This window comes from Chenopodium album, chromosome 1, assembly GCF_948465745.1.
Source record: "Chenopodium album chromosome 1, dcCheAlbu1.1, whole genome shotgun sequence".
In the NCBI taxonomy this organism is placed as follows: domain Eukaryota; kingdom Viridiplantae; phylum Streptophyta; class Magnoliopsida; order Caryophyllales; family Amaranthaceae; genus Chenopodium; species Chenopodium album.
Window position 1 is genome coordinate 61,844,245 of NC_137834.1, and position 144,179 is coordinate 61,988,423.

A 144,179-nucleotide genomic window follows, 5' to 3' on the forward strand; every position below is an offset into this window, starting at 1 on the left:
GTGCAGCAACTGCCTTACTCCATGACATGATGCACAAAGAAGTTGAAGTATATGTCGACGACATGATTGTGAAATCAAAGGACCGTCCAGGCCATCAAGTAGCCTTAAGGAAATTTTTCGAAAGGCTAAGAAAGTACAATATGAGGTTGAATCCATCAAAGTGTGCTTTTGGAGTCACCTCAGGCAAGCTCTTGGGATACGTCATAAGCTCTAGAGGAATAGAGATAGATCCAACCAAGATTAAAGCAATCATGTCGATGCCACCGCCCAAGACCGAGAATCAAATTCGAGGATTTATTGGCAGGTTGCAATACATAAGTAGGTTCATATCAAAACTGACGACGATATGTGAACCAATCTTCAAAAAGCTCAAGAAGAATGTACCAGTAATATGGGATGATGAGTGTCAAAAATCCTTTGATAGGATCAAAGCCTATCTCGCAAATCCTCCCGTATTAGCGCCTGCACTTCCCGGAGTACCTCTTAGGTTATATTTGACGGTTACCAAAGAGACAATGGGAGCCATGCTAGCACAAGAGGTAGAAAACAAAGAGAATGCAATCTATTACTTAAGTAAGAAGATGCTCGAATACGAAACACGTTATACACCACTCGAGAAATTGTACCTCGCTTTGGTGTGGGCCACAACGAAGTTGAGACATTACATGTTGGTGCATACCGTTTTCGTAGTATCTCGATTGGATCCACTCAAATATCTGTTCGAGAAATCAACACTCAATGGACGTATTTCAAGATGGATAGTCAACTTAGCCCAGTTCAATGTGCGGTTTATGCCACAAAAAGCTATTAAAGGATCTGTGGTGTCAGAATTTCTGGCAGACTTTCCAATAGAAGACTCGACACCGATACAGGACAATGAATTTCCAGATGAAGATTTGATGGTCACCGAAGATGATACTTGGACCTTGTATTTCGACGGAGCCTCAAACCAAAAGGGATGTGGTGTCGGAGTGCTACTAGTATCACCTAAAGAAGAACACGTCCCAATCTCAATAAAGCTTGATTTCGACGTCACCAACAACGCTGCTGAATATGAAGCATGTGTGGTAGGCCTTGAAACAGCCCTGGCATTGGGAGTAAAAAAGTTAAGGATATTCGGAGATTCCTCTTTGATTATCAATCAAATATCTAAAAGGTGGAAAGTAAGGAGCGAAAGCCTAGCCCCTTACCAAACTTATCTGGAAACCCTTACCGATCAGTTAGAGAAGGTAGAATACACATATATACCTAGAGAAGAAAACCAATTTGCTGATGCCTTGGCAAGATTAGCCTCAATGGTTAGGATTCCCACGGATATCGAGCAAATGCCTCTAACTATCGAAAAAAGGCACAAACCAGCGTATATACAGGCTATAGAAGACGACGACCCAGTCCAAGACGAAGAAGAAGAACAAGAAGAAGAACCATGGTACACAGACATACTCAACTATGTCACCAATGGAGAATACCCTCCTCATGCTGACAAAAGAGAAAAACGAGCATTGAGACTTTTGGCTTCTCAATATGTACTCATAGACAACGAGCTACATAAGAGGGTACCTAAAGGTCGAGCTCTCCTATGCGTAGGAAAGGTGGATGCACAAAGAATAATGAGAATAGTTCACGAAGGAATCTGTGGAACTCATGTAAATGGCAAAATGTTAGTCCAGAAAATAATGCGAGAAGGGTATTATTGGACTACCATGAATAGGGACTGCCATCAATAGGTGAAAAAATGCCCTAAGTGTCAAATTTACGCCAATTTACAACATGTTCCTCCATCTTTTCTCTACACCTACACATCACCATGGCCATTCTCTACATGGGGAATTGACATAATCGGCAAGATCACTCCTCCAGGGACAGGAGGCCACGAATTTATTCTAGTAGCAATTGATTACTTTACAAAGTAGGTTGAAGCGCAATCATACGCTAAACTCACTGCAAAACATGTAGCACTCTTTATCGAGAGAAATATCATTTGTCGATATGGAGTCCCACATGAAATGATAAGTGACAATGGAACTCACTTTCAAGCCGAATGTGAAGAATTGCTACACAGATATGGTATCCAACATCATCATTCGTCCCCTTATAGACCTCAAGCAAACGGAGCAGTTGAGGCAGCTAATAAGAATTTAAAAACTATCATTGAGAAAATGACAGAAAATTATAAGGATTGGCCTGACAAGCTCCACTTTGCACTGTGGGGTTATCGCACGTCAATCCGTACGTCAACAGGAAATACACCATTTTCTTTGGTATATGGAATGGATGCCGTACAACCTGTCGAACTAGAATACCATCTCTACGCATTGCGCTAGAGAGTAGTAAACTTGATGAAGTCGAATGGACTAGGGCACGATATGAAGAATTGATCCTACTCGACGAAAAACGACTAAAAGCTCTACATCACACTCAGTGCTATCAAACTCGTATGGCTAGACATTTTAATAAGAAGGTCAAGACAAGAAATATCAAAGTAGGAGATTTGGTATTAAAAGCATTAAGGAAAAATGTTTTAGATCTAAGGGGAAAGTTTAGACCTAATTGGTCTGGCCCCTACATTGTCAAAACAATCCTGTCAGGTGGTGCAGCAAAATTAACTGATATGGATGGCAATGAATTCTCAAACATGACCAATCTTGACCAACTTAAAAAATACTACCCATAACTACTTGAGTAGGATACTCAAGAGAGCTACGTTCGGCCTGATTCCTTTGGAAAGGATACGTAGGCAACCCTTTACGGGTGCGGCCACTTTATTTCTCGACATCTCCGCGTTCCAGAATCAACTAGAAGTCAACAAAAAATCAGAAAACTATTGGCGTCGCAGAACAGAGTCTGGCGCCATCCACAAGCCATTAGCGCCAGCCGATAGTATTGGCGCCTGGCGCCAGACCTCAATAGCTGGCGCCAAACTGCAGTCACTGGCGCCAATTCAGTAATAAAATCTGGGCGAATTTCGGTATTTTTCGGAAAATTTTCGACTTCCGTACTCGAAAAATTTCTGGAAAATTAATTTTTTTTTTTTTTTTATTTTCATTGCTTTAATAAAATAAATTTAAAGTAACAATTTAATTGAAAGCTGAAATTTCATTAATAAAATAAAAATACATTGTTAATGGAATTTAAATAAGGCTGAAATAAATGAACTTTAAATAAACAATCTAATAAATCTAAAGCTAAGCAATGTTTTTAATCTTTCTTTTCCTTCTTTGCTCTTTTCCAACTCTTTTCTGTTTTCTCCTCTTCATCCATTACTTTGGCTAGTAGGCATCCTTTAGAGGACCTACATTCAATTTTAGAATAGGTTGTTTCCCCTTCAGCTAGCACCCCATGCTTCTTTTCCACCCAAACCGTTTTGTCTGTGGTGGTAGCTTTCCTTTTCCCCTTGTCTTTAGTAGAATTCTTCTTCTTAGGCATTGTAGGTGTTTTGAATTCAATTCTTGCACCTAAGCGTTCTTTGGCCGGTGTCGCCTTGTCACCTAGACGATTCTTCACATCGGTTCTACCCTGATCAATTGAAGACTTCTTCAACAACCACTTCTTTACATCATTAGGTAAAGAAGGGGGAACCTTTCGGGTAATCACTTCCCATAAAGGTCTAGCGCTCCAGTAAGTGTCAAATCTATCTACTTCTTGAGAAACGGGGTACTCATAGGGAGGACAAAGATCTCCGGAAGGAATATTTTGAAGCAAGCCATATTGTCTTTTTACCCTGCAGGGATAATAATATGTTACACGAGACAAGCTTGGGAGACGGCAGAAAGGTTGCTTGTTAACACCAACCATCCTTTTTATTTTCCACCATGGGATGACCCACTTGATAGTAAAATCACGTTATTCAAAGACTTTTCTCCACCCATGGCGCCCAATTTTAGGGATGCGCTTCTTCCTTCTCACGAAGCAAGTGGGAGTATAATTTTCAATGTCGTCCGGAGGGCTAATTAATCCTAGCCTCTCCATTAGCCACATCTGTAAAAAAATTGCAATGCAAATAAATTATTATTACAATACAAAAATATATTTTTTGATTTCTGTAATTAAAAATATTATTTTTCTACCTGTAATAAAATTGGAGAACCGCGAAGAGGCGCTTTTGGGTCCCTTTTCAATTCATCTAGACTAATCATGGTCTCTCCAACTATCAATGGCATTGGATTTCTCCCTGATTCAATTTGTTCTAGTACAGTGGTTATAATTGATTGACCCTCGTTATTTTAAGACAATATTGATTGAGCATGCAAAATAAGAACGCCCTTCTTCTATATATATGAAAAGATTCAGAAAGAGGTTTATCAAAATAATAGCGTGCGAATTCTTTCAAGTTAACTACATTTCCATCTACTATTTTTGATAAATCCCTATCCCTTAAATTAAAGAAGCGTTCGAAATCCCTATAGTAATATGCATCTACTCTAGGGACTACTACCAGGTCTATTGAAGGGAAGCCTAAGATAGCACCAAATTCCTCTAGCAAAGGGCTAATTTCATCATACCCTATTCTAAAACAATGTGTATCGGTGTTCCAAAATTCTAAAGCGGTATGTATGAAGTCTATGTCTAAATCTACCCCTTTGATGCCATAAATTCCCCCCAAGTGAAATAAATCCAATTCTTTTCTTTCTCTAGCATTAAGAGATCGACACCATTCATGAGAGTATTGGGTGAAGGTTTTAGTGGCTAGAGACATGATTATTATTTTTTTCTAAAGAGGAGAATAATTTTTTCGCTGGAATTATGAGAAGATTCGGCTGAGCAGGGGGCTATTTATGTACAAATTGCGAAGAATTTCAATCTGAATGAAATACGGAGTCAGCGTCAATTGGCGTCACATCCCTGACATTGGCGCCAACCATCAGTGCTTGGCGCCACACGCTAAGTGTAGCGCCTGGCGCCACGCGCCATAAGGTGGCGCCAGCTGGCGCCAAGTCAACAGGGAAGCCGCGCGTGCTTAGTTTGCGTTTTGATATTAAACTTGAGTCGGTTAATGACTTCATGGCCCCGTTTTCATTTTTTTTTCTATCCTTTTCCATTAATTAATTAAATATAGCCATTATTTTTAATTAATTTTATTTCTTTTTTTTTGAATTTTATATTAATTTTCAAAAAAACCAGCACTTTTTCCGTTTTATTTTTCCTTTTTATTTTTCTTTTTGGGGGAGAGAGTCGGATAATACCCTCCATCAATAATAAAAATGACGGAATTTTTGCGCAAATTTGTTATCACACTTCTTCTGCACACACTAACATACACTAACATAATAATAAATAATTAATTAAAGTTACAATAACATAAAAATACAAAGTGTCTAAATAATGAGTCAAAGGCAAAAATTCTACAAGTCAAAATAAAATACATATACAGAAACAAACTACGGTGCCGGAGGACGTAGGCCCATCATGCCATAAAACTGCGCTGTACGAGGAGTCACCTCTCCACCAGCTCCGGCCTCAGCACCAGCTCCAGTTTCCGTAGGAGGAGGAAAGCTCAAGACAGGACCGCTCCAGCCAAGATCAACCTGAGGCTGAGACCGCGGAGGCTGCTGCGATGACGAGCCAACCTCGTACATCCAACCACCTCTGAAAGCTGAGGTAGCCTCTCCTACCGGTGCAGCAGGAGCACCCTTAGAAGAAGATCCTGAGCCCTCAGCAACGTCGGCTCGAGCAGCCTCGGAACGACCACCTCTGCCTCCTGAGGAAGTACGACGACGTCTCGAGCTAGACCTCGCCGGATCTCTCCGCTCCTCAGGCCTCGTACGGGTGTGAGAAGCGATCGGCTGACCCTACAAAAAGAATTAAATCAGAAACAAGAAAAACTGAAGCCATAATGCAGAAATAATAAGTGAAGAAAAGTTACCTCTCGGACAACGTCGTCCCGACGACAGATAGCCGCGTTCCTCATCCGGACGAGCTGGCTCCGAAAGGCATCTATGCATCGTGCCATAGCCGAAACCACCTCGCGTGAGAACTGTCAGAAAAAATAAGTCAGTGAAAATACATGATAACTGAATATAAAATTCTGAATTGAAACTAGGCTTACCCTGGTCTGGTGGCGAGGAATCGACCGCTCCACGAAGCGCTCGCCCTTAGGAGCCGGAGAAATCATCTCCTCGATCGGCCCATAGATCCCCTGGTAGTGAATGGACATATGGGGCGGCACAAACTCAGTGGGACCATCCTGATAAAAAAACAGAAAGAAATCAGTAAGTTATTACTTGGGGGCTACTTAGCGAAAAATAAAAGCTAAGGATCTTACCCTCACATCCTCGGCCGGTACAGGGGCTGGAGCCAAGAAAGGAAGTAGCTCCTCAGCGTAACACCGCCCAAGGGTCACATGGGACCGCCAGAGGGAACCAGATCCCTCAGCCATGCTCGATAGCTGTCTCTCGTCGAACATATGACGCGGCGGAGGGGCAGGAACGACGAAAACATCGGAAGAGTGTTGTCTAGCAACTCTCTCCCCTAAATATACAACCGCTCCGTAGGTCCCCAGAAAATAGCGACGCTCAGCAGAATACTGTGCGGCTAATCCAGGGACTGTCCAACCGCCCCACGGTCGGTATACTACCTCGGGTCCCTATAAAAAGCACCAATCAGGCAAGAATATTTCTAAAACACCACAGAAGAGCAAGATAAGCACTAAAATCATACCGAGATGATCCAAATCCGGAAACGTGCAGTAGACACGTCCACATGGTGGCCGCCCCAAAAGGCGCTCACCGGATATCCCCTCGGCGATGGTCTCGCCGGCGCAACGGAAGGAAAGTACTCGTAGAACCAGATCTACAAAAAGTTAAACGCGTGAGTAAATGTTAACTAACATGTAGGGCTAAACTTTATAGGGAATGATGTTTACCTCTACGACCTTCCAGAAAGCAGACAAAGTGACGTTCGTCCTAAAGGACCAGTGGCGACACGAGTCCCTCAGCGCGCGAACGAAATCATCATAGGCCAAGCTGGTCCAGTCATAAGTCCCGATCCGCTGGAGATCACGGACAGCAGGGAGGTAGTAAAGCAATGCCCTACTACCCCTGTCAGGGGAGAATGTCCCTGACAACAACATCAGCACGAAGATGCGCACCCGCTGCTCTCGGGTGGTCGCATCATCATCGAGAGCCGCTGCCAGCGTCGAGCGGCGAATCCCCCTAGCACTGAACTGAGTCGTCTCAACCTCAGCTCGGGCCCGAACAACAATCGGCCCCAACAACTCCTCGATCTCTGGAGAAAAGACGTCGATCCCATCGTCGAACGGCAGCGGTACAGAAGTAAACTCCAGTCCTGTGATGAGACTGAAGTCTGTAGGGGTGACCATCATCTTACCCCAGGGAAAATGAAAAGTGTTGGTGGTGTCCCAGAAGAACTCCACCAAAGCGCGTACTACGTGGTGACCCCCGCTGGAGGCGACCATAGCCTCGGAGGTCTCGAACATAGCAACTAGTCCGCAGGACTCCCATAGGAGTCTCGTCTCGCGGTCTCTGGCGATGTGCATCCTGTACAAATCGCCTAGACCATCGCAGCAAGAGTCGTGATGCCGTGTCCTCCCGGGCTCGGTTCCCCGTCTCACCCTCTCAGAAATGTGGTGGACAGGGGCAAAGAACAAAGTCTGCTCGTCCCACTCTGGGAGCCGACCAAGCGAAGTGGACGGTGTGGTCCTCCACGGGTTCATGCTCCCGTCTAGTGTTTCGGGACCGTGAACCTGAGCCTCGTTGTCTAGCCATGCTACATTGTGCAGAATCATCATAAATTAAGGTTCTATAGTATCTAAGGTTCGCCTAGCCGCATGATACTATATTCGTAAAAACAGAGTACGTAGTACTAAAACAGAGCACAAATTCAAATTGAGCATGACAACATTTTTTCAAGCAATCAAATAATTTCTTGCAACACTATAGTGATTATTGTGACAAATTGAACAAGAATTGCAAGCAAAAATGTCAAGAACAAGCCACATTGTTCTTCACGACCTTGAGAGGTCCAACAATGGCAGATTGCTCATTTCTTCACCAAATTGAGTCAAACAAGTCTCAAATTACTCTCAAGGCAATATACAAACATAAACAAGCAATTTCATGGCATAAAACTTGACAAACAAAGCAAATTGAGCATTATAAATTTCGAATTTTCATGAAATTCGTGAATATACATGCCAAGAATTCATAAAAACCGGTGTGAGTTTGAGAAAAACTTACATAGATCGGGAATATAGATGAAAAGAGCTTTTATTTGCAACAAATTTGAGTGAATTCGGTTGAGAAACGAGTGAGCAACGATCAATTGAAGCTTTCGGTTTCTTCGAGCAGCGTTCGCGACAAACAGAGCCAAGAAATGAACGAAAACGGGAATTTAAAGAGATTCCCGTGTTGGCACCAGTCCCTAGGCATTGGCGTCACTTTCTGGGCTTGGCGCCTGACGCCAACGCCAGCGCCTGGCGCTAATGCCATTATGCTGGCGCTGATGGATTTTCAGCGACGCCAAAGCAGCCAGCCACCTGGTGAGGTTGAGCTAGCCTTCTGCAACATATTTTTGGGTTCCTTGGTACGCTAGTTAGCCCCTCTAAGCAATTTGGCATGATTAAGTAATCGGCTTGATTACATAAAGTGATCGACCTGATGAAAAGATCGTCTCACTTAGCTTAAAGCGCCTAAGCATTGTCTCATTAGCGAAAGGCACCGACATATAGGTTCAAGAGCAAAGGGCACCGACATACAGGTTCAAAGCAAAAGAGCGCCGACGTACAGGCATAGCAAGGGCAAAGTTCAGGCGAACTTTTAAAGATCGACAGGCGTGGATCTTCAGTAATTTCCTTGGGAAAATTATCGCCTCAAATGAGGATGACTTCAAGAGAAGATGTCTTCGACATCATTCCCTGGCTTGCGGAAAGTTGTCATGAACAACTGAAGGTAATTTCGGGCGAAGTTGTCTTCGATCATAGTCCCTTAGGCATGGAAGATGATCATAATGCGGATGAGAATTATTTCGAGAGAAATAATTTTCGATGATATTCCCTTGGACGTGGAATATTATCAATGCGGATGGAGATTGTTTCGAGAGAAATAATCTTCGATGATGTTCCCTTGGACGTGGAATGTTATCATAGCGGGGAAGATAGTTTCGGGCGAGGCAATCTTCTAATTTGGAAGCAGTTACAGGCGTAGCGGTTTTCAAGCGGGATGGCATTCTCTAGCTTGCAGGAGGTCATCAAAACAACAGTAAAGAAGCAACAAATCGGTTACTTTCAGAGACGTGTGCTCGACGGTGCAAGATACGCGTTTCTTAACTCTTTTATCTGTTTAACTAACGCTAGTTTTGCAGGTATCGGCGTTACAAGATTGATTTAGGATCGCAGAACGTTCTGAATCATTCTCCGTCCCTATCGATACTTTGACTTTTGTTTTCAAAACTTGCGTTTCTCCAAACTCAGTCAAAGTGGGGGCTTCTGTAGACACCCATTTGTGTCTCCCCAAAACCAATCCCAGTGATGAGTGCCTTTCACGTCGAATCATAATCGAATGAAACGAAAGTGTGGAAAGGTCTAGTGTTGCGGAAAGTTTTATTTCTTTTCTCTTCTCCCTGATTTTGAAAACTTTATTTTAAGAAAAACAGCCAATCCAGTTTGGTTAGTCCATGATATGGGTCCAATAAGGGTGTAGTTGGATGGGGATTGCAAAGACCTTTCCAACGATATATTATAAGCCCAATTCCGATGAATATTGAGGAAGTTATGGCCAATTTACTAAACTGGGTCCGGTTTGAGCTTTATGTACGGCCCAATGATCTAGGGGAGGGCCTAATATGATTTATCATTCCTAATGCAATTAGGAATGGTTTTAGTCTTCTAGAACATTCTAGAAGGTTCTTTTCATTCCTAATTCAATTAGGACTCTTTTCAGCGTTTTAATCAAGATCAAATAGCATTTTCGAAGAAATTATATTATTTTATCTTCCAGTACGGTAAACTTATCAGATTTTCGAAAACGCGTTGAAATCCAGTTTGGCGTCCAACCCCAGGCCTTGGCGCCTGGAACCAGGCTTGGCGCCAAACGCTAGTCATTGGCGCCTGGCGCTAGCCACTGGTGCCTGGCGCCAGTTAGCCAGGGTTGGCGTCAATGCTGTTTTGTGATCTTCAGACTCTGTTTTGTTAAATTATCTTTTTTGGCTGATTTTCTCTATAAATATCGTATCAAAAAATCTGTTTTCATTCACGAATTCTCATCAACAATTAGTTTTAATTAGCTTTCATCTACATCATCTTTCATCAACTCTCTTCATTCACAAGTTTTCATTCATTAATTCTTAATTAAAAACATTCTTTCTTTTGCATTCTTTCTTTCTTGCTTCTTCATACAAAATTCCGCATTCACAAGATCTAGAAACACCTAGCCATATTCGAAGTTGCTTTCGCCCTAGACGTGAAAGGTTTAATTTCTGAGGGTTTGGTCCCAAATCTCTATTTCAATTATTTAATTTAATTGTTTTGATTATTATTTTCCTTGAAGTTACTAACGTGTGTATTTTGTTATTAGAAAGAGGTACGAGGCATCCAAGTAAGTACTTTAATGATTTATTGATTTATGATGTAGAAATCATGCTTAAATTGTTATTTTAATTCCTAGTATCATGTCTAGGATATTTTTAATATTAAATATGATTGCTATGATGCCTTTATGCTCTTCCTAATATTTATGATTGTTAGTATCATGTTAGGGTTAAAGATTTGATTTTTATCGCTTAGTGACATGCTAGGATTTGTTATTAATCTTGTTAGTATCATGCCTAAGATCTTGCTATGTTGTAACATGATTATGATTATGATTATTATTATTATTAATGATGTTGATTATTTATTATGTTGCTTGATATTTATTTTATTGCTTGATCACCTTTTATTGCATGTTAAAGGGAATTCGTATTTGCAATCGCGCTTAATAAGATATTAATAATCTTGTTAGGGAAATTGTGATTATAATTCAAGTGATCGCCAATAATAGTTTATTTGTGCATTAAATTCAACCAACATAGGTTAAACAGGTTTAGGGTTAATCCTATTGATTGTATGTTAGTCAGAAAGCGCACATGAATACGATCAGAATAAAGTAGAGGCCTATTATTAGGGCAGGTTCAATCTCTTTTAGGTTGGATTTGTACCATCATCCCCGAACCCTTATTTGGTTCATGACCTTATGGAGTTGACGATCTCTTGGATCGTTAAGGGGTGTAACCTTCACCTCGTGAACGGTTTACAAGTTCCTTAAAAACTTGTTGACGACTCTTTTGCTCTATCTTCTTCCCTTTTGGACGCCACCGTACTTAAGTGTATGATCACAGTGGGGTTCAAGCTAATGGGATTTTAAAGGCTTGAAATTATTCCCTACAGCGTGAATTTCCGGCGCGGTGGGGTGGTGATGGAGTGTTTTCCGAGAATGGGGGGTGGTGGCTGGGTTTGGTAGTTTTTTTTTTTTTTTTGAATTTTTGTTTTAATTTATTTTTTTCTTTTTTCTTTTAATTTTTTTTTGGACCTATCACGTGTTGATACGTGTCTAGGTAACCTGCTACATCAAGTTGGATGACCTGTTGGGTGCAATAGAACTTAATACCCCCTAAAGTTGGGAGTGATAGATAATAAACAAAAGTTGGGATTAATTTCGGCGGATGAGGCAAAGTTTAGATTAATGGGAGCAATTTTTCCTAACTAATATATAAAGCTAAACTTTTAGCTAGGTCACGAAATAGTGACACTTGGCATTCCAACTTTTTGCCAAGTGTCACGCCACCTTGGATAGATTTTAATAGACTTCTTACATAAAAATAGCCAAGTGTGGCACCACCTTGGATATATTTGGATAGACTTCAAAGATAAAAAGTTAGTTTAGAATAAGATTGTTAGTTTAGAGTTTTATTTTCGATAAAATACCATATAATAAACTTATAATTAGGCCACAAGATAACATCATTTAGCGTTTTAATTTTTCACGCACCAAGTGTCGTACCACGTGAATAAATATAGATAGACTTTTTTGCAAAAAAAAAGGTTAATTTAGAATTCTATTTTCAATTAAATTGAATCATAATATAATTTTATCTTAAAAGTCCATAAACAACCCGATCATCGCACGGGGCACAAAACTAGTGAAAAATAAAACTTTCAAAGTCTAATACACAATTTCATATCTTGGGGGCTTCTCTCGGGTCTTGAGCCTTTTACCCCTTTCTTCCTTAAACCTTCAGCTTAACCACATTACAACCCTTGAAAGATATCTTTGAGGTGTACACACACTTGTGCAAAGTTCGGTTAGAGCTACGTTTGGCCTGATTCCTAACGGATATGTAGGCAACCTCACATTGAGGTGCAGCCACATTCATATGCATGATCGAGTCGAAGAATATCCAATCCTTAATCTTATGACCCTATCCATCTAGATCTAGACTTAGGGGCTTGAACCCACATCATTTAGCCTACCTATCCTAAAGAGTCACCATCTCGACTCTTCTCACATCTATTTCCCTCACCATAGCCTATGCAGCCTCACCTAGTATCACTTTCACACACGTCTTTCAAACATAAATAGCCATATCAGCTTTCCCTTAGGAACCTTTTATCATGAAATCTTGTTTCCCTACCGCGCATGCTTCATCATTTTCAAGACAACATTCATTAGAAGAAACGTTGTATACTTGCTTAGCTTCATGACCTGAGCAATATTCATTGTTTCATGCATCAATGATTTGTAATCATACAAAGCATATCGTGCTTAGCTCCTTGACCTAAGCAACGTTCATTATGCAATAATCACTTCATATATATACGTGCTTAGCTTCCAGACCTAAGTGACATTCAAGATCGTTTCTTTACACCATTTGTGATGCTTAGCTCCATGACCTAAGTTCATCTATCGTGTCACATGATGTAATTGTCCTTAGCCTCCTGGCCTAAGAACATGCATAATGCATACATTATTTTCAAGATAAGCAATTTAATCCATAGGATTCATTTCGTCTTGCTCAAGGAGGAAGTTCAAAACTTCTTCCCTTTTTCATTATTTTCTTTTGGGGAAGTTCAAAAACTTTTTCAAAATTTTTATGAGGGAAGTTCGAAAACAAAACTTCATTTTTCACGTCTTTCTTTTTCGGGAGAAAGTCAGTACCTTCCACTCGTTTCATGACAAAAATGACGGAAAATTTTTGCTTTTGCATTTTCTGTTACTTATGTTTGCACACACACACCATATACACACACAACCACAAGTTATACACATGTCATGTCGTGTCAAGTCAAGTCAAAGTTTGGTCAAGTCAGTTGGTCAAGTCAATCATAATCTATATGAGTCCCTTGGCAAATTTTATTTTGCAGGTCTTAATTACAGCCCACGTCCGAGGACAAGCAGACCATCTACAGCCCACGTCCGGGGACAAGCGGACCATCTACAGCCCACGTCCGGGGACAAGCGGACCATCTATAGCCCACGTTCGGGGACAAGCGAACCATTTACAACCCACGTTCAAGGACAAGCGAACCAACTACAGCCCATGTTCGGGGACAGGCGAACCAACTACAGCCTACGTTTGGGGACAATTGAACCACCATCATTTCACGACACAAGGTTCTCGATACACAGAGACTTGCAATCTCATCATCTGTCGACTTTCCTCAAGCATGGAAAGTATTATCCGGTGATTTTCTTCAAGCATAGAAAGCTGCCAAAATTATCTGTCGACTTTCCTCAAGCATGGAAAGTATGATCGGTGGGTTTCTTCAAGCATAGAAAACCGCCAAATTCTTTTGTTGACTTTCCTCAAGCATGGAAAGTATTATCGGTGGGTTTCTTCAAGCATAGAAAAACACCAAATTCATATGTCGACTTTCCTCAAGCATGGAAAGTATCATCCGGTAGGTTTCTTCAGGCTTAGAAAGCTACCAAAGTCATCAGTCGGCTTTCCTCAGGCATGGAAAGCATTTCAACAAACGTCATCCGATGGATTCCTTCAAGCATAGGAAGCTACCAAACTCATTTGTCACCGATACACTGGTGTCAGATACGCATTCTATCCCTTTACTATTTTATCTGTGGAACTAACACTTTTCTACAGGTATCGGCGTATACAGAGTGATTTAGGATCGCCGAACGTTTTAAGTCATTATCCGTTCCTATCGACTACTTTGACTATCGTTTTCGAAATTGATGTTTCTAGAAACTCAATCAAAGTGGGGGCTTCTGTAGACACCTAAAAATGTCTCCCCAAAACCAAACCCGATTATGAACACCTTTCACTGCCATTATTGGTCGGGTTGAGTATTTAATCTTTGGGGTGCTTAAATCCATGTTCTATCCAATATATTTCACGAACCAATCCAATTTCTAGCTCATTTCCCTAAACCATAACCTATTTTCCACTTTTCGTATCCACATCATAAAACCGAGCTGAACTGATTTTATGGCTATATAATTTCGATCCAATTATTATTTGGTTTGATATTCCTTGAAATAAGCTTTCCAACCATATATCATAATCCCAATTCCGAGCTATGATGAGTCTAATATATATAGTATTTTACCCTCGTCCCTTGGTCATAATTAGTAGTGTTTTTGGCTCTTTAGAGCCACTTTTATTACTAATTGGTGTTTTCTAGTGTTTTTGTAGATTTGGTTGACTTTTGCAGGGATTTGCACTTTTGGAGCGTTTTCCCGATATATTATGGAGCAACTACAAGCAACTACAAGTAACGATTTCTCTTCTCTTAATCTTAGTTGTTTATTTTATTCCTTTGATCATGTCTTGTTTTATTGCTTTGATTAGTTTATATTTAATTATGTGTGAGTAGTTTTATTTCTAGGGTTTGTGGGGATCCATAAATAATATGAAGGGGTAATTTATTGTTGTTGATTATCAATGCTAGATTAATTTCCTATTGATTGATTTAAGGCTCTGTGACTAGATTTGCGCAGATCTTTTATGCATGAGTTTAACAATATTGATTCGAGATTCGACAGATGAGAATTGATGTTTAGGTCTAGTTTCAATAGGCAGGTTAATTTATAAATGGTTGAGTCGAGATTCGAAAGATGAGATTTAATACCGGTAAATTAATTGTGTGATTGTAATACGTAGCGAAAGCCCTTTATGATCTGATTAATGAATGCATTGATGATTGATTATTATGTTTTACCCTGGAATATTATTTATTGGTGAACCTATGCCCTAGATCCTTTTATATATTGTTTTCTCCTTATTCTTAATCTTAGTAGTTTAGTTTCCTTCTATCATTGTATTGTGGTTACTTTATAATCTAGATTATATTAATTAATTAGGAATAAAAAGACTCGTTTCTCTGTGGATTCAACCCTACTTCCCTATCTGCATTAGTTAGAGGACTCAGGTAATACTTTTGATTAGGGGATACGACTTTACCCTGTCAAAATTTGGCGCCGTTGCCGGGGAAACGGTTTATTTTTATTTCTGATTATTTTTGTAGTCTAGGTTATTTCTTTTTTGCCTCATAGAACGTTAGTTCTTTGAGGCAAGTCTCATATTTTCTTTTAGTTTTTTTTTGTTTATGCCTAGGTGTTCCAGATCAGGTTACATCCCATTCGATCCTGAGATCGAACGATCCTTCCATAGACAGAATAATCTTCACAAGCAAATTCTGGGGAATCCGGTGATAATAATATTCACCGAGATCCTCTAACTGGTTCTAGCGATTCAGAGGTATCATCAGATCTAGAATCAGAGATGACGGCTCCAAAGATGCTTAGTGATTACTCACAACCAAAGCTTACAGATTTTCCACACCTCACTCCCACTCCGGCTCTTGATGGGGTACAATTTGAAATTAAACCCCAATTTATAACGATGATAGAAAGGAAGCAGTTTAGTGGAGCTAAGGGTGAAGACCCAAATCTTCATATTGCAGACTATTGCCAGTACTGTAATACCATCAGGCAAGCTGGGGTCACACAAGACCAAATTAGGGAGATTCTCTTTCCTTTCTCTTTAACTGGAAAAGCTAAATTGTGGTTTCATGGTTTAAATAGAACTGCACTTGGTATAACTGACTGGGAAACTCTTGTTTTGAATTTTTATAACAAGTATTATCCTGCAGAGAGAACAGTCGTACTACGGAGTGCAATTCAGAAATTTGCTCAACAAGCCGACGAAACCTTATATGAGGCTTGGGAGAGGTTCAAGGACCTACAAAGAGAATGCCCCCACCATAATTTGGCACAATGACAGTTAATCCAAGCCTTTTACAATGGCATTGGAAATTCATCTAGAATAATTTTAGATTCTGCGGCTAGTGGGAGATTTATAAATCTTAATGTTGATGATGCAGGTCAGGTTATTGAAGATATGGCGATACATAATTCCCAATATGGGAATCCTAGAGGCTTTTCCAACAAGGGGAAGCATAGTGTTGACTCTATATCCTTTTTGCAAGCTCAATTCACCTCTATCTGCCAGAAATTAGATAATCTTAGCACTGCTAATGAAGCTAATGTTTCTGCAATTAATAATAATGCTAATGAGGCTTTCTGTGAAAATTGTGGAATTTTAGGCCATTGGGAACAAGATTGCAGGATTTCCGTGGAGCAAGTTAATGCCTTTCAAGCTTATAGGCAGAATAAACCATACTCCAACACCTACAATCCTGGGTACCGAAACCATCCGTACCTTTCCTGACGGAGTACTAATGTTCAAAATCCACCACCACAAGAACCACAAGCGCCACAACAACAACAGCAGAAATATTACCATCCCAATGCTGGCTAGAAGAACCAACCACAACAACCCTCCTCATCTTCCGACCCTGCTTTGGCAGAAATTAGAGCGATGCTGGTTAATATGTAGAAGCACATGGAGAGTAGAGATGCACAAATTGATTCAATTCTAGCACACAATAAAATTGTAGACAATCAAATTGCGCAACTTTCCGCTACTCTACAAGTCCGCCAACAGGGAGCTCTGCCAGCACAGCCGACCAGGCCTACGGATCAAGCCTATGCAATTACTCTAAGGAGTGGTTCAAACTATGAAGGGCCCCCTATGCCCAGAGTTGATGAACCTGTTTTAATAAATAATGCTAATCTTAATTCCGTTAAACCAGACAATGTAGCTAATAGCCCTGCAGGGCTAAAGCATAGTACTAATATATCTAATTCTACATTTCAGGGTACGACTCCAGAAAAGGTTGCCACTCCAGATAAGAGCAACAATGCTCCAAAGCCGGTTATCAAACTTCCATTCCCCAATCGTCACTTGAAGACAAACTTGGACAAGCAGTTTGGTAAGTTTCTAGAGATGGTAAAAGATCTAAAGGTAACAGTTCCCTTCACTGAATTAATCACACAGATTCCTGCATATGCAAAATTTATGAAAGAAATATTGACAAGAAAAAGGTCTATTAGTGAGGTAGAGACAGTAGCTTTCACTGCAGAGTGTAGTGTCGTACTTCAAAATAAATCTCCACCTAAATTAAAAGATCCAGGTAGTTTTTTTATCCCTTGTCATATTGGCAATCTAATGATTGATAATGCATTGTGTGATTTGGGTGCTAGCGTTAGTGTTAGGCCATTATCTGTGTGTTCCAAGTTGAATATGGGTAAATTAAAAGCTACTAATATTACTCTACAAATGGCCGACCGTTCTTTCAAATACCCCTTAGGTGTTTTAGAGGATGTTCCAGTTAGAGTAGGTAAATTTTACATACCTGTTGATTTTGTTGTTCTTGATATGGCTGAGGATATGCAAACTTCAATCATTTTGGGTAGACCATTCCTTAACACTGCAAGAGCAATTATAGATGTGAGAAGTGGCAAATTAACACTATCAGTAGGGGACGATAAAATTATTTTTAATCTAAATAATACCCCTAAAAGGCCCATGACAGAGGAGAAGTGCTTTAGTGTTAATGTGGTTCAAAATTATTCTAACAAGCCCCAATCTCTTGAAAAAAATCCCTTGGAGGCGGTATCTTGTGTTGCATCCCTTTCAGATGAGATAGACAAATGGCAGAAAGAAGTTGATGCAATAGAAAGGGCCCTCTACACTGTCGGTCTTGGTTTTGAGGACAAAAAGGTGGAATCAATCAAGCAAGTTGTGGAAATTGAGCTTACGGTGAGTGTTCCACCATATCGAGTTGCAAGTGCTAAATGCAATGACAATTTGAAGCAACCCTCGATCGAAGAAGGATCTTTAGTGCGTAGCATCGAAGAACCCTCAGTCTAAGTCAAGGAGGATCCACCAGATAAAGCGAATTTGCGTCCCACAGGGTATGTTAGGAAGCCGAGTCGTAGCCTAAACAACGCTCGACCAAGTGAGAAACCACCCGACCAAGCGTTAGGTCAAGGGTCCTAGTTCTTGTACTTGGTAAGAAGGTCGTTCGGGACCTAGATAAATCAGCGCTTTGCGGGAGGCAACCCGTATTTCTTGCTTTCTAGACTGGTTTTTCTTTTATTTTACTTTATTTTTATTTTTTTTATTTATTTTTTTTATTTATTTTTTTTATTTTATTTTTTTAGAGAGGATATGAGAGTGCAATTTTACCTTTTGAAAGGGTTTTTGTACAGGTATAGATGTGACAGGTACGGAGACTTAAGAAGAAGAAGTTGAAAATAAAGAAGAGATCCGATTTGGGCACGGACCCGATCGGGCGCGCAAGTAAAGAAAATTCCAGCTTTATTTTCGCCCGATTGGGCGAAATTTTTGAGAAATCGAGTAAGGAGAAAAGATATGTCAGGCGAATCTCGCCCGATCGGGCGAGAAAAGGGAGAAAATTCCCTTCGCATTCGCGCCCGATCGGGTGGAGCTTGACCGATTGGGCGCGCAAATCAACTTCCAGAACAAACTATTTTTGCCCGATCGGGCGCGCCACTTTTTGGCCGGCCTTTTATTTTCTTTTCTTCCTCTTCTTTTCTCACTTTCTCCTTATTTCATCATCTTCTTCATCACTTTCTCTCTCTAAAACCCCCATTTTCATACCTTCAAACCATATTTCTTCTCAAGATCTTCTCTAATTCTTCCATCCAAACTCAAATTTTTACATATTCTTAATCCCCTCATCTTTCCTTTCGATCTACACTAAATTTCTACCACTTTCTCTCAAATTTTTCCAAAACCCTAAGAGAGAGAAAGCTTCAAATTCCACCATTTCTCACAAAAATGGCATCCAAAAGATCTAGAACCGCAAGGGGTGAAAGCTCAAGGCAACAACAACCACCATTGGTTGACCCGGAGCTGCAAATTCCGGGATGGAGTGAGGTGGTGATAACCTCACAAGAACAACGGCAAAGGATGCTCAACCTCATCTCGAGGCAGGTAATTCCTACACGTTTGTTCATCATTCTACGCTTTCTAGATTAGGAATCGATATACCGGTAGAAAAATTGTTTAAGGGTATTGGAATGAGTGGTTTATTTCAATTGCATTATGATACTTATGACTATTTAACCTTAGAATTTATTTCTAGTTTTAATGTGATAAAATCTAATGCTTTAATTACTCATGTTCAATTCCGTTTGCTTATTAATGATGTGAGATTGACTCTAAAAGAATTTGGTAAATTATTTGAGTTACAATCGGATAGGCCTATTGAACCATCCTAAGACAACATTGTCGTTGTCTATCAATCCCTCACGGGGGATGCTAATCTAAACCTCCAACATGCCAAGGGCACTTGGATACAACATCTCGTGCCAATGTAAGGAGGGTGGGGCATGTGGAGAGAAACCTTGGGAGGGGTTTCTACCCCATGTATGATGACTACGCACGTCGGGGGGCTATTCCCCCCGACTCACTTGTTCCCGATTGGTTTCAATATCCTCAAGGAGGATATTCTAACCCAAGTGCCTTTGGTACCTATGTGGACTACTCTTCGGTCCACGGTTATGGGACCGATGCTCCTTTTGGTGGGCTTGGGGGGAATGTAGACCCTAACTATTTTGCTGGTGGTTCGGGTTACGGAGGTGGTGGTACGAGCCATGGAGGAGCCGCTTCTAGCCATGGAGCAGGCTATTCGAGGATGGATGAGGATGATCAGGACTAGCTATGATGGGCTAGTTCCCGAGCCAATGAGGACATTATCTGATTCCGGCTTGGGGGAGATTTTGGATTTGGTATCTTTCTTTTTCTCTTTTCTTTTGTTTTGGTGTGTTTTTTTTTAGTTTAGATTTATTGCTTTCTAGGTTAGTTTTATTGCTTTCTTTTATATGAAAAATACAAAAAAAAAATTGAAAAATAAAAAAAAATCCAAAAATACGTTCCAATGAATTATAAATTATGCTTCCCTGTGCCCCATACTTGAGAAAATTTGTTTTGATTCTTGGTATATGATGATAAGCATTGTGGATTTGTTGATCATGATTTGATATTTGATTGCCTTGAAACCTTAACATGAGTCAATTTTGCCCAACTGCTTGTGAATATAGTGCTTGATTAGTTGATTTGGTTAGGAATATGTGATAGTTCCTGGTATGTCAATGAATTTGAGTATTGGCTTGCAACTATAAGTAATGTTTGTATGACTCATTAGTATGCACATTGTGGAGGACGAAGGCGTTCATTCTTTTAGGTGGCCTCCAGATGATTGTAGATACATTTGTTCCCTTCTTACTACCCATGTTGTTGCCTTGACCTTTTTGTTGTTTATTAGCCATATTATAAGCCTACTTTGCCCCATTGGTTACTAGTCCCAAGCTTGGCTTGGGGGAGCTATTAGTGAGTGAGGTGAGGGAGTTTGTAGTGTGCTTATTATTTGCACAATTTGGGTGGGTTTTGAGAAGTTATTTTGTTTTTTATCATGTTTTTTTTTTATGAGTTTGAAAGTTATATCTTCTTGAAAAAAAAATAAAGTATGATGTTATGAAAAAAAAAAAAAGAGAAGTTCAAGAATAAAGAATTGAAAAAAATAAGTGAACTTCAATAGAAAAAATCAAAAGAAAAAATTGTTCAATGTTCAAATGTTCTAGTTGGAGGTTGATCAAAAGGAAGAAAAAAAATGAGCTTCAATGAAAAACTCAAATTTGGAAAATAAAGTTTGTTTTTTCACCCCAGTTCTTTATTATTATATCTTATGAGTGAAATTGTAAGAGTTGGGATTGTTTATATTATTTGGAGTTGTATTTGGTGGATTTTTATTAGAGTTGGTTATGTAGGAGATGTTGATCATTATTTATTTTGATCATGGGTTTTTCTAGGATTTGCTCCCTTAAGCATAGCTTTTCTCTCACTTGTTCCCAAATGATTCCTACCCTTTACCCTAGCCTTACATTACAAGCTTTAAAGACCTTCCGACCTTTGTGCATAGAGTTGTATGAATGTGAAAGTGTTGTTTATCAATGCAAGTTATGATTTGACATATTACGAGTCGACTAGTAGGTTAAGCGTACATCTTTTTATACACACGAGAGTGTGAGTTGGGAGGGCATTGTTCACAATTAGAGGGGTTGGTTGGAGAGCGATCGAGTATATCTTTTACTCGCCACATAAATGAGAATTGAGTGTGTGAGCACTAGTCTTGAATTCTATATGCTCTTGTGGTTTGCTCTATTTGACAATTGTTAGGGAAGATTGGAAGTTAGATGGATTACATTGGTTGACTTTGATACATATTTTTAGGATTTAACTTGAATTATATTTATTGATTTAAATTGTTTTTGGGGTGAAGTATTGATTTATTTATTCATTGCTTTGCTTTGGGACAAGCAAAGGTTTGGCTTGGGGGAGTTTGATAAGGCTAATATATATAGTATTTTACCCCCGTCCCTTGGTCATAATTAGTAGTGTTTTTGGCTCTTTAGAGCCACTTTTATTACTAATTGGTGTTTTCTAGTGTTTTCGTAGATTTGGTTGACTTTTGCAGGGATTTGCACTTTTGGAGCATTTTCCCGATATATTATGGAGCAACTACAAGCATTGGAGAAGCACGATCAGCTTTTATAGCCCAGGGCCGGTTAGAGCCATCGAACCGGTGATTAAGGGCTCGGTATATGTGATAACGGGCCATTTGGACCGAGTATTCAAGACTCGAAGAGGAAACCCAGATTGGCCCGAATAATTGGAGCCCAATCGTAGTCCAAATAGTGGCCCAAGAGAGCCGCCCGGCCAAAGAGGTTGGCGCCCGGAGGCGCGCCCGGCCGGGCGAGAGATTCATACTTGAGAGGAAAAAGGCGCGCCCGATCGGGCGGCCCTTTGCCCGATCGGGTGCGTGTTATTATTAGATGTTAATTATTCGACGTTTAAGTTTGTTTTAGTTTAGGGTTCTTGCTTAATATAAATACTTTTCCGTTAATCGAGTTTAGGACCTTCTTTTTACTCTTTCTTAATTATTTCTTAGATTTTCTCTCTCTACTTAGCTTTTAGATTAGTTTCTCTCTCATATACTTTGTTCTTAACTTTATTCTTAATTCCAGATTTCTTTGGTAACGATTTCTCTTCTCTTAATCTTAGTTGTTTATTTTATTCATTTGATCATGTCTTGTTTTATTGCTTTGATTAGTTTAGATTTAATTATGTGTGAGTAGTTTTATTTCTAGGGTTTGTGGGGATCCATAAATAATATGAAGGGGTAATTTATTGTTGTTGATTATCAATGCTAGATTAATTTCCTATTGATTGATTTAATGCTCTGTGACTAGATTTGCGCAGATTTTTTATGCATGAGTTTAACAATATTGATTCGAGATTCGACATATGAGAATTCATGTTTAGGTCTAGTTTCAATAGGCAGGTTAATTTATAAATGGTTGAGTCGAGATTCGAAAGATGAGATTTAATACCGATAAATTAACAGTGTGATTGTAATACGTAGCGAAAGCCCATTATGATCTGATTAATGTATGCATTGATGATTGATTATTATGTTTTACCCTAGAATATTATTTATTGGTGAACCTATGCCCTAGATCCTTTTATATATTGTTTTCTCCTTATTCTTAATCTTAGTAGTTTAGTTTCCTTCGATCATTATATTGTGGTTACTTTATAATCTAGATTATATTAATTAATTAGGAATAAAAAGACTCGTTTCTCTGTGGATTCGACCCTACTTCCCTATCTGTATTAGTTAGAGGACTTAGGTAATACTTTTGATTAGGGGATACGAATTTACCATGTCAATTTATAACGAAGAAGATATGAGCCAAACACTAAACTCGGCCCAAAACCAACACCCTTCCACTAAAACGGTTATATCTTAAAATCTAAAAATCATTTTGACCCGATTTTAAGTGAGTTGGAAAATAGACTTGATAAGCTTTCCAATGATATATTATAAACCTTATTCCGATTTACAGATCAAAAGTTATCGCAATTTTAAAAATGGGTAAAAAACAGGAATTACCCCGCACAGTGCAAAAGCACCGTATCACGACGCCTGATGAAGTGGCACGGTGCCTGGTGCCATGACACGGTGCTTAGCATCGTGTCATGGTGCTATTTTTGAAGCTTTTTCGCGTCAAATTCCACCGTGGCACGGTACCTGTTGCCGTGACACGATACCTGCTGTCGTGCCACGGTATTTCTCACCGTGTCACGGTGCTTTTTCCGTGTAATTTCTGCGTTTCCATTATACCGTGACACGGTGTACTATACCGTGACACGGTGTACTATACCGTGTCACGGTACGTGTGCCGTGTCGCGGAATTTTCTCGTGTCTTTTCCACGTAAACCCTTCACGCGCTTTCACTTCCCGTAGGTCAAATATGTCCCGCGTCACTCCAATTTTCCCCGTGTCACGGGATTTTCCCCCGTCTGACGGTGCCTGGCACCGTGTCGCGGTGCTATTTTTTAGGTTTTTTATCTATTAGGGTTCCGTGTGTTCCCTCTACACATTTTTTCTATAAATACCCCCTCATTTCTGATGTACGTACGGGGCATCAATTAATTCTCTTTTTCTCTTTTCTATGCTCTAGCCTAAACACTAGCTTACCCTTCTTCTTTCAAAATTCCCTCTTCAAGCACTCCAAGGAGCCCATACTTTACTCATGGTTCTATCCTTAAGCCAAGGCATGAAAGGTAGAACTGTTTGAGGGTTTGGCCCCAAATCAATTCTATTTAATTTAATTTAAGTTAATTTAATTATTTTATTATTATTATTTCCTTGAAGTTACTAACTCGTTTATTATTTTATAGTTGCAAGCAAACAGAATCAAAGTAAGAATTATGTTCCTTTTATTTCTATTATTTTTCTAACGATGTTATATTGTTGGATTTGTTAAATTGTTTCCAATATTAATGCTTATTTTTTATCACCATATTGCATGTTTAAAGGGAATATGTAATTGAAAATCACGTCTAATAAGATAATTTGGACAACCGGTTTAGGATCCTTTTTAATCTTATTGTTTAATCAAGTGATCACAATATTTTAGAATAATATGTTGCATTAATATTAAACCAATTTAGCATAATAATAGTTTGGAGCAAATTGAATCTTTGTTTGTATGCCTTTGAGATCGCAGGAATCACTTTTCACTATAAGAATCGAGTAGAGGCCAATACGGGCGAATGTGACTCCATGACTCGCTTCGTACCATCATCCCCGATCCTCCTTTCGTGGTTCCGAACCATATGGAGTTAGTAATCTCATGGATTATGAATGAGGTGTAACCTTCACGGGTCAATCGTTGTTGCCTATCGTTATCCCTTAATCGCGGTTGCCTTTTATGATTCGTGAACGGTTTACAAGTTCCTTAAAAACTTGTAGGCGGCTCCCGACTTTGCTTTTTCCCTAATCGTTGTCCCTAATCGTAATGTCAATTCCCACTTCCTATGAGTGCCAAGCATATTCACACATGCTTTAACGTAGGCGCACTTCGAACGACTCCTACACTATGATCTTGCTATTATTATGCTTTGAGATTGAGATTATGATGATTATTTGTTGTATTAATAATGATATGTTACTTGATATTATTGTTATTGCTTGATATTATTGTTATTGCTTGATCACGCCTTCTCTTGCAGGTTTAAAGAGAATTTGTACTTGAAATCACGCTTAATAAGATAATTAATAATTTTATTAAAGCTAATATATTTTAATTCAAGTGATCACCAATAATAGATTTATTTGTGCATTAATATTCAACCAACATAGATTAAACAGGTTTAGGATTAATATATTGATTGTATATTAGTCAGAAAAGTGCACATGAATATGAGAATAATAAAGTAGGGGCCTATTTAGGGCAGGTTTAATCTCTTTTAGGTTGGATTTGTATCTTCATCCCCAAATATCCAGTCATGGTTCAGGACCACTATGGAGTTAGCTATCTCATGGATCGTGAAGGGGTGTAACCTTCACCTTGTGAACGGTATACAAGTTCCTAAAACTTGTTGGTGACTCTTTTACTCTAGCTTCCTTCCCTTTGGACGCCACAATACTTAACTGTATGATCACATTGGGCTCATGTGTGGGATTCTTGAAATATTCCCTAAAATCATGTTGGTATCATGTTAGGGATAAAGATTTGATCTTTAATGGTTAGTGACATGATAGGATTTGTTATTAATCATGTTGGTATGATGCCTAGGATTTTGCTAATATTATTATGCTTTCATGGGATTGAGATTTTGATGATGATTATTTGTTGTAACAATATTTTTATGTTGCTTGATATTATTGTTATTGTTTGATCACGTCCTCTCTTGCGGGTTTAAAGGGAATTTGTACTTGAAATTATGCTTAATAAGATAATTAATAATTTTATTTTAGGCTAATATGATGTTAATTCAAGTGATCGCCAATAATAGGTTTGTTTGTGCATTAGTATTCAACATACATAGATTAAACAGGTTTAGGATTACTGACAGGGTAAAGTCGTATCCCCTAATCAAAAATAATTACCTAAATCACTAACTAAGGTAGATAGGGAAGTAGGGTCGATCTCCACAGGGAAACTAGTCTTTTTACTCCTAATTGATTAATATAATCTAAATTATTTAAGCTTCTTGGGCGAAGTTCTGAATCGCACTCCGTAGTACTGCTGTTCTCTCTGCAGGATAATACTTGTTATAAAAATTCAAAACAAGAGTTTCCCAGTCAGTTATACCAAGTGTAGTTCTATTTAAGCCATTGAACCACAATTTAGCTTTTCCAGTTAAAGATAAAGGAAAGAGAATCTCCCTGATTTGGTCTTGAGTGACCCCGGCTTGCCTTATGGTGTTGCAATATTGACAATAGTCGGCAATGTGAAGATTCGGGTCTTCACCCTTGGCTCCACTGAATTGCTTCCTCTCTATCATCGTTATAAATTGGGGTTTGATTTCAAATTGAACTCCATCAAGAGCCGGAGTAGGGGTGAGATGTGGAAAATCCGTAAGCTTTGGTTGTGAATAATCACTGAGCTTCTTTGGAGCCTCCATCTCCGATTCTGTGTCTGATGATGCCTCTAAATCGCTAGAATCAGTTGGAGGATCGCGGTGATTATTGTTGTTATCACCAGAATCCGCCAGGATTTGCTTGTAGAAGTTTTTCTGTCTATGGAAGGAACGTTCGATCTCAGGATCGAATGGGATATAACCTGATCTGGAACACCTGGGCATAAACAAAAAACTAGAAGCAAATATGAGATTTGTCTCAGAGAACTAACGCTCTCTGAGACAAAAGAGAAATAATCTAGACTACAAAAACAATCAGAAATAAAATAAGACCGTTTTTCCGGCAACGGCGCCAAATTTTGACAGGGTAAAGTCGTATCCCCTAATAAAAAATAATTACCTAAATCACTAACTAAGGTAGATAGGGAAGTAGGGTCTATCTCCACAGGGAAACTAGTCTTTTTACTCCTAATTGATTAATATAATCTAAATTATTTAAGTAACCAATATTTATAGTTGAAAAAGAAACTAAACTAAAAAGAGTAGGAATAGGGAGAAAATAATATATAAAGGATCTAGGGCAATGGTTCACCAATAAATAATACTCCGGGGTAAAATAGGGTAATCAATCATTGACATTGCATAAATAATATGATTAACAGGCTCTCGCAATTTATTAATCAACATAGATCTAACAGGCTCTCGCAATTTACTAGATCTAAGTTCTTATTGAAAATAGCCTTTAATATCAAATTAACATCTGCTCGATTCATCAATTTAATATTGCTATACTTTTACAAGCCGCAATTGTAAAACGTTAAAACAATCCAATAAGAAATTATCCTGCAATACCAACAATCAATAATAGTCAATCATCAATGCATCAATTAACCAGATTGTAAAGAGCTCACGCTACTTATTACAATCACACAATTAATTTATCGGTATTAAATCTCATCTCTCGAATCTTGACTTAACCATTTATAAATTAACTTGCCTATTGAAACTAGACCTAAACATTAATTCTCATCTCTCGATTCTTGAATCAATATTGTCAAACTCATGCATAAAAGATAGGCCTAATCTAGTCACAGAGCATTAAATCAATCGATAGGAAACTAATCTAGCATTGATAATTAACAACAATAAATTACCCCTTCATATTATTTATTAGATCCCCATAAACCCTAGAAATAAAACTACTCACACATAATAAAAACTAAACTAATCAAAGTAATAAAATAAATCATGATCAAAGGAATAAAATAAATAACTAGGATTAAGGGAAGAGAAATCGTTACCGAAATAAATATGGAATTAATGAAAGAATTAAGAACAAAAGTTTAGAGAGAGATTAAGAGAGAGAAAAACTAAGTAGAGAGAGAAAGTCTAAGAGAAGAGATTAAGAGAAGAAGAAGAAGTTAGAAGATCCCCTAAATTAATCGTCCTAAAAACGTACTTAAACTAAAACAAAAACAACTCCTAATTAGAAACTAATTGCTCGACAAAAGTGCTTCTCCAGAAACACGCGCCCGATCGGGCTATAGGCCGCCCAATCGGGCGCGCCTTTTTCCTCGCATGCTCTTCTCGCTGCATCGCCCGATCGTGCTAAGCCTCGCACGATCGGGCGCGCCTCGGCTTGCTGCGCATCCTGCCCTTGCACGCATCCGCCCGATCGGACGTATGCTTGCCCGATCGGGTCCGGTCTTCTTCTCCAAGGCTTGGACTTTGATTGGGCTAGATTTCTCGGCCCAATCCATATTTCCTCTCGGGTCTCGAATACATGGTCCAATTACCTCGTGATCCAAATAACCGAGCCCTTAATCACCGGCTAGATGACTCTAGCCGGCCTTGGGCTCCAAAAGTGGTCGCGTTCCTCCAATGCTCGTAGTTGCTTCATAAAAATCCCGGGAAAACGCTCCAAAGGTGCAATTCCCTGCAAAACTCAACCAAAACTACGAAAACACTATAAAACACATATTAGTAATAAAAGTGGCCCGAAAGAGCCAAAAACACTACTAATAATGACCACGGGACGGGGGTAAAACACTATATAAAACAGACATATCAATTACTATAATGATTGTATCTAAGTCGAAAAGCGCACATGAATATGAGAAGAATAAAGCAGAAGCTTATTTAGGGCAGGTTCAATCTCTTTTAGGTTGGATTTGTACCTTTATCTCCGAATATCAAGTCATGGTTCTAGACCACTATGAAGTTATAGATCTCATGGATTGTGAAGGGGTGTAACCTTCATCCAGCGAATGGTTTACAAGTTCTTAAAACTTGTTGGCGACTCTTTTGATCTAGCTTCCTTCCTTTTGGACGCCACCATGCTTAAGTGTATGATCTTAGTAGGGTTCAAGTGTGGGATGCTTGAAATATTCCCTACAAAAGTTGAGGTTGAAAGTTTAAGAATGGAGGTTAGAGAGAGAAAATGAAGATGAAAGAGATGAAAGAAAGGATAAAGTGAAAGAAAAAGGGGAGAAAAGGGGGTATAGCTCAGGCATTAAAAAGGCGCTCCCGATCAGGCGCTTATCCACCCGATCGGGCGAACCTCTTTATTTCTCGAATTTCTCTTGTGCGCTCGATCGTGCTAGCTCCACCAGATCGGGCGCGAATGATGTGTCCATTTTATATAGTGTTTTACCCCCGTCCCTTGGTCATTATTAGTAGTGTTTTTGGCTCTTTCGGGCCACTTTTATTACTTATTTGTGTGTTCTAGTGTTTTCCTAGTTTTAGTTGTATTTTACAGGAAATTGCACTCTTGGAGCATTTTCCCGGGCTTTGTCGATCAACTACGGAAGCTAGAAGGACACGACCACTTTTGGAGCCCAGGATCGGTGAGAGCCGGTGATTAAGGGCTCGGTAATTGGGATCCCGAGGCATTTGGAGCAAGTACTCAAGACCCGAGGAGGAAATCCGGATTGGGCCGAGAAATCAAGCCCAATCAAAGTCCAAGCCTCAAAGGGGAGCAAAGACCCGATCGGGCAACCTCTAGCCCGATCGGGCGCGGCAAACCATAGTGTTGTGCATGCTAAGGCGCGCCCGATCGTGCGAGCCTCTAGCACGATCGGGCGATGCTGCTTGGGAAGAACGCGAAGAAAAAGGCGCGCCCGATCGGGCGGCCCTTTGCCCGATCGGGCGCGCGTTTTTAGAAGACCTGATTAAGTTTAGTTTTAATTCTTGTTTTTAGAAAACGTTTAAATACGATTTTGTACGGAATTTTTAGATTATCTTCTTTCTTAGACTTTCTCTCTCTACTTAGGATCTTTTCTCTCTTATAACTCTTCTCTCAACTCTTGTTCTTGATTATTTCCATTAATACAGATTAGTTTGGTAACGATTTCTCTTCTCTTATTCTTATTTCCTTTCATCATCACTTATTTTATTGCTTTGATTTGTTTAGTTTTTAATATGTGTGAGTAGTTCTATTTCTAGGGTTTATGGGGATCCATAAATAATATGAAGGGGTAATTTGTTGTTGTTAATTATCAATGCTAGATTAGTTTCCTATTGATTGATTTAATGCTCTGTGACTAGATTTGCGCAGATCTTTTATGCATGAGTCTGACAATATTGATTCAAGATTCGAGAGATGAGAATTTATGTTTAGGTCTAGTTTCAATAGGCAGGTTAATTTATAAATGGTTAAGTCGAGATTCGAGAGATGAGATTTAATACCGGTAGATTAATTCTGTGATTGTAATACGTAGCGAAAGCCCTTTACAATCTGGTTAATTGATGCATTGATGATTGACTATTATTGATTATTGGTATTGCATGATAATTTCTTATTGAATTGTTTTAACGTTTTACAATTGCTGCTTGTAAAAGTATAGCAATATTGAATTGATGAATCGAGCAGATGTATGTTAATTTGATATTAAAGGCTATTTTCAATAAGAACTTAGATCTAGTAAATTGCGAGAGCCTGTTAGATCTATGTTGATTAATAAATTGCGAGAGCCTGTTAATCGTGTTATTTATGCAATGTCAACGATTGATTACTATGTTTTACCCTGGAGTATTATTTATTGGTGAACCTATGCCCTAGATCCTTTTATTCATTGTTTTCTCCCTACTCTTAATCTTCGTAGTTTAGTTTCCTTTGATTACAATATATTGGTTACTTTATAATCTGGATTGTATTAATTAATTAGGAATAGAAAGACTCGTTTCTCTGTGGATTCGACCCTACTTCCCTATCTACATTAGTTAGAGGATTTAGGTATTACTTTTGATTAGGGGATACGACTTTACCTTGTCAGCGAACTTGCCCATTATTTTCATTCGAACACTCACCCGGGATTTCTTTTTCGTTCACTTGATTTCTCCATTTTTTCACCCGATCGGGTGAATTTTACCTCAATTTCTTAGCATGCTTGCGCGTCCGGTCGGGCGAGCTCCGCCCAATCAGGCAAATTTGCAGCTCTAATTTTACTTTACTTGCGGTGCCCACTCGGGCGAGAAAAAGCTATTTTTTATCGATACTTACGCGCCCGATTGGGCAAGCCCGACTCGATTGGGCCTCTACCCAGTTCGAAAAAATACTCCTTTCTTCACCGTTTTCACTTTATTTCTCCCTACTTGGTAGCTCAAAACCTACACTGTAACACCCCCAAAATTCGAGTCTAAAAAAAAACAATAAGAGTAACCTTTAACTTTTAAAAACCCAACCATCGAACTCTGGAAATGTTACTGCTACACTTATTTTCCGTAGAAAATAAATGCAAAGCAAAAATAACATAATATTTAAAATAACTAATTGGTCTAAGTTGTGGCAAAATAAAATAGTCATTACATCAAACTGCAATTATTTGAAACCAATAATTGAGAGGAAATAATTAAATTCGGGGATAAACTAAATTGTCTTAGCTACGTGATTATTCTAACGTCTCCTCACACGTAACCGAGTACCCTTTTTACCAACCTGCAAAATAAATCAGAAACAAGAAAAGAGAGAAAACTCCCAAAAATCAGATAAACTGAGTAATTCCAACTCCATCCCGTAAAATAAATAAATTTTAGTTCAAAACAGTTTATACATAATATAGTCTCATAAATATTTTAATACTCAACCAAGTTCAAATAGTCACATAACATATTATTACTTTATTTAAGAAAGGGAAAGAGAACGCCAGTAAGCCGGGACTAGTCCCTGTCACCACCTACTTTACAGAGGGTCGCGCGTAACCCCAATTGGCCATAAAATAAAACAGAATGTCCCTAGTGTGCACACCCCTCACTAATACCCAGTGATTAGGAGGAAGACTAACAGCAATATACAATAATTTAAACCAACTAGTAGCAACCATAACTACTAGTGGGCAACCTGTTCTTCACCCTTTCAGGTTTCATTTCCCTTCTTAAATTAAATTTCACTGTACATTTTATTAGATTAAATCATCCAAGCAATTACACTGTACACAAGTATTGCACAAATCAATTTAATTTCAAGTAACAATACTTCAATTTCAGTATTATTAGACCATAGTCATCCTACATGACATATAGACCATCAATCACGTATAATCAATCATCCAATTCCCAAGATTATATTTTAAAAAACTCATACAATAACAAATAATCATATTTTTTGAAATTACATATACTAGTACACAAAATAGAAAACTCATATACAATATATATGATTCCATAATATCATACGATAGCACACTCATCACATATAATTATATAAGCACGTATTTGACACATAATATTTCATAAACAATTTCCTAATGGGATTCTAAAGATGATGGACATTGAAAATTACCTTGATCGTGCGTAAAACTCAAGGTAATTAACCTCCGGAACGGTCACCTAGTAGCCTCCGTCTACAAATAAACGATTCTAAGTTAGATAATTATACGACTATACAAAAAAAAAATTGAGCGTGTGGTTAATTTATCATAACCCGTAATCTAGTCGCCCCAAAAATAAAATATAAACAACTAATTCTAGAGTTAAAGAACGTATTATATCATCATCATCACCATGATTATCGTCATCACCATCACCGACATCCAAACCCCAAATCCACTAAATCAATATAGAGTAATCCAAAATCCACTAAATGAATCCAAAGTTTATTATTTTTTTTTTATAAAAAAAAAAAAATCAATCAACTCAAAAATCCAACGGACCAAATATTAAAACTAAAACAAGATGGAAAGTGACGAGTTGCAGGTGACTTCCGAACTCGGCAAATTCGGCTTCGAATTTTTTTTTTTTTTTTTTTTGGAAGAGATAGTTTACCTGAGAAAAGATTGAAAGTACGTTATTGAAATTTGAGGTTAAGGGGAGGGGTTTATATAATTGAGTTGTTTAGCATTCTAGAAATTTCACAAGATAAGGGTCAAACTTATCTTGAGTTTGTTACATAAACTCAGTAAACAGATTTTCAAAATTCCTTTTTATCAGCTTTCAAACCAATCTCTGTATGTTATCCAAAATCAGTTTTTTTTTTTTTTTTTTTTTTTTTTATCAAATCCGAAAATAATAATAATAATTTTTTTTTTTACAATTTGAAAATAATAATAATTAGTTTTAAAGTTTATTTATTTATTTTTTGAAAAGAAATCGTTGACCAAAAATACTCCAAAATTTGGGGTATTACATCTACTCCCCCTTAAAACGAAAGTTCGTCCCCGAACTTTAAAGTTAGCTCTCAAAAAGGCTCATACGACGATAAAATATAAGTTAGTATTACATACACAACTCTCTTCAAATATGTAAAGTTTTCACTCTCCTCACCCTTCTAAAAAGAAATAAAATAAAATAAAAACTAGTCTAGAAAACAAGAAATACGAGTAGCCTCTCGTAAACCCTAGTTTATTATAAAGGTCCCACACGACCATTATAACTTAGATCTAGGATGAAAGTGGAGTTAGGTGGATTTCCTCCACCACTCCAACGGTAGCTCCTTTATGTTACACCTTTAATCGTTGACCATTGACTTTGAATTCTTTACCCTTTTCATTCACTAGCTCAACCGAGCCAAATTTATTCACCTTAGTGACACTAAAGGGACCCGACCACCCAGACTTTAGTTTTCCTAGGAAGAGTTTTAGTTTATAATTAATAAGTAGAACCTTGTCACCCGATGTGAACTCTCTTGGTATGTCGTGCCACTTCTTGGTTTTCTCCTTGTAAATTAGTGCACTATCATATGCCGATAATCTAAACTCATCCAACTCAATTCATAATTTAACATGAAATCAAATAGATTAAATTCATGAATCTTATAGCAATCGAATTAGATCAAAACCAAAACACAAAAATCACAATTTAGGGGTTTAGGGTTCTGAATTTTTCGAACTAGGGTTTAGGGGTCGAAAATTTCGACCCTATTAGGGTAAAATTCGGATCTTTTTATGGCTAATCTTGAGCAAATTAAACAACTTTTAATAGTTCCATATGTTAAATCACATTTAAATAATAATTGACCCATAATTAAATTATTCCCCTCCAAATTGAATTAAAATTGTGGACAATCAAAGAATTAATAATTCAATATATGTACATGCATGGGCTAACTGATACCACTGTAGGATTTTAGATACTATAAGCAGAATTGCATGAATCATATTCATAAGAATCTAAACACCAAGATCAATACATAGCACATAAAGAACAATTAATAATACCTTTAAAGCGTGATTCCACTAGCAATCGAGCAAGAACAAACGGGAGACAAAGAACCCCAAACGTGATTCCTCTACTTGGTCCACAGGCATAAATTAAACCTCCACTAATGCTAGTTAGTTGTGATCGAACCTTTCGATTAACCTTCTACGGAGAAGAGAGAAACACGAACTAACCACAAACCACCACGAACGAACACCACACACGCCATCTAGGGTGGCCGGCCGTACGGACGAGGGGGGAGAGAGGAGGGCCGTAAGAGTGAAAGAGATATTAGGATTTGGGACTTGGTTGCTTTGTTTCACAATTCACTGACTGTTAATTGTGAATTGATTCAACTTTAGTCATGGATCTTATTAATAGATCATATCTCCAAATAAGTGTCCATTTCAAACCCAAATACCTTGTCCTAATCAAACTACTCTAGCCCAACACTCCATATGGTCTGTCATAACCTCATGAGGCCCATTAATGGGTGTTTTACTTGTTTAACCCAATACCCTTAATGTGTGACCTCATAGGTTCCATTCTATTGGGCTTTGGACTATTTGACTAGCCCAAAGTTCATTTATCATATCTACCAACAAACAATGACGACCCAAAAGAATAAACTTATTATCTCCATCATAGTGATCCTTAATATATCTAGTAATTCCACTTATCGAAGACATAATTCCTTCACTTTGGACGCCACCATGCTTGAATGCATGATCATAGTGGGGCTCAAAGTTGAGTGTTTGAAATATTCCCTACACAAGCCATAAGGTGAAAATTTAGAAAAAAAAGCATAATCATAAAACTCATATGAGAAAGGTTCAATTCAGAGAAGTACTAGGGAGCACAGAAAAGTGCAGCAAAATGGAGGAGGGGCATAACAAAACATAGCATGGAAGATAAAGAAAATGAGCATAAATAAAAATTGAAAGTTTTAGTAACAAGTAATTGACATTTATAACAAGTAATACACAATAGGATGGTATCAATAGAGTCCCACAATACTCACTAAGAGCAACTACAATGGTTGGCTAATTCATATAATAGCTTGTTATGCCAAATCATCTTTTTAAGCTACAACAATTCTAGCTATTTGGTTCTCCAATGGTTAAGCTAGTTATAAATTAATTTATTTTTAAATTTAAAATATTTTTTATCTAATAAATATCTACCAAGCTAATTAGCTCTACAAAGCTAATTTGTTTGCCAAAGCTAATCAGCAAGATGTGCAACAATGGTATAGCTATTAGTTTAAGAGTTTTAATATTTGCAAGCTAGTCCCTTTTTTCAACCATTGGAGTTGCTCTAACTATCAACGAGTTATAGAGATCAAAATTCCAAAAGGGAATAAAGGGAATATTGGATACAAAGGTAACATATTCAGATAACATGTGCAGACAAGTGAAATAATGAATAGGGAAAAAAAACCAAGTAGCAACTGGGGGCATGGCGCATATAACAATCAACACAAAGCCAATAGATCTACACAGGACATATCCAACGAGATACATTAATACATACAAGTAGTCAAGAGCATAATACTGTAAATAAGTAGCATAACCAAGATAAGGAGACATAGTGTAAAAAATATACAATGGGAGGAAATAATTAACCCCATTAAACAGGTTGAAGCGGTTGTGTTTGGGTATTAGGTTAATAGAAAATTAAAATTGAAGCCATGTAAGGGAATAAGAGGATAAATTAACAGGAAGAAGGACAGTAAGAAATTAAAATCCCAGTAGCAGAAAGATAGAAAGATACACCCCTGTAGATCTTGAAAGATAATTGGTATTGAAATTGAAGCCCGAATCAAAGCCCGATTGAACAAAGATAACAGCTCTTGAGATATTACGCTTAGGGCTTTTGAGATTGATGCCCGACTCAAGACCCGAGCCAAGACCTGAAGCTTGATGTTAATCAGAATATTTAGAAACAATCGTAGATCAATGTGTTTGAGATCCACCCCCAGGAAGAGACAAAGCAAACCACATATTTAAGAAGAATCCCTTTAATTAAATTGGAAATATATCTGCAGTAATTATAATTTCAAGAACCCAATGGACTTGGGTAAGGGTCTAACACTTTGAATTAAAAAAATATGGGCATAGGATTACAATCCAAGAGACTAGGGGGATAAGAGCATAGGAGGTAAACATATAAGGAGAAACTTAATTATGGCTTACAAGCAAAATTTCCAACTTTATCAAATCATCAAAATGCTGTAAATATGTGTTAAAACACCTATTTCAATAATTTAAACCACCCATAATCAATTTCCATCAACATGCAATAATTTAGAAACCTAGGGTTTTCAATTTGGGGCATTTTAATTCAAAACAAAATCTGAAAATTTATTTACATTATTCTTATAATCAAACATCAATAAAATCATCACAAACATCCAAAATCACCAATTAAATAAAGGCTAGTTTAGGATTAAAACAAAAAGAATTAAAATTTAAAATTTCTTTTTTTTTAAGGTCAAGCAGCAGCCCCGACACCACAACAAGCTCCTGTCGCGCTGTTGATGGTGTCATCGCAGCTGTCGACGCTTGCTGGTGGTGCGGCGGTCGTCTGACTATGTGGTGGTGGCCGGTGGTGGTGATAAAAAACAAGGGAAAGGGGAAAAATAAGAAAGAAAAGGAAAATAAGAGGAGAGAGAGAGAGTTACCTTTGGGTATTCTCCACATTGATCAAAGTTTGATTTTGCTCATATGGTAGGTATTTATATCCTCTCTCAAAACCCTCCTTCTGGAAATGCTCTTCCTACCCTTAATGATCCCTTTCCTATTCCAACTACAATTTGACTTTCCTAAATGCCATTGATTGTAAAAATTATCCTGTTAAAAAATCATATGCCCAATATTTTTAAATTATAAAATAAAGTATTTCAACATTATTAAATAAATAAATTGGTTTTTTAATAAATCTCTTTAAATTAATAAAACTTCATAAATAATTGATTTCTACTTATTTATATACTTTGAGAAATACTATTTAAATTTAAAATACGTATAAAAATAGGGGTATTATAATATCCTGACACAATTGGAATTCTAGCAACATAATATTGAAAATTTTGAAATGATTTTATGCTAATGTTTTGCAATTTATAGGATTTTGTGTAAGTTTCGGAACGAAACTTCTTTTAAGAGGGGTAGATTGTAATCCCCCGTATTTTATAAATAATTTATAAATGAAATTTTATTTCATTTATAATATTTATATGTATTTTCTAGAATTTATTCTACAAGTTTTGAATTATTTTTGGGTCAAGATTTAATAAATTTTGGGTACTAGTAACAGCCCTATAAAAGTTGAGATATTTTATGAATCGAATATATCGTCATATATGAATTGGGAACTTGTGCCAATATTGAGATATTAATTATTACCATGTGAAAGATTATTTGATCGATGTATGATATCAAAAGGCTGAGATTATTATTTTGTTCTTGGTTTGAGGCTCGACGTTATAAACCTTAGTTCTTGGCATGTTGGTAAGGAGATAATAATCATGAGTTAAAAATGAGGTACAATCTTTATTTATATTTTTTTTATGGTCCCCTATAGTGGGATTTGGCTCGTATGTGGTTTGGTTTAAGGTGTTTTCTGGTTATTGAGAGTATTCAAGTTTTTATACTTGTTGGTTTATCTATTCAAATTACCCATGTCCAAGCTAAGGCTAGGTATAGAACAAAGAGCACGACACACTTATAGGCCAGGATAGATGAGTAAAATGAGTAAAAGATCATATTATTTTTCGAGGTTGGGTTTGACAAAGGTTGTTTCTAGAGTACAATGTGTAATGTAGTTTTGAACTACATTGTTTAATTGAGCTAGTAGTGTTAATTATTCTATTATTCTCAACATTCTGATATGTGATGATTACTTAGCCTTTTGCTGACATGTTTATACTTGTTTGTTGTGCTTTCGGCCATGTCTTTTTCTCCTGCGACGATCCATTTTGGAATTTGTCCTTAATGGTGAGCAATCAAGATTGTAACAGGTTGATCAAGTGATGCCCGTAGCTAAAGGAGCTCAAGTGTTTCTAATAGTTTGTTATAACGAGTTTGTAAAGTTGTATAAATAACTCACTTAGATTATTGGGTCGTACAGTTAGGATTTTGTAAGCCTTAACACTTGATATGTTGTCAAGTGTGGCAGGATTACCTCCGATTTAGGTGTATGCTTCTGCAATTTTATTTAAAAGTTGTTAATTTTTCCTTTATTTATTGTTTTTTATTACTTAGTAAATCGGGAGTGTTACAGCATGATCATTACACTGTAATAATTCAATAGAATTTGATGCTTAGGGGGTCTTAATCTTACAAAATTACCTTTTGTTATGAGTCAAGGGGTATTTGGTGCATTTTTTTATGCAAACCTCAGGGTACACGATGCATTTAAAAGTTTTTAAGAGTACACGATGCATTTTTTTAAAACCTCAAGGGTACACGAAACAATTCCCTTAATTAATAAAAAAAACATATATTTATCTAAAATACTATAAGGAATTTATTATGAAAGAACCTATTAGCCAGATAGGTATTTTAACGTACACATTTGACAATATCTATACATATTTTCGTATATTTCACCAACAAATTGGTATACATTTTTTTTGTCTTATAGACTAAATGAATTTTTTAAAACTGTGTACTACGTATTTAACCTTTAAATAGATTTCTATTTTAATTTTTTTTAGAAAGTAAATTGGTTTTGTACTTAACGTAGTACATTACGCTAATATATCACATGTTAATAAGAATCCGATTTTTTTTCCTTACATTTACGCTCCGTAATTGTTAATATTTTTTGTGGAAAGTTACATCAAATCTTTTATATTAAATAATTAATATTCTAATTAATTTCTTAGAGCTTCTAATATATAGTATTATTTTATAAAAAATATTTTATTGAAGTACATGACACTATGTTTGGCAAAAATTATGTTGAAGTTTGATTTTTTTTTTCTTTTACTTTATTTTTTTTTATTTTTATTTTAAGGAATGTTAGGCGAATACTATCAACTCACTATAATTATGCTAGCAACAAGATATGCTAAAGTATTACCCGCCTTACGAACATGACTGCACTTAAAAGAAGAAAAACCATGCTTCAGTCGCTTAATATTTTTTATATAAAGCATCAATGGGAAGTATATCCTGCAACCTCTTATTCAATGTTATTGACAATATTGTATGCTTCGCTTTCCAATTCAATATTGTCAAACATAGTTTTACTTAAATTTATATACTCCGTAGTTGTCAACTTTAAGATTTGTTTTCTAAATAGACTAAATTAAATTAAAAAAAAATCACTAAGGGACCCACTAAAAATGACATGTTTGCTAGTTTATACAGCTGATAGATTGATGATGGAACTCGACCCATTGATTTATTTATGACGGATCTAACCCATTTATAATCGGGCGGGTCATGGGTTTTAATAGCTGATAATTGAATGAAATATCCCCCCTTGAATCCAAGGCCCATGTTACCTAAGGTCTTATGTAACACTTTGGGTAGACAATAGGTAACACTTTATTGGGTGATACACAAGGTAGTAAAAGTGTAACACTTTGGGTAGACAAAAGTGTTACACAAGGTGGTAAAAGTGTTATTATAGACAATAGGTAACACTTTATTGGGTGATACATCCGCCCATGTTACCTAAGGTCTTATGTAACACTTTGGGTAACGTACAGTAACACTTTCAAAAGTGTTATTATAAACCCTTTTATGTATCACTTTTTACATTATTAGTATCATTTTCAAAGTGTTACTTTTTATTTCTTATGTAACACTTACTTATCTTTAGTAACATTTTTTAATCATATAGTATCACTTTATCCAACATTATGTATCATTTTTTCGAACTAATGTAACACTTTGTTGATTATTAGGTAACATTTTTCAATCATGTTTTGACATATAGTAGCACTCTATTCGACATTATATATCACTTTTTACAAAGTAATGTAACACTTTATAGATTAATAGGTAACATTTATTATTATTATTAAAATTATTATTGTTGTTGTTGTTGTTATTATTATTATTATTATTATTATTATTATTATTATTATTATTATTATTATTATTATTATTATTATTATTATTATTATTATTATTATTATTATTATTATTATTATTATTATTATTATTATTATTATTATTATTATTATTATTATTATTATTATTATTATTATTATTATTATTATTATTATTTACTATATTTTTTTTAAAATATAAGGAAAAAAATTATATGTACAACAACTACATGAATAATAAATCAACACATATGATAGAAAACAATTTGGATTGAAATACTTTCATAATTCTCACAAAAAAAAATCCACAAACACCAATTTTAATGTTTAGCCAAACAATATAATAATCCAAACACAAAGAATATTAAGTTCGATCTCTAGCTTGGAAAAAGTAAGGAAATACAAAAATAATAATAACAGCATATAGCAGCTACATAGCTAGCTAGCCGAACATCAGAAGCAGTAATGGATGCTGCCATCAGTAGTCTTTAGTAGAGTTGTTCATGGAAGGGTCAACCCACTAAACCCGCCCAACCCGGCCCGCAAAAAAAGCGGGCTTGGACAACCATTTTGAAAAAAATTGTTAATTTGGGTGGGCTAGGCCCGGCCCGTTAATATAAATGGGCGGACACGGACAAGACAATATGTACCGTGGGCTAGCCCGCTCGGCCCGTTTATTTTAAAAAGTAATAGTTTAATGATTTTTTAGTTAGTTGATTATGTAGTATATTTTAGAAAATAAATACAAAGAGACTATATTGGACTCTAACCTATTATTAGCTACAACTATTTATTTCAATTTTATATTTAATCATTATACTTGTATTAAATAAGTTCATTCTTTCCTTTTTTTCACTAACATATGTCACAAGTTAAATATGTTTTTTTTCTAGTATCATTAGTGATCAAGAAATTTTTAAGATAACTAAATCAAAATAATATTAACATATGTAAATGATAAAAAAAAATAATTAGTGTTAAATATATGTAAAACAAATATTTTAGGCCCGTGATCCCTCGGGCAAGCCCGGCCCGTTAATAGAGCGGGCTTGGACAATTTATCAAGCCCGTATAAAAGGGCTCGGGTTAGCTACAATTAGCCCGTTGGACAAAAAATGAAGTATAGGCCCGGCCCGTTTCCCGTCCAAGCCCTCAAACGATCACCTCTAGTCTTTAGCAGCAACCAACAGTAGCAGATAGTAGTGGAAGCTTCCAGCAGTAGCAGACATTAGTTGGCAGCAACTAGCAGTAGCAGAGCAGTGGCAGCAAATGGAATGAGAAAGAGTCAGCAACAAATCAGACAACAGTGTCAGTAGTAACAGCAAAAGACAGCAGCAAAACAGCGGTAGCAGCAGCAAAACAACGGTAAAAGTAAGTAGAGTTCTTCTAGCATCATAAATTGCTATCCCAATTCTTCATCTTGATCCAATTGATCCTATGTGTGAAAGCATCATATATCAAACAACCATAACAAAAATGAAATAACGCAATAATAAGAGTTGATTCTTTTTAAAAGATTATATATTAAATTATTAACCATTACATCATTTCGCTTCTGTTCATTAGAGTGTACAATCGGAATATGATCTGTAAGTTCTGGATTGGATGACACATTTTCAAGTGACTGAGTCAAAGTATCCAACACTTCCGGATCAATTTGCTTGAGTGTCTTCATTAATTCTGCTACAGTTTCTTTCACAATTTGGCCTTTATATGGCTTTAAGAACTTATCGGGAATTATTGGTTTGTTGCTCTTTCCCCTTAGTGAACATATCCCCGGTTGCTTTTATTTTGCTCTATCTTTGTTTGTCTGGCTTCTATTTTGTTCTATCCTTGTTTGTCTAGCTTTCTCAAAATCTTCCATCTGGATCTTGCTTCTTACAAAGAACATACAAGAGAGTTAGTTGGCGAACATCATTGATGACAAACAGGTTTTTGGAGTGTCAGACACCTAGCAGAGTATTTAATATATGCATCTAAGTAAAAGATATCATTATTCTCACGACACTTACAATAAATGAAGCCGACTACGACACACAAACTCCCCTATGCAGATTTCAGTTCTGAAACTCAGCTTGAATTCAGTTCTAAATTTCAGCTCTGATTTCAGTTCTGAAATTCAGCTCTGAATTTAGTTCTGAATTTCAGCTCTGATTTTAGTTCTGGATTTCAGCTCTGAATTAAGTTATGAATTTCAGCTCTGATTTCAGTTTTGAAATTTAGCTCTGAATTCAGTTCTGGATTTCAATTCTGATTTTAGTTCTGGATTTCAGTTTGGAATTTCAGCTCTGAATTCAGTTCGGAATTTCAGCTCTGATTTCAGTTATGAATTCCATTATTCTTGTAGCTCAATATAGAAGACAGAATGTTAAGAGGGGAAAGAAATGGTGATGCAAGTCTAAGCATGGAGAACTTCGAAGATTTGCTTATCATGCATCAAGATAGTTTATCCCTAAACATTGATTCAAGCCAAGCATTGCATGGACACTTTCTTGGATATCAAAGCAAAGCCACGGTTTGCTTAGTGGTTTTTCTTGGAGTCTAGTTCACTTTCTTGAACTTTCTTGAATTTTCTTTACTTAGATTTTGCTTACAAGTTTTTACCTTTCACTTGAAAGGGTTTTTCTTGGTTCAAGCATTAGGATCTTTAATCTTTATTTAGTTCTTTAATTTTTATTTATTTATTTAGTTGTTTTAAAAATCAGTTAGTTAGCAAAATAAATCAGTTTAGGCGTGTGCTTGTTCTCCAAGGAGTTTGGTGTATGCTTGTGCGCCAAGGTGCTTGCTCTTCAAGCAAGTTAGAATTCTAGTTTAATTAGGATTGAATTAGGGACTTGTCCTAATCTTCCTAGGTAAACTAAGTCTTATAAATAGGGCTGTAAACACACGAATAAACATACATAGATTAATATTCAGATTTATTTCTTAAGTTGCATACTTGAGTTTTGGTTGATTGCGATCAATTGCTGTTTTGCTTATTTTAGTTAAAACATTCGTTTGGATTGATTAATTAGGTGGATTCTTAATTGATTAATCTTAGTTTTTGTTTAATTCTTGGTGGATTTCCTGTATAGAATTAGACTTAAACATATCCCTTGTGTTTTGTTGATTTTCGGATCAATAATTCACATCATCTTTGGTACCAGAGCCAGGTTTGCGCAACTTCGAAAAAAATTAAACTGGGAACAATTGGCTGGGAATTTTTGCGTGATTCTTTTTGCATTGAACTCTAAAAACGTCCAGATATCACCATATAAAATTTCATAATTTTTAATTGAGTAACGCGCTCTACACAGCCTCAAACGTTTGGTGTTTGTGCACTGATTTGCGGATGGGAGTCCGGTTTTTGTGTTGCCTAGTTTTCCTTCAAGATTCGATCTTTTAATCAAGATTTTTGCATAAAATGACTTGGTTTGTGTAGGAATCATGAGTGACGAGGAGGTTCCACAAGTTCCAAGGGGATTAACCTTATAACAGGCTCAAAATCTTAGAAGAGATAGGCGAATTGACGAGTTGGCAGCAAGGATGGATGAGATATTAAAAAGGCTTGATACTCTTGCTGGAGATTCTTCAAGGAAAGGGAATTCTAACCCTAATTCTGGTTCAAGTGAGGAAGAACAACCAAGGAGGAACCCAAGGAGGCCACAAAATAATTATTCCTCAAGTGATGAATCACCAAGGCCTAGGAGGAGAGATCGACCAAAGGATGATGATAGGAACCTTAGATTAGATCTTCCCGAATTCAATGGGAGTATGAATGAACCTGAAAAATACTTTGAGTGGATTAGAAGGGCCGAGACACTCTTTGATTACAAGGAGTATGATGAAAGGAAAAGATGCAAATTGGCTGAATTAAAACTGACCGGTTATGCTAGTCTTTGGTATGATAATCTAAAGAAGAAGAGGCATAAGGAGGGGCGTGCAAGAATCTCAACTTGGGAACAACTCAAGAAGCACATGAAAAAAAGGTTCGTACCTAGTGATTATATTCAAGATGTTTATCTTAAGATGCAACTTTTTAAACAAAATTCTATGACTGTTGAGAATTATATTGGTGAATTTGAAAAGTTATGCATGCTATGTGGCTTAGAATAGATTGTTGAGCATAAGATTGCTAGATTTATTTCGGGGTTGAATGATAATATTGCTGAAAAAGTTGAATTGCAACAATATTGGTCCTTTGAGGATGTTTGCAAGGTAGCTTTGAAAGTTGAAAAACAGATAAAGGGGAAGAAAGGGACGTACACTAAGCCCTTTGTAAAAGGTTTCACTAAACCTTTTGAGAAGAACAGCTTGGAGAAAAGTGGTTCTAGTTCGAACTACAAGGAGACTAAATCAAAATTTGAAGCTCCTAAAAAGCTTGTTGAAGATAGGAAGTGCTTCAAGTGTGGTAGTGTTGGTCACATTGCAACTAATTGTCCATAAAAAAGAGTAATGACTGCTCAAGAGTGGGAACAAGAACAAGCTAAGTGTGAGCAGGGTAGTGACTATGAAGAAAAGAACGAAGAGGAAAACTTTGAAGAAGAGGAGGGGCATATTGACGAAATTGATCCCGAGACTCATGGTCAAAGTTTGGTTCTAAGAAGGGCGCTACACTCTAAAACCGTACCTATGGAAAACAATCAAAGGGAGAAAATCTTTCTTACAAGGTGCAAGGTAGAAGATAGGTTGTGTGACATGATCATAGACACGGGGAGTTGCACTAATGTGGTATCTACTACTTTGGTAGACAAATTGAAGTGGCCAACTACTGAACATCCAAGCCCTTATAAGCTTCATTGGCTTAATAATTCGAGTGATGTTAAGGTAACTAAACAAGCCTTAATCTCCTTTTCAATTGGTAAATTTCATGATAAATTTTTGTGTGATGTTTGTCCTATGGATGCTTGTCATATACTATTAGGCTGTCCTTGGTAATATGATAGATTTGTGAAGTTTGATGGAAGGACTAATGTGTATGTTGTGAGAAAAGGAGAAAAAGAGAGACCGGTTGCTTTAAAACCTTTGATAAGCAACAAGTCTTCTAATGTTACCTCTAATTCAAAGAGTTCTTATTTGCTGCAAGATGGTTTTCTTTTCAAGGGAAATCGACTTTGTCTTCCTAAGTGTTCTATTAGAGAGCTAGTTGTTAGAGAAGCTCATGGGGGAGGAATTGCTGGTCACTTTGGCATTACAAAGACCTTGAGTATGTTACAAGAACACTTCTATTGGCCTAAGATGCTCACGGATGTGCAACTAGTTATTTCTAGGTGTGCAACTTGTCAAAAAGCGAAGGCTACTTTTCATCAAGGCTTGTATACTCCTTTACCTGTTCCAGATTCACCTTGGGAAGATAATTCTATGGATTTTATTGTGGGATTGCCGAGAACACAACGGGGGAAAGACTCTATTATGGTTGTTGTGGATAGGTTTTCTAAGATGGCTCATTTTGTTCCTTGTCACAAAGTGGATGATTCTATGAAAGTGGCGGAATTATACTTCAAAGAGATTGTTAGATTGCATGGAATTCCTAAAACTATTGTGAGTGATCGAGATACAAAGTTCATGAGTTTCTTTTGGAAGTCTCTATGGAAGCTTGTGGGAACTAAATTGCTCTTTAGTACATCTTACCATCCACAAACTGATGGACAAACCGAGGTTACTAATCGTACTCTTGGTGCGCTTTTGCGTGGGTTAGTGAGTAAGACACAAAAGGATTGGGACATCAAGTTAGCTCATGCGGAGTTTGCTTATAATAGATCACCTACATATGCTACCAAACATAGTCCTTTTGAGGTAGTCTATGGAGTCAATCCGAAACTTTCAATTGATCTTGTTCCATTGCCTAAGGGTGAGTTAATTCACAAAGATGCCGAGTCTAAGTTGAAGAGTATGCTGAAATTACATGCTCAAGTTCGAACAAGAATAGAGAAAGTAAATGACATGTACAAAGCTAGAGCAAACAAGCATAGAAAGCAACAAGGTTACAATGTTGGAGACTTGGTATGGTTACATTTGAGAAAGGAAAGATTTCCAGGAAAACGCAAGAATAAGTTGATGCCTAGAAGTGAAGGTCCTTTCAAGATTATTGAGAAGATCAATGACAATGCTTATAAGTTAGAACTTCCGGGAGAATATGGAGTTAGTGCTACATTCAATGTTGGCGATTTGGCTAAGTATATTCCTGATGAAGAACTTCGAGATTTGAGGACAAATTCTTTCGAAGAAGAGGAGGATGATGCAAGTCTAAGCATGGAGAACTTCGAAGATTTGCTTATCATGCATCAAGATAGTTTATCCCTAAACATTGATTCAAGCCAAACATTGCATGGACACTTTCTTGGATATCAAAGCAAAGCCACGGTTTGCTTAGTGGTTTTTCTTGGAGTCTAGTTCACTTTCTTGAACTTTCTTGAATTTTCTTTACTTAGATTTTGCTTACAAGTTTTTACCTTTCACTTGAAAGGGTTTTTCTTGGTTCAAGCATTAGGATCTTTAATCTTTATTTAGTTCTTTAATTTTTATTTATTTATTTAGTTGTTTTAAAAATCAGTTAGTTAGCAAAATAAATCAGTTTAGGCGTGTGCTTGTTCTCTAAGGAGTTTGGTGTATGCTTGTGCGCCAAGGTGCTTGCTCTTCAAGCAAGTTAGAATTCTAGTTTAATTAGGATTGAATTAGGGACTTGTCCTAATCTTCCTAGGTAAACTAAGTCTTATAAATAGGGCTGTAAACACACGAATAAACATACATAGATTAATATTCAGATTTATTTCTTAAGTTGCATACTTGAGTTTTGGTTGATTGCGATCAATTGCTGTTTTGCTTGTTTTAGTTAAAACATTCGTTTGGATTGATTAATTAGGTGGATTCTTAATTGATTAATCTTAGTTTTTGTTTAATTCTTGGTGGATTTCCTGTATAGAATTAGACTTAAACATATCCCTTGTGTTTTGTTGATTTTCGGATCAATAATTCACATCAAATGGTGATAGTGGTGGGAAATTGGCAGGCTCAAGGAGAAATGGCAGTCAAATGATAATGCATCAGGTCTGATTTGAAAGACAATTGACCATTGGAAGCATGTTCTAGAAATACACCATAATATCTTAACTTGAAATGAATATGTATGTTGTCCTATAGAGAAGCAAGAATATTAGACAAGTTCTTGATTATTAGCTACTGAGCCAACAATATTTTTCTAATCTGTATTAATCAGAGAGTCTTGAGTTATATACACAAAATAGGCAGATTTTTGCATGAAAATTTGCATAATAGATATAAAAACAAAGTTATCATGGTAGAATCATAGTAGAAAGGGTACAAATTAAAATAAGATTCAAAACTAGGACATTCAAGCCAACCACCCTAAGATTCCAAGGCATTAATGTATTTTCCACATTGATTTCAATATAAGCCAAAAAAGAAAAAAATGAGAGAGACATGAACGAAGAAAGAGCACCTGGCTGGAAATTCGAGTACCTTGAGCACGGAAAGAGTACATGAGCACCTGACTGCACATAAAACAAAAGTCTAGATTAACTTACAAATTCCTAGTAGAAAGGGTATTGCAACAGTTAGCTAATTGTAATTTGGGTCCTAATGAAATTAAGAATGACCCTATGAATATTCAACAACTCATGGGTATTTGACTGCCAATATAATATCAAACCTCAAATCAAACCAACTGCAAAATAGAGGTGCTCTATCGCATAAAACTAAATTTAACCACTAACTTACAAAAAAAATAACACAAGTTCAAATAGAAATATAAAACACTACAATGATAGTTTGTCAAAATCACATAAGAAAACAATAAAGAATAAAAGCATTAACTTACCCCGAAAACTAGGAAGTCTAGGAAAATAGGTAGCCTGATTTGATCCTTGGACCCATTTTAGCATTAGGGGAAGGGAACCTGGAATCAGCAATGATGCTGGAAGAATAGGTGGTCTAACACCAGGTCTTTACACTACATAGGTTGGCCACTAATACCTTAATTCTCTCATCAATCAAACTTTGTGTTTGTTCGTTGCTCCTCAAATTGTTGATAGTATATCCATACATTTGCATTAAGTGTGATAGTTGACAGAAATTCAAACGAGTGACTAACCCCTCCCCCAACTCACACACACACACACTCACACACACACACACACACACATGAATGACAAAGTCTGGATCTTTTATGTAGATTTGGCACCTCTGTGACCTCTTGTAAAGTGCGCCTTTCAGCTTTGCTAGTTTTATTTGTTAATGGTTTGGAGGTCCGTTCCTGTCTTTATGATGAGACGCTTGTGCTTCTGATACATTTCCTCCCTTCTCTGCATCATTGTTTTCATTAAAAAAAAGTACAGCATAGATCATGTTCACATATAAAAAGAGATACTTACTCTAGGCAATTTAAATTAAAAGTAAAATGATTCTATAAATGCAATGCAATGTGAGAGAGGAAAAAAAAAAAGACATATAAAATCCCACACAATAAAAGGCTACAAAATGCATATATTAAATGCAAATCAACACAACAGAAATGACAGTTGCGTCTATATTGTAGCTCCTTGTTGGAGGAGGTCTGAAATAGATGTACAAATCCCTGAATTGGTCCTTTTCGGAATAAACTTGTCCATTAATTAACTTATCTACTCGTATATGTCCTCAATTGAACTTATTTATCTGAACTTATCGGCCTTGAAATGAACTTAGTCAACTTACAATGTGAATAGAACATGGCCTTAACTTTCCATAAGCACCAACACCACCCCAATTGAAAAAATCAAGCCAATTTGAAACTCCACAACAGCTAAAATCCCAATATCATAATTTCAAAAAAAAATAGTCAAGCCAATTTCAGCAATTTCACCATCAATCCATATTCTAACTAGTAGTATACATCTATATTATAGAAATTTACAAAAATTTCAAACATGAGAATGAATTATACACATATTAACTGACTACTTCAAGCTAAAATCACTAAAACTTCAGATTTCAGCAAATAACTAGCAATTGAAAGATAACCTAATTTAAGAAAATTGAGGATGAATCGTACACACTCGTACACAAATTAAAGCTAAAATCACTAAAACAAACATCATGAAAACCCTTAATTAGAGAAAAAAGAAGAGGGAGGGAAGTGAAAACTTATTGGTGGAAAAGATTTTTCATTGAGAAGAAACAAAAATAGAAGGAATTGAGAGATTGGAGAACAGCAAAGCGAAGAAGCCGAACGAGAATTGAGAGATTGGAGAACAGTAAAACCATCACCCCAACATCGAATTTTTGCTTTTTGATGGGGTTTGAGGTTCCATCTCCAAATTACCATAATCTTAATTCCCCAATTTCTCATTTAATTTTCACAAAAAAAAAACCCCACTAAATCATTAAAAATTAAACACAACCCAAAAAATAATTCGATTATTGAACCATAACCCATGAGATTATTTAATCAATCAAACAAAGGGTAATCCTTAATTTCATCGATTTTGCTCAAAACGCTGACTTTGAAACATATTAACTTAAATTAAGTATATAATATAGTAAAAATCAAAGTAAATTGTATGATCCACGAACCTGGTAGTAGCTCAGAGATCACCCCGTCTTTCGCTTTCAAAGAACAATGAAATATCGAAGTAGATCTATGAAGTGGAAGTGACAACCCAACAACCTTGTTTTGCGCTACATGGATTAAAGAATCTAAACTCATGCTGAGAGAACATTTTTGAGCGAGAATGAGAAGAGTAGATAGATTAGAATGAAAAATTAAAATAAAGGGCAACGATTAGCTTTTTCTACAGTGGGATTAGAAGAAAAATATATTTAATTAGAAAATAAAAGGATTGAGTAACATCAAATTAAGTGTTACAACTAAATGATACCTAATATCAAAGTGTTACCATTAACTGTTACATAATATTAATGTGTTACAAAAAATGTTACTTAATACGTCAATGTTACAAAAGTGTTACGTAAAAATCAAACAATCCTAAAATTTGTAAAGTGTTACCAATGAGTGTTACTTAAGCCCAATTTTGTACTAGTGTGTGTCTCTGAGTTCTCCATTGAAGCGCACTCAACGTTCTCCATTGAAGCGCACCCAACATCGCACTTGATGAAATCAGACCTCAGAGACGGGCCTGCTGCCCTTTCTCAAGGAATCTTTCAACCCTTTAGAGCAATTGGTTATTTGTGTTCTGCTGCCCTTTAGAGCAATTCCTTTAGGTGTTGGTGTTTACATGGCACCTAATGGGAATGCATACAGCAATGTAAGTGATTATTTGTGTTCTGATGTAATAAAATATGAGTTGTCATGTTCTTTTCTATACTGATGCATAACTTTGTGTGTGTGTGTGTGTGTGTTTGGTAGACACCAACTGGGAGAGGTACACCCATTCAGCTTACACAATCAAGCCAAACATCCACACTTCAATAGAATAGCCAGAGGTCTAGTTATGTTTCTTTTGCCAAGTCAGTCCAACAAAACTTATATATTTGTACTGACTAATAGTATTGTAGACACCAAAAAATGTCTCCCCAAAACCAAACCCGATGATGAACAACCTTTCACCGCTACTATTGGTCGGGTTTAGTATTTAATCCCGAGAGTGCTTAAAAAATCGTATTTTATTAAATTCATATTTTTGAACAGTCCATGGATTAGTCTTGATGTTTGATGAAATCATAGTTTTAATTTCAGCCCAAACCTATTAATTAATTTTAAGCCCAAACCTTTTTTATTTTATTGTTTTATTATTTATTTTTGGCCCAAACCCTTTATTTATTTTTATTTAATTATTTTCTTATTTTAGCCCAAATAATAATAAGTCAGAAAAAGCCCGAAATTATCAATCGGCACTTAAAAAGCCGAAAGAAATTAGGGTTAAAAATGAATTTAGACGGAAAATGGACTGAAAAATTCCCGCGCCACGGCAGACTGCCACCGTGTCACGGGAATGCTTCCCGTCTGACGGTGGGACTTCCCGTGACACGGGAGGTCTGCCGTGACACGGGACATTCCGTGTCCTTTCCGCGTAAACCCTTAACGCGTTTTTCATCCCGTTTTCTGAAAATTTCCCGCGTCACGCCAAAAGTGTACCGTGTCACGGGAAAGTGTACCGTCTGACAGTGGGGCTTCCCGTGTCACGGTACAGTTTGACCGTGTCACGGGATACTTTTTTAGGGTTTTTATCATTTTAGGGTTCCGTGTGCTCCCTCAGCAAATTTTCCCTATAAATACCCCCTCATTTCTGATGAACGGGGCACCAAGTATTTCTCTTATTTTATTCTCTCTCTTCTATGCTTTAGCCTAAACACTAGCCTACCCTTTTCACTTCAAAATTCCTTCTTTAAGCACTCAAAGGAGTCCATATTTTACTCGAGGTTCTGTCCTTAAGCCAAGGCGTGAAAGGTAGAACTGTTTGAGGGTTTGGCCCCAAAATCAACTTTATCTTATTTAATTTAATTTAATTACTGTTTATTTATTTCCTTGAAGTTACTAACTCGTTTATTATTTTGTAGTTGCAAACAAACAGAATCAAAGTAAGGATCATGTTCCTTTTGTTTTTATTATTTTTCTAACGATTTTATGTTGTTGGAATTGTGATTAAATTGGTTTTAATATTAATGTTGTTCTATAATTGTTATGATCACCATATTGCATGTTTAAAGGGAATATGTAATTGAAAATCACGCCTAATAAGATAATTTGGACAACCGGTTTAGGATCCCTTTTAATCTTATTATTAATTGAAGTGATCACCAATATTTTAGAATTATGTGTGCATTAATATTAAACCAATTTAGCTTAATAATAGTTTGGAGCAAATTGAATATTTTGTTTGTATGCCTTTGAGATCACAGGAATACTTTTCACTATAAGAATCGAGTAGAGGCCAATACGGGCGAATGTGACTCCATGACTCACTTCGTACCATCATCCTCGATCCTCCTTTCATGGTTCCGAACCATATGGAGTTAGTAATCTCATGGATTATGAATGGGGTGTAACCTTCACGGGTCAATCGTTGTTGCCTATCGTTGTCCCTTTATTCGTGGTTGCCTTAAATGATCCGTGAACGGTTTACAAGTTCCTTAAAAACTTGTTGGCGGCTCCCTACTTTATTTGTCCCTAATCGTTGTCCCTAATCGTAATGTCAATTCCCACTTCCTATGAGTGCCAAGCATATTCACAACATGCTTTTAAAGTAGGCGCACTTCGAGCGACGCCTACAAGTATCAACATTCAATGATGGGCTGCAATATTATTTTGAAACAATGGATGCATGTAATTTTTTAAAACAATGTTGTTCTGTTTCTTTTGAGAAATCTGATATGTGCATATGTAGTCACAGAAACAATCACTCAAGGCAGTGTATATTTTGGAAACAATGTTCATTTGCTGCCATTATTTAATCAAATGATGTTATTATTCATTGAAGGTAGAGTACAACTGCCATTTCATTTCACAAACTACAGGAGCTTACAACAGCATCTTAACACTACATATCCTTTTTAACGTCATTCATTTCAAATACAACACTAACATAACAAAAAACAATCATGATAACAGCAAAGCCATAGAAAAATTCCTTTCATTCCTTGCGCTTTTCATTAATTCAATCCTAACTTGGCAGAGTTCAAACTTCAATTCCTATAATTCTTCCTCTGCATTCTCCTTCTTAAGCTGCAATTTCTTGATTTTTTCATCCAACAAACCCTTCTCATACTCCATTTGTGCAATGATTGTCTCCTTTTCAAACACTGTAAATCGCAAATCTTCAGCAATTTCCACACCATCCCACTTAAAAAAATCACAACAAGTATCCTGTAATTAAATACACACACCCAATTTAATTTTTGACCTAAAAAACCCTAAATTACAAAGTTTAATTAAAATCGAAATTAAACATACTGCCAAAGAGGGCATCCATGAAACTTCATTCCAGCATTAAGTCCATGCTTCACTGTACGAAAAATCGTGTCCCTACCACAGTTCCATTTCACCTTGGACTGACTTCCACCTCTTGAATTAGAGGACGAACCAGAAGCCAGAAAATTGCCTATTTCCAGGCATTGTCGAAGAAAAACGAGGAGACTTAGAGGAGAATTAGAAAACGAGGAGAATAGTGAAGGAAAGAACAAGAGAATTAGAGTGAATTGAAGCTATGGTGAGAAAGGGAATCAGGGAAGGAGAGATCGTTTTAAAGGAACAAGAGTTAAACGGAAAAAAAAGAAATAAATTAATTCAACAGTCACTGCCACGGATGGCAACCTGTTGTAAAAGGTTGGGTGACCTTCTAGGCCTAATGAAATAGAATGGGGGGTAAACACATTCGAAAGTCAAACACATTCAAATTGGGGCGTTGGCTTTGCGTTGACTTTTCTCTCTTCTCTCTCTTCCATAGTTCTGTGATTTTGATGGTTTTTCCTCCTTAAGATCTTTAACAATGGCAAAGAAGAAGAAACCAGCTACTCCTCTCCCCCAAGCTGCTGTAAAACATACTCATATAGCTCCGATTGATAAGATTCTGGAAAGTTTAAGGAATTATGGGTCTACTTTCAACCCAGATTCGATTGATGAAGTTGATGAACTTGTTACTCCAGCTCCTGGATTAGTTCATCCATCTGCTGGAATGTTGCCCTGAAGTGATGTAAACACCTTTTTTGCAGCTAAGGACCTAAATTTTGGCTCGATTTCAAAGGATTTCAATAGAACAGTACCTAGGGTTTCTCCGGTTACTGTTCCATTGGATTCTGTTCTTGATACTTCTTCTCTTCCCAATTCGAATGTTCCCATGCCAAATGCTGATCTACCTGAACATTCTGAGGGATTAGTAGCTCCTGATTCAAATAATGATACCTCATTCCGTGGAAAACTTGCTGTAAAGGGATCTGCTCTGTTGTATGTTGCTCCTGTTATTAAGGAAGGTAAGCTTGTTGCTAAATTGGTTTCTGCTGATTTGCTAGAGGGTAATAAGAAGTGGTGTAATGCTGTAATATTCTATGTTGTGGGTTACTACCCTATTATTGCTGTTGTGCATAGGTTTATATCTCAGAATTGGAGTGATTTTGGAAAACCATAAATCTTCTAACATGATGATGGTTATTTTGTCATCAATTTACATTCTGCAGCTAATATAAATACTTTGTTGTTCTCTGGACCCCATATGTTTTATGGAAAACCTGCTATTAATATTGTTAAACCTTGGAGTGAAAAGTTTGATTTTCACTCTGAAGTGCTCAGAACAATCCCTTTATGGGTCAAGCTCCTAAACTTGCCCTTGAACTGTTGGGGAACTGATACCCTAAGCAGTGAAAGAAGCTGCTCAGAAACAAGTGTGGGTTCCTAAAACTCATGATATTGTTCCTCAAGCAAAGGTCAATGCTGATGTTGTACAACCTACACATCCTCCTATGACTACTCCTGCTGAAGATCATTTAGTTAATTCTGATGATGGATGGAGATTGGTGGGGAAAAAGACTAAAGCTCAGACTGTTAGACAGACTCAACATGTTGTTACTAGGGTGAATGCGTACAATGCTTTAATGGCTGATGAGGAGGCTGCTAATCCTATCGGGGGTGATGGTAATCCCCCTCTAGTGCCATGATTATTTCAACTTGGAACATTAGGCGTCTGAATGATCCCAATAAAGTGACTGTTGTTAAGCAGTTACTTAGAGACCACTCTATTGATGTTGTAGTTATTTTAGAAACTAAAGTTAAACTGCATAAATTTGATTCTGTAAAAAAGAAGTTTGGCAAGGCTTGGGAGTGGATTTGCAATTATTCTTTCTCTTCCAAAGGTAGAATCTGGGTTGGCTGGAAACCTGATGCTGTTTCTTTAGATGTTATAACTGTTAATGAGCAGTTTGTTCATACTATTATCTATACTAAGGGTTTGCAACATCAAATTGCCTGTACCTTTGTTTATGGGCTGCATTCTATTCAACATAGAGCTCCTATGTGGACTGATATAAAAGGTTTAGGTAATATTCAATTACCTTGGCTTTGTATTGGTGATTTCAATTCTGTCTTGTCTTCTCAGCACAGGCTTAATGGGAATCCAGTTACTGACTATGAGGTTAAGGATTTCCAGGAGTTTGTTCATAACTTGGATCTTGTTGAAATCAAGAGTAAAGGTTTCTTTTACTCTTGGAATAATAAGGGTCATGGAATGGATAGGATTGCTACCAGAATTGATAGAGGTTTGGTGAATGAAGCTTGGATGATGGCTTATGGTCAAACTGAGGCTATCGATCTCTCTCCTTCTTTATCTGATCACTGTCCTGTTTTGGTGGATTTAGTTCACTCTGTAGCTGGGAAGGGCAAACCCTTTAGATTTCTGAATTGCCTTGCTTCTCACAAGGATTTCCAGGAAGTTGTGTCTTCTCATTAGAATGTCAATGTTACTAGTAACTCTATGTTGCAAGTCTGGAAGAAACTAAAATATGTCAAGTCTGGTCTTAAAGATCTAAATAATAGGCATTTTACTAAGATCAGTGATAGATTGGAAGCTGCTAAGTCTCATCTTACTGAGGTTCAATCTCAATTAGCTGAGGACTTTACTAATGTTTCTCTTCATAATCAGGAGTCTGCTGGGATAGAAAAAGTGAAGTATTGGATGGATACTTATGAGAGTATCTTAAGGCAAAAGTCAAGAGTTGACTGGATCAAGATTGGGGATTCTAACTCTCATTATTTCTTTTATGTTCTTAAACAAAGGCAGAATAGGAATAGAATTGATTCTATTTATAATAGTGATGATGTTTTGCTGAAGGATCCAGGTTTAGTTCAAGCTGAAATTATTAACTTACATCAGAATCTTTTAGGTTATGCTGCTAGTACTTTACCAGCTGTTGATGTTGCTATTGTTAGGGCTGGGAAGCAGCTATCCTTTAATGACATTGATATTCTTTTTGCTCCTGTTTCTCATGCTGAAATTGACCAAGCTTTGGCTAGTATTGGAGATGACAAAGCTCCTGGCATAGATGGATTCAATGCTGTGTTCTTTAAACAAGCTTGGAACCATGTGAAAATTGATGTTTACAGGGCTATTCTGGATTTCTTTGACACTGGTGTTCTTGTGAAATCCTGGAGTTGTACTACTCTTACTCTGGTTCTAAAGGTTCAGAATCCTTCATATGTTAAGGAATATAGACCTATTGCTTGTTGCACCCTTGTTTATAAGTTGATCTCTAAGGTCATAACTGCTAGATTGGCAAGGGTGGTCGGTTCTGTTGTTAATGATGCTCAGGCTGGGTTCATCCCTGGGAAGCACATTGGGGATAACATTCTACTTGCTACAGAGTTGATCAAAGGCTATTCTCACAAATTTGTTACTCCTAGGTGCATGTTGAAAATTACTCCTAGGTGCATGTTGAAAATTGATCTTAGGAAATCATATGATTCAGTTGAATGGGGTTTCCTTGAGACTATGCTTGGTGAATTGGGATTTCCTAACAAGGTTATAACATAGATTATGAGCTGTATAACTTCTGTTTCTTACTCAGTTATGATCAATGGATATCCTTCTGCTCCTTTTCAAGCAAAGAAAGATTTAAGACAAGGTGATCCTATGTCCCCTTTCCTTTTTTGCTTTATGTATGGAGTATTTGTCTAGTTGTTTGCAGAATATGACTAAGGATCCAGACTTTAACTTTCATCCTAGGTGTGAGAGACTTGGGATTACTCATTTAATGTTTGCAGATGATTTACTGATGTTCTCTAGGGCTGATTTGGGTTCTGTTAAGCTTCTTTTTAAGGCTTTTCAGAAATTTTCTAATGCTTCTTGTTTATCTGCAAACTTGGATAAAAGTGATGCCTACTTTGGGGGTATTTTGGATCATGTTAGATGTGAGCTTCAGCAGGTTTTGGGAATGGCTAATGGCATTCTCCCCTTTAAGTACTTAGGTGTTCCCATGTCTTCTAAGAAACTCACTATTTCTGAATGCAGGCCCTTAATTGAAAGGATTACAGGCAGAATTGATACTTGGGCTGCTAAGCACTTGTCCTATGCTGGCAGGTTACAGTTAATTAAAAGCATTCTCTTTGGTGTTCAAGCTTATTGGGCTCAGATTTTCATTTTACCAAAGAAAATCATTAGAGAGATGGAATCTAGATTTAGGTGTTTCTTATGGACTGGGAAAGGTAACCCTACAAAGAAAGCTCTTGTTGCCTGGAAGTTTATGTGCCTTCCCAAGTCCTGTGGTGGTTGGAATTTGATTTCCTTGGAAGACTGGAACAAAGCAGCTATTACTAAAGTGCTTTGGGACCTTGCTAGCAAATCTGATACCCTTTGGGTCAAATGGGTTCACATTTACTATTTTGCAGGCAAGACTTTTTGGATTGCTTCTATTCCTAACAAGGCTTTTAGATTTTGAAAAAGATCCTTGCTTGTAGAGAAATTGTAAATGATATTGGTGGATGGGATAATGCTAATGTTAATGGCAAGATGCAGATCAAGAAACTGTACAGTATCATTAAACCTCAGGGCCCTAAAGTTCCCTGGAAGAGAATCACTTGCAATAATCAAGCTTCACCAAAGAGTATTTTTTGTCACTTAGCTTGCTATTCTGGATAGATTGGTCACTAAGGACAGACTGATAGTATGGCAAATCCCTTGTGATCCTTGTTGTTTCTTCTGTGCTGGTGCTAATGAGAATGTGCACCATTTGCTATTTGTTTGCATTTATTCAAATGTGATATGGTCTTCAATGTTACAAATTCTGGGTTTTCACTAGGCCTGTATTAAGCTTTGCTGATGAACTGCACTGGATTGCAAAATGATGCAGGAAAACTGATGCTAGGAGCAGACTCATTGTGATGTGCTTTTGTGAAACGGTCTACAATGTGTGGCTTCAAAGAAAAGCTTTAATGTTTACAGGAAATTGTAAATCAGCTTCTGAGTTAATGTAACACCCCAATAATTCTCTCTTTAAACCTGTGAGAACCCTGAACAATATTCAAGAGAATTACTGGCGTGCTACCGCTACGTGTTCAAACGTTAAGGCTATATCAGAAATTAGCAGCGGACAAACTAACTCAGTTATAAATAAGTTTCAAAACCAAATTAAATCATACAACTTGGAACCATTAAGGCCCTTATTCAAAACCCCACAAAAGTAGTAAATAAATAAAACAGAGTTTAAATAAATTCAAACTTATGAAAAGAAACAAACCGCGAATAATAACCAACTCTCTACTCAAAATCCCACAACCCTGATGCAAATGTTGTGTATGTAAGAACCTGTGTTTAATCTGCTCCCCAATATTACAAGTGTAAAAATTGGATCGTCACAGGGTCATTGAAAGGCGAAGGCCATGACCAAAGAAAGACATACAAAGCACGCAATTAGCAAAGCTGAGTACATACAAGCTGCAAAACATAAAAGAAATCCCTAACATGCTACTAATAATCAACCATTATGCATCATTAGTTTATAGACTCGGCACATGACTCAACTATTTATATTACTAAGACTCCATTAATTAATAATAGGTATATCATTATTTTTATTCATTGGATTACACAATAGACAAGGTTGTCCAACCCATGCTCCATTTTGAACATCAATAAAAGAAAAACTCCATGCCTCCTTTCGGAAACATTAATAAACATCCAACGACCACGGGCGCGACTTCGTGACCGTAGTTAGTATGAGAACTCACCTAACTCCTAGTTTTAAAAAAATATATTTGAAATAAGAGACTCGTAGATCAGACGGCCTCGAGAAAAGTACACGGCTTCTACCCCATGTACCCCAACCCCTGATTGTCATTACTCCAAATGTGCACCAATCCAGAGTTTTATTGCTCATCCATCTTGCAGTTTACGTGATTTACAGGTTTAGACTTGGTGATGACTCATATGCAAACAATACAATCAATCCAATCAAGTAAAACAATTTCCCAATTTCAATTCTTGATTTATTAGTGACAAGCAACATTTATTGTTTATTCCTTTACTACCTTGGTGTATAAACACCTTGAGTGCATAAGGCACCCCAAAACCTTAACCTCGTCTTATAAGACTTGAATTCTTCCTTTACTCATCCTGTTTGCATAATCATGAATGAGTAATGGATTAATCTTTACACCAATCACATACCTTTGCCTCTAAGCGCACCTTGCGTAATTAGAGCACAAATAATTCTTGCAATATAAAATAGTGCACGTCATACGAAATTCACAATGTATAACCAAACAATTTAACTCAGTCATCCCTATACATGATACTAAGTTCTCGATCCGTCCTTAAACATGCACCTAAAAGAAAGGTTTCCTAATAACTTGTACGTACCTTGAGCAAACGAATGGGTATGCCACTTTACTAACTAGAAATCAAATTCAATAAACTCCTCTCCTAAACCAAATAATAATATCTCAATCAATACCCAATCAATCAAATTTACAGCAATACTAACTTACTTTAAAACCTTCAAAATCCAAATCAAACATCACTTTAAAACCTTCCCTTTAGTTAGAATTAAAGACTTATATATAGTTCTTTAATTTTTCTTTATAAAAACCTTAAAATACACTCTTATACATGAAATTACAACAAGTTTAAAGTTTAATAAAAATCTTAAAATTATTTAAAAACCCCTAATAATCTCCCTTTTCAATGGGTGATTAAACCCTCTTTATAAAACATCAAAAGTAGTACTTAGACACTATTTCCAGCACTTAAAACTTCAATAAAAACATATATTTATGCTTAATTAACTTTAAACATAATTAATTTTATTAATCAAACTCAAGGATAATATTTTAAGTATAAAAAAACTTCGTTAAAATCAAAAACTGCCCGAAAATCATATTTAAAGGCTGAATTTGGCCACGAGAGGGTGGCACACATTACCAAAGGTGGTGATTCTTTCTTAAAACGTTGTTTCTACATGGAAAACTGCACTTTTATATCAAAACCGGATGAGTTCAGAACCTGACCGGGATTAAAACGGGATTAATATTAATGAACGAAAATCTAAAAATTAAAACACGAATTTACGTGTTCAAAATAATCTGGAATTAAGTTAAACTAATCAGTAGTTATAATCACCAAAATTTCAAAACATCATTACTATAAAAGCCCTAAATCAATTGTTCATAAAAACCCTAAAATCATGATTTTCAATAATTAAAAACCCTAGGTTATAAAATTTACAAAATCTGAAAATTATGACATTTAAAAAATCTGAAATTATCAAATTTAATCATCAAAATACAATTTGATACTAATTAAATTAATTTCAAACAATAAAATCAAAACCCATAATCAATAATTATAATTATTCAAATTAATAAAACAAAGGAGAAAATAAGACTAACCTTTTTGTGTGGGAAAAATTTGGGGATTAATGGGGTATTTATAGGGGAGAATGTTGTAGGGTAAATAGAAAGATTGGGGCTCATAAAATTAATGGGCCAAATGATTGAAATGGACTAAGCTTTAGTTGTATTGAAATAAATTATAGAATGAAGGTTCATAAAATAATTTGTACCAAAATAATTTTTGACCCAAATTAATAATATATTTAAAAATACGGGAGATTATAGTTGATTAGGGAGATAATTTTTTTGGTTGCTTGCAGATGTAATAGCATTGATAGATATTTACTGTATTCTGCTTAGGTTGTTGTTCTGGTCCTGGTTCTTAGTACCCTTCCTAGAAGGTGCCTAAGTTCCCGAGTCCAGTAGTTGGTTCATGTTCTTCCTAGAACCCTTCCTAGAAGGTGGCTAGGCTTGGACTGGATTCTGTTTGGTGTTTGGTTGGCCAATTTGGTCTTTGGTGTTTGGGGTGTTACAGCTTAGCTTTGTTGTAAGTTGTAACCTTATTCTTTGGTAATAAAATTTCTATTTACCAAAAAAAAAAAAAAAAAAAAAAAATGAATGGGGGAGTAAAGGTGGGAGTAATCATGTATAATTAAAAGGTGAGATTAATAGAATAAGGGCCTGTTCTGATTGACTGAACTGAACTGAACTGAACTTATTAATTAATGATTTTTAACTACGGATTAGTGATCTTTGATTATTTATTGATGATTTATTACTATACATATGTGTATATACAAATGTACATATTATTATTATTATTATTATTATTATTATTATTATTAATTATTGATTATTATTATTATTATTATTATTATTATTTATTGATTATTATTATTAGTATTATTATTATTGTTATTATTATTATTATTATTATTATTATTATTATTATTATTATTATTATTATTATTTATTGATGATTATTATATTATTATTATTTATTGATTATTATTATTAGTATTATTATTTCAATTATTATTATTATTATTATTATTATTATTATTATTATTATTATTATTATTATTATTATTTATTGATGATTATTATTTTATTTATTACTTATTGATTATTATTATTATTGTTCATATTATTATTATTATTGTTGTTGTTGTTGTTGTTGTTGTTGTTGTTGTTGTTGTTGTTGTTGTTGTTGTTGTTGTCGTCATTGTAATAAGAGCTTAAAAGAATGAAATTTGGCTTTATATCATTAGCAATATCATTAGACATAAATTAAGGGCTTGTTCTCATTGACTGAACTCAGCTGAACTGAACTGAATTGAACTGAACTAAACTGAACTGAATTGAGCTGAACTAAAATGAATTGAACTGAATTGAATTGAACTGAACTGAACTGAAATGAATATTTTATAAGAGAAGGAAATTAGGAGCTGAGCTGAACTGAACTGAACTGAGCTGAACTGAACTGAGCTGAACTGAACTGAACTGATTTGAGCTGAACTGAACTGAACTGAACTGAATTTCAACGTAAGAGAACAGGCCCTAAGAGCTGAACTGAATTGAACTGAATTTCAACGGAAGAGAACAGGCCCTAAGACCGGTGAAAGGTTGAATTATTAAAATCAAATTTTCCTTTTTTTTTTTCCCTTTTCTTTTCTTTTACTTTATTTATTTATTTTTATTTTAAGGAATGTTAGGCGAGTAATATCGACTCACTATAATTATATCTAGCAACAAGATATGCTAAAGTATTACCCGCCTTACGAACATGACTACACTTAAAAGAAGAAAAACCATGCTTCAGTCGCTTAATATTTTTATAAAAAAGCATCAATGGGAAGTATCCTGCAACCTCTTATTCAATGTTATACACAATATTGTATGCGTCGCTTTCCAATTCAATATTGTCAAACTCAATTTTACTTAAATTTATATACTCCGTAGCTGTTAACTTTAAGATTTGTTTTCTTAATAGACTAAATTAAATAAAAAAAGGGAAATTCCCATTGGTACACCCGTGGTTTTGACTTTTCCCATTGATGCACTACAAAATTTTTACCTTTCCATCGGTACACCCATGATTTAGTCTTTTTCCCAACCGTGACTAACACCGTTAAAAAGTATTTCATTAAGTTAAAATAATTAGGAAAAGACTATAATACCCCTTTTAAATATCTTATGTCTCGATTTGCGTGTCGAAAATTGTTCGGTTAAATTTTTGGCAGTCCTAGTCATTAAGGATCCAAATTAACCTCGAAATTAGCAAAAAAATAACCACAAATGTCTCATATGCGTGTCAAAAAATGTCTCGATTTGAGTGTCATTACTTTTTTGTGATAATAATTGTTCGGTTAAAGTTTTAGGAGTCATTTTGACCCTTTATGGGTCTAAATCGAACTCGAAATTGTAAAAAAATCAACAAAAATATCTCATTTTGCACGTCATGATATTTCTTTTTTGTTTTGTCATGACACGCAAAACGAGACATTTTCGTTAATTTTTTTTACAATTTCGAGTTCGATTTAGATCCTAAAGGGATCAAAATGATCCCTAAAACATTAACCGAACAATTACTATCACAAAAAAGTAATGGCATGCAAACCGAGACATTTTTGACACGCACATGAGACATTTGCGCTATTTTTTTGCTAATTTCGAGGTTTAGATCTTTAAAGACTAACATGACTTCCAAAACTTTAATCGAATAATTTTCGGCACGCAAATCGAGACATTAGATATTTAAAAGGGGTATTATAGTCTTTTCCTTAATTATTTTAACTTAATGAAATACTTTTTAACGGTGTTAGTCACGGTTGGGAAAAAGACTAAACCTTGGGTGTACTGATGGGAAGACAAAATTTTTGGAGTGTATCAATGCAAAAAGTCAAAACCACAGGTGTACCAATGAGAATTTCCCAAAAAAAAAAACACTAAGGACCTACTAAAAAATGACATGTTTGCTAGTTTTATACAGCTGATAAATTGATGATGGAACTCGACCCATTGATTTATTTATGACGGATCTAACCCATTTATAACCGGGCGGGTCATGGGTTTTAATAGCTGATAATTGAATGAAATATCCCCCTTGAATCCAAGGCCTCCAAGCTCCAACCCTACCTGTGTCTCTGAGTTCTCCATTGAAGCGCACTCAACGTTCTCCATTGAAGGCACCCAACATCGCACTTGATGAAATCAGACCTCAGAGACGGGCCTGCTGCCCTTTCTCAAGGAATCTTTCAACCCTTTAGAGCAATTGGTTACATCACTAGCTCTGTTCCTTTCTCTGTTCAAAGGCTTGGCACTGAAACTTTCGTCACTGTTAGCGTTGGAAAAGCTTGGCAAATTTACAACGTACTCACTTTTATTTTTTTTCCTTCTCTTTTTTTTGTTAATGTTATTCAATGAAGAACTAATTTTCCAATATTTTTTTTATGGTGGGCAGTGTGCGAAGCTTAATTTGGTCCTTGTTGGTAAGTGGACATCTTTTCTATTATTACTTCTCTTTTTCTTTTGGGTTATTTTTATATAGCTATTGGAATTATTGATTATATATATATAGTTTTTTCTCATTTTTTTTTGTGAAATTTGGTGTATTTGAATTACTTGGGTTTTTGGTGTATATGATTGTAAGGGGTGAAGGATAAATGAAATGAATAAAGAGTTTTTTTTTTTTTTCGAATGGTTCAGAATAAGGTGCTAATGTAATTCTTGCAAGGGTCTTAATTTGTTGTTGTTGTTGTTGTTTTTTTTTTTTTTTTATTTTTATAAATAATAATTCTATTTATTTTTTAGCCAATTCCTGAATGCATGAATATCATATTATGTGTCGCATTTTGGTTTCTTGCAGTAAGGCGTAAAGCTAATCTGTCACATGTAACACCTGAAATTGAAGTGTTGTGTTATATTTGCTCTTAGAAGAAATATATTGTTAGCTGACTTATACCTAATTGTTGATGCTAATAATTTTGGTGATTCATATAACAAATGACTAAGTTACAATGTGAAACGACCAACTTTATTTATTGTAGCTTTTTTCTTTTTTGTTGGCAATTAAAGTGACATTTTGTTGTTCTTTATTCTCTAGGATTGCTGAAATGTTTTGGTAAGGAAAATTGTATTGTTTAGTTGCTTAGAGTTAAAAGTAGAGTAGTGGGGAGGTAAGAGGCGAAATTTTCTGTTGTTAAAAATAATTGAAACTTGCATACTTTAAATGCTGAATAAAAAGTTCAATTACTGCAGTTAACTGCAACTAATAATAAAAGCTTGGTGATAATGCACCTTCTTTTTTTTTGTTCACTTTCCAATTGCTTTTCATTGTAAGAAAGTGTTTTTTTAATTAGTTGGAACAAAATCAGTAGAAATAGATTGAAGCAATGTTGAGGAGTGCAAATGACGACTAGGTTTTTATATGAATATGACCTTTAAATCATAGACCAATATATGCACTTTTTTTTTGTTTCGCTTCTTTGGGTTTGCCTCATTACATCTCCTATATAAGCACCAGTACTGCCAATAATATGACTCGCATAGCTACAAGATCTGTTTGTAGTGGTTCCAGTTATGTTGTTTGGGGTTATAATAATTGGCATACACATCCAAGAACTATATAAATTTGTGCTAACTCTATGGCATTGGCCTCCGGCCCTCCACCTCTACTTCGTGCTCACCTTGTTTTAATTTGTTACTACAATATACACATGTCGGTGCTCTTTGTCCTAACAACCTTGATTCCCTAAATCTTACACCTTACTGCCTTTGTATATATATTTGATGATTGAAAAAAATAATAATTAAAATAACGAGTAATTTACTTGGTGCCGGTCTGATTTAATTTGATTTGAGACTCAATTGGTTTAGGATTCAGTCAAATTGTGTTCTAGCAATGTTTTAACAGTGTGTGACTAAGGCTCACCAAGCTGGCATGCCTTAGTTCGAACTCTACATGTGTTTCTTGGCATCTTGCTAAGATCTATATGTGGTATTGGATTTTATATGAGCTGACTACTATTACTGCATGAAATTATCCAAAAAGAAATAAAAACTATTACTGCAAGAACTGTAGGGTTTAGTTGATTTGACTGTGTGAGAGAACTCTCGTGTTTTGCATGGTAATATGAGCTGATTATTGTTAGTCTATTACTCTCGTGTGGATGAGTAGTTGAGCACCTATGTTTCCCAACACCCCGCTGTATGTCGGGTGTCGCGTGTTGGATCCTTTGACAATTCGATACGACATGACACCCAAATGTGGTAATGTTGGTGGTATTGTAGCGGGGAAGTTACAGTACCAAGTAAGCATATTTTTGTACCAAAATCACATATTTTAGTACAATTTGTACCGATTTTGGTAGTTATTTGGTACCATATGAGATTAATACAGTGAGGCGCGTCAACCGACTCTTATTGTGGCCAGATAAATGTTGTGAAAAACTCAAATGTGTAATAATGGAACTAATTAGCTTTTTAAAGAGATTAGGCCCTAGACTGAATGTGCTGAAGCTGTTCACAATCCTTAGTATGCCATACTCTCTTAGTACCTTTGAATCTTTAATGCTCTTATTGGTTGCTCACTTTGCCAAGCACTGGTTTTCTAATGCTTTTCTTATCTTTTTTTTTTTTTTTTTTTCAAAATTACTGAAGGTCCCCAACTTCCAAAGAAAATCCGGGCTCTTGCTTCCTACCGTGATTATACTTTTGCAGCTTATGGGAACAAAATTGCAGTGTTTAAGCGTGCTCATCAGGTTTTATTTTTGAGGCTCTGTATTAAGTGTGTCCTTTATTATGATTCCATTCCTAATTAGTAATTATTGTCTGGTAGTTCTCTTAGTTTAATATTGCTGTAAGCATTAAATATGCCCTTATAGCATAAGCATACACTTTGTTATGTGCATAGAACTGTCAATTCGTGTAATCATGCTAGGTTCAAGTTGGCTCAATGTCTCCAAATCAAGTTCTGGTTTGGGTTATGACAAGTTATTTACCCTTTCGGTTGTAGGTCGGGTACGATTCAATTCAATTCAGGCTGGTTTGTTCCAATTTTGGTTTAAGGTGGATTATGATAGATAGATTCCGGTTTTGTTAGGGTTGGTTCATTATTGGGTTAGATTAATTTCAAGTCAGTTCATCTATAGGCTTGGGTGAACTTTGAATCTGATTATATTTAGGAGAGTCAAGTTTGGATCGAGTTATACCACCATTAGGTCGGGTTAAGTTTGGGAAACAAGTGTGGGTTAAGTTATCAAAATACTCCACATTTTTTTATTGGAAGTATATAGATAATTAAACTCTTTAACTTTTTATTTAATAAATATCTATCATAAGTGTAATAATAATAATTATTTTACAATGACGGCGAAAAGTTGGAGCGTCAAGTGTCTCTATCTCATGACCTAACATCTTTATATATTAGTGATTAGTTATATGATGTGATATACCAAGAGTTAATTAAGGTTCAATTGATTTTATTATTTATTGATTGGCAGGTTGCAACTTGGAGCTCTCATACGGCAAAGGTCAAGTTATTGTATCTGTTTGGTGATCACATCTTGAGTGTTGATGTTGATCATCATTTGTTTATATGGGCCTTTAAAGGAATTGAGCAAAATTTAGAGCCAGTTAGCCATATCGTTTTGGAAGGAAAATTTTCTCCTACTTGTATTGTTCATCCAGATACTTACTTGAATAAGGTACGTACATATCCTCTTTCTTAAATTCTGTGTAGATTGCCTCTCCTTTATCCTTCTTAATTCATTTACTATAGGTAGGGGATTTTAGTATGGAGTAATCAGGAAATAACCGTTGTTGTTTGTAATGCTATTTTTATTCACCCCTTTACCTTCTTATAATTCCCAACTCCTCTATTTTAATTCCCCGCACCCCCAATGTCCAAGGGAGGGTCGGTGACGATGGTGGGGAGTGAATGTGAAGGAGGGAAGGCAGTGAGTGAAGGAGGGAGAGAGATAATGTTTGGTGAAGGAGAAAGGAGTGAGATGCCAGTTAGTGAGGGAGGTTGGTGGTGACCAGTGAGAGGAAAAAATGATGTGTAAGGAAAAAAAAGGTATCCAAAACAACACATGATATCAAAGGCAATTGTTTTCCATTCTCCTTGATTCCCTTTCTTAAATTCTTTCCCTTTTACGAACCAAATGGTACTTATACAATATCTTTTATTACTCATGTCTTAGTTCTGTTGGAGAGCTTTTGAAGTTCTGTTTTTTATTTTTTTTCCAGGTTATTTTGGGTAGCCAAGAAGGAAATTTGCAGATCTGGAATGTTAACACTAAGAAAAAGCTTTATGATTTTAAGGGATGGGATTCTCCCATATCTTGTTGTGTCTCATCTCCAGCTCTAGATGTTGTTGCTGTGGGTTGTGCTGATGGGAAGATCCATGTCCATAATATACGTTATGACAAAGAGCTTGTCACATTCACACATTCTATGCGAGGTGCTGTGACTGCACTATCTTTTAGCACTGGTAAGAGTTATGGAATATTTGGTTACTTTTTTATGTGAATGCAGCTTAAAAAAAATTATAAGGTCATCTTGAATTTTTATGATCATCTATATCTTTAAGGGAAACCTTTTTAGCTAGCTTATTCATAGTTATGTGATTGTGTGAATTCTTTAGTCATTATTCTTTTTTGGCAAGTTGTCTTGAACTTCTTTGACATGCTCTCTCTCTCTTTGGTAAAGGTGGCCAATGCTATATAAAATTTCCTGCTTAATTTAAGTTGTTGGCCTTGGGCATGACAAGATGCATCAATGTCGATGTCTCACTTATGTTTAGTTTGGTTAACGTGTGAAGCTTTTACTAATTTTGGTAGGTATTTGTTGCTGAAGTTATGTCATCTTATTGTCATGAATGAACTTTCCTTTACCAAACTTTTATTCATTATTGTGGATACTATTGTTTTTCACTCCTAAGAAGTCATGATTGTGGTTGCATTGTCATTCAGTGTTGTGGAAGTGTTATATTGTAGGTGTCCTGTTGTGCATTGTTGCTGCCGGCTATTGAGGCATCATTTTACTAAACGAAAATATTTACTTTATATTATTGTAATCTAGAGTATTGGAACCTTTTGTAATTTACACCTTGAAAACATATTTTTACTGATTTTAATTTCTTAACAATATGAGCAATTTATAACATTTTGGAATGGCAAAATATGAATCTATATTTGTCTTATGTGTATAGATCTTCATTACAAAGTATTTATTTGTACAACTCTTAATGGGTTGGTGACTGTTGTGATTACTTTATATTATTGTAATCTATACTTGTATGGATGTTGTCTTGTGAATTTAGAATATTAAGAAAAGATATTTAAATAACCTATTGACCTTGAAATGATTCTGTGTTCCTGTGTGAATGACTATCCTTCTATTTTATTAATCCATTTTTACTGTCCAAAATTAGATGATCTCAATGCTAAGTCTTGCATTGTATCGCTCCTATTGTACCAAAATACTATGGTTCAAATCCTCTATGAGATGATGCAACGGACTAGCGTGAGAATGATAATGTACTGGGCGAAAGGTTGGATGTTTTGATTGATAATGCTTAAAGCTTACAAAAGGTGCCCATGGCTTTAGGCCATGACTCTCCAAAATACACTTCAATTTTTTGGATGCCTCTCCACTACTCTACTACTGCTATATATATTACTACTACAATGCAATAACTTGGCAAACAAGGCCTTAATTACTAGAGTACTACTTTTGTCTTCTTCTCTTTTTAATCATAATGCAAACAAACTCCCAAAGCTGCCTTGTCTGACCTTTTTCAACGGTTCTCTGCTTGTGCTTGTCTTGGCCACGGTATGTTGTTGTTGCTGTTCTGACCCTGTCGCTGCTTCTGCCTTCTCTGATAAGTGAGGGTGATGTGTGGTGGTGGAGAAGGTGTTGCAATACTCCCCCCCAAGAGAGCCACCTTGTCCTCAAGGTGGAAGTGCGGAAATTGTTCATTGATGGTGTGCGCATCTTCCCATGTGGCCTCGAACTCTGGTAGATCTTGCCATTGTATCAGCACATCGATTCCCTCCCCCTTGCCAAGCTTAGGCCTGCTGTCCAACACCTGTTTAGGTTCCACAACCAACTCCATCTCATGTGTGAGTTGAGCAGGGATAGTAGTAGAGCTAGGTGCGTTGCCAAGTGCTTGTTTCAGTTGTGAGACGTGAAACACGGGATGTATCCTACATTCCTCCGGCAATAGCAGCTTATAAGCCACCTTCCCTATCCGTTGAAGGACCTCAAAAGGCCCATAAAAGCGCGCTGCTAACTTCTCGAATGGCCTCTTGGCTAAAGAGCGTTGTCGATACGGTTGTAGCTTTAGAAATATTCTATCCCCGATTTGAAATTCTACTTTCCGTCTCTTCATATCCGCATTCGATTTCATGACTTGTTGAGCTCTCATTAAGTTCACCTTCAACTCATCTAGCATCACATCGCGTTCTTGGAGCATCTCTTCCACCGTACTCACAGCAGTCTGCCGAGCCCCATCCTCATAAGGCGTGGTGGATCGCGGCCATACAAAACCTTAAAAGGAGCCATTTGTGTGGATGAGTGAGTGGATGTGTTATAAGAATATTCGGCCCAATGGAGCCACTTAGCCAATGTTCTCGGCCCCTGCAAAACACCGCAAGTATACCTCCAATCTCTTGTTGACTACCTCCGATTGACCATCCGTTTGGGGATGGTAGGAGGTGCTACGCTTGAGTGCCGTTCCCTGCAAGCAAAATAATTCTTTCCAAAACACACAGACAAATACTCGATCTCTATCCGTCACCATACTACTAGGGACCCCGTGTAGTCTGACTATCTCCCTCGCAAAAACCTCAGCCACACTTACTGCCGTGAAGGGGTGCTTGAGCCCCACGAAGTGAGCGTACTTGGATAAGCGATCTACCACCACTAAAATGGTATCAACCCCTTTCGATTTCGGCAGCCCTTCGATAAAATCCATGGTGATGTCTTCCCAAACCCGTTCCGGAATGGGTAGGGGTTGCAAAAGCCCCGCCGGCGTTTGCTGTGAATGTTTATTGCGTTGACAACTCACGCATTCTCTGACATACGATGCCACGTCGCGCCGCATTCCCACCCAAAACCACTCTCTCGCTATTCTCAAATAAGTCTTCGCCTCCCCTTCATGGCCGCCCTCCAGTGAGTCGTGGTACAGCCGTAGCAACAACCCCTTTGTCTCTGATTTGGGGGGTATCACTAACCGTCCCTTGTACAGTACATGGTTGCCTTCCAGGGTAAACCCAATCGCACCTTCTCCCTTCTCAATTGCTGTTCTCAGCCCTTGTATCCATTCGTTGCTCTGAACTTCTCTCTCTAATTGATTCTAATTAACCCCCTGAACTGCCACTAAGGCCCCCAATTCTGCCTCGCCGGCTACCTCGCCGCGCCTGGACAGAGCATCCGCCACGCGGTTGGCTATCCTTGGTTTATACTGTATATCAAAGTCAAACCCAATCAACTTCCGAACCCATTTCTGGTACTCCGACACCACTTCTCTCTGCTGAGACTCTGTTGGTCGCTTCTAATGATGAACCGCCGTCCCAAAAGGTAATGCCTCCATTTTTGGACGGCCAAACAAACCGCCATTAACTCTTTTTCGTAAATTGACTTCCCTCTACCGTTCGGACCCAACATCTTACTGAAGAAAGCCACCGGCCTCCCCTCCTGCATTAACACCGCGCCGAGGCCGAACCCAGACGCGTCCGATTCCACCACAAAGGTTTTCGTGAAATCAGGCATCACTAAAACTGGCGCCGTCGTGATCGCCTCCTTCAGTCTCCGGAACGCTTGCTCCGCCGCCGCCGACCACCCAAAGCTATCCCTCTTAAGCTGGTCGGTGAGGGGTTGCGCGATTTGGGCATAATGGAAGATAAACTTCCTGTAGTACCCCGTAAGGCCTAAGAAGCCTCTTAATTCCCTAATGGACTTAGGTGTGGGCCACTTGACCATTGCTTGGACTTTATCATGATCCACAGCTACCAGCTACCCCCTCTTCTGAAATTATATGGCCCAAATTGGCAACCCTCTCTTTACCAAACTCACACTTTTTAATGTTGGCAAAGAGGGAGTGGGCCTTAAGCACGGTCAGAACCTCCTTCACATGTTGAGTATGTTCTTCCAAGTTAGAGCTATACACAAGAATGTCGTCAAAAAAATACTAAGACAAATTTGCGTAAAAATGGCCGGAACACCTCATTCATCAACGATTAGAACATTGCCGGTGCGTTGGTTAGTCCGAAGGGCATTACCAAGAACTCGTAATGTCCTTCATGGGCCCGAAAAGCCGTCTTGTGGACATCCTCCGGTCTCACTAAAATTTGATGATACCTCGACTTGAGATCAAGCTTGGTAAAGACCTTAGCTCCGTGCAACTCATCTAGGAGCTCATCGATGATCGGTATTGGGTATTTATCGGCCACGGTTTCTTGGTTGAGGGCTCGATAATCGACGCAAAATCGCCACGACCCATCTTTTTTCTTCACTAGTAAGACCGGACTTGAAAAGGGACTTGTAGATGGCCGTATGATTCCCGCCGCTAGCATTTCTCCGATCAACTTCTCAATTTCGTCTTTTTGAAATTGTGGGTAGCGGTACGGCCGTACACTCACGGGGTTGCTTCCCTCCTTGAGCACTATGGAATGCTCATGACCCCTTGCGGGAGGTAATCCCCTCGGCTCATCAAACACTTGCCCAAATTCGCTTACCACTCCTCTCAAAAACAAGGGAACTAAGCCTACTGCCTCTTTCTTTTCTTCCTCCAACTGGTTCAACTCCACTAAGAGCCCTTTTTTTTGTTTCTTAAGAGTCTTGATCATTGCTTTGAGCGTAATACCGGACTTAGACAAACTAGGGTCACCTCTAATTGTTATCTTTCGACCTCCCAAAGAAAAACACATCTCTTGTAATTTCCAATTAGTGAGCATGGCTCCGAGCTTTTCCAACCATTGGACTCCGAGAATTACATCGGAGTTCCCTAATTGGAGGGGTAAAAAGTCCTCCTCAATTTCCACACCTTCCTCCAATTTTACCTTAACACCCAAGCACTGCCCCTTCCCTCTAATGTTCTCACCGTTACCAAGGGAGACACCAAATGTCGCATCACCGGTAATCTTCAACCCAAGCTTCTCCACGGCTTGCATTGACACAAAATTATGTGTCGCGCCGGGGTCGATCATGATCACTACACACTGCCCATTGATTTCACCCTTAAGCCTCATGGTCTTTGGGTTGGACAGCCAACAAGTGAGTTCATAGTAATTGCCACGCCTGCCACTTCCTCCGACGACTCAACGTTCTCCAACACGGCTAGTTCCCCGTTCTCCTCCTCTTCGTCTTCTTCCACTAAAAGCACGCTCAACCCCTTGGCTCCACAAACATGAGTTGGGCCGGTCCATCGGCCATCACACCTAAAACATAGGCCCTTGGCCTTTTTCTCCTGAATTTCCCTCTCCGTTAGTCGCCGGACATTTCCACTGAACTGGGTGGTGCTGGGGTTGTTACGGTTCTGGTAAGGGGTGATGGGTTGTGTGATAGAGGCTTTTGAGCTTTGTGGGGTGGAATTTGTGAGTGAATTAGCGCGGTTTGCATTACTGGACCGGTAAGGGTGGTTGGGTTGGGAATTGGGTTGGAAATTTGGTGGGATGATAGTTTGGGCTGGCCCAGTTCCTAAGAGAGTGGAAGCTGGGCTGCGGTTGAAGTAGGAGTACGGGCCGGGTTTCACGTAGGCTCCGCTGGGTTTTCTTAACCCGTTAACCCGGTTCCTCTCCTCAACCCGGATTGCTAGGTTCATCGCATCTTCGAGGGTTAACGGATTCAACATCCGAATCTCCGCCCTTATCTCTTCCTTCAACCCGTTTACGAATTGCCCTTTCATGATACTCTCAGGCACGTCAGTCAGTGGAGCGGCTTTCTCTACAAATGTTCTTCGGTACTCCACCACGGTGGTGGTGTGGGTGACGGCTAGCCACTGCTCGTGGAGAGAGCCAGCATTCACCGGTCTGAATTGAGTCAAGACCCGCATCTTCATGTCTTTCCAGTGGGTCCCGGTTGCCGGCGATGCTCCCACTGGTACCACCTCAGGGCATCCCCCTCCATAGCCACGACCGCCGCTTGCAATTTCTCCACCTCGGTGAGTCGATAGAACTGGAAGTACTGCTCTCCCCGTAGAATCCAGCCGTCCGGGTCCGCCCCGTTGAACAAGGGCATGTCAAGCTTGCGGAGTCTCCAGCCGCTCTGGTTGTCGTGGTGGTTGTTCTCGCCTCCAAACCCTGCTTCCCAATTTCCAAATCGGAGTCCATTAAGGCCCCCTGCTCCGATTGGTGGCTCATTGAGCCCGCGGTTCAAGATTGGCGGTTCGCTGAACCCGCGGTTCATATGCGGCGACCCGTTGAAGCCACCTCCAAGGTGAGGCTGCTCCACCTCCTCGTTCCTTCCTGGTGGTCGGATAGGTTGCTTTCCCAAAGCCTTAATGGCGTCACGGATCTCGTCCATGACCCTATCTTGGCGGCTGGTCGTCATATTCATTTGTTGCGTTATGTCCTGCCGGAAACGATCCATCCTTCCCTCCAATGACTGCCTTACCTTGTCTATGGACTCGTCTTGTTTCCTTAACAAGTTGTGCTGTAGCGAATTTTCTCCTACCCCAAGCTTCTCAACAATTTCCTCTACTCTTTCCTCTAGCGCCGCCACTCGCTCCGGCGTCACCGTCAACGGTGTGGGCGGCATGTCTGCTGTGATACCGATTGCAACGGACTAGCGTGAGAATGATAATGTACTGGCGAAAGGTTGGATGTTTTGATTGATAATGCTTAAAGCTTACAAAAGGTGCCCATGGCTTTAGGCCATGACTCTCCAAAATACACTTCAATTTTCTGGATGCCTCTCCACTACTTTACTACTGCTATATATATTACTACTACAACGCAATAACTTGGCAAACAAGGCCTTAATTACTAGAGTACTACTTTTGTCTTCTTCTCTTTTTAATCATAATGCAAACAAACTCCCAAAGCTGCCTTGTCTGACCTTTTTCTACGGTTCTCTGCTTGTGCTTGTCTTGGCCACGGTATGTTGTTGTTGCTGTTCTGACCCTGTCGCCGCTTCTGCCTTCTCTGATAAGTGAGGGTGATGTGTGGTGGTGGAGAAGGTGTTGCAGATGACTTATGAGTTAAACTTATTAGCATGCATGAGATTCTATGATTAGTCTCTTTAGGACACCTGAACATGAGCATTTTTATTCGTCAAAACCACAAATAAGGTAATATTGTTACCTTGACTTTGTAAAATAAGTAGGCCTTACTATTCTTTGTGTTTTATGGCTCGAGTGGATTGATAGATTTTATGCTATAGATGAACCTCATGTGAGCTTTATAGTGTCTTTCCTCCTTTCATTATGGTAACACTTTGTTGTGAGTGTGTGTGTGTGTGTGTGTGTGTGTGTGTGTGTGTGTGTGTGTGTGTGTGTGTTGGGGGGGTGGGTGGGTTGTTCTTAGTCTTCCCTTGATGATGCAACTCATAGTTGGCATTGCCATTTTCTTGTATTTAATATTTTTTAGGATAACTTGTCTTCCATGGATGTACTAAATACTGTTTTTTTTTTTTTTTTTTTTTTTTTTGTTAACATTTCCCCTTTATCTAAGAAAAGGCAACTGGCCAAGTGATCTAGATTGCTAGTGTAAGGGATATCTGTATGAGATGGATGGAGCCCATGGAGGATCTTTATAATGTGTTGCTTGGTGGGGGTTAGAAGTTGTGTTTACTTTATTGAATATGCACTGTAATGTGCCTCTCCTAAATATAGAAATAGACACTGGCTAGCATATACTAGGAATGTAAGAAGAATTGGATGCATAAATATGGCTCATGGGTAGTTAAAATGTATATCTTTTAATTATACACTAGTGGGGGATGCCAAGATGTGAAGTGGATGCATGGCATGGTTGAAGCATTTGTTTTCAACTCTGGGAGTATGAATGGAAGTTCACAATCATGTGAGTGGCTGCAAAAGAAATGATAGAGTTCAAGTTATTTGTTTGAGAATATGATTGTCCAAATGGGGAGACATCATCAAGCAAGCTGATTATTGATCACGTTAGTCACTGAAGAAGAATGTTGGATGTGTGGGAACACTTTAAGCAATGGAATCAGAAAGGAGGTTGTTTGCAATAAAGTAGGTGTGGCAGGCATTATTGACAAATTAAGGGAAAATCGCCAATGTGGGTGGTTTGGGCATGTGAGACGGAGACTCGAGGGTGCATCGGTACAAAAAGTGGAGGAGTGGGACCATGGAGGGGTTGAACGAGGGAGAGAGAGAGACTGAAAATGACTTGGTTGGAAGGAGTTAGGAAGGACATGAAGTATATGGATTTGCATGAGGATGAGGCATTGGATCATAAGGGATGGAGAAGGAAGAGTTTTGTCGATGACTACACGGAATAACAACTTTTGGTTTATGTAGTTGACCCACTAATGGGATTAAGGCTTTGATTGATCGATAGTCATTGAAGAAGAATGTTGTGGTTTTATAATATTAAGATTTACATGTTTAAAAATCTTCAATATCTTCACATGGATGTGTTTAACCCTTTCTGCTTTTACATTGTTTTTTAAATCTCAAAATTCTGGTGTTCCTCTTTGTGGGGTTTTTATTTATTTTATGTGTCGGTAAAGTGCCCACACTTATAGACAGATGACTGAACTAATCACTTGGGCTGTGTTTGGTAACTAGCTTATTTGACCAACATTAGCTTATTAACTATTAAATAAGCTAATTCAAGGTGTTTGGTGGGAAGCTTATTTAACGAGCTTATTCCACTAAATATGCTCTTTTTCAAAAAGCTCCTTTTAGGAGCCTTTTCAATTAGCTAATTCAATTTTTATGGTGAAATGACACTTATAACCCCATTAATGAAAAATCCTATATGAACTACCTACCCCACTATTAGCTTATTAGTTATTTCACATAATCAATTAGCTTTAAACCAATAAGTTATTTACCAAACACTTTTCTAAAATAAGCTAATAAAATAAGTTAGTCAAATTAGTTACTACAATCAGTTACTTAAAATCAGCTAACACAATCAGCTTTAGCTTTCAGCTTTTCCCTAAACACGGCTTGGCTCCCTAGTCCCCTCCTTTTCTCTGACTTATTGTGATTTAAAAAAAAAGTTACTCTCTTATATTAAGGCTTGTTTTATAGAAGACATGCGTCTTTGCCTCATACCCAGGCTTCGAGGACCTACATTTTCCCCCTGTTGGCTTTTACAACTAAGGTGCTTTATTTGTGCTTGTGTGTAATTTATAAGCCCTTGCTTTCAGCTCATGTCATGCATGGAAGAAAATCCTCAAAGTAACTAATGTCTTTTACGTGCTTGATTATTTCTGAATATTTTGTATTTGTTCTTTTTTGGAGAACTGAAATGATTAGCTAATGATTTCGTTTTTGGAGAACTGAAAATGAATTACACATTTTTTCGTTTTTGGAGAACTGAAAATCCTCAAAGCAACACCTTTTATTTCGTGCATTTCGTTTTTAATTCAATATTATTCCCTAGTAATCTATTTTGTAATGTTTTCACGTAAACATTGCATATTGAAAAAAATTGCACTATCACTAGCCTCTTTTATGCAAAAACTTTACAGACTTATATCTGTTTGTTTAAGGGCCTTTACAGATTATGAAATGATTGATAATTATGCAATATTTTTATAGTGTCATCTGACTGGGTAGTTAAGGCAATATAGCTGTATATTTGAAAAGGGTACTCATATATTATCCTTTTTTTTTTATGTTAATATAATGCATCCTGTAGATTGTCCATTTAGGTAGTTGGGAAGTTCTGAATGAGTTTCTTGATCTTAAAATTTGGGAGAACATATATCATCAAACTAATTGGTATAATCTTCTGTAGGCTCTCAAAGTTTTACTAAGTTATCTGCTGGGAATAAAAAAGCTTTATTATTAGAAGCTATCTGGTTTATCAAGGATTGTACAAATTCATTTTCTGTTATCTTGTTGCATCATTAGCTAAAAAAAAATGTGTGTTACAGATGGACAGTCTCTTTTAGCTTCTGGAGGCTCTTCTGGTGTCATTAGCATATGGAATCTTGAGAAACGAAGGCTTCAGTCAGTTATAAAAGATGCTCATGACGGTGCAATTATTTCACTCCACTTCTTTGCGAATGAGCCTGTGCTGATGAGTGCTTCAGCTGACAACTCTATAAAAGTAAGACAATTTTTCTAAAATTTTGACTTCTTTACACCTGGCTTTGCATGGCTTCTTTGACTTCCTTGTACATCTATGATTGGATTGTCAAATGTTCAAAATACATTGCATGGAAATAGTTGTGTGTAAAGAACTAGGGTCTTAAATTTAATGACTCTTGGATGTTTGTAGAGATCCAGGTCATGGTCAGTCAAAGGAACAATATTCAAGCCCCTTGAACTTGATGTGCCTTATTTTTGTGTGTGTATGCTTAGGTTATGTGAAACTGACTTAGGCCCTTCTTGAGTCTTTTTCATGTTGGAACCTGAATTGTGAAATTCAATGTGTCAATCCTATTTTTCCCAATATTGATAGATACTGCTCCAGTTTCCTTTCATTAATTTCCTCGCTCGAACATTTTTTGTTCTGTTTTAACTTTGCAAGGTATTGGCTGTCAACCTGATGGAATTTTAGATTTCTATATAAAATATAACAATGAGTGAGATTATATGTAAAATCTTGAGGTTGATGTTAGAAGAACCTTTTAATATCTGATCCTGCCTATGTTTTGGATGCCGGTACTAAAATTTCGTATAATCATCATTTTTTACAATGGATTTTTTTTCTTTTGTTTGATTCAATCACCTCTATTTAAGCTTGGCTTAAGCTCTACCCACGCTACCTCTATTTAATCATCACTCCACATTTTGTTTGAGGTTAGCTAGAATTGGTTAGAAATGTTGTAATTACCTTGATGATTTATTTAGTTGAGAACAATCATCTTATTTTGATAATGTGTCAAATCCCTAAAACATTATAGTTTTATGGGAAATATCATAATTTGACTTTCTAGATTTAATTTGACTTGCTAGATTTGATAGAGTGGACTTTTTTTTTTTTTTTTTTTTTTTTTGTTTTTGTTTTTGTTTTTGTTTTTGTTTTGTGTCTCAAAATAGAAATGTGGCCTATCAGAGTGTGAAAGAGGGAATACCTGTTGGATATATTTTTGCCTCATCTTCCTCTGCATTCAAAGGTATTTGGCTGTCATATCAACAGGGTGGTTATTGATTACAATTGTTATAGGCTCGTATTAGGTTAGTGCTAGATGAACATGTTGTCAATGAGATAAATTAATTTTGTAGTGTGGAATGTAGTGGATAACTGGATATTGATCTTTCTGTTTAACGTATTCTCTTATAACCTGTCTCATGAATATTGTTGTAATCATTGTTTTTTTTTTTTTTTTTTTTTTTTTTTTTTTTTTTTTTTTTCCCTTAAAGCTCCACACATTGATCTAAGTTTGAGGACCTACAAGCAGTTTTTATTTGACAAATGACCCATTTTAACCACTACCTCCATTTTTTTTCCTACTGACTGTAGATTTGTAAACCGAAGAATTTTTGAAAGAGGTGGGTGGTGCAAGATAAATGTGGTTAAAATAAGAGAGATGGATTAAAAAGGTGAATGGGTGTGAGAAAAAAGATAGTTAGAGTGAGAAAGAGTTTAAAAGGTTAATAAATTGTGGGGTAAGAGGGGTAAGGTGGTGAAGGTTTGTTTGTTTGTTTGTTTGTTTTTTTTTTCTTTTTTAAATCTAAGAGGAGAAAAGTAATATCGGTTAGAACAGAAAAAAAAAAAAGAAATCACCCTAATATGAAAAGTGTACAACCTTTTATATACACCGGGTGCACATATTTTTTTTTTTTATAAAACTTTTAGGAAGGTGCACATAGAGGTAGATGCACCCAATGGTGTTTTTCTTGCTCTTTTTAAATTTAGAAATGAGAAAAAAAAAAAAAAAAAATTAAATGAGCAGAACTACCCTTGGGTGCACCTTGCAACTGGGTGTATATAAAATTTTCACGAAAAGTGGGTATAACAAAAGAAAGAGGAGTTATTATTTCTTCTATTTACTACCTCTTTTGTAAAAATCCTTCTTTACCTTTGTAAGAATAATTCTCCATTTTATGTAATCCAAGATGCCTGTTGGTGTCACTATGTTCTTTGGCTAATGTATATGAAGATTGAGTCATTGTAGAAGTTGTAAAAAGTCTTCCTTGAAATATTACTGAAGATGGACAATAAAGTGTTATTGTGGAATAATATTGTGGGTGTTGTGGCATGAACCTGTTAAAATTCTATGCTGATGTTGGGCAGGGTGCAATTAAGATCTGCTTTTGATTTTTATGCTTCATTTTGAACATATAAAAGCTGTTTCTTGATTTACAGACTGTTTATTCTGCTTTAAATTCTCCCTTTCTCTCATTTCCCAGATGTGGATATTCGATACTAGCGATGGGGATCCTCGTCTTTTACGATTCCGAAATGGACATAGTGCACCTCCACTTTGTATAAGGTAGAGTGTTATATAGAATAAAAATTTTAGATGTTTGCAGAACTTTTCTAGAATCATTGATTTTGCACTTTGTCATATGCTATTTATTTTTTGCACGTTATAATGTATTTGTTACTTTAAAAATTCATATTGCCCTCACTTAGAGAATTAAAGGGTGTAGTAAATTTCAATGTAACATTTATGTAAAACTGTAAGAGAGTAATTGTAAAAAACTACCTCTTTCATATCAGAGAATTATTCAATAATTACCAAGTATGAGGTTTGTGTAAATTATTCCGCCAAACTCTTATGATTTAAAAATTCCCAAGTATACCCTTTGGTTAAGAAAGTAACTCAAACTCCCTTAGAAAAGCCCTTATTTAGGAGAGGAAGCTATTTCTATTTGTTCTATGGCAATGAAGAAAATGTTCAGACGCTGTTAATTGTGCCTGTTCTTCTGGGTTGGGATGACTAGTAGGTAGGGGTATCACACATAAAGAGAAGTAGAACTAAAGCTTCGATACAAACTAATTTTTACCTGTGTAATGACTCGAATGATGGCATATTGTTAGGATTGAGAATTTAAAATCTAAACAGGTTGTTTTTAATATCTTTATTTTTTCATCTGGTCACCTGCTTTTGTCCCCCCCCCCCCCCCCCCCCCCCCCCCCCCCCCAATTTGCGTGAAATAGTGTTTGAAATTCGATCTATATGATGAGTTTTCATGTTCAGCTTGCATGTTCCATGTTGTAGAATTTGCTGTTAAATTCCATTTACAACTTGGTCATGGTTTTGTCCCTCTTTTGTTTTAAGAATAAATCTGAAAGACCATTGTAGAGATTAAGGATTTCAAAAAAATTCTTTTGAGGACCTCCAAGTGGGTTAATATAGATTTTGAGGCCAAATAGCGAGCAAAGAATCAAAGGGCTTCTACTCAATTTTCAAAACTTGTTAGAAGTTAAAATTAGGTTGAGCTGATCTTTCTTCATCTGGTAAGAGCTGATCATATTTCTTTAGATGATAGTTAAATAAATATTTTAGGTTATGGTCACTTGATATAACTGTTAGGGGAAGACTCTCTTGAGAACCCATCTAATATATGAGAACTCTTTCATACGTGAGAACACTCTCATGTTCTAAATTTTACTCGTATGCGTTAAATTATTGCTCACATGTTCTAAATCTTAAGTTATTTGTTCTAAATTTAACTTATATGATTCAAAAATTGTGTTCTTAGATTTTTATTTATATGTTTTAAATTTTAAATCATACTCCCTCCGTTTTAAATACTTGCTCTTCTTTCCTTTTGCGGCCGTTTTTAAATACTTGCTCCATTTCCTTATTTGGAAAGCTTTTATAATATTTAATTAATTTCTTTCAACTAGTGGGACCCAAATATTATTACTTTTATATTCACTATCCTCCAATTTACCTTCCACTAACCCCACTATCTCTATATTTTATTATTTTCTCCAATTTCTCCTAAAATCCGCGCATGGAGAAATGGAGTTAGTATTTAAAAACGGAGGGAGTATGTTTTAAATTTTACTCATATGTTCTAAATTTTACATAAGGTGTTCTAAGTTTTTACTCGTATGTATAAATTCTAAATCAGTTATTCTAAACTTTTACTCACATGTTCTAAATCTTAAATCAAATGTTATATATTTTTATTCACATGTTCTTAATTTTAAATAAGATTTTTTAAAATTTTGCATAATAACTAAATTTAAAATCAGATGTTCTAAATTATTACATACGTAGATGTTCTAGAGTTAAACTGATGTGTTATAAATTTTAAATCACGTGTTCTAAATATTTAATCATGTGTTCTAAATTTTAACTCATATGTTCTAAATTTTAGATCAATCCTCATATAAGTATGATATCTCACATATGGATCCATTCTTACTGGATCCCTCCCCTATATATATAAAAGGGATCGAGATTGGAGTATGAAAGAAATATGCAAAGTTAATTGTTTTTTAAATATTATCGTATAGACGGTGTATTCTATTCACTTGATTTTCACACATTTGAACTTATGATATGGTTATAATCCTAATTATTTCTCCTTTAACACCAAATATAAACAAATCTTCATTTGCAAGGGTACAAAATGTACCATAGATTAGGGAAAGTTTCCCCTTTCACTGTACTTAATCGTTGCATTGTTGTATATGAAAAAACAACTAGACCACTTTGACGTGGATGTGTTGCTGGTATATATTTTAAGTTCTGTTTCATTTTCTTTTAAAGGTCAAATACTCAAATTGAGTTTAGGAACTACTTGGTTTACGGGTTGGGGAAAAAATGTCACCAAGACAGGAAGGGGAAAAGCCCTTTTATTTATTATAAAGGAAATAGGGATTTAAGTTTGGGAAATTCTCTTTGGTAGTCCTCTTCAAATTGCGTAATTCCAATGTTAGCCATTTTTTCATTCGATTCTCAATGGTAGCCCTCTACTTTAATTGTTTTACAATCATAACCTTATTGATGATTTTTCCATTGCATTTCCGTGAAATCTAACTAGGTCAACTATTTTAATTGAATAATTAAAAGTAAAATTATTTAAAAAATAAAATAAAATACCCCTACCCATAACCTTCATTGACAACCCATTGACAATCACCCTAACCCCTTACCTCCATTGACAACCCCAGCTGGCCACCTTCAATCAACACCACCATTGGTCACCGTCAACCGACACCCCCTTCCCTTCGCTCACCTTCGACCAACCCTCATGTTGGCAATTCAAATCAAACCCCACGACCTGACCCCCAACCCGACTCTTTCTCTCTCCCCAAAACCTGACCCCAACCCGTCTGCTACCCCTACCATCGACCAACACCTTACCAGCTCCCTCCCTACCACCATTCTTGAAAGGGGCGATTCATGGGTCAAGTCTTGCTTGCTGAATGTGGGTTGATTTATTGGAAAGTTTGTCGATGAGAAGATGGGTTGGTTTTTCATGGGTTGCCAGTTTTGCGGGTGGGTTTTGGTTGGTGGTGGATTGGTGGTTTTCGTAGATTGGGAGGTTTCGTGGGTGGGAGGAGAGGACTTTTCGTGGTTTATTTTGAGGTGGGTGGTGGCAGATTTCGTGGTGGGTTTTGGGGTGGGTGGTGGCCGATTTTGGGAGAGGTTGTTGCGATGGAGTGAAGGGGTGACTGCAGACGTAGGGGAAAGGGTGGCTGGGCTAATGGTGGGGGAGCAGTAGTTTTAATTTATATATATATTTTATACATTATTATTTTTTTAAAGTTTACCTTAGTTTATTATAAGGTTAGATATAAAAAAATTTAATGGAAAAACATAATTTAGGTTGCGGTTGAGAATTTGAAAGTTTAGGGCTACCATTGAGAATCGAAATAAAAATTTGCTATACCATTGGAATTACACAATAGTAGAAGGCTACCATTGAGAATTTCCCTTTAAATATTTATGTATGGTCTATGATTTTAATTTTAATTCCACAACCCATAATCTCTCCTTGTGCATATCTTCACTGAAAACCCCTTATTGCTCATATAGCTCATTGTGGTTCATCATTATTCCATAAATTGATTTCTGTCCATATCCTAACTTAAAACACCCTATTGCTCCTACAGCCCAATCCTTATTGTGGTTCATCTTTATTTCTTTAATTGATCTCTGATATGTTGTACATTACATTATCTTAAAACCCATTCTCTATCAGCCAAGTACTACTGGACTGTGGCTACTAGATATACTGCTGCTTAGCTGTTCTACTTCGGTGAGAAGTTGGGTGAGGAGTGTATGGAAAATTGATGACCGGGTTGCCTATATCCCTGATATTTAAGTGTTGGAGATCCAGGTCTAGTGAGAATCCCTATGGGTTGATCAATTGATGTGGATATTGGAGTCAGCACAATGGCCATATTCATTTGATTTTTCAATTTAAAAAAAGTAAAATATGGCATTATGACTAATCTAAACTTTTATGACTATAATTTATTTGTATACCCACTCTATTGTATTATTGTGCTTTACAAGTTCAAACATATCTCTTATTGCAGGTTTTATGCAAATGGGAGACACATTTTATCTGCTGGCCAGGACCGAGCTTTCAGGCTTTTTTCTGTAGTCCAGGTTGATAGCTTCTTAATTTTTATCCGCCTGTCATGTATTCTCTAGGGTTGTACTATCCTAAGTATGGTGCTATTTGCCTGTTATCTTCATTAAAGTAGATTAGCAATATTCTTTACAGCTGTTAGTTCATCAGTTGTCGCTGTGTACAAGCAGCAATTAGTCGTGGGTACTGAGTTCTTGGTAGGTTCAAAAGGACATGACAAAGCTTTAAGCTGATTTTTTTCCAATGTAGTTCCTCACCTTTATTATGCTTTGGATAGACAATAAGTGATAGGAACACTCATAGGTGGAGTTACTAATTATTAAAAATGATTTTCTTGCAACTCAGAGTGGATGCTCTGGTTGGCATTTTGTGGGTAAAGTTAACACTAGGTTTTTCTTTTGTTGTCTTAGGTATATTGACAGTAGCTTTGAGGGTAAACATGCAGCAGATGTGTTCATCTTGGCTTCAATTGAGTGGATTTTATTGATTCATAGATTGTGAAATATAATAGTTGCTAGTCAGCCCATCTATCATTGATTGATAAATTATTCCCAGTTTGATTCTGGTATTGTACACATGATTGATATGAGCAATAATAAATTTTCCAATGTCTGTTTAGTAAAATCTGATCAAGACTGTTTTCTAGCATATTAAGTTGGGTATTGCTTCTCTGTTATAAAGTGTAATTATAATAATTTGTAGGAGCTTTTCTGGAAATATGTATGTTGAGGCCTAGTTTTGAACTCTGTTTTGTTGTTCTCTCTGTATATCCTTCTTCATAATCAGTTAATCACCATCTTGATAGCTACATTTTTGAAATGTTGATTTGATATCATGAAGGAGTAATTGGGTGTTATGTAATTGGCTGCATATTTTTGTTTTTAAATAGTCTTTCTGAAAGAGTTAGTGGTTGTCACCATCTATATTATGGCTGAACGTTTTGGCTATGATCAGGATCAACAAAGTAGGGAGCTTTCACAGCGTCATGTGGCTAAAAGAGCCAAGAAACTCAGGATAAAGGTATAAATGCTATTCACCTATATTGACTTGTTTCAATTCTTCTGAATTGTCTACATAATATTGACTCCTATATGCTTGTTGTTGTTGTTTTTTTTTTTTTTTTTTTTTTTAAAAATTTTTTTTTTAAATTTTTTTTTTTTTATGTCTTGTTTTTTTATGTTGGCTGCGGAAGAAATACAGGAGAATGTTTTCTAAGATGAACATTTGAATATTAAAATAATCAACAATAACAGTGACTGTAGCAAGCCATTAAAGATCTTGCCAAGGGCAATGTTTAGGTAATTGGTAGCAATTGGGCATTTCATGATGATCTATAATATAAAAGTAGATTTTTGAAAGATAATTGGTAGCAGTTGGGCATTTCATGATATTAGAACTCTAAGAGACATCATGCTACCGCCATGTGCACGTTCCTTCAATGTGATTTGGCTCCACATGAATATTATGTGTCACCTTATATGTCATCACTTATTACCCTTAAACTCTTCATATGTGTAACCTTCAAATTTAATTTTCAATAGAATGTAACTTAAAAGTGATTGCACAATAATCTACAATTTAATTTGTAATACATTAATCACACAATAGTGGTTGTTGATTCCTTGGATGCTAATTTTCTAGATTTAATACCATTCAAGCAATTGTACAAAGTAATATTTAAATAAGTTGTTATTTTATCATGTGAAGTGAAATGAATAAAAACTAGCACCCATTAATCTTAAATTTATTATTATATTTTTTATTCACCTATAAATATTGTTGAACATTAACCTTATAAATTTAATTTTGATCAAATTTTACAAATTTATAGTAATTCGGGGCATTGCCAGTTGTTATTGATTTGATGCTATGGATATGTACATTTGCTAAACACTATGAGCCTGTTATCACAATCCCTTTTTTTGATGGTTAGAATGTGGGGGCGGTAATTGTTTCTCTGTAGCTAGAGAACAAGCCTTAGATGGTGATTTTGAGGGTGCCTGGTTGGCACAAATGTGAGTAAATGAGCACGAATTTGTGTTAAAATAACACTAGGGACAGATCAAAAGATTAATTCCTTGCTGACTTTAGTGCTAATGAATGTTCAAACTAGCTGGGAAGGCTTTTCATTGTCAATACTTAATACCCTTGCAAAGAGACTGATAGGTGTTTGCTTTGATATCTTGTTGCATACCTATCATACTTCAAGAAGATATGAATTTTGTCTTTTTCTAGGATCAACAAGAAAGAGTGCTAAAAATGCGTGAGTGCATGATTCTAAATACAATGCAAAATAGGCGGCTTCTAGCACTTATTTAACATAACATGTAATCTCCTGCCCCTCTCTGCAGTTGTACATCTTGTAGAAATTAGCAGGTCATATCTGCAAGGGCTATCCCTTTTACAAGTCCGCCCATCTAATTTTGATTGGTTAATGTGTGAATAATTTTATTCCACTCCTTGTTGAAATTAAGTTTGTTTAAGTGAATACTGCATTGGAAAAGTTTGTACTGTAAGAGTTTACCATGTTTGTCCAACGTTCATGTATGCATTTATTACCCAATCTAGTTCAGGTGCCGGCACAGGATATGGGTTGGGTTAGACCTGACATGAGGAAAACTAACTTTGCAACAAATCAAGAGGAAGGTCTGAGAATCTGTCATTGGTTTTGATTTTTGAAAACCTTGAAATCTGAAAATGTGGGAGGGGGAGAGAGATAGAGACTTTCCTCATGTGCTTGTACTCTAACTATGCATCTTGGAACACATTTCTTTTGATAAAAAAAAATCCTCCTTTTTCTCTCTTTAATTGTGTGTATTTTGTAGGAAAATTTGAAAAATACCACCATTTGTTGTCGTCGTTTTGTACAATACCACCTCAAGTTTTTTAATTGTATTTTACCACCTAGTTTTATCAAACACTAAAAACTACCACCACCCTTTTGCCCAACTCTCGTATATGATGTCACGGTGGATCCCATTACCAATTGTTCCTCCTCGATTATCACCTCTGTTCTTTCTTCTTCTTCCTCTGTCAAATTTTATTATCAATTTGCAAATTAATTTGGCGTTTTTTGGGGGTTTTTATTCGCTAATTTGTTCTTCAAGCCAAACGACAATGCAAAATCGAGGGTATAATTGGTTAATTAGGATGACTAGAGAAGAAGAAAGGTGAAATTCGAAAGAAAATTTGTTAGTGGCCTTTTATGTTCTATAGTAGCTTTTGTGTAATGCAAGTTTTATTTACTCAAGTAATTTGGAAGTCTACTAATCGTATCCCGAATCCTCAATTCTAGAATGTCTGACCCTCGGATCCACACCCAAGTTCAGCATCCAAAGTTCATTTCCTTCAAATTTAAAGATTTTGTTTTGAGGCTGCCCCAGTTATCCTCCATGATAAACAAATTTCGTTTGTCATAGAGTAAAACAGCAACCCTTGTAGCAGTTTTGCCTTAAAACCGTTACTTGACCGCAAAATTACACTTTTTTCCCTGTGATAAACAAGTTTTGTTTATCACGGAGATAAACTTGTATTTTCTCTTTTATTTTTTGCTTTAATTATTGATCTTGATTATCTACTTGCATCTGATATATAATGTATATTGCGTTCACCTTGTCGCTTCATTGTTCTTTGTACTGTCTTGATAGGAAGAGGATATAAAGCTGAAGCCTGTTATTGCATTTGATTGTGGTAAGTTGCTCTCTCTCTCTTACTCATTCTCTATCTCGTACAAAATCAATACATGTATTTCTTTTCATGTCCAACTTACTATAGAGATCAGTGAAGATGGGATGAATTCTATTTTCTAATGTTTTTTCACTAATTGCCCCCTTATTACTTTCTGCCCTCATCGGGTTACAGGTTTCTGATGTTAGTAAAATATGATTAAAGGCTTAAAGCTAGTATAAGAGAAATGTAAAAGGTTGCAACTAATAAAATCCGAGGAACTATATAGATCTTGCTTTCTGTTATTTATTATGTAAAGTTGTTTATGTAGAAGCTTGCTGCTCTTCAAATCTCTAATGTGTTAATAAGATGCATTGTTCCATGCCCCTTGTCTTTTAATTGATGAAGAATCTTGTTTGCTAATTTTGCTTGGTTTGAGTCTTTGTAATTGCGGGGTACAAGGAACTGGTTTAAGTCTATAAATGCTGGGTACAAGGAATTGCTTGTGGATGAATCCTTTTTTGACAAATGACTAATACAGTATATATTAATTTGTTCATTTTTAGACAAAAACTTTTTGGTGCAACTATTGTGTGATTGTCAAAAAATTACTCTAGTAGTTTTAAAATCATTACTTTACGTAACCGGTTACTTTTTTTTTGGTATTTGGACCACAGAGTATGTTTGAGTATATGAGATTTGATATTTGTTAATTGTCATAGTGTTTTATATCTTTTGTTTATCTACTGGTGTATCTGAAGATTCTGAACTCCCCATGCCTTTATAATCGTGGTGCCCACACTGGCTTGTTTTATTACTGCTATGTTCATATTGTTATTCATGTCGCTAAAACCACTGTTCAGCTGAAATTAGGGAGCGTGATTGGTGCAATGTGGTTACTTGTCATGTGGACACAGCTGAGGCATATGTGTGGAGACTGCAGAATTTTGTGCTTGGAGAGCACATATTGAATCCTTCAGAAGAAAATCGTACTCCAGTTAAGGTATTGAGATTGTGCTCCCCTCATCTCTCTCTCTCTCACATACACAACACACACACACACACATGCGCACGCACAATCACAACCACAATGAAATGTGGTTTACATAACAAGAGGGTAAATAAATCCAGTGATGTTGAATCTTGGACCATATCACTATGAGTTTACTCTCTCTGTTTTTTCTTATAGATGCATCACTTCAACTTTTTTCGTTTTTGTTTTTTGGGATTTAAATGTTTTTTTTTTTTTTTTTTAACTTATTATTTTTTTATTCACTTACAAATTTGGTAACTTTATACCATTTCTCTTTCTTTCATAAATCCCCACTCAAAATATTTTATTATTTTTCTTTCTTTCTTTCTTTGTCCTTGAAAAAAAACTGCTCTCTCTCACATACTATCTCTTTTATAGTCCCTATTCATTTTCCCACTTGCATAATATAATATTAGATCAAGTCAACTCCAAAAAATTTGTGTAAATGCAATTGATGCACTTTTTTTAATTTAGGAAAAATACACTTTAATAATCCCAACTTAGCCTGATTTACTTTAAATAATCTCAACTTTTGATTATTCTGCAATAATCCCAACTTTCAACTCCGTTCTCCTCCAACAATCTCAAACTGGTCAACAAAAGGCAAAAGCCTATAATTGTAGGTTACTTGACATGTGTTGATGATACATGAGTGGTTAATACATGAATAAAAAAATAAAAAAAAAAAAAAGAAAAAAAATTAATTAAAAAAAGAAAAAAATAAATTAAAACTCCCTAACCATCAGCCACCAACGGTGGCCTTCTCCCCACCCAACCAACTACCAGTCGCCGACCATCGATTTTCGTCGCCAAATCACCTCAAACACCGGGAATCGCCCCCCCCCCCCACCCTAACCCCACCTCAGAAACCGCCATCACCCCTCACAACATCGATACTGTAACAATTCCCTCCCTAACGCAACCCCATAAATGGACCCCCTCCCTTCCCACACCTCCAAAATCGACGCCCCCTCCCTTTCCACACCACCAAAATCGACCGTTCCTCCCTTCCCTCAACCCAGAAACCTTTTCCCTTCCCTCAACTCTGAAACTGACCTTCTCCCTTCCCCAACTTAGCTTCGAAATCTGCCCCAAGCTCCCAACGTTGCTTACAATTTCGGGGCTAAGTTAATCGGGGTGGAGATGTCAGAAATTGGTGGTGGGCGTCGGAAAACGAAAATTTGGGTCGGAAATTGAGCTGGGTTAGGGAGGGCGTGGCCATCGGTGGTGGTCATGGCAGGCTTGGGGTTTGTTTGTTTGTTTTTTTTTTCTTTTACAAAAATAACTTACTTTTTATAAAAACTTTAACCCTTCTCTAGGTTACCAGTAAATTGAAGAAAGAAAACGCAGGTGAAAGTTGGGATTATCTGAAGTAAATTGGGCAAAGTTGAGATTGTTAAAGTGTATTCTTCCTTCTATTTATTACTTTGTTTTGTTTTCAAGCTTGCAACACACTTTTGGGTGTCATTGACCTTCTTGAATTCATATAGATAGTTTGACAAAAGTTAATGAGCAAGTAATTGTTGAATTTTTTATTTTATTCATTTATTTATATTTTTTTTGGGAGGGGGGGGGGGGGGAGGGAATTGTTTCAGTCATACTTGAAAAATTTGTGGATGATATTTCTTTCATTTGTTGGATTAGTTAGTTTTATCATATCATAAACCTGTACAGAATGGCTTTGTGAATGGGTTCTGCTATGAAAATGCTGGTGTTATGGTATTTTATGAGCTGTGCTGAATTACCTGGATAAACTATGACGCTTTCTTCAGTTTTCTTAAAATATTTCTAATTTTCAACTAGCTCTCTGTCTTCCATCCTTTGCTATCTTGCTTGTTCTTTGGATGTATCCTGTGACATTTTAACAATAATCTTCAGGCTTGTACTATCAGTGCATGTGGAAACTTTGCTGTTCTTGGGACAGCAGGTGGTTGGATTGAGCGATTTAATCTCCAGTCTGGGCTGAGCCGAGGTATTTACTTGGATAAGTCTGAAAGAAGGAGCTGTGGCCATTATGGAGAAGTTGTTGGAGTAGCCTGTGATTCAACAAATACATTGATGATCAGCGCAGGATATCATGGTGATATAAAGGTATATATACTTCTTCAAATTTAGTTTTTTTAATAACTTCCAATAGGCACCAGATTATGCCGAAAAAGTATCTTTACCTGAAACTGATATGGCTGGGCCTATACTCCTATTTGATAAGTTTTGGTCATTCCTTGTTCGCAAAATTTTCCTTTCTAAAAAACTGAAGAACTTTTCACAGTGGATGGCTTTGCATGATATCAGCAATCATATTTCTTTGGTAGAGTTTTTCTATGAACGCATACATCTATGCCTGATTTATTCCTTATATTGTGCACTGGTTTTGTTATCTTAGGTATTTCTAAGCTTCCAATACTAGGCGTTCACCCATGTTCTGGCCTTGTAATAAAGTTAACATCATCTTCTTATCTCTCTAAATTAAATTTTGCTGAACTTTCTCCTCTTTTTGTGAGCTGAGAGGGAGAGGGGCGGGGGTGTTGGGAGTGGGCTTGTGATACAGTTTCCACTTTAAAAAAAAAAATCGTTTTGAATTTAGAATCTGGATACAATTGTTATAGAGGGGCCAGGGATGATCATCATGTTTATGAATGTCTAGCCTTTAAACCCCATGTGATGCATGGGGCTAAATCTATGGAGAATAAGAATATAAAACTATGTTTGACTTAAGGTATTCTTTTTCCTGGCTGTACCTGGTTACATGATGTATGGATCTAATTTAAAGCGATATATGGCCAAAATTTATTAATTATAATTTAATCCCGGATATGGCCAAAGTTATGCTCTCTTCAATCCTATTTCTTCTTCTTATTTAGAATCAGGAAGTAAATAATGAAATAAAAATCTTTATGAGAGACAAATATATAATAGTGACTCTAAATTTTACATTAAATAATCTCACTTTTCAAAACAAAAAAAATTAAGAAAGAAAAAGACAAGGTAATTAATGTGGCAATTGGGAAAAAGAATGATGATAAATGTCGAGAGATAGGTGGTGTATGTTTTGATGTGGAGCAATAATGAATGAACTAATAAGAATAAACAAAGAACACCAAGATTTATGTGGTTCGGTCTACTCCTTTAGCCGGGGATTCGAGAGTTTTTTATCTTTATAATGGAGAAAACAGAGGAACATACAAGGAATCCTAATAATTAAACGGCTTAAAGATGTAAAGGTGTTAACAATATGATCATTCAATATGATCATTCACATCACTATTCATATTTGTGTTGGCAATTGATATGCGGAAAGATTTTCTTCATCAATGATACGTATGTCATTTTCTTGCTTTCTACTGTGATGATTTGGGTTCTGCATAAATTTTCCTAAAGGATTGTGTTGCAGGTATGGAACTTCAGGGGACGTGAGCTGAACTCCAGATGGGAAGTGGGATGTCCCGTGGTGAAGATAGTTTATCATAGACCCAATGGTAAGTGTACATTTGTTTCTTTTAGTTAATTATACCAACTGTTATTTTTGTCTTTCATTCCTCTATGTATGTTCCATTGAATTTGATTGCAGGATTCCAATTCTTTCAGGGTTGTTAGCTACTGTTGCTGATGATCTAGTGATCCGTATATATGATGTTGTGGCTCTAAGGATGGTCCGGAAATTTGAAGGCCATAATGACCGTGTTACTGATTTGTGCTTTAGTGAGGATGGGAAATGGCTTTTATCGTCTAGCATGGATGGAACACTTAGGATTTGGGATGTTATTCTAGCTAGACAAATAGACGCAGTTCGGGTTGATGTGGCTATCACTGCACTGTCTTTGTCACCCAATATGGATGTTCTAGCAACTACTCATGTTGATCAAAATGGAGTCTACCTATGGTAAGAGGAGATGGCTTCCTTTTAGATGTCCACGTATGAAACTAACTGTGAAGAATCATGACCTTGCTACACTGTTCACTGATTTACTAGGCTTGCTTGATCAGCTTGTGATATTGACTTAGAAATAACTTTTAAAGATCTTCAGTAAAATATAGCTATCGGCTTTAGCTGTTAATAGTAATACAACCTCCGTTTCTTTTTATTTGCAACAACGAGGTTGACACGGAATCCTACGTAAAAATTATTAAGGCTTGATTAGTAAATTATAGAGTATGTGATTTACTAGGTCGAAAAGAGAGTGGGGATGATTGCTAATCCACCATATCATCACCACCATCCACCACACCACCCACCAGTCACCCACTTGTACCCCACCTTAACCACCGAAGCAACTTGAAACCCCAATTGCACCCACCACACCTCCACTGAGATCCCAAAACTCACTTCTTACTCAATCGAAACCCCAGTAGATATCCCAAAACCCGCCATCCTACCCATCACACACCAACCAGTAATAATGAGATCATTGTCTTGCATCTTGAATTCGAACATTTTCTGTCAAAAATTAGCCCTAATTTTTTCCCCACTTTGATATTTTAGATGTAAAACTCAAAGTTTAATTTGATTGAAATTAAACACCAAAAAAAAAAAAACTCTATGAGAATTGTCGAAAATAGTTGGATCCTGAATTTCTGGCGACAAAAGACCACTGTTAGCTGGTGACTGCGTCAATGTGAGTTTACAGTGCGGATCAACTGGGTTCTAGCACAGTGAGAAGGATGGTTTCAAGTGGGAGGTAAATCAAACACCGCAAAGAGTTGCAGGCTAGGGTACAGTGCAATTGAGATTTGCCATGGCTGCTGTCCATATGAGATTTGCAGTTTAGGGGGGGGGGGGATGTGGAGGTGGTGGTGTTTGTGAGGGTTAAGGAAATATGCTGGTGGTGGTGTGGTGGTTGTGAGAGAAAAGTGAAGAGAGAGAAAAGTGGTGGTGGTGGCTGGGAAGGAGGAAAGAAAGAACGTGTATCAAGGTTTTAAAATTTTAATGAAGGATGAATTAAGTTAGGTTATAACATTTGATTAAATTTGCTAATTGAATCAACATAAGCTGTTGATAATTTCATTTAAAAATTTACTAAAGGAAGGAAAGTTTTATTATTGCATGTAATGTGTACTTTCCATGTATAGTATACTTCCTTCGTTTCTATTTAGTTGACGCGTTTGATTTAGGCACACATATTAAGGAGAGGAGAGAGAGTGAGAGAATGAAAAAGCAAGTGGGGTAGCTTGTAAATGCAAGGTAAAAATTTACCCCAAAAGGAAATGTGTCAACTAAAGAAAAAATATCCTAAAGGAATACATGTCAACTAAAAAGAAACGGAGGTAGTATGTTGCAAGTAAAAAGAAACGGAGGTAGTATGACCAATAAGCTGCTTCAATTAGCTTTAATTTCCTCTACCAATTGAAAAGCCAATTACCTATCATTTATTTTGTTTATTTGACAAAGTTAAAAGCTTCTAGTATATGTTGCAAATAAAAAGAAACGGAGGTAGTATGACCAATGTGCTGTCCCACTTGTTTTTCCATTTTTTTCGCAACCGATTGAAAAACCATTTACCAATCATTTATTTTGGTTATTTGATAAAGTTAAAAGCTAAAAGCCAAATTCAGTCTAGAAGCTTCTTAAAAACATTTGCGAAAAAAGGTCCATGGGAATGCAAGGTCTACTAAGAACATTGTGGAAAGCAGGGGATGTTATTGTACAGTTTGCATTAATAATTGCAGGTCATGGCCAATCATTTGTTTTGGTGATATTTTTCTATGTGTGTTACAGGGTGAATCAGGCAATGTTCACAGGTTCATCTAGTATTGATTCTTATGTTAGTGGGAATGACATTCGACATATCAATTTGCCATCTATTAGTGCAGCTGAAGGAAATAAAGTGACTGATTTTGAGAAAAGAAATACCCACTGTTTACATGTTAAAGAGACTGGCATAATGCAATTCGACCAGAAAATTCCTGATTTGATTACACTTTCGCTCTTGCCTAAGACCCAGTGGCAAAGCCTGATCAATCTGGACATTATAAAGGTTTGTTTTCTCCCTTCTGATTAACACTACTAATAAATATTTCTGGAAATACTTAAAGAGATGTTGATTTGTCATGATGCTTATTATATGATTACTTAGTATCTTGTGCTAATGTAAATCATTTGCGATTTCCAGGTTCGAAATAAGCCCATTGAACCTCCTAAGAAGCCTGAAAAAGCACCATTCTTTTTACCTTCAGTTCCATCTCTTTCAGGAGACATAATGTTTAAGCCTAGTGAGGAGACAAATGAAGAGTTGAAGGATAAAGATGCTGAGCAAAATTCTGATTATATGACTGATTTACTAGCATCGCCATTTTTGCAAGTGCTTCAGTCTGCAGTAGAATCTAAAAATTGTAAGTTTATACTTTTAATTGGCCTATCGCAGTACAAAGGTTGCTTTTATACCTCTGAGGAAGAGGAAACTATCATTGAAGTACACCCTTAAAATATTTTATCTTCTATAACTGCTCTTTCCAAATAAGCACTATTTTCACCCAAGATTTAGCAATTAACGCTTTCATATGATGCATGAATCCAGCTTCAAGTTGTCGATGGCCACTTCCAGGCATTTTGTTTCTTTTTTTGGTCTAAGTTGATTGTCGTGCCTGTATACAACCACTCCTCTCTCAGGCTAAAAAGCTGAGATGGGTAGTAAAAAAGATAGTTACTCAGAAAATAAAAATATACGAAGTATAAAAGGGGATCTTGTGCAATTTTATTCCTGGTCTAACCAGGAAACTAAAAATTCATTCGAGCCATCTAGCTATTTTGCTAAATGTCTTTCATGACATGCAGAGTATATCTAGTATGTAGTTACATAACTATGTGAGTGTGCTTGGGTAGAATCAAATTATTAATATCCTTGGAGGACTTTGACGTCTAATCAGGATATTCTTGCAGTTTCAGCATTCACCGATTATATTAAAGGTCTTTCTCCATCTTCTTTGGATATGGAGCTTCGGATGATTCAAATTATAGATGATGATGGTGAGTTCTCAGGGCTCAGTAAAAGACCAGAATTGCTCTCACTTGACATGCTTTTGGATTACTTCATTCACGAAATATCTTGCGGAAACAACTTTGAGTTTGTGCAGGCTGTTGTGAGATTGTTTCTAAAGGTTGGTTCCTGTCTTGGCTGATTTTATTTATCCTTGCATCTTGTGTTTTATACTGTTATTTATGAGGACCGTATATGTGGTTCTTTAGCAACTAGCACTTCTAATGTCCCAGCAATTTATTGGCAGCGTAGTGTGTAGTAACGGCCATGATCACTTCAGTTTTTGTCCTCCAGCTGATTATTTTGATTTAACTTGATTTTGCTGAAAGTTGTTTAAAGAGGCTGAGAACAGAGCCAAAGTATCCCCCTTCCCCTCCCACACACAAGTTTAAGCAATATATTGACGTAGTTTGGAGAAAATAGCCATGATCATTTTGTTGTCCTTAGATAATTAATGTTGAATTTAACTTATTTCTTATGACAGTAAACCTATATTTGCTGATGGACATAGCCAAACCATCCCCCAATACCCACAATTTTTTATTTTAAAAATTTTTACAGAATAAAAAAGAGAAAAGTATATATTTATGGCAGCATTGTTTGATGTTCTAGTTTTTTTTGAACGAAGAAGCTTAATTTTTTGGTTTACAGGGAAAATCCATTAGAAAACCTTAAAATAGTAGCTACACTTGAATATGTTTGTTTTAGCTTTCTTTTCATTTTTGTTGGAGATAAAAAGGCTTTGTTGATGTAGATTTGTTTTGAAAGTTTTCATGAAATTTTCTTTGCAGATTCATGGGGAAACAGTGAGATGTCAATCACAACTACAGGATAAAGCACAAAAGCTATTAGAAACTCAGTGTGCAGTGTGGCAGCGAGTAGATAAATTGTTTCAGAATGCTCGATGTATGGTTGCATTCCTTAGCAATTCACAGTTTTGAGGTTGCTAGAATCAGGTTATTTTTCAGTCTACAATTTTGAGGCTAACAGAGTTAGAGCATTTAGTTCTTCTGTCCTTGTATTTAGGTGGAAGTCAACTGCCATAATATGTCCATAGAGGGTTGCAAATTCATAGCAATCTCATTGTCTCGGAAACTCTTATTGTATCATGTAAGATATGACTGATAGGAATTTGCTTTGTAGTGGCAACAAGATGTATGTAAAAGCTAATCTGCTTTAGCAATTTTGAATATGCAAATTTTGTGCTATTGTAATACTCCTAACGTTTTTAAATACGTGCTTCACTTTTCATTTCAGGCTGTTTTTAGATACTTGCCCTATTTCCTTATTTGGAAAGCTTTTACAATATTTACTTCATTTCTCTCAACTAGTGTACCCAACATATTTTATTAATTTCATCGATCTCCTCTAATTCTCTTACTTACTTTTGCTTTTTATAATTTTTTTTTGAGAAATTCTCACTGGTGAACTCCAATTATTTAATTTTACAAGTGGTAAACATTCTTAAAATTAATTATCAATGTTAAACCCCAAATAGAATAAATAATTAATTGGTAACCTTAATAATGATTTAATCTAATTATTTAACTATAGTTAGGTTTTTTTTTTTTTTTTTTTTTTTTTTTTTTTTTTTTTTTTTTTTTTTTTTTTTGTATTGTAACAATAACATTTAACTATAGTTAGGTTTTTTTTTTCATTTTTTTAACAATTATACTAAAATAAAAAAATAAAAAAATTTAACCACCCCTTCCCCCACCAACTTCCAGCCCCTCCACCTCATCTCGGCGGCCGACACCCTACCCAACCATCGGCGGTCGACGCCCCTACCCAACCATTGGCGACGACGACTGTAATTTTCTCCCTTTCCCCTAGTTTTTCGGCCCCCCAAACCCAATAACCCATTCGAAACCACCCTAAAAACCCAAAACCACCCTAAAATCCGAAACCGTAGAAAATGGGTAGAACGAATTTCAGGGAGGTTTCGGGTTTTCGAATGGTTTGAGGGGGGTGATTAGGGTTTTGAGTGTCCGAAAAACAGGAGAGGGGTAATTTCGGGGAAGGGTTGGGGCGAATTTTGGGGTGGTTTGGGGTAGAGGTGGGTGTCGGATTAGGGAGAAATGGAGGTGGTTGTCGGATTTTGGGGCGGTTTGGGTCGATTTGGGGTAGAGGTGGGTGTCCGAAAACAGGAGGGGGGTATTGTCGACCGAGGGTGGGGGAGTTCGGGTGTTCACCGGCCGAGGGTGGGGGATTTCGTGCGTCGCCGGTGGGGGCCTAGCCGCCGGAAAAGGGGAGAGGCTGCTGATTGGGTGGGGGAGGGGTTTTTTTTTTTTTTTTTTAAAAAAAAAATATTTTTATAATAATTTAATTATTAAAAAAATAAAAAAACTAACTAAAGTTAAGGATTTTTAGTAAAATAACCCTTATCAATGGTAAGCAATAATTTAGGTTTACCATTGAATATAAAAATTGAAAACGTTTACCACTTGGAAAATGAAAAAGTTGGGGTTCACCAAAGAGAATTTCCCTTTTTTTTTTTTTTTTATTCTTTTACCAACTCTAATATCTCCATAATTTATAACTTTTTTTTTTTTTTTTATTTTCTTCTGAAAGTTCGTACATGGAGAAATGAAACAGAGGGAGTATGTTAGAACTTAGAAGCTCTCTAGTTGATTCGACTTTAGTTGAAGTGCCTTTTAACTCCTTACATCCTCTTCCATCAATAATAAAGTCTTAGTGTTAAAATGATTTAAAGGCTATTTCAACAAATGACATTTATACTATATATTAAAAGACGTTTATCTTGTCAAAAAAAAAAAAAAAAAAAAAAGACGTTTATAAAATTGTTTATGTACCACTTCTTACACCCGTATTACGCCACATCATCATTCAACAATCTCTACCATTATGCCACATCATCATTTAATTATCCAAATTAAATTAAAAATGTATACAAAGAGATTCAAACCTAAACTTCTTTGAATAAAAGCCATAAGCATTACCATCTTAGCTAGAATTAAATTATAATCTATGTTTCCACATTTATATATTAATACATATAGTACAAGTATTAGAATGTAATATTAAAAAAAAAAAAAAATCCAAAATGAGTTTTTGTAGTCATTGTTTTCAAATTTACCATGTAAGAAAATTATGAAGTACGTCTTTTAAAGCGTGTAATATAAAAACGAAATTATTCAAAGTATCACCCAGGGTAAAGCCCGGGTCACACACTAGTTGATTACTTTAAAAATTCACTAAATGCCTCAAAATTCACCAAATGTCACTGACAAACACTACAATGACACATCGTGTCATTAATTGCATATGAATGTTAGTTCCCTGTTAATGTAATTTTTATTTCACCAAATGCCACTACTTTGGAAAATTATCTCACAAAATGTCATTACTTTTTAAAATTCATACACAATAATAATTTATTTTAATGAATAAAAATAATACTTTTTTTTTCGATTTTCGTGACGAATATTGCTCGGGTAGAGTTTTGGGGTCATTTATTTCTCTTTATGGATACAAATTAAGCTCAAAATTGGCAAAAAAACATCGTAATGCTCTGTTATGGGTGTCGAGAAATATCTCGATTAACGTGTTGTCATTTTTTAACCATGAAAATTTATAGGGTTAAGTTTGGGGGTCATTTTGACTCTTTGTGATTTCAAATTAAGCTCAGAGTTGACAAAAAAAATGTATATGCTCCGTTTTGCAATTTTTCTGGCAAAAAAATTATGATCTCGACATACAACACGAGACATATATGTTATTTTTTTTTGTCAATTTAAAGCTTAATTTGAATCCATAGAGGATCTAAATGACCCCTAAACCTTATCTAATCAATTTTTCATGGTTAAAAAATAACGATACTGTAATCGAAATATTTTTTGACACACAAAACGGAGCATTTATGTTATTTTGTTGCTTATTCCGAGCTTAATTTGTACCCAAAAAGGTTCAAAATGACCCCCAAAACATTACCCGAATAATTTTTGTCTTGAAAATCGAGAATTTTTTTTATTAATTAAAATAAATGATTAATATGAACCAATCATATCATGACACGTGACATGATTTAATCTTAATGACTAATGGAGTTAACGGTTGTTAGTCATTAATGACATTTGGTGAATTTTTAAAAGCTCGATGGCGTTTGGTGAATTTTGAAAACCTTAATGGCATTTGGCGAATCTTTAAAGAATTCAGTGGTATTTGGTGAAATAGTTGTTGATTTAAAAATATATTGTCATAAACAACCGTATGATGAAAAAGGAAAAAAAAAACATAGCAAGATAAAAAGACTAAATAAAAATTTGGGAGAAAAGGTGAAAAAAGATGTGTAAAGTTAGAAATAGAAAATAGTGCGAATATAAATTTTAAGAGTTAGAAACAAAACATTAAGGGTAGGACCGTAGGATCATTAAGCTATATATAATTTTAAGCTCCTCGCCGGTGTCCCAAGACAAGTGGTGCTGCTCAAGCCACCGTCATCAGAGCAACATATTGTCTCTAAACTCGTTCTCAATACTCACATCTTCTCCCATCCGCACTTCAAAGATTGCAATGACCAATCCTTCATAACTCGAATTACCAATTCCTCAACATCAAGTGAAGATAGCATTCTTAGTTTCTCTTTAACTCCATCTAAAACCTCAATGGAACAAAAATCAAATTGGGGAGGAGGTTCAAAATGCAAACTTGTAGACACCCATTTGTGTCTCCCCAAAAACCAAACCCGGTGATGAATACTTTTCACGTCGAATCATAATTGAATGAAGTGAAAGTGTTGAAAGTCTAGTGTTGCGGTTAATTTTTATTAAAATCCTCTTCTTTCTGTTTTCGCAAACCTATTTTATGAAAATAGCCAATCCAATTTAGTTGGGTCCATGACAAGGGTCCAATAATAGTGTAGTTGGGCTGGGCTCAAAAAGAGCTTTCCAACGATATACTATAAGCCCAATTCCGATGAATAATGAGGAAGTTATGGCCAAATTACTAAACTGGGTCCGGTTTTATCTTTTTATGCGGCCCAATGATCTAGAGGAGGGCCTATTATGCATTATCATTCCTAATGCAATTAGGATTGATTATAGTCTTCTAGAATCTTCTAGAAGGTTCTTTTGAATTCTAATGTGATTAGGATTGATAATTAAGTTTTATGAGTTTTATTTGGAATAAAAGAAGTGTTTTAAATGAAATTACGATTTTACCCCTCGTACGGACTTTTACGCTTAATTTTATCAAAAAAATAGAAAACGTGTGGAAAATCGCCTGCAGCATTGAACGCCAGGCTGTCGCCGCTGCAGGCAGTTGCGGCGACAACATCTAATTTATTCCTTTGCAAACCCCGATTCTTTTTTTTTTATCTAATTCGGACTATTTTCATTATAAATAGTGTCCTTAGACCTTCATCAATTCTTAACTAGAATTCTCTAATTCTTCTCTTCTCTCTCTTAAGCAATACTTCCTCTGTTCTTTTTTACTTGACCTGTTTCTTTTATCACGCTTGTCAATGCAAAACTTTAATGATCAATAACTTAAATTCTCCATAAGTAAAAATTATAAAAGTTATATATTATGATACTACTTATTGAGAAGAATCCAAAAAGATCATACATGAATATATTTTTCCTTACATATTATTCACAAAATACGGTCAAAAGAGGGGTGGTGAATAGTGTAAAAGTCAAAGCGGGTCAAGTAATAAAGAACAGAGGAAGTATAACTTATTCTCTCTCTCTTTTTCTAAACCAACCCTTTTTTTCAAACAAAATTCCGCATTCACAAGATCTAGACACACCTAGCATAATTCAAAGTTGTCTTTGCCCTAGACGTGAAAGGTTTGGTACTTCTAAGGGTTTGGTCCCAAAACTCTATTTCAATTATTTAATTTAATTGTTTGATTTATTATTTTCCTTGAAGTTAATAACATGTGTATTTTGTTATAAGAAAAAGGTACAAAGCATCCAAGTAAGTACTTTAATTGTTTTATTGATATTATGATATAGAAATCATGATTAGATTGTTATTTTAATTCCTAGTATCATGTTAGGGTGTTTTATTGCTTCATAGTATCATGTTTAGGGTAATAACTAAAAATTCCTAATATCAAGTATGATTGCTGTGATGCTTTCTATTTTCTTTCCTAATAGCATGTTAGTATCATGTTAGGGCTAAAGCTTTGATCTTTGATGTTTAGTGACATGTTAGGGTTTGTTATTAATCTTGTTAGTATTATGCCTAGGATCTTGCTATTAATATTATGCTTTAACATGATTATTTTTATTATAATTGTTATGATTATTATAATGATTATTATTATGATTATTATGTTGCTTGATATTTATTGTTATTTCTTGATCACACCTTTTATGCATGTTTAAAGGGAATTTGTACTTGTAATCACACTTAATAAGATAATTAATAATCTTGTTTAGGGTTAATATGATTATATATCAAGTGATTGCCAATATAGTTTTGTTTGTGCATTAATATTCAACCAACATAGATAAACATGTTTAGGGTAAATCTATTGATTGCATGTGACAGGCTCAAGTCGTATCACCCAATCAAAAGTAATTCCTAAATCCTCTAACTAATGCAGATAGGGAAGTAGGGTCAAATCCACAGGGAAACTGGTCTTTCTATTCCTAATCAATTAAAGCAATCTAAATTATTAAGTAACAAAATAATATTATGATGAAAGGAAACTAAACTACGGAGAGTAAAAGTAAAGAAGCATAAGAATAGAGAAAATCAATGAATAAAAGACCTAGGGCATAGGTTCACCAATAAATAACATTCCAGGGTAAAACATAATAATCAAACATCAATGCATCAATTAATCAGATCATAAAGGGCTTTCTCTACGTATTACAATCACAGAATTAATCTACCGGTATTAAATTTCATCTCTCGAATCTCGACTTAACCATTTATAAATTAACCTGCCTATTGAAACTAGACCTAAACATCAATTCTTATCTCTCGAATATCACGAATCAATATTGTCAAACTCATGCATAAAAGATCTGGCCTAATCTAGTCATAGAGCATTAAATCAATCAATAGGAAATTAATCTAGCATTGATAATCAACAACAATAAACTACCTCTTCATATTATTTATGGATCCCCACAAACCCTAGAAAGGAAACTACTTAGACATAATTAAATATAAACTAAACAAAGCAATCAAAGAAGACAAGATGAAAGAATTAAAGTAAAATAAATGAGATTAAAGTAGAAGAAATCGTTACAAAAAATAATCCGAATTAAGGAGTTGAGTTAAGTACAAAGTTGTAGAGAGAAAAACTAATTTAAAGCTAAGTAGAGAGAGAAAGTCTAAGAGAAGAAGTAAGAAAGAGTAAAAGAGATACTAAGCTTGCTTAATGAAATCGTATTTATACTAAGCAAGTAATCCTAAACTAAAACAAACTAAAACGACGCTTAAAATCTCCGAATGCTGACACGCGCCCGATCGGGCCCACCTTTTTGCTCACAAGTACATCTCTCGCGCCCGGCCGGGCGCGAGTTCGGGCGCTAGCTACTGCTACAGTACTCCGCCCCGCCCGGCCGGGCGCGCCTTCGGGCGGGAGCTCTCTTGGCCGGGCAAGGCCACTTGGGCACAATGGACTCCTCGTTTGGGCTTGTAATTCCGGCCGAAACCAAATATCCTCCTTGGGTCTTGAATACTCGGTCCAATTGCCTCGAAATCTCAAATGCTAAGCCCTTAATCACCGGTTCGATGACTCTAACTGGCCTTGGGCTATAAAAACTGGTCGTGCTCCTCCAATGCTCGTAGATACTCCATAATATCTCGGGAAAATGCTCTAAAAGTGCAAATCCCTAAAAAAGTCAAACAAATCTACGAAAACACTAGAAAACACCAATTAGTTATAAAAGTGGCTCTAAAGAGACAAAAACACTACTAATTATGACCAAGGGACGGGGGTAAAATACTATATAAAATGGACATATCAAACTCCCCTAAGCCAAACCTTTGCTTGTCCCTAAGCAAAGATCTCATCAATGAATAAATAAATATGCTTCACCCCAAAAAGTAAAAATCAAGCACAAACAATTCAAGGTAAATCTAATAAACACGCTTCAACATCAACCAATCTCATCCATCCAATTACTCTTCCTCCCTAACAATTGTCAAATAGAGCAAACCACAAGAGCATATAGAATTCAAGACTAGTGCTCACACACTCAACTCTCATTTATGTGGCGAGCAAAAGATGTACTCGATCGCTCTCCAACCAACCCCTTTAATGTGAACAATGCCCTCCCAACTCACACTCTCGTGTGTTTAAAAAGATAAGCACTCAACCTACTAGTCGACTCGAAATATGTCAAATCATAACTTTCATTGATAAACAACACTTTCACATCCACACAACTCTATGCACAAAGGTCGGAAGGTCTTTAAAGCTTGTAATGTAAGGCTAGGGTAAAGGGTAGGAAATATTTGGGAAAATGTGAGAGAAAAGCAATGCTTAAGGGAGCAAATCCTAATAAAACCAAGGTCAAAAATAAATGATGACCAATCATCTCCAACTTACTCAAATCCAATAAAAGTTCACCAAATACAACTCCAAACATAAACAACAATCCCAACACTTACAAATTTCACTCATAAAGATATAATAATGTAACACTTGAGGGAATAACAAACTTTAATTCTTTAAACTTGATTTTTTTCATTGAAACTCAAAGTTTTTTTCTTTCTTTTGATTAACCTTCACTTAAAACACTTGAACTCTTTTTTTTTTTTTTTTTCCATTGTAGTTCACTTATTTTTTTTCTCTTGAACCTCTCTTTTTTCATATCATCATACTTTATTTTTTCAAGAAAATTCAACTTTCAAACTCATCAAAAATAAACTATGATCAAGAACAAAATAACTTCTCAAACATCCAAATTGTGCAAATATTAAGCACACTACAAACTCCCTCGCCTCACTCACTAATAGCTCCCTCAAGCCAAGCTTGGGACTAGTAACCAATGGGGCAAAATAGGCTTGTAATGTGGCTAATAAACAACAAAAAGTCAAGGCAACAACATGGGTAGCAAGAAGGGAACAAATATATCTAAAATCATCTGAAGGCTACCTAAAAGATCGAACAAATGCATTCGTCCTCCACAATGTGCATAATAATGAGTCATATAAACATTACTTATAGTTGCAAACCAATACTCAAATTCATTGACATACTAGGAACTATCACACATTTCCTAACCAAATCAACTAGTCAAGCACTATATTCACAAGCAGTTGGACAAAATTGACGCATGTTAGGACATCTAAGCAATCAAACTTCAAATCATGATCAACAAATCCATAATTCTTATCATCATATACCAAGAATCAAAACAATATTTTTCAAGTATGGGGCACAGGGAAGCATGATTTACAATTCATTGGAATGTATTTTTGGATTTTTTGATTTTTCAATTTTTTTTGTATTTTTCATAGAAGAAAGCAATAAAACTAACCTAGAAAGCAATAAATCTAATCTAAGAAAACACACAAAAAACAAAAGAAAAGAAAAGAAGAAAGATACCAAATCCAAAATCTCCCCCAAGCCAGAATCAGACAATGTCCTCATTGGCTCGGGAACTAGCCCAACATGGCTAATCCTCATCATCTTCATCCATCGAGGCGAACCCTCCTCCTTCGCTGCCACCTGCACCACCTGCTCCAGAAGAGCTACCACCAAAATAGTTAGTGTGAAAACTCCCCCCCGGTGGTCCCCCAAAAGGAAAGTCCTGGCCGTACCCATGGAAGGTAAAATAGTCAATATAAATACCATGGGTAGTGGGATCCCTATCGTATCCCTGGGGTGGAGGTTAAAACCAGTCAGGGTAGATGGCATTGTCGGGAATGTTGCCTCGACGAGCATAATCATCATACATAGGGTAGAGGGCTCTACCCTGGTTCCTCTCAAGGTACCCTAATCTATGGTCTATGGAGCCTACCATCCTCCTAAGGTCTGTGTGGGAATGCTCAATACGACCTAAAGCCTGACCTATACTCTGGAGGTCCCAAACTGGGTCAGAGTCACCATGGGGAACAGAGTGAAACATGCGAGGTGGTGAAAACACTACCTCGGGCTTAGGCTGGGGTGGTGGAACTGGTGGTGCTTGCCCCCTAGCGTGGGCAACTAATAGGTTATACGTGTAGGATGCTTGCCCGGGGGAAAAAGCGGTCAAGTCAGGACTAGGCAAGGGAAAGATAGGCAATAGCTGCTCAGTCCTTGTCCTAATACACCAGTTGGGGGTTTGCAAACCATTTAATCGTACCCAACCCAACTCCTCAAAGTATCTAGCAGTCATGTAGGTATCCGGTCAACAGTTAGTCATCTGGTGGGGTCCACTCTCAACAAAACCGACCTTTTTAACTGCTATCCTAGTGATCAAGCCTCCTAAACGAATAGGGGGTAATAGATTGGGTACTGGCCGTGGCATGTCTACTCAAATGGTGGATGATGTATCTACCTATGTTCAGTTTACCCAACCCATACACATAGTGTCCAATAACAACTAGTTCGTTGGTTTGGGCGTTATGAGGCTCGTACCTACCAAGAAAACAACAACCTGCAAATCTTTGCCAGATTTTTGGGACAGGGTGAAGGATAGGTTTTGTACTAGCATGTTGGGGGTCGGGGGTCGGTAAACTAGTTAAAATATGATAAATATCACCCATTTTATAATCAACATGCCATTGATGGGGTAATTCAGAATTCAAATAAATTTTTTTACAAAATTCAACATAAGTTAAACTAATATTCCTATTGTTCAACCTAAAAAATAAGTTCGGCCCATTTCTACTATTTACAACTTTCAAAGAGGACAAAAATTCGCACGTTAATTCACGATATGTAGGATAATGCATGTCAATAAATTTTCTCATTCTTATATCGTTCAAAAAACGTTTAACAAAATCATATAAACCATAAGATTCAAGGGTAGGGCGGTGTAACCACCGTGAAGGAATTACCTCACGCCCGCAAAGGTGTTCTAGCCGTTCTTTTTGCTCATGGGTAGCAATTCGGATTGTCGGCCAATAAGGAAGCTGTAAATCCGGATCATACTCCTCCCTTGAACTAGAACGCCTCCCAAAGATCGACCGGGACCTCTTTGTAGCCATAATAGAAAAATGGGTATGAAAATATTTGATTGAATTTGGGCAAATTTGGTATAGAAGTGAAGAGGGTGAAGAGAGGATTAAGAATATGTAAGAATTATTGGAGTTGGGTAAGAGATGGAGAGGGAAACTTAGAGAGAAGTTAGAGAAAATGGAGTTTTAGTGAGAGAAAGAATGGAGGAAAAAGAAAGAAATGAGAAAAGAAAGAAGGAAGAAGAAGAAAAAGACGGGGGCTGGTGTTGCGCCCGGTCGGTCGATCTGATATTCGAAATTGAACTCCTCTCGCGCCCAATTGGGCGCCGTTCGCCCGGTCGGGCGATCATTCATTCGATTTTCCTTCAACTCTCGCGCCTGGTCGGGCGATCAAAATCTCAATATTTCGTCAATTCTCGCGCCCTGTCGGGCGCCCTTCGCCCGGTCGGGCAAAAAGTCATGAATTCGAACCCTTAGTCTCGCGCCCGACTGGGCGAGCTTCGCCCGGTCGGGCCCGAGACAACTTTAGTACGGGGGGTATTTTTCCTCTTTTCTTTAAATTCTAACCAACTTTTTTCCTTAAACCTGTACAGAAACTCAATAAACTCATTAAAATCCCTCCTCTCTCCTCTCACAAGAAAAAGAAAGAAATATTAGTCTAAAAAGCAAGAAAATACGGGTTGCCTCCCGCAAAGCGCTGATTTATCTAGGTCCTGCACGACCTTCTAACCAAGTATAAGAACTAGGACCCTTGCCCTAACGCTTGGTCGGGTGGTTTCTCACCCGGTCGAGCGGTGTTTAGGCCATGACGCAGCTTCCTGACATACGCTGTGGGACGCCAATTCACCTTATCTGGTGGATTCTCCTTGACTTGGAATGGGGGTTCTTTAATACTACACACTAGAGATCCCTTTTCGATCGATGGTTGCTTCAAATTGTCACTAGATTTAGTAATTGCAACTCGATCTGGCGGAACACTTACTGTAGGCTCAATTTCCATAGTTTGCTTGTTTAATTCCACCTTCTCATCTTCAAAGCCAAGACCAACAATGTAGAGGGCTCTTTCTATTGCATCAACTTCCTTTTGCCATTTGTCTATCTCATCTGTAGAAGATGCAACACAAGATACCGCCTCCAAGGGATCTTTTACAAGAGCTTGGGGCTTGTTTGAATAATTATGAACCACATTAACACTAAAACACTTATCCTCTGTCATGGGGCTTTTAGGGGTATTATTCAGATTTAAAGTAATTTTATCGTCCCCTACTGATAGTGTCAATTTGCCACATCTCACATCTATAATTGCTCCTGCAGTGTTAAGGAATGGTCTACCCAAAATAATTGGGGTCTGCATATCCTCAGCCATATCAAGAACAACAAAATCATCAGGTATATAAAATTTACCTACTCTAACAGGAACATCCTATAAAACACCTAAGGGGTATTTAAAAGAACGGTCGACCATTGTAGAGTAATATTATTAGCTTTTGATTTACCTATATTTAGCTTGGAACACACAGACAATGACATAACACTAACGCTAGCACCAAAATCACATAATGCATTATCAATCATTAGGTTGCCAATATGACAAGGGATAGAAAAACTACCCGGATCTTTCAGTTTAGGTGGAGATTTATTTTGAAGTACGACACTACATTCTGCAGTGAAAGCTACTGTCTCTACCTCACTAATAGACCTTTTTCTAGTCAATATTTCCTTCATGAATTTTGCATATGCAGGAATTTGTGTAATTAATTTAGTGAAGGGAACTGTTACCTGCAAATCTTTAACCATCTCCTGAAACTTACCAAACTGCTTATCCAAATTTGTTTTTAAGTGAGGATTGGGGAATGGATGTTTGATAACTAGCTTTGGAGCATTACTGCTTACTGCTACCTTCCCTGGAGTCGTACCCTACAATGTATTATCAGAAATATTAGTACTACTCTTTAGCCCTACAGGGCTATTAGCTACATTGTCAGGTTTAATGGAATCAAGCTAAGATTAGCTTTATTTATTAAAACAGATTCATCATATCTGGGCATAGGGGGGCCTTCATAGTGTGAACCACTCCTTAGAGTAATTGCATAAGCTTGATCCGTAGGCCTGGTTGGCTGTGCTGGCAGGGCTTCGGCTTGTAGAGTAGTAGAAATCTGCACAATTTGATTATCTACAGTTTTATTATGTGCTATGATCGAATCAATTTGGGCATCTCTACTCTCCATGTGCTTCTACATACTAGCCATCATCATTCTAATTTCTACCAAAGCAGGGTCGGAAGATGAGGAGGGTTGTTGTGATTGGTTCTTCTGGCCAGCGTTGGGGTGGTAATATTTCTGCTGAGTTTGTTGTGGCGCCTGAGATTCTTGTGGAGGTGGCGGATTTTGAACATTGGTGCTCTAGTAGGAAAGGTACGGATGATTCTGGTACCCAGGATTGTAGGTGTTGGAGTATGGGTTATTTTGCCTATAAGCTTGAAAGACATTAACTTGCTCCACGGAACTCCTGCAATCTTGTTCCCAATGACCTAAAATTCCACAATTTTCACAGATTGCCTCATTATCATTATTATTAATTGCAGAAACATTAGCTACATTAGCAGTGCTAAGATTATCTAATTTCTGGCAGATAGAGGTTTGAGCTTGCAAAAAGGATACAGAGTTAACACTATGCTTCCCCTTGTTAGCAAAGCCTCTGGGATTCCCATATTGGGAATTATGTATCGCCATATCTTTGATAACTTGAACTGCATCATCAACATTGAGGTTCATAAACCTCCCACTAGGTGCAGAATCCAAGATTATTCTAGATGAATTTTCAATCCCGTTGTAAAAGGCTTGGATTAACTGCCATTATGCCAGATTATGGTGGGGGCATTCTCGTTGTAGGACCTTGAACCTCTCCCAAGCCTCATATAAAGTTTCATCGGCCTCTTGGGAAAAGTTCTGAATTGCACTCCGTAGTACAGCTGTTCTCTATAATCCCCCGTATTTTTAAATATTTTATAAATGAAAATTTATTTTATTTATAATATTTATTTGTTATTTTTCATAATTTAATTTCAAAAGTTTCAAATTATTAATCTGGGTCGAAAATTATTGAACAAATTATTTTATGCACCTTTATTCTACAATTTATGTCCAATCACACAAGCCTAACCCATTTTTTTACTTAATCGACCCATTATTTTTTTATGAGGCCCAATCTTTCTTTTTACCCTACAATAATTCCTTCTTATAAATACCCCATGAATCTCCAAAAAATTTCCCACACAAAAAGGTTAGTCTTATTTTCATCCTCCTTTGTTTCATTATTTTGCTTAATGTTAATTTAATTGTTTTGGGTTTTGATTTTAGTATAAAGATTATATTTTTAGTATAAAATTATATTTTAATGGTATAAAGATTATAAATTTCAGATTATATTTATGTTATAAATTTCATATTTTATGAATTATAAACCTAGGGTTTCAATTTATTGAAAATCATGATTTTAGTGTTTTTATGAACAATTGATTTAGGGCTTTTATAGTAATGATGTTTTGAAATTTTGGTGATTATAACTACTGATTAGTTTAACTTAATTCCAGATTATTTTGAACACATAGATTCGTGTTTTAATTTTTAGATTTTCGTTCGTTAATATTAATCCCGTTTTAATCCCGATCAGATTCTGAACTCATCCGATTTTGATGAAAAAGTAGTGTTTTCCATGTGGAAACAACGTTTTAAGAAAGACTCACTATCTCTGGTAGTAGTGAGAACCACCCTCTCGTGGCCAAATTCAGCCTCTAACTATGATTTTCGGGCAGTTTTTGATTTTAACGAAGTTTTTTTTATACTTAAAATATTATCCTTGAGTTTGATTAATAAAATTAATTATGTTTAAAGTTAATTAAGCATAAATATATGTTTTTATTGAAGTTTTAAGTGTTGGAAATAGTTTCTAAGTACTACTTTTGATGTTTTATAAAGAGGGTTCAATCACCCATTAAAAAGGGAGATTTTTAGGGGTTTTTATATAATTTTCAGATTTTTATTAGACTTTGAACTTGCTGTAATTTCATGTATAAGAGTGTATTTTAAGGTTTTTATGAAGAAAATTTAAAGAACTATATATAAGCCTTTAATTTTAACTAAAGGGAAGGTTTTAAAGTGTTGTTTGATTTGGATTTTGAAGGTTTTAAAGTAAGTTAGTATTGCTGTAAATTTGATTGATTGGGAATTGATTGAGACGTTATTATTTGGCTTAGGAGAGGAGTTTATTGAAGGTGATTTCTAGTTAGTAAAGTGGGATACCAATTCGTTTGCTCAAGGTACGTACGAGTTACGAAACCTTTCTTTTAGGTGCATGTTTAAGGACGGATCGAGAACTTAGTATCATGTATAGGATTGACTGGGTTAAATTGTTTGGTTATACATTGTGAATTTCAAATGATGTGCACTATTTTATAATGCAAGTATTATTTGTGCTCTAATTATGCAAGGTGCGTTTAGAGGCAAAGGTATGTGATTGGTAAAAAGATTAATTTATTACTCATTCATTATTATGCAAACAGGATGAGTAAAGGAAGGATTTAAGTCTTATAAGACGAGGTTAAGGTTTTAGGGTGCCTTATGCACTCAAGGTGTTTATACACCGAGGTAGTAAAGGATTAAATAATAAGTGTTTTTTGTCACTAATAAATCAAGAATTGAAATTGGAAACTTGTCTTGTTTGATTAAATTGTGTTTAGAATGTTTGTATTGTTATGCATATGAGTCATCACCAAGTCTAAACCTGTAAATCACGTAAAGTGCAAGATGGATGAGCAATAAAACTCTGGATTGGTGCACTTCTGGAGTAATGACAATCAGGGGTTGGGGTACATGGGGTATTAGCCGTGTACTTTTCTCGAGGCCGTCTGATCTACGAGTCTCTTATTTCAAATATTTTTCAAAACTAGGAGTTAGGTGATATCTCATACTAACTACGGTCACGAAGTCGCTCCCGTGGTCGTTGGATGTTTATTGATGTTTCCGAAAGGAGGCATGGGGTTTTTCTTTTATTGATGTTCCAAATGGAGCATGGGTTGGACAACCTTGTCTATTGCGTAATCCAATGAATAAAAATAATGATTTACCTATTATTAATTAATGGAGTCTTAGTAATATAAATAGTTGAGTCGTGTGTTGAGTCTATAATTTAATGATGCATGATGATTGATTATTAGTAGCATGTTATGGATTTCTTAATTTATTTTGCAGCTTGTATGTACTCAGCTTTGCTGATTGCGTGCTTTGTGTGTCTTTCTTTGGTCATGGACTTCGCCTTTCAATGACCCTGTGACGATCCAATTTTTACACTTGTAATATTGGGGAGCAGAATTACCACAAGTTATTACACATGCAGCATTCATCAGGGTTGTGGGATCTTGAGTAGAGAGTTGGTTGTTTGCATTTTATTTCTTTTGCAAGTTTGAATTTATTTTAATTCGATTTTATTCGACACTATTTCTTTTGGGTTTGAATTTATTTGAACATTGAATTTAATCACTTACTACTTTTATTGGGTTTTGAATAAGGGCCTTAATGGTTCCAAGTTGTATGACTTAATTTGGTTTCATTCGTTGGTTTTGAAACTTATTTATAACTGATTTAGTTTTTCCGCTGCTATTTTCTGATAAAGCCTTAACGTTTGAACACGTGGCGGTAGCACGCCAGTAATTCTCTTGAATATTGTTCAGGATCCTTACAGGTTTAAAGAGAGAATTATTGGGGTGTTACATTCTCTCTGCAGGATAATATTTGTTATAAAAATTCAAAACAAGAGTTTCCCAGTTAGTTATACCAAGTGCAGTTCTATTTAATCCATTAAATCATAATTTGGCTTTCCACATAAAGAGAAAGGAAAAAGAATCTCCCTGATTTGGTCTTGTGTGACCCCAGCTTGCCTAATGGTATTACAGTACAGACAGTAGTCTGCAATATCAAGATTTGAGTCTTCAGAAATTACGTTCTTTGAGACAAGAAGAAATAACCTAGACTACAGAAAACAATTAGAAATAAAAATAAAACCGTTTCCCCGGCAACGACGCCAAAATTTGACAGGCTCAAGTCGTATTAACCAATCAAAAGTAATTCCTAAATACTCTAACTAATGCAGATAAGGAAAGTAGGGTCGAATCCACAGGGAAACTTGTCTTTCTATTCCTAATTAATTAAAGCAATCTAAATTATAAAGTAACAAAATAATATTATGATGAAAGGAAACTAAACTACGGAGAGTAAAAGTAAAGAAGAATAAGAATAGAGAAAATCAATGAATAAAAGACCTAGGGTATAGGTTCACCCATAAATAACATTCCAGGGTAAAACATAATAATCAAACATCAATGCATCAATTAATCAGATCATAAAGGGCTTTCGCTACGTATTACTATCACATAATTAATCTATCGGTATTAAATCTCATCTCTCGAATCTCGACTTAACCATTTATAAATTAACATGCCTATTGAAACTAGACCTGAACATCAATTCTCATCTCTCGAATCTCGAATCAATATTTTCAAACTCATGCATAAAAGATCAGGCCTAATATAGTCACAGATCATTAAATCAATCAATAGGAAATTAATCCAGCATTGATAATCAATAACAATAAACTACCCCTTCATATTATTTATGGATCCCCACAAACCCTAGAAAGGAAACTACTTAGACATAATTAAATATAAACTAAACAAAGCAATCAAAGAAGACATGATGAAAGAATTAAAGTAAAATAAATGAGATTAAAGTAGAAGAAATCGTTACCAAAAGTAATCTGAATAAAGGGCCTGTTCTGATTGACTGAACTTAGCTGAACTAAACTGAACTGAACTGAACTGAACTGAGCTGAACTGAACTAAACTGAACTGAACTGAACTGAACTGAACTGAACTGAACTGAACTGAACTGAACTGAACTGAACTTATTAATTAGTGATTTTTAATTACGGACTAGTGATCTTTGATTATTTATTGATTATTTTTTACTATACATATGTGTATATACAAATGTACATATTAAAATATTTACGAAAAATATACTATATAATTATAAAATTTATGGAAAATATATTAAAAACTTGAAACCTCTAAACATTTTAAACACATATACTATTTAATTTAAAAATAAAATAGTATTATGACAAAAGAACACAAAACACTTACATGTATCTAACCCATTTAAACAAATTTAAAAAAAAATATATTTAAAAAAAAAAAAGAAAAGAAAAAAACATGAAAAGCTAACAAAGGCAACGACCCAACAATCCAACACCCTAACCCACTCTCTTTAATGTTGTTATTATTATTATTATTATTATTATTATTATTATTATTATTATTATTATTATTATTATTATTATTATTATTATTTATTGATTATTATTATTATTATTTATTACTTATTAATTATTATTAATTATTATTATTATTATTATTATTATTGTTAATATTATTATTTTTATTATTATTATTATTATTATTATTATTATTATTATTATTATTATTATTATTATTATTATTATTATTATTATTATTATTATTATTATTATTATTATTATTATTATTATTATTATTATTATTATTATTATTATTATTATTACTGTCGTTTTAATAAGAGCTTAAAAGAATGAAATTTGGCTTTATATCATTAGCAATATCATTAGACATAAATTAAGATCTGAACTGAACTGAACTGAACTGAACTGAACTGAACTGAACTTAACTGAACTGAGCTGAACTGAACTGAACTGAACTGAATTTCAACGGAAGAGAACAGGCCCTAAGGAGTTGAGTTAAGTACAAAGTTGTAGAGAGAAAAACTAATTTAAAGCTAAGTAGAGAGAGAAAGTCTAAGAGAAGAAGTAAGAAGGAGTAAAAGAGATACTAAGCTTGCTTAATGAAATCGTATTTATACTAAGCAAGTAATCCTAAACTAAAACAAACTAAAACGACGCTTAAAATCTCCGAATGCTGACACGCGCCCGATCGGGCCCGCCTTTTTGCTCACAAGTACATCTCTCGCGCCCGGCCGGGCGCGAGTTCGGGCGCTAGCTACTGCTACAGTACTCCGCGCCGCCCGGCCGGGCGAGCCTTCGGGCGGGAGCTCTCTTGGCCGGGCAAGGCCACTTGGGCACAATGGACTCCTCGTTTGGGCTCGTAATTCTGGCCCAAACCAAATATCCTCTTGGGTCTTGAATACTCGGTCCAATTGCCTCGGAATCTCAAATGCTAAGCCCTTAATCACCGGTTTGATGAATCTAACCGGTTCTGGGCTATAAAAACTGGTCGTGCTCCTCCAATGATCGTAGATACTCCATAATATCTCGGGAAAATGCTCCAAAAGTGCAAATCCCTACAAAAGTCAACCAAATCTACGAAAACACTAGAAAACACCAATTAGTAATAAAAGTGGCTCTAAAGAGCCAAAAAACTACTAATTATGACCAAGGGACGGGGGTAAAATACTATATAAAATGAACATATCAGCATGTTAGTCAGAAAACGCACATGAATACGAGAAGAATAAAGTAGAGGCCTATTTATTAGGGCAGGTTCTTTCTCTTTTAGATTGGATTTGTACCTTCATCCCTGAATTTCCAGTCTTGGTTCCAGACCTATTGGAGTTAACGATCTCTTAGATCGTTAAGGGGTGTAAACTTCACCCTGTGGACGGTTTACAAGTTCCTAAAACTTGTTGGCGACTCTTTTTCTCTAGCTTCCTTCCCTTTGGACGCCACCGTACATTAGTGTATGATCATAGTGGTGTTCAAGTTTGGGGTAATTCTTGAAATATTCCCTACAGTTTTTGGCGACTCCGCTGGGGTGGATTTCTATTTTAATTCCTGAAATTTATTTCGTCAATGATTTAAAATGAGTGGATAAGACTTGAAAAGTTCTAAGTATACGATGTGCGTAATTTTGATTAACATTATTGTCATATGCATAAAAAAGGTTCTCATTGGAAAGACCATCCGTAATGAGTAAAAAACATAGTATTTTTACACGTAGGAAATTTGAGGAATAACTTGCACAACTAGAATCGAAATAATGTTGCGAAAAACTGGAAAATTCAAGAACACAGACAGCTGTTGAGGCATGTAGGAACTGGCGTTTAGAAAACAGAGCCTGTCGCCGAAGATATGGCTCTTTCACCGAGCGACAATTCTGTCTCCAGGCGACAGGGATCATATCCCGGCGACAGTCCCTGTTGGCTAGAACTGCGTTATTCCAATACCGAGCCAGAAATATGCATTCTTATTTCGACCAGTTCTAGCACTGTTGGCTCGATTCTACTTCCTTATTGAGTTTTTCTCACATCTCTGAAACCCATATGTGTTTTCAACATATGGACATAACCCTCTGGGAATTCATGCTCCATCTACCTGATTGAACGCTCTGAGCAACAAAGGGTTCATCCGAGAATGTTGAATTCACCAAACCATGGAAGCGAGTTTTACTCGCGGGGTCCCATCCACTAGCGCCAACCCTTCCAAAGGTAAGGCTTCCGTGCGGTGCATCCGGACTCATAACCGTGGACCCTCTTTGACTAACCCATATCCCAAAATTTAGTGAACTAGAGCTATGGTTAGGTTGCAAACTCATTGCATCATATTGTGCCTACTTGACTACTAGTGCATTATTTGCTGTGCATACTCTATGTGTTTTTCCTAACCATTTGTTTGACTTGTGTTTAAGCTTAAATAAGCTGATTAATGACTAAGAAGACTTTGCCTAATTAATTAATTAATTAGAGTAATATAAGTTTAATAAATTAATCAGAACTGACTTAGTACGACTTTAGGCCTGTCCTGTAGAGTAAAAATACTGAAAGCAATCCCAAATTAATACTCTAGTAATGGCGCAAAAATTTAGACTATAGCGCCAAACATTGCTGTGCAACGCCGTGCGACAATTCTGTCGTCTGGCGCTGCACTGCAGTGAGCGGCGACAGTCCTGTTGCTTTGGCGACAATTCAGATTTTTGCTCGAGTCATCACGACGAGTCTAATTAAACGGTTTATTAATCAGTTTGGTTATTTTGTTAACGACAGTAACCTTATTTAGTCCTTAATTGAGTCTAAACACTTAGTCACATGGTCTTACACAAAAGTCAAAACATATCACTTGCACTCACAAATAAAGCACACACTAATATGTATGTACACTTTGACCATGTCTAGAGAGTCTTGTATGCGCATGTTTTCCATCATTTTTAGGGGGGTAAGTCGGATATTAATCCTGCATTTAAACCACTTTTTTGAACCCATATACTTGATTCCCAAAAATATGCACCCTATTTTTGCTATTTTTTTCTTTTTTTCTTTATAAACCAGTAAAGTCAAAGTCAATTTGAGTCAAGTCATTAAAACAAATAAAATGGTTTAATTTACAGCGCGTGGTCAAGAAAGGAAGGGCGTTTAATAAAAGACAACCTTTTCGTTCAAGTACAACTTTTTGATAAACCAGTGAGTCGGAAAAGAATAGCCAAGAAGATAATGGCGAGTCAAGAAGAAGTCAATGAACTCAAGAAGCAAATGGCTGGTGTTACTGAGATGCTAAAGACCTTAACTATCCAAATCAATGACCCTGTGAAGAAAAAACAAATGGAGCTCATGCAAGAGAGCTTAAGCAAGATATCTAATGATTACAGGTTCCAGGGCATTAGCTCGCAAGGGGTCTCGGTGGACAAGGAGCTTCTTCCGCAGAAGTTCAATGCCAACGACATCCCAAAGTTCAAGGCAACTGATAACCCCTAGTTTCATTTAAGAGCCTTTGAGACTATAATGAATATTAAAGGGATTGATAGGAAAGTATTTCATTCTTTATTTTCTCTATCTCTTGAAACCGTTTGCCAACAATGGTTCTTTTCCCTTGACAAAGACAAAACCTCTACTTGGGAATCTATTGTAAACGCTTTCATTGATAGGTATAAATGCAATATTCAAGTTGAAACTGATCATAGAGAACTTGAAATACTTAAACAAAAAGAGAATGAAGGTTTCACTTCTTTCTTCAATAAATGGAGAGAAACTTCTGCTAGGATGATTGAAAGACCAAGTGAAAAAGAATATGTGAGGATCTTCATTAAGAACCTCCAAGAAAAATACTCCAAGCATCTTAAATACCTAAACAACTTACATACTATCAAGGCCGTCTATGACATTGGGATTAACATTGAAGATGACCTTGCTAAACAAAAAGCTACTAATAATAACTCCAACAGTGGCTGGAAAGGTAAGAAGAACGACAATCCTTCTTCTTCCAAAACCACCCACTCAAATAATGTTAGCACCTTTAATTTGAGTGAAGTCCTTCCTATTAACAACCAAGGACAAAAGAAATCATTTAGGAGGAACTTTACTCCTATTAGTATGAGTTATGACACCACATTCGACCGACTGAATGCAAAAGGTCTTATAACTCATATTGGACCATTCGGGGATCCACTTGTTGAAAAGAGGATAGCTAACTGGAATCCCAACGCACATTGCAAATACCACCAAGGCAGGGGCCATCTCATTGAGAACTGTTGGAAGATTAAGGAAGCTATCCAGGACTTAATTGACAGCAATAAGCTTCCGTTGCCCCATGCAAGTAAGAAACCAAGCATTAACAATGCACCCCTTTTTGATCCTTTGGCTATCTCTGATGAGGAAAACCATGTTGATCCATCACCCCTCATCATACCTGTTGAAGAAATTCATGCTATCGAAGAAGAGGAGGAAACCTTTTTCGATGCCATGAGTGATTTCCCTTCTGGACAAGACCTTGCAACTAAGGAAGAAGAATGGATTCTCATACGATCGATGTGGGAAGGAATAGACTCGTTACGTGAAGCTATTGAATTCACGAAGAAGCAAGAAAAGGTGGTTCAAAGCAAGCATGTTAAAGTTCCACCTATGGAGAAGAAGCCATTTTCTCTCCAAGTAATTAACACCCCCAAGAATAGTAGTAAGCCCTACACTCCAATTGGGATTTCCTATGCTAATATGTTCAAAATGCTCTCTGAGGGTGGTAAAGTTAAATCTCTCGAACCGAGACCATTTGAATCATTAAAGAGGACATATAGGTTCTACTGTCCATATCATCAATCAGGGGGACATACTTTTGAGAATTATTTTAAATTCAAAGATTTAATTCAAAGGCTCATTGATAACAAGAAACTAGTCATCAATGGGGTTTTGGACAGCGATGACGAGAACGTTTATCTTAAGGATATGGAAGAACCTCCACTTTCAGTCATATATCCAATAAGCGATTTTTGGGATGAAGAAGATTCACCCATAGACGTCCTCACAAGATTTGGGAGAATGAAACCTCCCATCTCTACACAACCTATTCCTACCGTGCAACAAGTTCCCATACCAATTATAGAGGACAATGATGTTGTCAAACAATTTAAGAAGACTAAGGTCGAAATGAATGTATGTAAACTTCTAGCTACATCCTGAGAACATAGGTTGGCGGGAATGAACACCTTGGACAAGATAGGGATAGACTCCGAAACCACTCTTGAGGGGTTGGATAACTTTCTTACGAGTGATCTCCCTAGTCCCATTAACTTGATCACCTTTTCTGACAAGGATTTACCTCCGGAAGGTGACAAGCATTACAAGGCTTTAAACCTCATAGTAGTCTGTAAGAGGATGAATGTCCCAATGACTCTTGTAGATAATGGATCGGAAATCAATGTCTGTCCACTTAGAACTGCGAGAATGTTAGGAATAAGGGATGAAGATTTAACCCCGTCAATACAAGGAATAAGAGCCTACGACAATACTTGTCGCCAAGCTCTTGGAAAAATCACCATGAATGTAACGGCGGGAGTAATAAAACATGCCACTACCTTCCAAGTAGTGGATATTAAATCTCTTATTGTTGGGACGCCCTTGGCTTCATGACCTTAAGGCTGTCCCTTCATCCCTTCACTAGCAAGTAAAGGCTATAGTTGAAGGGATCCCTATTACAATTGATGCTTCACCGATGAGGATTAACGCTGTCGAATATCCGATTATTATTAATGTGGAGCACGATGAGAATGATGAAGACTTGTGGGGCTTTAATGAAGAGTTCTCCTTAATTGAGAAAGATGAAAGGACCCCTCTTTGGCATGACCCCCACTCTAATATGACGGTAAATGCTATTCTCAAGAGACAAGGAAACTTTCCCGGAATGACTCTAGGAAAGAAAAAGGAGATAGCAAAACAAATGGAATTACCTGGCCTCCCTAAGTTAGATACTTTCGGACTTGGTTTTGAACCGACTCTAGAAGATCTAAAGCAAGTCCAGGAAAATTCTAAGGCGCGTAGGAACGCTTGCACCTAAAAGAAAGCAATTCCAATGGATCAATATCCTCTTACTTTCAATGGACAGTTCATAAGAGAAGGAGAGGACTATCCATGCTACGAATTTCCCGAACCTTTTGTAGTAAATGGCATAAGGAAACCTGGGTTCAGAATCTTTCTGGATTGTTACTTTTTAGATGAGATCCCAACTCCTATTCACAAGGAGAAAGCACCCCCATGCTTTGACTTCAACGTCATGGGACTCCTCTTTGGGCGTGAGAAGGATGAGCCAAAGTATGTATAAGATAACTCCTCTCTCATCGAAACGGTTCTACAAAGCGATAATTTTGACCCTTCGAAGCTCATCACTCCATCAGAGGGTTTAGTGCAAGGATGGCGCAAGACGATCAAGGTGACTACTCCGAGTTGAAGAAAAATATCAATAACAACAGGATAAGAACCAATGTTTTAAAAGTCGTCTGAGTCAGAGTCTTTTCCTATAGAGTCTTCCAAGTCCTTAGCTATAACACCCCCTATTTCTAATTCTTCTATTTTAACATCTACTCCTAGGATAGTTAGCAATCAAGTCCCCAAGGACATTTCTTTCTTCGATGTAATGATTTCAGAATTTAATAACATGTCTTCTTCCTCTTACTCCTCGTGTTTTTCCTTAACCTAAGATGACGAACATTGCTTAACTAACAATGAAAATGACAAAGAAATTATTAAAGCAATGGAAACACTTGAAAAGAAAACACCGGTAATTGAGGATACTGAAATGGTTGATATCTTAAATGATTCAACCATTAAAGAGAAGTTAAAATCGGATTAACGCTTAATAAAAAGGAAAGAACCGATTTAATTAATCTACTTAAAGAATTTATCGATGTATTTTCTTGGTTATATGAAGATATGCCAGACATTAATAGAGAAATAGCTCAACACTATACCACTAATTCTAGGAATGAAACTTGTAAAACAAAAGCTGCGTCGAATAAAACCCGACGTAGCTCTTAAAATAAAAGAAGAAGTTCAAAAGCAAATAACTGTAGGTTTTATTAGGGTATCCAAATACCCCGAATGGGTAGCAAATGTGGTCCCAGTTCCAAAGAAGGATGGAAGGGTAAGAATGTGTGTCGACTATCGAGATTTAAATAAGGCAAGTCCAAAGGATGACTTCCCTTTACCACACATCGATATCTTAGTAGATGATACAACAAATCATGCGCTTCTCTCGTTTATGGATGGATACGCGGGATACAACCAGTTTCTCATGGAAGAAGAAGACATGGAGAAAACGACATTCATAACACCGTGGGGTACTTACTGTTACACGGTAATGCCATTCGGGTTGAAAAACGCGGGTGCCACTTATAAACGAGCAGCAACTACCCTACTCCATGATATGATACACAAAGAGGTTGAGGTATATGTGGACGATATGATCGTGAAATCGAAGGGTCGGCAAGGACATCAATTAGCCTTAAGAAAATTCTTCGAAAGGCTAAGAAAATACAACATGAGGTTGAATCCATCCAAGTGTGCTTTTGGAGTCACCTCAGGCAAGCTCTTGGGATATGTCATAAGCTCTAGAGGAATAGAGATAGACCCAACCAAGATCAAGGCGATTATGTCAATGCCACTGCCAAAAAACGAGAAACAAATTCGAGGATTTATTGGCCGGTTGCAATATATAAGTAGGTTCATATCAAAGCTAACAACGATATGTGAACCGATATTCAAGAAACTAAAAAAGAATGTGCCAGTAATATAGGATGACGAGTGTCAAACAGCCGTTGAGAAGATCAAAGCCTATCTTGCAAATCCTCCCTATTAGCACCAGCGCTTCCAGGGATCCCTCTTAGGTTGTACTTAACAGTCACCAAGGAGACAATGGGGGCTATGCTTGCACAAGAAGTAGAAGGAAAAGAAAATGCAATCTACTACCTAAGCAAGAAAAATCTCGAGTATGAAGTACGCTACACACCGCTTGAGAAATTGTGCCTCGCATTATTGTGGGCCACAACCAAGCTAAGACATTACATGCTCGTGCATACAATCTTTGTAGTTTCTTGAATGGATCCAGTTAAGTATTTTTTTGAAAAATCTACACTCAATGGACGCATATCAAGGTGGATAGTCAACTTAGCCCAATTCGATGTAAGATTCATGCCTCAAAAGGATATCAAGGGATCTGTGGTCTTGGACTTCTTAGCGAATTTCCCAATAGAGGATTCGACGCCAGTACATGACACGAGTTTCCAGATGAAGACTTAATGGTCACAGAAGATGACACTTGGACTTTATACTTCGATGGAGCCTCAAATCAAAAGGGATGTGGCGTTGGAGTACTATTGGTGTCACCTAAAGAAGAGCATGTTCCAATCTCTATAAAGTTAGATTTCGACATTACCAACAATGATGCCGAATATGAAGCATGCGTGGTAGGCCTCGAAACAGATTTGGCATTGGGAGTAAAGAAATTATGAATATTCGGAGACTCTTCTTCAATCATCAACCAAATTTCCAAAAGATGGAAAGTAAGGAGTGAAAGTCTAGCCCCTTACCAAACTTATTTGGAAACTCTCATCAACTAATTGGAAAAGGTAGAATACACCTATCTACCTAGATAGGAAAACCAATTTGCTGATGCCTTGGCAAGATTAGCCTCAATGGTTAGGATTCCTACGGAAATCGAGAAAATGCCCTTAACCATAGAAAAAAGGCATAAATCGGCTTACATTCAAGCCATAGAAGATGATGAAGTGGTCCAAGATGAAGAAGAAGAAGAAGAAGAAGAACCATGGTATACAGATATACTCAATTACGTCACCAAAGGAGAATTACCCCTTCTGGAACAGGAGGTCATGAATACATTCTAGTAGCAATTGATTACTTCACAAACTGGGTTAAAGCACAGTCATCTGCCAAACTCACTGCGAAACATGTAACACTCTTTATCGAAAGGAATATTATTTGTCGATATGGAGTCCCACATGAGATGATAAGTGACAATGGAACTCACTTTCAAGTAGAATGTGAAGAATTGTTGCAAAAATATGGTATTCAACACCATCACTCTTCCCCTTATAGACCTCAAGAAAATGGAGCAGTTGGGGCGGCTAACAAAAATATAAAGACTATTATTGAGAAAATGACAGAAAATTACAAGGATTGGCCTGACAAACTCTATTTCGCACTTTGGGGTTATCGCACGTCAATTCGTACATCAACAAGAAACACGTCATTCTTCTTGATTTATGGTATGGATGTCGTACAACCTGTAGAGCTAGAGATACCGTCTCTACGCATTTCATTAGAAAGTAAACTCGATGAAGTCAAATGGACTAGAGCAAGATATGAAGAGCTAATTCTACTCGATGAAAAGCGGCTAGAAGCTCTACATCATACCCGATGCTATCAAACCCGTATGGCTAGGCACTTTAATAAGAAGGTCAAGACAAGAAACATCAAAGTAGGAGACTTGGTGTTAAAAGCATTAAGAAAAAATGTTTTGGATCCAAGAGGAAAATTTAGGCCTAACTGGTCCGGACCATATATCGTCAAAATTATTCTGTCAGGAGGTGCAGCAAAACTAACTAATATGGATGGCATGAATTCTCAAATAAGACGAATCTTGACCAACTTAAAAAAGTACTACCTTGAGTAAGACACTCAAGAGAGCTACGTTTGGCCTGATTCCTTAAGAAAGGATACGTAGGCAACCCTTTACAGGGTGCGACCACTTTAATTTTTGCAAACCTCGCATCCCATAAGTAATAAAAACTTGACGCAATAGCAACGCCACGAAAAGCAGTCTGTCGTAAGACGACAGACTGCAGCGTAAGGCGACAGACGAAAATTAGCGGCGTCGATTTTCTGCGAATATCTGGGAAAAATTCGGTGTATTACGGAAATTTTTTTGACTTACGTACTCGAGAAAATTTCAGGAAAATAATTTAAGTTGTTTTCATTGCTTTAATAAATTAAATTTAAAAGTTGATTTAATTAAAAAAGTTGACATTGTATTAATAAAATAAAGTAAAAAATTACATTATTGATGGAATTTAAATAAAATCTTAACAAAATAAATTGACTTAAAATTTAAACTAGTCTAATAAATTGAAAGTTAAGCAATGCTTCAATCTTTCTTCTCTTTCTTTGCCCTCTTCCAATTTTTATCCGCATTCTCTTCATCATCCATGACTTTAGCTAGTAGGCATCCTTTAGAGGACCTACATTCAATTTTAGAGTAAATGGTTTCTCCTTTAGCTAGGACTCCATGTTTATTTTCTACCCAAACCTTCTTTTCTGAAGTGTCCACTACTACAAAAAAGGCCTTAGAGAAATGTTATAATAGGCTTTATAGATCGCCTTAGGGGCGTTCTTCTGCTAAGCGATGTATAAAGTATAGAGAACGGGTCGTGTAGGCGTTTTATATGATAACAAATAGAGAACGGTTGTTAGTCACAACCGTTCTCTTTTCCCTTCTTAAATCCGTACACTAAGGAAGGAATACAGAACGGTTTAGGCCACTTAACCGTTCTATATTGCATTACAATAGAGAACGATTAAGTTAGCTAACAGTTCTCTAATGCTTTTTTTTTTTAAAAAAATCCGGCCATATGTATTTAATTATTCGAATTACCCCTCTATGTATTTTATACCGTATTATTCATATATTTTAATAATCTGAATTATTTTTGTATTTCATTTTAGACCTGTATTCCTTTTTTTATATCTTGTAAATTTATATATCCTGTAAGAAAATCTTCACATTTCCTATGTAAAAAAAATCCAAGATCCTGTACGTGAAATATAACTTTATGTATAATAAAATTAACAAAATTATTTCCAGATACGACGAAAGCCATCAAAATATACTTCATATATATAATTTAAAACATCCAACCACAATTAAATTGAATCATTCATACAAAATTTGTTCTATACAAACAAATACGTGAGTTAAATATCAAAAACCTTTCTAGTTAATGTTGATTTAAAAAAAAAATTGATGCCCCAAAATATACCAATACCATATTGATCTACAATTCACATAAATCATCGTTGTCGTCATTTGGTTGATGGTATCCGGTAACATATGAAATCCACCTTTCCCTAAGCTCATTAATCATTTGTTGAGAACATGTATGAGGAACTTGCTTATAATACTACAAAACAATGTAAAATACATACATACTAGTTAATAATATATTAGGTCAAAATAGAGTGTCATTGTGGGGCATGGATAACAAATAAGCTCCAGTCAACAGCATAGGTATTCATCTAAAGTTGCCAATAAGGCACAACCAAACAAGCAAGAGTAACATATCCTGCAAGCATTTACACAATATCTCATGAAGTATAGCAACAACAAAGATTCGGAATACAAAGAAGTAACAAATTTCAAATAATAATAACAATTTGATCTCTTTATGTGCCATCAATATCATTACAGCTATAATTGAATTCCATTAGCACTACTATTCGTGTTAACTAGCTTAGCATTAAGACACAAGTTCTATTTAATATAACCAAACTCCACTAGTTAAAAAAATAAGCAATTAGCTAAATATACCTACTGCCACTGATACAATCAATATCTTTATTGATTTAAAGTGCACATCTACTGCCACTGATACATTAAAGCTACGAAAATGAAGCCAAAAAATGGGTGTCCCACTCCCACTTATGAGAAAATCCCTTTGAAAAAACAAAAAAAAAATAAAACAGAGGATGAGAATCCTCTATCTCACCTCATCATATACTGCCACTGATACATTAAAGCTGCAACTATCAAATGCACACGTTACCTCGTATAGGCCTAAAGTGTACTAGAAAGACGACGGTTTTGAAGAGGTTTTGTACACACTTCCACAGTCCAAAGGCGGTATTGGATTAGTGCTTAATGATGTAACACAACCAATTGCTGCTGTTGCTAAGAAACCATACCCTTTTAGAAAGTCTGAACCTTCTGCTGCTGCTAAAGGGTCAGTACTTGCAGGAGCTGAGTGGTCTGGAAAATCCCCATTCGGCACAGTGGAATTCCGCCCCTCGGCTTTCACACTAACCTCCCACTCTTCAGCATTCGAATTCTCACCCTTCCCTCTCGCTACTATCAACCTCCTTTTACTCCCAACCCTCCCTTTCACCAATACACGCAATGGAAAAACCCGAACCCCTCTCATCTCCTCCAAGATAAAAAACCCAAACGAAAGGCGAATCGACAAAATTTGGAACCTACAATTAATCACAGCACACTTCACTAACCTCAAACTCCTCCCATCCCCAATCAATTTCACCCCAAAAACCCATACTTTCCCCCCTGAAGCTAAGTACAAAGCCAAATAATTAATTCACACAAAATCATAACCTTCATCCCATGACTTACATCCACAATCACACCCAATTTCCTATCAAAACTAACCCCATTTTGACTACAAACAACCTGAAGTACATTCACAAATTTCCCGTCAAAACCCAACAAATAAATCTTAAAACAACCCTAGACCCACCATTGTAGGGCTCAACAGTAATTTTAGAGAGCATAATTGTGCAAAAACTACAAATTTTAGAGAGTATATTCAGATGTGTGCATCAGCTACTCAAAATACATTAAAACTAAATGTCGTGCCTTGTTGGGGATGATCTATCATTTGCCTAGATTCAATTGTCTCAATCATGTAGCGACAAACGTAATATCCACCATCACTAGAGCCAGTAGCTTGACGAGGACACTAATCCAAACCAAAAAAAAGGGGGAGGGTTAAATCAAACTCCTAGTTATATATAATGTTAGTACATATATTATGTACTAAGCATTGCAAAATTAAATTAAAGATACAAATACCTCTATGCTTATCCATTTAATGTAAGGTTTCTTCTTTATTTTTGTGATATCCTTTTGATGTTCCGCGCTAAAATTGATCATTGCCCTACATAATTATCAAAATATTAGAGTAATAGTATTGAAATACTTTCATAAAAAGAAGTTAACATGTAACAAAATAAGTATTCTAGCACATACTTATTGATTATTGTTTGAGCAAATTTGGGAGGTTCATCTTTTACTCCCACGGGATCTAGCCAATGCACCAAACCAACCCATGGACAAATAATAGCCAACATCCAATGTCCACTATATTGATTAAAACAATAGAATTCAAATACAATAATGAATGTTTAAAAGGAAGAAATAAAACTGATAAAAAATTAAAAAATATGTGATAGACTCATATGCACTTACTCATAATACGGGGCAAAGAAGAGCTGATTTTTGTTTTTGCCATCATTACATGAAAATAGCCTAGCTAGATAGTCACATTGATCATCGTCTTTTTCCACAGATGGAGAATACGGGGATAGATAGTTGCAATCACAAAATCCATACAACCCTGATGTAGGGAATAGATTTCAAGCGTTAAACCCCTAGCTTGAACCCCACTGTGATCATACACTAAAGTACGGTGGTGTTTAGGGTAAAAATACCCTAGACACGTGGACCAATGAGAGGAAGCCACGTGTCGAGTTCAGGACGGCCCACGTGGCTTAACATCCTCTTGACACTTGGCGCCCTCAGATACACCTCTGAAATTGCGGCCTTCAAGGGCCCAAATCCCTAGAAGCGCCGTTTTACGGCGCAACCCACTGAAAGTAGGTCAAGTGACCTAGATAGGGGCATGTTTTCCAAGGACCCTATAAATAGGGAGATATTTCCCACTTTGGGGACACATTCAATCATTTATTACACCTGCATTCTCTCACATCAGAGAAAGACCTGAGCTTGGAATCCGAGCAGATACCCACCTAAATTTCCGTTCTCTTTATTCCTTTTCAAGTTACTAACTTGACCGTCGGAGGCAGAGCTCCAACCACCCGGAGTCTCTGTTATTTTGCAGGTACCGCTCAGCCGGATCAGACTTCGTGACGTAACTCTCCCAAGGGACAAATACACCGAAAACATTTGGCGCCGTCTGTGGGGAGAGTACCTCGAAGATGGTTCAAGAGTCTGTACCACCCCCTAACCGTCTGGGCGATGACCCAGAAGTCTTTACAGACCATGAGGATGAAGATCCTCAGGTCGAAACCTTTACAGCCGATGATGGCTCGCTCAGAATCAAGCGCATCCGGCCCAGAGACACTCTGGAGCGGGGTGCCTCCCAGGCGGGTACAAGCCGACCCCTTGGGCAGCTGGAAGGGGAAACCCATACGGCCGCTGGATCAGCCCCAGTCACCCGAGACGAATTCATGAGATTCATGACAAGTTTCAAGGGTGAAATTAAAGAGTTGATCACCCAAAGCCGGGCTGGCCCAAGTAAAGGTTAGTCTGCCAAGAAGACTCCTCTGGAGAAGGGGAAGTCAGTCAGAGACCGGCAGCCCACTCCTCATCCAAAGGAGAAGGCAGCCGGGACCATTGATTGGTAAAAAATTCTTCTCCCTAAGAGGAACAACAACAACACCCGCCAGACTCAACAGCCGGTGGGAAGTAAAAAATCAACTCTTGATGCCCGGGAGATTATCAACCGGAAGAGAAATCAGCAGTTGTCTGAATCGGTTTCTACGTTGAATTTTCCAGACAGCTTTAACAATACTTCTGTGGGGAACGCACCTTCCTTGCATGAGAGTCAGACAGGCGGTAATACCGTCCACTATGGCCCTCAGATGATTGGGGCTGCACCATATGTACCTTCTCAGGTCTATGGTCAGTGCCCACCTTACTATATGCAGCCGGCTCTCTTCGGAGGTCAGGAGGCATATCACAATGTCCAGCCACTGGACTGGCAGCTTCGTCTGCTCCGCCTGGGTGAACAACCTTCTGCATTCACCCGGGAGATACCCGAGGCGGCCCAGCCGGCCAAGGTTAAGAATGTATTGGTTGGTACCCATGATGGTACCACCAATCCTGAAGACCACCTCATGGCTTACACCAACCTCATATATCTACAGGGGTTGGATGATGCCACTTGGTGTCGTTGCTTCCCGGCTACATTGAAGGGCATTGCCCAAAAATGGTTTGGCAATCTGCCAGCCGGGTCCATCGATAGTTTTAGGAAGCTTGCCTTCCTATTTGCTTCCAACTTCTTAATGAACATCCCTGCTAAGAAAACAAGCTTGGACTTGAGCACCATTAAGCAGGGGGAGAGAGAAGGGCTGCGCTCCTATGTCAGGCGGTTCAATCTGATTAAAATTCAGATTCAAGGACTGTCTGACGAGGTAGCTTTTACAGACTTTTTTAAAGGTCTGAGAGACGGGTCGACTTTTAAGTTCGACCTAGTCAGAAAAAGGGCTTTCACCTTACAGGCGGCTCTGAGGGAGGCGGAAAGCTACATTCAAGCTACTGACCTCTGCTCGCCTGGTAACCAGTCGGACTCCAAGAAGTTCGACAAGCAGAAAGACAGCCAGCCTGCCCAGCCGGCCAAAAAGAAAGAAGAGAGTAAAAAGAGAAAAGAACTCTGGGCGGTTAGTGATTCTGACCAGCCGTCCCAGAAGAAGAAGAAAGAATTTAAACCGTACGTCCAAAGTACGAGTTTAATAAGGACTGCAACTCCATCCTCATGGAGATTAAGGACCGACTGTCCCTAGAGAAGCCGAATCCAATGAGAAGTTCCATTCAATCAAGGAACAAAAATAAATTTTTCCAATACCATGAGGAAGTCGGCCATGAAACCAACGACTGCTTCAGCCTTCAACGGGCGTTGGACCGTCTGGCTGACAAGGGAATGCTGAAGTCCTACATTTCTAAGTCCCCAGCCGGGGCAAAGAAGAAGAATAAGGGTCAGTCCTCTAAGACTACCCCCCCAGCCTGCTAGTAGCTCGGATACCGACAAGGAGCCGGTCTACACAATAGCAGGCGGGTTCTCATGTGGTGGCCCTACCATCCGGGGCACCAAGAGCCATCTTCGAAAGATGGACAAAGATGATGATGGGCAGGCGTCTGCAAGCTCCTCCTTCCCGGATGTTCTGATCACCGAGAAGGATAGGGGCAGCGTTCGCCGCCCACATGATGACCCGGTCATCATTGAATGTAAGGTTTCCAACCAACTGGTTGGACGGATCCTTATTGACACCGGCAGCTCATCAGACATCATCAGCCTCCGGTGCTTGCAGAAGCTGAAATACAATGACAGAAGCTTGCATCCGGTTACCCACCCCTTAGTTAGATTTGGGGGTGGAATGGTTTACCCAGTCGGAAGGGTCAATCTACCCATCCGGCTGGGTGAGAAAGGAAAAGGGCGACACCTGGTCGTCAAGTTTTTGGTCGTTGAGGAGTTGACCGCCTACAACATTATCTTGGGCCGGCCAACCCTCAACGAATCCAAGGCTGTAATCATCCCTTCCCTCATGCTCATCAAGTATGAGAGGGATGACGGCTCTGTTGGTTCCTTGAATGGGGATCAGAAGACGGCCTGGGAGTGCTATCTCTCAGCCGTCAAAGACACTGTGGCCCAAGACGGCCAGGAACCAATAGACCTTGACAATGTCAAGGATGCTGATCCAGTACCAGCCCCACCAGTAGCCGGGAAGAAAAGAAAGGCACCTATGCTGGTGGAGGTGAATAAAGAGAAAAAATAGCAATCACTGACCGGTGAACGGTCAGATGAGCTCCGTCCCCAACCGGCTGGTGAACACATTGATATACCTCTGGACGACAGCCGTCCGGAGCGTACCGTGAAGGTTGGGACGGTTGCTTTTGCTAGGTTGGGTGCAGACTTGCACCTTCTGCTGAAAGAATTCAAAGACATTTTTGCCTTTGAAGTGGAAGAGATGCCAGGCGTCAGCCCGGATCTTGCTGCCCACAAACTCGCCGTGGACCCTAAAAAGAAGCCCATCCGGCAGAAGAAAAGAAATCACGGCGAGGAAAGAAGTCGGGCGGCAGCCGCCGAAGTTAAAAAGCTGCTGGATGCTGGGTTCATTCGGCCATGTAATTTCCCCGACTGGGTGGCGAATGTTGTGCTTGTAAAGAAGCCGAATGGTACCTGGCGTATGTGTGTTGATTACACAGATCTCAACAAGGCATGTCCCAAGGACATTTATCCGCTTCCTAAGATCGACATTCTGGTCGATTCGAAAGCCGGGCATGCCTTGATGAGCTTTATGGATGCCTACTCCAGCTTCCATCAGATACCCCTATGGAAGAAAGATCAAGAAAAGACGGCCTTCGTCACTGATCAGGGGTTATTCTGTTACACTGTGATGCCGTTTGGCTTGAAAAATGCGCCGGCTACGTTCCAACGGATGATTAATACGGTCTTTATTAATCAAATTTGGAGGAATGTAGAGGCGTACAATGATGACATGATAGTCAAATCCAAGCAGCAGGCGGATCACCTTGCTGATCTCCGAGAAACCTTCACCACACTCAGGCGGCATAAGGTTATGTTAAATCTTAAGAAATGCGTCTTTGGTGTTGAGTCTGGGAAGTTTCTCGGATTCCTGATTGATCAAAGGGGGATAGAGGCTAACCCTGAGAAGATACAGGCGGTGATTGAAATGAAGTCACCTCGCACTATCAAGGAAGCATAGAGACTAACCGGTTGCCTGGCCGCCTTGGGGAGATTCCTTAGCCGGTCAGGTGACAAATGCCTTTACTTCTTCCAAGCAATCAGGAAGAAGACCAGATTTGAGTGGGGGGATGATGCTGAGGCGGCTTTTCAACGGCTGAAAGAACACTTGCACTCTTTGCCAAGGCTTGTTAGCCCACTGCCTAGAGAGGTGTTATACTTGTACCTAGCCGTCTCGGATAATGCCCTCAGCGCCGTTCTCCTTGCTGAGAGAGACGGTGTTCAGCTTTCGGTCTATTTCATTAGCCATGTTCTAAAAAATGCTGAGCTTCGGTACCCCATAGTAGAAAAATTTGGCCTTGCCCTATATATGGCTTTCAAGAAATTGAAACCTTATTTTCTGGCTCATCCGGTGGTAATCTACACCGACCAGCCACTCAAGCGGCCAATGTCTACTTTGGAGTCATCCGGCAGAATGTTGAAATGGGCTATTGAAATGCAAAGTCTTGAAATCACTTTTGAACCTAGAAAGGCAGTGAAAGGTCAGGCGTTTGCCGACTTTATTGTTGAAATGACTCGACCGGTGCACTGGATAATATTGACCAGGTTTGGAAAGTGTATGTAGACGGAAGCTCAACGAAGAACGGCTGTGGTGTAGGAATTATATATGAGTCTCCTGAGGGGGACAAATTTGAATATGCACTACGTTTTAAGTATCAAACCTCAAACAACGAGGCGGATTATGAAGCCCTGCTAGCCAAAATCCGCATGTGTAAGGCAGTAGGGGCAACTAAAATTGATGCCTATTCTGATTCACAGTTGGTCGTTAGCCAGTATGAGGGAACATATGAGGCAACTCATCCGGCATGATCAAATATCTTCAGGCAGTCAAAGAAGAGGCTGGGGCACTTGACGAATTCCGTCTGAATCAAGTGCCTAGGTCAGATAACAACCAGGCGGATGCGTTGTCCAAATTGGCTTTATCCGCCTGCTGTGATACTCCTCGGTCGGTCTTTTGGGAAGTTCTTGAAAAGAGAAGCATACATGAAGAGCCCATTGGAATCTTGGACCGAAGTTCTACCTGGATGGATGGCATCCGGGCATATTTAGCAGACGGAAAGCTTCCTGATTCACCACAGGAGGCAGCCGTCATGAAAAAGCGAGCAGCAAGCTTCGAGTTGAGAAACGGAGAACTCTTCAAGGCGGGTTTCCTCAAACCTCTATTGAAGTGTGTTACTCCAGAAAAGGGGAAAGAAGTTCTTGAAGAATTGCATGCTGGGTACTGCGCCTCTCATATAGGCGGCAGGTCCCTAGCCGTCAGAGCCATGCGGAATTACTTCTGGCCTACTCTTGAAGCAGATGCTAAAGAGTTAGTCAAAAGATGTGACAAATGCCAAAGGTTTGGCCCTCTTATTCACCGCCCGGCTACTGATTTGACGGCAATCCATAGCCCAGTCCCATTTGCCAAATGGGGCATGGATATCCTAGGACCTTATACGCCTGCTCCAGGCGGAAAGCGCTACATTTTGGTGGTTGTGGATTATTTTACCAAATGGGTAGAAGCTGAGCCGGTTAAGAACATCAAGACAAAGGATGTCATCTCTTTCATCTGGAAGAACATCATCACCCGGTTTGGGGAACCTATGTCTATGGTGTTTAATAATGGCCCTCAGTTTGAGACCCCATAGCTCAAGACTTGGTTGGGAGATCAGGGTATCTCACACTGTTTTGCATCAGTCGACCGACCCCAAGAAAACGGCCATGTTGAGGCCTTCAACAAACTCATCTCAGACGGCATAAAAAAGAAAATTGAAAGAGCCGGTGGTTTATGGGCAGAAGAGTTAATTCATGTCTTGTGGGCCATCCGGACTACTGCTAAAGGGGCAACCGGAGAAACCCCATTTCTTATGGTATACGGTGCTGAAGCTGTCTTGCCCATTGAGAATTACGAGCCAACTCTCAGAGTTATGCTCTATGATGAAGAGGCAAATTGGGAGGCCATGCGGCTGGCATTGGACTCCCTCCCGGAATGCAGGGGCAACGCTGCCCTGCGCCATGAGATATACCTTCTGAGAATGACCAGAGCTTATAACAAGAAAGTGCACAGGCGCCCTCTAAAAGTGGATGACTTTGTGTAACGAAAAATGGAGGCAACCGGTAGGGCCAATGAGGTTGGGAAACTAACCCCTAATTAGGAAGGCCCCTATCGGATTTATGAAGAAGTCAGGAACGACACCTACCGTCTGGAAACCCCAGACGGTCGCCGCCTGCCTAGAACTTGGAATGTAGATAATCTGAAGAAGTACTACTTCTGAAAATGTATATTTTTTGTAAACAGTAAGTCAATTAATGAAAATTCAGGCTTGGTTTGCAGATTTATTTCGCCATTATTATTGTTCGTCCGTCTGGGCAATGCTCAGACGGACCCTGAGTTTAACTAACTAAGTTTCATACTTAGTTTAGTTGAACATTATAATTGCTAGTCCGCCTGGGTAAAACTCAGACGGACTCTCTGTTTGAATCACTAAGTTTGATACTTGATGTAATTTAATAATTGCTAGTCCGCCTGAGTAGAGCCCAGACGGACTCTTTGTTTAATTAATCACGTTTGATACTTGGTGTAAATTATCAATTTCTTATCCGTCTGGGTAATGCTCAGACGGATTATTCGTTCAACCAACTAAGTTCACGTAAACTTGGCACAAAAACTCCTAGTGGCTATACAACCGGTCTCAAACAAGACCAAAGGCCAATATGGCCGAATGGTTGCTTATTTTACAAAACCGCCTGTCCCAACATGGACAAAGGCGTCCGGCGACACCCCTCCGGGTGCAATCGTCACAGAAAACAAACTATTCGTCGGTTCTATGTATCAGCGCAGATGGTGAAAATTGAAAGACCAAATTGGTCAGCTCATAGCCGTCTGACCAGGATAATCTAAAGAACGATTAAGTTACCGAAAACCGGATGCCCTGAGGCATCAGTCGGTCATCGGCTGAAGTTCTTACTTAGGTTATTTATTCCAATGTTGCACTTAATCCTCCTATTGGGTCTAAAGATTGTGTAAAGGCTACGCGTCAACCCCAGACGGAATACAACCGCCTGGGCAAGAAGCTTAAAGCACCCGTTCTAATGGCCGGCTGTGTACTTGGTTTGGGGAAATTACCATTGTGATTGATTGACCTAAAAACACTCCATACTCCTCCTAGTATCAAGTGTTTTCAAGCCAATCAATCAATTTGAGATAAAACCAATCACACAGCCGCCTAGGGGCAAGAGCACCCGGATTGCAAACTGCCGCATGCTTTTTTAAGATAGGCAAAATTTTAAAGAATTGCAAACATATGCAAAATTCAAATTGAAAAATTCAAACACAAACAGGTATAAAATGACCGACTGAGTCGGAATACTTCATTAATATTAAAAATGGCTCAAAGGCCATAAGTTGTGTTAACCGGAGTTACATCCGGTGAGGAAACAAAAAAAATAAATTGTTAACCTAACCCCATGGTTGGTAAAAATACAACAAAACACGGCATACAAGCCGGTATAGAAACAAGAATGGCATACTGCTGCAGAAGTCTGGGGAGGCCCGCCTAAGGCTGAGGTGGCTGCTCCGGCTGAGTTTGGTTGGTTTGACCCTCGTTATGCTCATCCGCCGGCTCCTAAGTATCAGAGACATCATATCCCTGCTCAGCAGCCCAATCCTTGAAGCGAGGCGGGGGAGCATCACCCAGTAGCTGGGCATCATACACCTTAGTGGCGTAATCATACCTCAGCTTATAGACCTCAAAGTCTATTTCTGGGTAAAGGAGGTTCCAGGTGATCTTCAGCCAGGCCAAGTTGTCCCGCTCATTCTCCTCTGTCATCCGTTTTTGCTCTTGGGCAAGCTCGTCCGACTGCTTGTTACGCAGATTGATAAGCTCAACCCTCAGGCGGTTAACGTCTGTTCGGAGTTGGGCATTCTCCTTATCAGCATCTTCTAATGCCTTGAGATCTGATTTGGCATCCTTCAGCTGCTTATCAAGGTCATCAGCCCGGCTATTAGCTTCGTCGTTTGTAGCCGTCAAACTCCGGATCAGCTCCTCCTGTTTCAACTCTACTGCTTTAATCTTTAAATTACACATATAAACAGAATATTCAGCGGAGTTGAGGTTTTCAAGGGCCCTCCGTTTGGCATCATTTACCTCTTCCTGCTTCCGCCTGAAGGGGCCTCGGAGGCTGTCCACTCTCAGCATCACCTGAGACAATAACAGCCGGTTTATGAGTTACTTAGGAGAATTAAAGATAAAAGATATCAAGGTGGAGGGGTTTATTACCTCAGCCAGTGGACCCATTATCCGGTCGAAGTCCACGACCTGCAAATCAGGTATGGAGTTTTTCTCAGACCGGGTGAGGGTCCTCACCATCCGTTTTGCAAAACCCGGAAGATCCGGCTCGTCAGAAGTCAGATCTGCACCAAAAGTAATACTCTGTGAGATAGAGGCAGCGTAGTCGGCACTCATTCGTTGCCTGCTGCTGACCGACCCCTTAGAGGGATCAACCATGGTCTTGACTCTCATAAAATCAAGTGGCCAAGGTATTTCAATCCGTTCCTTACCTTGGGCTTCCGGATGGGTCTCCGGCTTCTGTTCCTCCCCAGGCGTTGCCGCACCGCCTGCAACATTAGGTGGCTTGCCACCCTTCGATGCCGTAGAGACATCCGGTGCTTTCTGCTACGAGCGTTCCGAGCCTTCGCTCAGAATTTTCATTGCAGCAGGCGATTTGCCCCCGTTCGTTGGACGACCGGATTGGGCAGATGATTGTTTCTGGGGAGGAGGAGGGCCCTTCCTGGCGGCTTTAGGAGCCGGAGTCTTCTCCAGATCGTCTCCTTGCCTTTTGAGCAGCTTGGAGAAAGATCGTGGGACCTTCTTGACGGACTCCTGAGAAATAAACAAAGGGTAAGAATACCCAACCGGCAAATTGTAAAAAAAAAAAAAAAGGAAGTATGCAAACACATCAAGTTAGGCGGTCTTACCCCGCCTTTTTTGGAATCCTTAGCCTCGACGGCTGCTTTCTTGGCAAGCGCAGACTCTTTGCGCAGCAGCGCCGCAGACTTGGCCGGAGTCTTTGCCTGATCAACCATTCTCAAGGCTTCGTCTGCAAGAACAAGAATTTATAGTTAGAGAAAATTATGGCAAGTTTGCAATTAAAGTAAAATAACAATCATTCCGGATGAGAAGTATTCTACCCCTGGGAAACATGGTACTCAGCCCGCAGGCGGACAAGAAGCACTCGTCCTTGAAGAAGTCCGGATGGGGGATCTAGTTTTTGGGTACTATGATGTGAGTCCCATCCCCCATGGGCTCAGTTGTTGTTTCAAAAAATCCCGGCTCCATTATTTGCTCCCGGGCCTTAGTAGATAACGCCGGGAGAGGGCATTTACGTCCAAGAAGAGTCGGCTAAGTATTGTACCGGCGCAGTGTCCGGTTGTGTCTTAGGGTGGGGGAGGAGACCAAATAAAACTTGTCCTTCCACCCGGACCATTTGGACACTTTGTCCAAAGTCATCAAGTATTGGGGCAAGGTGGTTAGAGTATACCATGCCCCATGGCCGCCTGGGGCCTTTCTCAGGTAGTGCATATGAGCAAAGGCAGAAAAACTAGGGTTTAAGTTTTGAAACTCGCAGGCGGCGATGTAACTTAGAATATTCACCCACGAATTGGGGGTGAGCTGCCAAACCCCTAGATCGTACCCCTTAAGGATTTTCCTAATCTCGGGGTGGAGGGGGAACCGGAGGCCGGCTTCGATAACCGCCTCATAGCAGATGAAGTAGTCGTCTGCATGGGCAATGTCATCTCCCCAGGCCATTACGGCATCAGCCGGAGGAACGATAATCTCCCAACCCCTTCCAAAGGGATGCTTTTCTTTGAAGGCCCTGAATCCGCCATTAAGGAGGGCAATGTTACCCGGCAGCATCCGGGTCCTTTTAGGGTTGGGGTTGTCAGCTACCTTGGGCGGCTGCTGATAGTCAGCCGCAAAATTGTCTTGGTCAGAGCCGGAAGATTCGGCCCTTGACCCTTGGCCGGCCTCAGCATCGCCGGCTTAATTAGAGGAGGCGGCTCCCTCGTCGTCTACCTCTCGTACCCCGGAGCTCCCGGAAGTAGAGGGAGCCTCTTCTTTGGAAAAACTCTCCTCCCAATCCCTCTGTTCCTCGTCTGGGAACACCTCATCGGCTGGCACTTCCATAGTGCGCCGGCTCCTAGACCGTCTAGCCGTTTGTTTCGTTCTGGCCATTGTGTCCTGCACAGACACAGAGAGGGAGGAATTCGGAGATGAGCATATCGGTTCCGACAGTCCAGCAAAGGCACCCCCTGTTCTAGACTCAGCCGTTCCTGGGGATCGGCTGAGTGTCCTAGGCAGTGCCGAGTGGGTGGATTGAGAACTCATTTATATTCTCTAATAAACTAGGTATACAGGCGGAGAAAAAATGGTATACAAATTGAAAGGGAGAAAAGCTAAAATGGTACAGGCGGTTACCTTGCTTTTACTCTGAAAAATCTGAAAACCGCTACAGCCGGTAAACCGGGTGTTGAACTGCTAGCACTCGGAAGCTTGAACTTGCTGTGACGCAGACGGAAGCAGAGCACTTCTCTCTAGAATCTCTTTCTTTCTCTCACTAAAAAGTCAAATGTAAACGTAAAGTGTGAAGGGGGGGGGGGGGGAAGGGGGTAAATTTCTATTTATAGAAAGTGAAAGTGGGGGGAAATCTTTGGTTTGAAATTCAAATTTTTACCCGTTACTGTTCACCTTTGAGAGGTGGACACGTGTCACAGGACTCACGTGATATGCACGTGCGACCTGTGAGGGGCAAATATTTAGGGTAAAAATACCCTAGACACGTGGACCAATGAAAGGAAGCCACGTGTCGAGTTCAGAATGGCCCACATGGCTTAACATCCTCTTGACACTTGGCGCCCTCAGATACACCTCTGAAATTGCGGCCTTCAAGGGCCCAAATCCCTAGAAGCGCCGTTTTACGGCGCAGCCCACTGAAAGTAGGTCAAGTGACCTAGATAGGGGCACGTTTTCCAAGGACCCTATAAATAGGGAGATATTTCCCACTTTGGGGACACATTCAATCATTTATTACACCTGCATTCTCTCACATCAGAGAAAGACATGAGCTTGGAATCCGAGCAGATACCCACCTAAATTTCCGTTCTCTTTATTCCTTTTCAAGTTACTAACTTGACCGTCGGAGGCGGAGCTCCAACCACCCGGAGTCTCCGTTATTTTGCAGGTACAGCTCAGTCGGATCAGACTTCGTGACGTAACTCTCTTAAGGGACAAAAACACCCAAAACAGGTGGCGTCCAAAAGGGAAGAAGATAGAGCAAAAGAGTCGACAACAAATTTTTTAGGAACTTGTAAACCGTTCACAAGGTGAAGGTTACACCCCTTAACGATCCAAGAGATCGTCAACTCCATAAGGTCTAGAACCAAATAAGGGTTCGAGGATGAAGGTACAAATCCAACCTAAAAGAGATTGAACCTGCCCTAATAATAGGCCTCTACTTTATTCAGATCGTATTCATGTGCGCTTTTTAGTTAACATGCAATCAATAGGATTAATCCTAAACCTGTCTATCTATGTTGGTTGAATATTAATGCACAAATAAATCTATTATTGGCGATCACTTGAAATTATAATCAAATTAACCCTAACAAGATTATTAATTATCTTATTAAGCGTGATTACAAGTACCAATTCCCTTTAAACATGCATAAAAGGTGTGATCAAGCAATAATTATAAATAATCAAGCAACATAATAAATAATAAAAAAATAATAATTATAATCATCACAAATATAATTAAGAATAATCATCATGATAACACCCATATTAATCATAATAATAATTATTATAGCGATAAAAAAATTATAATCATAATAAAATAATCATCATCAAAATAATAATAATAATAATCATAAATTATAACAATTATAATCATAATCATGTTCATGTTAATATTAAAGCATAATAAAAATAGCAAGATCCTAGGCATGATAGTAACAAGATTAATAACAAACCCTAGCATGTCACTAAGCAATAAAAATCAAATCTTTAGCCCTAACATGATACTAACAATCATACATATTAGGAAGAGAATAGGAAGGATCATAACAATCATATTTAATATTAAAATTACCCTAGACATGATACTAGGAATATCATAATAACAATATAAACATGACTTCTACATCATAATATCAATAAAACATTAAAGCACTTACTTTGATGCCTCGTACCTCTTTCTAATAACAAAATATACACGTTAGTAACTTCAAGGAAAATAACAATCAAACAATTAAATTAAATAATTGAAATAGAGATTTGGGACCAAACCCTCAGAAATTAAACCTTTCACGTCTAAGGCGAAGGCAACTTCGAATATGGCTAGGTGTTTCTAGATCTTGCGAATGCGGAATTTTGTATTTAAAAGCAAGGTTTGAGAAAGAAAGATGAATGAATTAAGAAAGAAAGAATCGAATGATTGCGAATGAAAACTGATTGTCAATGAATATTCATGAGAATTGGTGAATGAAAACGGAGTTTTTAATACATTATTTATAGAGAAAATCAGTCAAAAAGATAAAATAAACAAAACAGAGCACTTGGCGCACGCAAAACAAGATTGGCGCACCTAAAATAGAGCTGGCGCCAGCACCAGCTAATTGGCGCCAGGCGCCAATGGCTAGCACCAGGCGCCATTGGCTGGCGCCAGGCGCCAATGCCTGATTCCAGGCGCCAATGCCTGGAGTCAGGCGCCAGGCCTGTTTTTAATGCGTTTTCGAAAATCAAATAAGTTTGCCGTACTGGAGGATAAAATCGTATCTTTTCCTCGAAAATGCTCTTTGATTTTAATTAAAACTCTGAAAAGTCAACAAAAGTCAATTTATCAATGCTAATTGAATTAGGAATGAAAAGAACCTTCTAGAAGAATCTAGAAGACTAAAACCATTCCTAATTGCATTAGGAATGATAAATCATATTAGGCCCTCCCCTAGATCATTGGGCCGTACATAAGGCTCAAAACGGGCCCAGTTTAGTAAATTGGCCATAACTTCCTCAATATTCATCGGAATTGGGCTTATAATATATCGTTGGAAAACTCTTGTCAAGCCCCATCCAACTACACTACTATTGGACCCATATCATGGACCAACCAAACTTGATTGGCTATTTTATTAAAATAAGTTTCCAAAAACAGAGAGAAGAGAAAAGAAATCAAAACTATTCGCAACACTAGACTTTCCACACTTTCACTTCATTCGATTATGATTCGACGTGAAAGGTACTCATCACTGGGTTTGGTTTTGGGGAGACACAAATGGGTGTCTACACCTGAGATACCTTCTGTATGAACAATCTCACTCATATACCTTGCATATCAAATATTTTTTTTAAATTTATTAGCTCATTAATAAAAAAAATGTTATAAATTTAACCTAGAAATGGCAAAGGATACAACACTTACATTATTAAAATTGACATGTGTGACAATTTTATCTCTCTTTGGAAGCACCAGTCAAGCATGTCTTCATAATCAAGGGTAACACATTGCTCATTTTGAAACACTCTAGCCAAAACTGTAAAAGATTTGGTTTTACCGCTCGTTTTCATTGCAATAGCCACATCCTTAAATACTCGAACCAAATTAGAAGTCAACTTCAACTTATCAGCATGAGTTATTGTGTACTTTCGAGTGCATGATGATTGTGATGATGGCGAGTGTGGAGATGGTGCAGCGATTTCTGTAGGGACTTGCTTATCAGCCTTGTCATATAATCACAGGAAAAAAAATCAGCAAAAAAAAATTAAAAAAAAATAGATGATCGTATTATATAATGTGACAGATAATTATAATTTAAAACTGAATTTTACCTTCTTTATAGGAAAAACCAAGTGAGAAGGCCATATTAAATAATAATTTAAAGTTTGACAAATGAATCTTATCTAACCTTCAGGACATGGCAGAGGTGCATTTGGGTTGATTTCTTCTTTAACACAAACTCGATAATGACCACTTGGGACAGGCTTGAAATGATGCTTGACAACTTCTCCTTTCATCCCAACATACACTTCTCCAATAGCAACTATATCGACCCCTTTGTCACTCTTAATTGCCAAGGAACAAAGACTATCAACTCCCTAATTATGGGTTATGATATTAATAAAACTTGTGGATTGATAAGATGTAGTCATATGTCTATTAATATACGGTGCAATTTCATCTTCATTGAAAAAAGTCATATGTCTCTTAATATACGGTGCAATTTCATCTTCATTAAAAAGAATATATGTGTGGGCCATGTGCCACTTTTCAGGAGTCAAGTCAAGTTCTCTACGACCTATGGTTCCCTTACCCTCAAGTGTGTCACTGTGTTGAGAAGTAGAAATCCCTACTGTCCTCATATCTCCTAAAATTTCAAGGCAATATTCCATAGCTAACTCATAAAGCATTCTCTCAGCGATACAAGCCTCGGGTCGATACGCATTCTTAACATAACCCTTATAAGTTTTCATTTGTCTTTCAAAGGCCCATTGAGCTCTATTGTGCACAGGACCACAAAATCTAATCTCCCTTACCAAAAGAACAGGCAAATGTATCATTACATCAAAAAAAGCCGGGGGAAAGTACATCTCTAATTAACACAAAATAACAGCAATTTCAGTTTCTAAGGAATCCAAATCTTTTGGATTGATGACTTTACTATAGATTGCCTTAAAGAAAAGACATAACCTGATAATGGCATATCGTACATTTTTTGGCAAAATTGAACGAATAGCAATAGGTAAAAGATCTTGCATAAGAACATGGCAGTCATGAGACTTCAAACCAACGAGTTTCCAATTCTCCATTGAAACAAGAGAGGAAATGTTTGAAGAATAACCCTCAGGCACTTTAACTCCGGCTAAGGATGCACAAAGCTCAACTTTCTCCTTCTTAGACAGTGTATAAGCAGCAGGTGGCAAATAGTCCCGTTTTCCAGTTTCAACGGCATGGAGCTCATTTCTCATATTCATTTCCTTCAAGTCAAGTCGAGCATTAACACCGTCTTTTGTCTTCCCAGAGATATTCAATAGTGTGCCAATAAAACTATCAAACACATTCTTTTCGATATGCATAATATCTAGAGAATATCGAACAAAGAGAAATCTCCAATTAGGAAGACGCCAAAAATCACAACACTTCCTGTACCCTTTCTTAGGAATGGCACCTTTATTTTTTTTAACTTGCCAAAAGTAAGTTAAATGTCTTTCACCTTTTCAAATACTTCATGGATAGTAAATACTTTTGGGCGAATTTCAAAATTTTGTTCCCCATTAAAATCTTTCTTCATTCGACGATACTTATGATCCTAAGGAAGAAATGGACGATGATCATAGTAGACCGTCTTTCTAGATATCGATAACCATTTACCTTTTCAACCATCTTCACATATAGGACAACCACCTTCCCTTTTTATAGAATATCCAGAAAGATTACCATATGCTGGATAATCTTGTATCGTGCAAAATAACATTGCTCTTAAATTGAACATTTCATTCCGATTAGCATCAAACACTTCTACACCTTCTTCCCACAACAACTTTAAGTTGTCTATGAGAGGTGCCAAATACACATCGATGTCATTTCCTGGTTGTTTAGGTCAAGAAATAAGCATTGACAACATAATGTACTTTCTTTTCATGCATAACGAAGGAGGTAAGTTATAAGCCACTAGCATGACCGGCCATGTACTATGGATGCTACTAAGGGAACTATATGGATTCATACCATCAGTAGACAACCCAAGGCGTAGGTTTCGTTCTTCACTACCAAATTCAGGGAATTTTCCATTAATAAATCTCCATTGCGGTGAGTCAGCCGGGTGTCTAAGTAACCCATCCTTTTTCCGACCAAATTTATGCCATGTCAACTTCTCTGCATCTACCGGGTCTGAATACATCCGTTTAAACCTAGGAATAATTGGAAAATACCACAAAACCTTAGCTGGCACTCCTTCCTTTTTCTTGTACCTTGAGAGATTACACTCTGGGCAAATCTTTGCTGATTCATTTTCATTTCGATAAAGTGTGCAATCGTTAGGACACGCATGAATTTTTTCATAACGCAAACCCATTGTACATAATTTTTTTTTTGCCCTGTATGTATTCTTTGGAAAAACATTATCAGATGGAAGGACATCTATCAAGAACTCAAGTAATGCTGTAAAACTCTTATCTGTCCAACTATGACCCACCTTCAAATTATATAGCTTAAGTGAAGCTGATAGCTTTGTGTACTTACACCCTTCATATAAAGGCTTCTCATAATCACTCAACATTTCTTCCATCGCATTGGGATCATCATCTACTCTGTGTACGAATTGACTCGTCATGTCCTCTAATTCGTTACTGACAAGGTAAAGTCGTATCCCTTAATCAAAAATAATTACCTAATTCACTAACTAAAGTAGATAGGGAAGTAGGGTCGATCTCCACAGGGAAACAAGTCTTTTTACTCCTAATTAAATATTATAATCTAAATTATTTAAGTAACCAATATTAAAAGTTGAATATGAAACTAAACTAAAAAGAGTAGGAAAAGGGAGAAAATAATATATAAAAGGATCTAGGGT

At 37.3% G+C, this 144,179-nt stretch overlaps 2 protein-coding genes, 2 long non-coding RNA genes and 2 other non-coding genes across 10 annotated transcripts; 3 read left to right on the top strand and 3 right to left on the bottom strand.

The window, feature by feature from the left end:
* Window positions 1-16,113: 16,113 nt before the first annotated feature.
* LOC145564966 (small nucleolar RNA R71) lies at window positions 16,114-16,220 on the bottom strand. Its single transcript, XR_014094939.1, has one exon. It is a non-coding gene; the product is annotated as a small nucleolar RNA R71 (small nucleolar RNA).
* A 24,722-nt stretch (window positions 16,221-40,942) lies between these two features.
* On the bottom strand, window positions 40,943-49,752 carry LOC145593923 (uncharacterized). 4 transcript variants are annotated; one of them, XR_014102816.1, is made up of 5 exons: window positions 49,562-49,751; window positions 47,829-48,312; window positions 47,471-47,502; window positions 41,556-41,886; window positions 40,943-41,447 (listed from the first exon to the last, which is right to left on the bottom strand). It is a non-coding gene; the product is annotated as an uncharacterized LOC145593923 (long non-coding RNA). The 4 variants fall into 4 exon arrangements; XR_014102813.1 differs by having other exon boundaries at window positions 47,451-47,502; XR_014102814.1 differs by having other exon boundaries at window positions 41,556-41,889; window positions 47,451-47,502.
* Window positions 49,753-54,591: 4,839 nt separating this feature from the next.
* LOC145633967 (uncharacterized) lies at window positions 54,592-55,383 on the top strand. The gene has a single exon (XM_081685549.1). It carries the CDS (start codon window positions 54,592-54,594, stop codon window positions 55,381-55,383), a length of 792 nt encoding a protein of 263 aa, XP_081541675.1.
* A 7,957-nt stretch (window positions 55,384-63,340) lies between these two features.
* Window positions 63,341-96,846, top strand: LOC145556826 (U3 small nucleolar RNA-associated protein 21 homolog). Of its 2 annotated transcripts, none has more exons than XM_081618480.1 (18): window positions 63,341-63,629; window positions 63,721-63,748; window positions 65,919-66,019; window positions 66,761-66,964; window positions 67,509-67,752; window positions 77,346-77,521; window positions 79,771-79,853; window positions 83,870-83,942; window positions 84,880-84,945; window positions 87,573-87,615; window positions 88,455-88,594; window positions 90,503-90,715; window positions 92,016-92,100; window positions 92,210-92,504; window positions 94,338-94,596; window positions 94,732-94,951; window positions 95,499-95,585; window positions 96,387-96,846. In XM_081618480.1, exons 1-18 carry the CDS (start codon window positions 63,465-63,467, stop codon window positions 96,428-96,430), a joined length of 2,526 nt encoding a protein of 841 aa, XP_081474606.1. In that variant the 5' UTR covers window positions 63,341-63,464; the 3' UTR covers window positions 96,431-96,846. The 2 variants fall into 2 exon arrangements, with proteins under 2 accessions (XP_081474606.1, XP_081474603.1); XM_081618477.1 differs by having other exon boundaries at window positions 63,355-63,629; window positions 95,499-95,716.
* Window positions 96,847-109,551: 12,705 nt separating this feature from the next.
* LOC145566164 (small nucleolar RNA R71) lies at window positions 109,552-109,658 on the top strand. The gene has a single exon (XR_014095372.1). It is a non-coding gene; the product is annotated as a small nucleolar RNA R71 (small nucleolar RNA).
* Window positions 109,659-127,372: 17,714 nt separating this feature from the next.
* On the bottom strand, window positions 127,373-141,757 carry LOC145556881 (uncharacterized). The gene is made up of 4 exons (XR_014091978.1): window positions 141,439-141,757; window positions 141,032-141,330; window positions 140,899-140,936; window positions 127,373-127,405 (listed from the first exon to the last, which is right to left on the bottom strand). It is a non-coding gene; the product is annotated as an uncharacterized LOC145556881 (long non-coding RNA).
* Between the last annotated feature and the right edge of the window lie 2,422 nt (window positions 141,758-144,179).

What these genes read in the sequence shown, in the direction of transcription:
- LOC145633967 (XM_081685549.1), top strand. Translation starts at nt 54,592, where the DNA reads ATGATTATTTCAACTTGGAACATTAGGCGTCTGAATGATCCCAATAAA.
- LOC145556826 (XM_081618477.1), top strand. Translation starts at nt 63,465, where the DNA reads ATGAAATCAGACCTCAGAGACGGGCCTGCTGCCCTTTCTCAAGGAATC. An exon ending in AGTTTATCATAGACCCAATG is followed by an intron (nt 92,101 to 92,209) that starts GTAAGTGTACAT and finishes CAATTCTTTCAG; the next exon opens with GGTTGTTAGCTACTGTTGCT. An exon ending in TCAATCTGGACATTATAAAG is followed by an intron (nt 94,597 to 94,731) that starts GTTTGTTTTCTC and finishes TGCGATTTCCAG; the next exon opens with GTTCGAAATAAGCCCATTGA.